General features: G+C 37.9%; 4 protein-coding genes across 12 annotated transcripts; 2 read left to right on the top strand and 2 right to left on the bottom strand.

Moving 5' to 3' along the window:
* Positions 1-20,828: 20,828 nt before the first annotated feature.
* Positions 20,829-32,136, top strand: LOC149827507 (sucrose synthase 2-like). 8 transcript variants are annotated; one of them, XM_090019419.1, is made up of 16 exons: positions 20,829-20,978; positions 24,005-24,153; positions 25,474-25,603; positions 25,706-25,857; positions 26,672-26,864; positions 27,306-27,424; positions 27,800-28,016; positions 28,200-28,295; positions 28,433-28,606; positions 28,762-28,878; positions 28,975-29,141; positions 29,697-29,921; positions 30,225-30,546; positions 31,256-31,500; positions 31,635-31,773; positions 31,905-32,136. In XM_090019419.1, the coding sequence occupies exons 2-16, from the start codon at positions 24,056-24,058 to the stop codon at positions 31,929-31,931; spliced, it is 2,421 nt and encodes an 806-aa protein (XP_089875545.1). In that variant the 5' UTR covers positions 20,829-20,978; positions 24,005-24,055; the 3' UTR covers positions 31,932-32,136. The 8 variants fall into 8 exon arrangements, with proteins under 8 accessions (XP_089875545.1, XP_089875547.1, XP_089875549.1 ...); XM_090019421.1 differs by lacking the exon at positions 20,829-20,978 and adding an exon at positions 22,718-22,809; XM_090019423.1 differs by lacking the exon at positions 20,829-20,978 and adding an exon at positions 22,912-22,972.
* Positions 32,137-43,928: 11,792 nt separating this feature from the next.
* On the top strand, positions 43,929-72,991 carry LOC149827508 (protein YSC84-like). Of its 2 annotated transcripts, none has more exons than XM_090019426.1 (5): positions 43,929-44,027; positions 66,937-67,864; positions 68,253-68,453; positions 68,546-68,741; positions 72,607-72,991. In XM_090019426.1, exons 2-5 carry the CDS (start codon positions 66,995-66,997, stop codon positions 72,804-72,806), a joined length of 1,467 nt encoding a protein of 488 aa, XP_089875552.1. In that variant the 5' UTR covers positions 43,929-44,027; positions 66,937-66,994; the 3' UTR covers positions 72,807-72,991. The 2 variants fall into 2 exon arrangements, with proteins under 2 accessions (XP_089875552.1, XP_089875553.1); XM_090019427.1 differs by lacking the exon at positions 43,929-44,027 and having other exon boundaries at positions 67,115-67,220; positions 67,585-67,864.
* Positions 72,992-73,925: 934 nt separating this feature from the next.
* Positions 73,926-85,035, bottom strand: AIP2 (RING/U-box superfamily protein). The gene is made up of 5 exons (XM_090019428.1): positions 84,868-85,035; positions 83,269-83,488; positions 81,984-82,249; positions 74,478-74,687; positions 73,926-74,236 (listed from the first exon to the last, which is right to left on the bottom strand). The coding sequence occupies exons 1-5, from the start codon at positions 85,012-85,014 to the stop codon at positions 74,087-74,089; spliced, it is 993 nt and encodes a 330-aa protein (XP_089875554.1). The 5' UTR covers positions 85,015-85,035; the 3' UTR covers positions 73,926-74,086.
* A 2,996-nt stretch (positions 85,036-88,031) lies between these two features.
* LOC149827510 (uncharacterized) lies at positions 88,032-99,231 on the bottom strand. The gene is made up of 10 exons (XM_090019429.1): positions 99,031-99,231; positions 98,817-98,859; positions 95,960-96,097; positions 93,725-94,608; positions 93,529-93,624; positions 93,274-93,441; positions 93,019-93,084; positions 89,455-89,520; positions 89,310-89,378; positions 88,032-88,604 (listed from the first exon to the last, which is right to left on the bottom strand). Exons 4-10 carry the CDS (start codon positions 94,361-94,363, stop codon positions 88,194-88,196), a joined length of 1,515 nt encoding a protein of 504 aa, XP_089875555.1. The 5' UTR covers positions 94,364-94,608; positions 95,960-96,097; positions 98,817-98,859; positions 99,031-99,231; the 3' UTR covers positions 88,032-88,193.
* Between the last annotated feature and the right edge of the window lie 44,948 nt (positions 99,232-144,179).

The raw sequence follows: 144,179 nt of genomic DNA on the forward strand, positions 1-144,179 counted from the left end.
GTTCAAGGTATTATCTCGGCAAGGATATTTCTGGGAGAGATTTTCAAAAGTTGAAAAATCTTGGAAAAATATCGGGAGTTTAAAAAATTGAAAAAAAAATATAAATAACAACAAAAAAGATAAGAAAATAATAAGTTTTGCATTATTTTTCTTTTGAAAGAATTAAAAAAAAAAACATGTTTTTTTAGGTTTTAAAATATAAAAGAAACAAAAAGTAGGAAATGCAAACTTAAAATAAATAAAAAGAGTTTTTCTCAAAAGTATCACAATATTTTATCTTCTAACTATATTTTGAAAATTTTGCAAGATATTCTTTTTAATATCGGCTACCTTAAAATATCAGTATTTCTTGCAATAATTTCAAAATATCGCCAATATTGGTGACAGTGGTTGAAAGACATGTCTATGGCGTTCCACACGTCCTGCTATCTTTTTTTTTTTCTATGGAGAACAACTACAGATCTACTGACCATGAACTGGCTTAGAGCCACCATCTCATGAGTAATAGAGATGATGGTTTCTAGGTGGGGTGTTACACCGACTCTCATCATATCCGATATGATCCGCCTTACCTTGTAGGACATTTCCATGTTCACATTGAATCAGATCTAGCATCTCATGTGACACTTTTTTCAAGCTTCGGTTTGCCTGCCATACAAAAACCTGCCTGCCCGTTCGGAAAAGTTGTTAGAGATAAGAGTGGGCAGCAAAAACGAGGAGACCCATCAGGCCCATGGCCTAGATTTGTTTTGTTTTGTTTTGTGTCGCTTATTTTATACACCTTAAACTTCTTAAAGTTCTTTGTTTGCAGCTATGGAAGATAAAGAAAAAGGAAAAAGGAATCTTGTACTGGTATCAAGCTATAAATGTGAAAAAAAAACTTGGAAGTTACCATGAGTTTGTCAGACTGTGATTTTGTGACAACCAGCCTCAAAATAACAAAATAAAATGATACCCAAGGCCGGAATTATTGAGGGTTGCTTCCCAGTGGGCCAGGCTTTATTTTGCTTTGGATGCCAAGGCTATGCTTTTCAAAGACCTCGCCTTGACAGGCGCTTGATCCAATCTCATATGGTGGCCCATGTGTCCCACTGGATTCACGTCTCTCTCACTCACTTTTTTTCCCCCAGTAAAAAAACAACAGCTATTCTGTCTCATAGCATGACCTTTGCCTGAATTAAAAACTCCAATTTTCTTTTGGATATTGCTTATCATGGCTATTTACAAACATAAGGCTATAATTATTTATCATCAGTTCAAGAAAATGGTATGTTGACAATTAGGTGAGTTTGATAAACAATTCTGCAGCTATCTGCTGCCATTAGTAAATTTTTGTTCACCTTGATTGGTAACTCCAAGCATATCTGACTTTGTAAAACTGGCAGTACTGCATAATGGGGACTTGGCTTTTGGGTTCTCTTGTCTAAGATATCACCATAGACACTGCTCCTAGTTTGTTTCACTGCCATTCGATGGACAAGATTCCCAAGTCCCTAACTCTATGCATGCTTTGCAAATCTGGCAGTATTGCATTATGGGGGCTTGGCTTTTGGGTTCTTTTGTTAAGATATCACTATAGACTGGAGTATAGATACATAGTTTTCACTGCCACTCGATGGACAAGATTCCCAAATGTAGATAGGCCAACTCCTAGGCAGATCTGCTTTATAGAGCTGGCAAATGTAATAAGCCGTACATTTGCAGTGAAAAAGACAAAGCTGCAAAGTCGTTTTCCTAGATGTGGTCCCTCCATCTTAAGATGAACGGCCCATGACAGTGCTGCCTATGTCCTTTTACTGTTTTTTTGTTTAGGCCACTGTGGTGTTGAAGACTTAAGGGCTATCGTTTCATTTGTAGTCATTTAAAGTGTTTCCTATCTGACAGCAGCACGTTGGGGAGGTCAGATGTAATCAAATACATTTTATTACTATATTGCTATGTGAAAGTTACATTTTTGTCATTACAAAATAAGAGAGGGACCTGTGGTCCTGTGGATTATTCGACGACTTATAGGACAATGTATAGAAAATTCTTTCCATTTTGCTGAATTGAAGCTATCCATATTTCTGTCTTTGGGGGCCTATACTACCCTACCCTCTACCTGGCCTTGCTTTTATGAGTAACTTTTCAACAATTAATGTGATATTCGATCAGTCAATATTTAATATTTAACTCTCTTTCTCTCTCTCTTTTATATATATATTGGCTATCTGGTAGGTTAACCACAAAGAAATTGGTAGGGATGACCAGTTGGTGGAGGAAATGAGGGTCGGCAGTACTCAAGATTCAGCTTACTGTAGGGTCCTTAGCTAGCATTCTACACTAGTTGGTTAAAGGAGCAGGCTCACCTTGGCACTTGGAGCCTTTTTCTTTCTTCCTTTTTTTTCATTTATTAATTTATTGGGATAGCCTCCCATCTTTTATGCTTATGAATTGTTACATTGGTTATCAACTCCAAGATGGGCAAGGACCAGGTGCCATCACATTGAACACTTTGGGTGTGCCTCTTTACCTGACTGCCCTCAGTCTGTTTTTGGGCTCCAACCGACAGACTGTCAGTCAAAGATGAAGGGCGTTAGGTGTAGCGGCACGCTTCAAAGTGTGCCATGTGATGGCACCTAATCCTGCTCAAGATGGACTGCCTTAGTTCTTTTTCCTTACTCCGGGTAATTCATACTTAGGGTAGCCCCTTGTGAATAAGCAAGCACCTTCACAGCCTTGGTCTCATACAAATCCGAGGGTACCTTTGTCTTTGCATTATTTGGGAATGTGGCATTTTTTTTCATGGACGGAGAAATCACTCTCGGAGTAAGAGACCTGGCTGTTCTGGACTATGCCTGCCATCCTAAGCATGCTTCTCCGACATTGTAAAACCGTGGCTTTCTTTTCCGGCGGTGTAAAACGGTAGTGCAACCCTTGTCTCCAAGGAGTCACCTGCTAAGACTATTATCTTAGGGCTGACACACAAGGGATTTGAACCTAAACTGCCTGTCTAGCGGCATAAGCCTCAATCCAATATGTCAAACCTCTTTGGGACTGGGGAATGTGGGACTTACCACATCATGTTATCAGGGTTGTCTTACCATCTCTATCCTTTTGGCTTGTTGCCAATGGTGAATTTAAGGTTCAATCACAGGTATCAGATGACTTAAACTTCAAAAGCAGAGTATGTGACTGTGAGCCAAGCTAGATCAAGTTCAAGCTTTGGCTTGACCCTATGAGAGCCAAGCTAGATCGAGTTCAAGCTTTGGCTTGACCCTATGAGAGCCAAGCTTGAGCATCTGTGCTGCATAACCAAACTTTACTGTGGCAACCTTTTAGACTTGTGGTTGTCTTAATAAGTTTTTACCAGTTACCACACTAAGAAGTGGACTCAATAAGCAAAAAGTGTGGAGCTAAAAATGACTGTCTAAGAAATGCCTTGATGCATTGCATAAAACAAGTGGATGTAACTCTCAGTTTACTTCTTTAGGAAGCGTAAGAAAAAGTGACACCGAAACTTTTGATCATGTGATTTTTCTAGCGGAAAATGAACATATAAAAATGATGTATTTTAAAAAATACCCCACAATTTATCAAATTCGCAAAATGGACAATTCTGTAGGTTCTCACTTTTTTTTGGACACTTTTATCTCGTACAACTATGAATTTTTTATTTTTGCGGGTGTCACGATGCTGAAAGTGAATGGATCCATGAAATTCATCAAGAAAATTGCATATGAGGTTGCGATATTAAAAAAAAGATTATAAAATTTCAAAACACTTGCGTAACGAGTATTGAAGTCATGTTGCAAAAATTCTTTGAGTGTTGTTCATACCTTGCGAAATTCTTTTTTCTTGTAAAATTTCATTCTATATAAATGATGCTTCATTTTTCAACGTCTTATTCAGATGCCCTATTTTTGCAATCCTAAAGTTCTTTTAATCTTCAATCCTTTCGATGACATTTCAGTGACCTTTCGACGATATTCAGGCTTTGCAAAAATCCTTCATCAGTGGCGGTTTATCGGCAGTGATTTACTTGTGGTGATAAACCCCGAAAGCATAGGTGGCACTTCATCGCTAGTGAGTTTTTTTGGTAAAAGCATAGGGCAACACTTTATCGAAGATGAGTTTTTTTGGTAAAAGCATGAGTGGCATTTCATCGATGATGAGTGTTTTTTGGTAAAAGCATCTGCGGTGAGAAGATCAGTGACACTTCATCGACGGTGAGTTTTTTTAGTAAAAGCATCAGTAATGAGATCTTATGGTATGAGTGATATAGAAAACCAAAAAAGTTCACGAGTTGTTCGTGAGTGCTGCATTCTCATCATAGAAAACATGAATGATGATGGTGCAAAAGGCATATGCTCTAACGAATTATGATAGTCGAAAATATGTGTTGAACGATGATGATGTAGAGTCGATGTATCTTACAATCAACGTTCGTTCGATCACATAATATGGGTGGGATGCAGTTTGGCATTCTTGATAACAATGATGCATCAAGAGAACACCATAGAATGGTATACTATGTTTTCTCCCTATCAAAGATGCGATGCAATTTGACATTCTTGAGGAGCCGAGTCATGGGTGAGTCATGCATATATAATATACATATATAATATATTTTATATAATTATACATGTATTAATAAAATTGTACATTAAATATATTATAAAAATATCAATAATGTATATTATAGATAATATATTGGTAAAATACTATAAAATATAGATAATATATACATATATTTATATATTTTATATAAAATATAAATTTAACATGACCCGGCTCAGTCACGAATCACTCAAGGATGAGCCAAGTGACGAGTCATTGGGTTTTAAAACCATAGTATGAGTAACTTCATTTTGTAAAAGAATGGAATGAATGCAATGTACAAGCAACTTTATTTTGTTAAAGAATGAAATGAATGCAATGTATGAGCGACTTCATTTTGTGAAAGAACGGGTCACACGTATACATGTAGATTTTCTATACAAATTCACATGCATATATACCAATTTATTTCAAAATATGTGAAATTTCCACTTATGCGATATTTTTGCTTTAAATTTTATTGTTACAAAACAAATCCACTTGTTTAACAATGCATACAAACAAAACTGAAATTTATAACTGGAATTTATCCACAAACATAACAAAACAATTATAATTTTTGCCAACTTTACATGCAAAATTATAACCAAAATTTTAAATACAACTATGAATGAACTTTACATCTAAATGACATCTAAGTTTTTATTCATTCTGTCAAAATTATATTCACATGGGACATTAGAAAGAAAATAAGGGGTTAATAACCGCAAGAACTCTAGGGTTCCAAAAACAGGGCATCCAGATGCAAATAAGGGGTTGAGAAACGAGCATTATTTATAGATAACAGAATTTTCAAGAAAAAAAATTGTGATACCCCTCATTTGAAATTTCGCAAGGTATGAACTTTCACAAGTTTTTGTAATTTTGCAATACCTCATGTGATACTCTTTTGGAATTTTGCAAGGTACATACTTTCAAGATACTTAAAGGATTTTCATAAGTGTTTTTGAATTTCACATTTTGTTTTTGGAATATCACAACCACAAATGAGATTTTGTAAACAATTTTCATGGGTCCATCTACTTTTAGTGTCATGACCTGTAAGAATTAAAAATTCGTAGCTGCAAGGGGTAAAAACATTTAAAAAAAGTGAGAACCTACAAAATTATCCATTTGGCGATTTAGTAAATTCTGGAGCATTTTTGGAAACATGCTGTCATTTTTTTATTTTTCAATGACTATTTAAATCGATGATCGGGTTGACTGTTTTTTCAAGATCAAACGTGGGGTCCAACATGATTGTCCTTTGTCCCCGTCCTTATTTAAGGGTATGTTTGATGGTTGGCTTGAGACTGATTGGATGAAACAAACAAACAAAATGGATATAACGCATGTTTTGTCTGTTCTGTAACAATTATACTTCGTTCAACGTTTATTTCGATTGTACACGAAAGTTATGTTTTTTATGTTCGTTGTTTGATTTATGTTGTGCGAACAATTTGGACACACATGGACAATGGGTAAGATAACTTAATTCAAACACTAATAAAAAATTATAAATAAACCATAATAAAAAATATAAAAACCTTAATTCAAACTCTAATAAAAGAAAATCAAAGAAAAACAACTCTAATCAAATACAAGGAAAGCCTTAATCAATTAACTATAAAAATCTATAAATAAATGAAAAAACACTAAATTACAAGAAAAATAAAGCATAAGTTCAAACCCGAAATTCAAAGAAAAACATCCTAATCAAATACAAGAAAAAACCATAATCAAATTAACCCTAAGAAATCTCTAATTAAAAAAAAAATTGATTCAAGCCCTAATCAAAGAGAGTGTAGCCTTTAGCCGCTGACCTAGCTACCGAACTCTAGTTGTACGGCCGTTGCACAAGAGAGAGAGAGAGAGACGAAAGTAATTCAACATTACCACTCATGAAGAGAGAGAGCCTAAAAGCGATCAACGTTACTTAAAAGTGAAACTCAACAAAGGGTTGAGACCCACAAGCACAAACACAACAGCATAGCATGAGAACACCAATAACAAAGAGAGAGAGAGAGAGAGAGAGAGGGTCGGGGAGGGGACTAAGAGATTCACACATAGGAGAGGGGACAAGAGGGGAGAAATGAGATGGCGTCAGGGTAACCCCAACACCTGCCCGTTTTGTTTTTTTTTTTCGGTGATTCACCGTTCCCTGCATCTTGTTCCCAACATAACAAGGGGTGGAATGGTGAATCACTGGACGTAGAGGACGCAGCTTCCCTGCATCAGTTATTTATTTGCGAGGGCGTGATTTGTCGCCGCACCATTCCAAATCATTTTCAGGACGCGCCATCAAACAACCCCTAATATTATCGGGAAAGTGTTGATCTTTCTGTTCAAGACATTGGCTGCAGTGGGGTTTACGGACGGGGGTGGCTCTACATGGCTAGGAAATCTCTCTATTGCAGTGTGCAGATGGTCTCTTGATCGTGGGCAAAGCATATGAGTCGCCTTGCATTTATACTGCGATGCTTTGCTCATGGTGAATGAAGCCAAGTATTCCGTCACTATCTTCAATGCAGATCGGCACACCTCTGTACCCAGCCTCCATAATTTTTTGGTTGTCACTGTTCTGGAGCCATAAGTCCTATCAACCTAGTAGGACCCACTGAATCCTTTAACAGGAACAAAGGTCGGACATGGGCCATGTATTCCAATAGGCTCTGGGTTCTAGACATGGTGGAATTCTTGGCCCTACCTGACTATCCAAAGCTTAGGCCAGGTTGCTGATTTCAAATTTATTTCATTGTTTATGTAGGCTTGAACTAGCATTACATAAATGGTCTTTAAAATGGCTTTAAGCCAATTGGACCAAGCCTAGGTCCCCAACTTTTTCACTCGGTTCAATGCCCAACAGCGCCATCGTGCATCCAATCCTGTTCCAGCCTGGCCTGGATCAATTTCCACCTTGTGATAATGTCTAAACTGCTTTGGTAATACGATCAATTTGAATCATTTATGACTTCGCCCCGAGTTTGGTATACTTGTGCAAGATCCAAACCGGATCCACCTATCGCAATCGGTTCATTAGGTGAATCGGATTCTTAAAAAAAAAAAATCAAATTGAATCCATCTTGAATGGGTCCCTCTTTACCATCAGATGACTTGTCATTACAAAATTAAAAAAATGTTATAACACTTTTTAAAAAATAAATTGAATCGACCTTGAATCAGCCCCTTTTGAATTGTCTTTGGGCCGATTCGATCTGACTCGGCCGATTCAGACCGATTTTGACAACATTGGTGCATGTAAATTGTAAAAGCAGCAAACCAATTTATATCTAATCGCACTCAGTTGACCCAGATCCATATCCAATGATCTCCATCCCAATAAGTTTTACTTGAACTTTGGATCAGGATGAGATCCATTCTGTGCATGCTGCAGCAACTACTTTTGCTCAAGAGAGAGAAAAAGTAAAAAGGATTGGGTAACCACTGACCCTGCTGAACACTGGGGAGCCATCAACTGACCAACCATTGTCTCTTTCTCTTGATTATGATTATTATGATGTGGCTGGCAATAAAGCCACAGCAATTGTTGCAGCATGTTATAAAAGCATTGGATGCGTGCAAAACACAGCTCATGCAATGCCCCCCCTCAACATTCTATTTTTGCATTCATGATGCTCACTCCCTTTCCCTTACCTTTCAAAAACAACTGATACATTGCTTGCATTCTCTGCTATTATCAGAAAAGAGAAAAGAAAAGTTGGAAGATATAAGGGCACCTTTGGAAGAGAGAAACTCTCATAGTAAAAGAAAGTTTGGCCAATGAGAAGTTTTTCAAAAGAAATTTTATGCTTGTTTGTGTAGCATGAGAAAAAGGAGCTGGAAACGAAAGATAAAAAATTTCCCTTGTTTGTTTGTGCATGAAAATTTTTTCTCATGCTATACAGAAAGTAGTCTAAAATGGCACTACTGTCAGCTTTCAGATTTACAAACTCAGCCACAGAACTGCAACACGTCTTAATCACCCACCTCCACCAAAAAAACGATAATAAGATGATGCCATGATGGTATTCACTCAGACCAAAGATCTCAACATAACAAGAAACCAGAAAACTTTTTTTTTTTTTAGCTAAAATGAATTGTCGCAAAGTTTTTTGTTTTTTTTTTCTAAGTGAAGTTGTGTACAATCATAAAGTGAACATTCAATTAAACAACAAACAAAATCAATGACATCAATAATAATGCCAAAACTTTCAAAAGGAACAAATTAAGCACCAAGAAAACCCACAACACATCAAGAATTGGCCAATCAAACTCGATCAACCACACAAAACCATAAAACCAATAGTCCCCAAACTGCAGAAACGATTCAAACAAAAGCGCAACCAAAGAGTTGAGAGAAACAGGTGGCCGATGGTGTCGTCCACATTACATTTCACCCTGATCTTCTTCCCCAGCCGATCGTTCAGCACCACCTCGATCATCTTCGCCCCCCCCCACAACCGAAACCCCCAAGCACTACTCAAGGAGAAAGCAGAGGAGGCCTGAATCAGAATCCTCAACCCACCTTGGAGGAATCTTTCATATAAGAAACTGTACATTTTTCAAAATGTTTCTAGAAATATTTTTGCTCGTTTGGAAAGGTCAGAAAAACCGTATGATTTTTATAACTTCGGTTCACTTTTCTTAGATGTTTCCCACACTTCCAAACGTGCCTTAAGGGTGACCCCGTCTTGAGGGCAAAGGATAAAGCTCACAGAGTTTTGCATTGTCAGGATAGTGATTGTGACTGTATTGAGAGCGATTTCTTCGTGTAAAAAAAAACTAAGTGACTCAACCATGGGTTTACCTGTCAAGGAGCGGGCCCATTAAGTGATCGGGTTCTCGGTGAAGGTTCCTTGTCATAGAAAAAAAAAATGAAGAGTGCATCAAAGGTCAAATGTAGGAAGCACGTTTTACAATTTTAAACACCAAGCAACCTTAACTCTCATCATTTATAAATTCTAGCGTGCTTTATTTGTAGGCATGATGTGTTTTGATTAATTACCATGGCTTAAACTCTTATGCAAGCACAAACGTTAAGTTTAGATTAACATATTTTTTCGTTGAAAAAACAAAGTGTGAGAGAATGACTTGAAATAAATTGACAATGCTGATCACATATACAATGTTAGATTAAGCTAATAGGGCTTGCACGCCTCTTACATCACCTTGTGTTGGAATGTTGCAAGTTCAAATCCCAATGGTATCATTGTATAAATGGTTGGGGTCTGCCTAAACCCCAGCTTGCCAACGGCTTGCATCATGAGATCTCGACTGCATTGTACATACAATGATTGTAGCAAATGTATTCTCATCATATATAGAGTCAATCTTTTAAAATCTTTGCATTTAACAGTGGGAATTGTTTGACTAATTAAAATTACAATAAATTCAAAAGTGGTCATCACTTATAAAAAAAATACATGGGATATATTAGGTCATTTATTCTATTGAAAAAAAATGAAAAAGTTAAATGCAAAATTTATAAGTAACAATGAGCATGTTTTGTAATCTCATTTTGAGAAGTGAACGTGCTTTTTATGATGTTAAAATAGGTAACTATGAATTTTCTAAAATGTCATTATCTTTCGGCCATCTTAGTCATTTCAATCAATTCAATGCTTTAACATTAATATAAATGTTACATTCTATACAATTTACTGAGTAAAACATGCTTTGGATAATGTAATCTTTATGTTCACATATTAAAAGCCATAAAAACTCAAGGGCTCGTATTACACTAAAACTTGATATTTAAAAAAAATCAATTTTTTAGGTTAAATTGATTCGATTCAAAGCACATTTTTTTATTGACAAAACAATGATAAACATATTTATAGGTTTAAGTTATATATATAACCATTTTTTAAAGTGTTTAGGATACTTGGGAGATAAAGCTGTTGAGAGAGAGAGATGGTGGTGTTGGTGGACCACCAATTTGCCTCTTCATCGAGCCTGAGGCCCACAATGGTTCAACAGGGGTGACAAATTTTTTTTATATTAAGAATGGATCTCACTTTTAGATATAGAGTTTATAAAAGATAATAAGGTCTATAAAAAAAAACTTGTACCTTTAGTCTAGTTTACTGCTTTAGCAGTATTTTATTGTTTTTGTCATCAAATGGTTGCTCTCAACTTGCAAGTGACGGGTCTAATTTATTCTTAATTCAAAATAATTAAAGTGAAGAAGAAAACCAGTGCATTTAATTGTCTTTACTTGTTTCCTATACAAATATTAATGTTATCTGTGTGTCAGCAAGAGTTTGGTAGGGCATTGAGTGGATAAGATTTTTCGCTCAAGCCCAATTACATCATTGCTTAACCTAATTTGCTCCACTCAACCCAACTGGTAAAATTAAAAATTGTAAAACAAAGGCATTACACATTGTCTAGAATTAATGAAGTTACTGTCCAAATCAGTCCAAGACTATTTAAAATTGTGGCCCATCCCAATTTCCTTTGTTTTTTTTTTATATTTTGACAAAAAACCACTCTAAGGATCATAGACCTAACCGTGCTGACTCTGCCTGCCGTACTTACGATCACTATCTTGGTAGCTGGGTTTGAGACTCATGGTAAAAAGATGGGCATCCTCCCTTAGGCTTTGAACTCCTGGCATCCCTTCAGCTTGGTGACATTCATGAGTCGCCCCTACCAAATGAGCGCATCCCGATGGTAGAGAAGCAATTAATTAAAATCCCATGATGCAGTGGGGCAATTGGAGCAGAAAAGCTATGCATACACCTGTTCATCCTTAATCAAGATTTGCCACCATGATATGAGATGTCCTTTTCATAACAACACCCCAACAATAACTTATTGGTCACAAACACTATGGATAAATGTCCAACCTTTGACAACAAAGTTGATTGATTCATCATTTATCATATTTTTCTTTTGATCAAAAGTCTGGATCGGATCAAGACCTGGGTGGGTCCTCATTTTCAAGGGGTCCATATCTTAATGACATCCTGATGCCTCTCTGCCTCATTGTTGATGTATTTTCATCTGGTTTTTGTTTTTTTGGCTAGGCCAAGCGAAAACCCCCAGTATCTGACCGCACATTGGCGGAAGCAGATCAGGTCATGCTGAACATGAGCGTTTTTGCTCATGCCGACATCGTAACCATCCGATTTGCATTTTAAAATGCTCAAAAGTCAACAAAACCACGTGGCATTCATCCAAAATGCAAACAGACGGCCACGATGTCGGCATGAGAAAAAAACGCTCATGTTCAGCATGACCTGATCTGCTTCCCACATTGGCTGGCCACTGATTGGTAAAACTCGTGGGGCACATTTGAAAGTGGGAAAGATGTAGGAAAAGTGATACAAAGTGGAATACACCGCCTAGTTGGTCCGGCCGGGAACTGCCCCCGCCAATGTGTGTCAAATACTTGATACATTGTTATAAATCTTGTTTTGTTTTTTTTTCTGAAACGAAGAAATTAAGGAGATCTTAAGTTTTTTTTTTTTTTTCTTAAAAAATATTGACAAAATCTTCATGAACGTGTGTTAATGCTTTAAAATATAAGAAAAGTAAACAAACATTATACAAAAGACACAAAAGATTAAAAACTAGAGAGAGAAAAAGTAATATCACAATATATTAGAAATAGATGAGATTTTCAAAATCTTGGCAGTCTGTGAATATGCTCTTATCAAAACGAAAATCGCAAATACCCTTTGTGCAAATCTCCATTTTAACCGGATCCCAATCCAATTAGATCTGTCCAGATCCAATCTCAAAAGTAAGTTCGGATCCAATCAGATTTTGAGCAAGGCGGTACTGTCGGTGCTTGAATCAGCATATAGAGAGATCTCAGATCTGTTCTTTGATGTGGTTAGACAAGAGGCCGTGTCGTCCAACTCATTCTGAAGTGGAGCTTCAAGTGTGGGGTCTCCAAATCTGCCAGACCACGATTTTCCCAATAAAAATATCTGTTTTATATGGGTATGGTTCAGGATCCGTACCACAATTGCAATGACCCAGCTCAGTCCACCCACCCCTATTTCCATAACCCCAATATGTTGTATCAGATAAGAAACCTCTAAACTAGGTCGAGCAGTGAGTCATATGAGTGTCCAAGCCAGAAACACCAAGGGTGCGTTTGAATGCCTCAGATCTCATGCATGAGGATTTGAAATCCGAACCCTCCTCCTTAGATTTCAAATCCATGACACTTTCTTCTGTATCACACAAAAGTGAGGATCTCAAATCCGAGGTAGCCTTAGATTTATGCATTTGGATCAAATACTCATTTATCCGACCCAATATGATTGCACAAATATTAGTGCATTAAGCACCAGATCACCCTCCATCTTGGGGACAGGCCTGACAGTTGTGGGTCCCGAGGCTGATGGAGGGCGATCATGTGCTTAATGCACAAATTTTGAGCCATGTGATTGCACCCAATCCCGACTCGGAAACCAGCCCACCACCAGCAGACCTACGTATGCCATCAGGTACGCAGTCTGACAGGCCCCTGTTTCTCTGGGCCCCAGCAGGGCCATCCAGGTTGGCAAGTGGGCCCCATGGCCCCCATCCACCAACTCTGCCCACAAATCCAAATCTGGGGATCCGGGACGAATCCCGTCCACTTATCAGTCAACGGTCAAATTTTGTTACGGTGTGGGAAGCAGGATCCGAAACCGCTTGCCTCCCATTGGATAAGGCTCAGAGTTTCAGACCTGTGTCTGCTGCCCTCACGTGCACATTCCTACCCAGAAATTACCAATAGAGACAGCTCCCCACTCACTTGGACGAAAATGACTATCCCTGGGTTACCAATACATGTAAACGGGTCGGATATAACTGGCGGCAGCTCAATTGGATTAGAAGTCGGATATAGTAACCAATCTGGATCTGATCATCTGTTTAGGTTGTAGTCATTGTCAAATTTAGATTAAGATGAAAATATTAAAACACAATCCTAATCAGGTTACTAATCGGATGTGACTTGCTTTTCAGAACATGGGTCTAGAATTTGGATCCAAACCCGAACACTTGGAATCTTAACCCCAAAACCGACATCCCCTCCCCCACTCAATAAGGATCATAACTAAGCCAATTAATTCCCCACCCAAAAAAAATTGACTGATCAATTTGATCCTGTTGGAAGGTTAGGTCTTGCTTCATTGCTTGTTGCCAACATATGGTGAGTGTTGCTATCAATGTGGTACTGCTGCTGCACTGGATCCCTCTTTGCTGCATTGCACTGGCACTAGGTGGAGGTCTCTCTGCACAGTGCTGCTCACAGGCCGAGCTGGGCCGACGACCGTTTCGAATCCAGGCCCCTTAATATCATGCCGAATTTGGATCGAAGGGTGTAGTTTGGATTACCGGTTAAGGGCGGATCAAGGATTCGATTGCCGATATGTTTTCGCGGGTCCACGTGTCGTTTGTCAAAGAATGGATGGTGTTAGGTGAGGGTGAAAACTCTAGCCACATCTTATGAATTAGTCTTCTTTTTGTTGGTCTTGAAAAATGCAAGCACCAACATGGTTGCATTTTAGACTTTGTGGAACGTTGGTTGAAGATTAATGCTTGGTAGTTTAACTGAAGCATCGGAGCATAGTGGGGAGAATATTCTTATAGGATAATCCCATACTAGTTGATAAATTTATATGAATAAATCATTCACTTGAAATTTGTAGTCTATAATCACCTAAAGATCTTATATCTCAATCAAAGAAGTTAGATGTGAAATTGAAAATTATGATCCAATAATGCAGCTGCACAAAGATCTCCAAGCCCAAAATTAACATTACTAAACTATCACTAACTCATGCCTAAAATGCTTAGATCTAGTATCCCGCTGACTTACTCATGTCTACCTTTAGGGATGGCAGTGGACCTTGGGGAAATGGGGCCCTGCCTGGCCCAGTTTGGACCCGGGATGGAAGACATGAAACGGGAATGGAGGTTAAAATCAAAATCTATGCAGGGATCGACGCACACTTTCCCCCGCCCCATCTCAATATCCGCCCTGCCCCGCACCGCACCACCCTTAATCCTTATTTAGGGATGGCAATGGACCGAGAAAAAATGGAGCCCCGCCCCGGTTTGGACCGAGGATGGAGGACATGAAATGGGGATGGAGGTTAAAATCAAAACCCGTGCGGGGATGGAGGGTATGATTTTGAGAAGGGGCAGCGGTGGAGACCTTGTCCTCCGCCTCCACCCCGGTCCACTGCCATCCCTATCTACCTTCCTATTTTTTTCAGTAATTAGCTCAAATCTATCATTTAAGGTCCTAAAATCACACTATTATATCTAACCTCATATTTGATGGTTTATGACATGATGCCAACTTCACCTAATCCACTAGAAAGTGTGAAAGTGAAGGATTCTTGGTCTGGCAGCAACCACTTGTTCTTTATCATCTACTCAACCAACTCATGTTCACTGTCCTTACTAAAGGGGCCCTGTGGTGGTAGGTGAGCGATACTTGATAGTGGGGTTACACTACCAACTAGAAATTATGGACCTTTAAATGGATCCTACCCAAATATGATAGGCCCACTTGAGGAGCCACATGTACAGATGGGATCAGTTATGGAATGTGTGTGATCCAAGAAAAGGGGAGGAAAAAAAAAAGAAGCTGGCTTAACCAGGTTAGTTGAAGTTTATCTAACTTGGATCCAGCTTGGATATGGCCTAATCCAGTTCCAATTCTGCAAATTGGATTGGATCTACGCCAGACCCGATGGCAGCCCTATATTCTTCGGGGCTTGTAAATTTATTAATCATGCTTTTTTCAAGATAATCATGATTAATTAAATGAGATCTAGGTTAATTGGTTTCGTTATGTGTACCCACTCAGCACACAGATTTTTACTGTGGGACACTGCAGAAACCAGGAATATGCACATCAATAAAAAATAAATTATTGAATAAATTAATTAACTAGTGAAGAGTACGTGCACGTAGTGAGGGCTTTGAATATTCGAAAACCAATGAAATTGTGGTAAATGTTCAAATGACAAAAATGACCCTGACTCAACAATTAATTGATTGATTTACTTGACTGTACCACCCCGGTGGTTACCCCCCATGTGGTCAGCGGTGTCCTGTGTCAACAAACCTGAAGGCTTAGCTTCGAATCTCATAAGTTCTGATTAAGCTTTGCCAACTTGATATATATATATATATATATATAAAAGAAATTATTTTACTAAGTATAGACGTGTCTAATTTATGATTCTTATTAGACTCTAGTATTATCGTGGTATAAAACTCATGAATCATAGTGATTGAGTATAGGTTGATGAAGGTTGTCATGATATCGGAGAATCAATTTGGTTTTATGCCTGGAAGATCAACTATGGAAGTTATACAACTTATTAAGAGATATAGAGAGAGGAACAAAGATTTGCATATGGTTTTTATTGATTTGGAGAAGGCATACGATAGAGTATCTAGGGATGTTCTCTAGTGAACAATGATGAAGAAATGTGTTTCTCTCAAGTATATTAGTATAATTAATGATATGTACGAAAGAGTAGTAACCAATGTCCGCACTTGTGGAGGGGTGACAACCAATTTTTCTATAACGGTTGGGTTACATCAAGGATCTGCATTAAGCCCTTTCCTATTTGCTATAGTGATGGATGAACTTATGAGATCAATTCAAAAAAATGTATCGTAGTGTATGTTGTGTGCTGATGATATTGTTTTGATTGATGAGTCTAGAGTTGGGGTTAATGCTAAGTTAGAATTATGGAGATAGACATTGGAAGCAAGAGGTTTTAAATTGAGTAAGAGTAAGACAGAATATATAAAATGTCGGTTTAGTAAGCAACGAAATAGTGATGAGAGTGTAGTGAAGCTTGGTGAGCAAGAAATACCGGTGGATAACTGTTTCAAATATTTGGGATCTATCATTCAAAAGTATGAAGAAATTGATAGAGATGTAAATTATAGGATAAGGGTTGGGTAGATGAAATGGAAAAATGCAACTGGAGTGTTGTGCGATCGTAGAATGTCATTGAGATTGAAGAAAAAGTTTTATAGGATGACAATTAGGCCCGCTTTACTATGTGGTACGGAATGTTGGGCTGCCAAGAGACATCATATTCAAAAAATGAGTGTAGCGAAGATGAGTATGCTTAGATGGATGTGTGAAAATACAATAAAAGACAAGATTCAAAACGAGGAGATACGTAAGAAGGTAAGTGTTGCATGTATTGAAAATAAGATGAGAGAGAATCGTTTACGGTGGTTTGGACATATTCGACGAAGGCCTAATGATGCTCCAGTTAGAAGGATGGAGAAATAAAAAAATATATTAGTTAAAAGAGATCGGGGTAGGCCTAAGAAGACTTGAATGAAGATGATAGGAAAGGATATGAATGCTTTGAACCTCACCGAGGATATGGCATTGGATAAAAATGATTGAAGGAGAAGGATTCATATGGAAAACCCATAATGATTTTCTTTTTTTGGTTCATATCACCGACCCCAATTGTTTTCAGATGAAGGCGTAGTATTAGACTCGAGTATTATTTTTCCTGTGAAAGATCCGATAAGACCTGTAGTTTGGACTTGGGAGCGCTAAATTATGGTGGAGATCCGACTTAGTTGACACATCTAGCAATGTCCCTTCCTAGTTAGTGTTGATTATCATTTGTGATTTGGATACGTGAAAGCTAAACTTCAAAATCAATAGAAAGCAATTCTTAGCAGCAAGGTTGAAGCTGTGTGCACTCTCTCTGATGGTAGGAGGAACCTTAAGAGGCCCACTAATATGCTGATGTTGGGGTTACCTTAGCCTAACAAAAAAATTGATAATTTTGTGCAAAAGCCAAATTAGGCTCAAGCAACCTAAGCAAGGCTAGCAGTAGCTTTGTGAGCCTTTCGACGTGGGTCATGATCAAGTGTCAAATATATCTTGTGATGGGTTCAATTAGACCCGGGTCGAGACGCGGTACCATCATCTCAAGTCAGGTTTTGAGTATGGTTTTATTTAGGTCCGAACCAAATTGGACCAGTTGATACCCTAGCAGTAGGGGCATTTAAGATACTCAAAAAAGAGCTGAGGGACTACTTTGTCAGTGACCTAATAGTAAATCTACATTTTGGTACCCTCGGCTGGCTTAGTATATTCTTTTCCAAGCGTCAAGTTGAACGTAAGGGGAAGGGGTCTGTCCTAAAAGCCAGGCAGATTTTGTTTTTGAGAAATTAAAGAAAAAAAAATGGAGGGATAAAAAGTAAGGGTGTCAGCCCGTCGGGTTTGGTTCGGACTAAGGTGAAATCAGATTTGGATCATATTTTTGGGTATGGTATCGGGTTCAGACTCGAGTTAAATCAGGTCCACTAAAAGAAAAACCATACCTGGTCTGGATGAGAACTTCATGAACCAAACCCAGATCATACTCTGTAAAATCATATTTTTATCATTTTACATTTAAAAATTGCGGGTCTTAATGGAAACTCAGGTCAGGTTCGAGTCTGGTATAAAATTTCACAAACTATACTCGGGTCCATGTATTAATCAGACCTTTGAGTCTGAATACAGATCTTAATGAGGTCTTATTTATCACCGTACCCAAACCTTATAAGGTTATAGGGTTTGGTTCGGTTCAGATCCGGGTAAACCAGGCCCGTTGACACCCTAATAAAAACTGAAAAGCATGGCCCACCATATTTAAAATTCACGTGGGGCACTCAGAAATGCCATTGAGAGCATCAGAAGTGACACCCCACTTTTTGGGAAGCCGATCAGGTCATGCTGAATATGAGCGTTTTTGCTCATGCTGACATCGTGGCCGTCAAAAGTTTTTAAAATGCAAATCGGATGGCCATGATGTCAGCATGAGCAAAAACGCTCATGTTCAGCATGACCTGATCCGCTTCCCACTTTTTAAAGCTAAAGGTTAGGACTGTTCATTCACACACATGGGGAAGAGTTTGAGAATAATGGCAATATTTTAAGAAAAATAAACAAATTTTTTTTTAATGGATAGGATACACCTGAGAAAGATGAAGCCCGCAATTTCCCAAAACACATGGGAATTTCTTATTTTATGAATCTGCACAAATACTTTAGGCACCAAACATCCACAATGACTAGAGTTTGAACTGGTGTTTCGGTTCATAGTCACAAATCTTGTTGTTGGGATTTTGTTTTCCCTAAAGAAAATTCTTATCTTAAATTGTATCTTTTTGTTTTCTTAAGAAAATGTAGGAAAACCTTTGCACATTCATTGTTTTAAAAGAATGATAATGGAGTCCTTTTTTTTTTATGGATAGTCCAATGGGGTAACCCCTCATCACGAACCAATGTTATCGGTATCAGTGCGTATCAGATATCGTATCAGCAGAAAATTGATACGCTTCACTTTGAATCGACTATTTTTTTAAATAAATGCAAATATATACTTAAAAATGTAATTTTTTTTATCGTTTTAATGGTTTTAACACGTGTCATGTTATGATTGACACAATATTTTTTATTATTTTCTGTCCGATACAAAACGATTCACTTGAGTATCGGTATCGGGATAATACAGTACAGCTGAATCGGTAAGCCCAATGATTCAAGGCTGATACCGATACTGACAACATTGTCACAGACCATGGATGGCCTCTGATTTGTAAAACCTTTGAGGTTCTCCTTGCCCACTGAAAAATACTGGTCTACCAGATGAGGGAGCACCCTTGTTCATTCTTGCACACCCATATTTAGAAATTAGTAGTTAGAGAGTAGGAATGGCAGTGGACCGGGGCGGGGGATAAGGTCTCCACCCCCGCTCCATTTCAAAATCCGAACCTTCATTCCCGCACAGGGATGGATTTCAACCTCCACCCCCACCTCCATCCCCGTTTCATGTCCTCCATCCCCGGTCCAAACGGGGGCGGGGCCCCATTTTTCCTTAGTCTATAGTCATCCCTTAAAGGATTGAGGATGGGGGCGGGGCTAGGTGGGGATTGAGACGGGGTCGGGGCGGGGAAAAGCTTAAGTCCATCCCTGCCTCCATCCCCGCACGGGGATAGATTTTAACCTCCATCCCCGTTTCATGCCCTTCATCCCCGGTCCAAACGGGGTGAGGCAGGGCGGAGCCACTTGGGGACCCCTGTTAGAGAGAGCTTATGTAATTGAAAAAATGGTAGTTGCTAATTCTTGGATTTGGCAAGCATGGCCTGTGGGTGTTGGTAACTACAAACCAAGCTTTTAGTGCAAATACAAAAAAGCTAGATGGTCATGCTTTCATAATAAAATGAATAAAACTACTTTCGCAACATCATTCTTCCAAACAACCGTCATCAAGGTAGTTTGACCAAGTTTTTACCCAGCTTTCAAACAGAGCCTTTTAAAATAGTTTCTAGTGAACCTTGTTAAAAATTCAAGCTCTATTCATTAGCAAAACAAGCTTTAATCTAAGTCCGAGCTTGGTTTATTTGGCAAATACATGATCTTGAAGAAATCTTGTGGAGCAGATAGTGAACCCAGTACCGGATCACGTCATGGCTCCATATCATCTAAAACATCAAACCTGAGCCAGACAGGTCCAGTCCAAGAGAGGAGAGTATCCAATTAGGGATGTCAATGAATCAGATCTTACGGCCGGATTCAATTTTGTTTAGCTGCATTTGGTAAGCCAAAAACCATATGGATTATAATTGGATGCGGACAATGGTTTTGATTTTTTGTGACATTATCCGACATATTCAAATCCATTTACACGTAAAAAATCGGATCTGGTATGAGCTTTTTGAATCCATTTAACCAACATCCGATTAATTGAATATAGTATTTTTCACATTCGATCCCAATCCGAACCGTTTACATCCCTAGCACCCCAATACTTTAGCTAAATAGGACCTCCAACCCATATGGACCATGCCCACAACAGAACCACTCAGAGATGTCAGACATTTAAGGGTATAATAGTCTTTTTACCCACTAATTAGCCCCCAAGCAGAGTCCAGAATCCAGATCCTTGAAATTTTTTAATTTGAAAAAAAGTAAAAAAAAAAAACGGTGCATCAAAAAGAAGGCTGGTCTTGTAGTGACAAAAGTGATAACTTAAAAATCAAGTACCATCACGTTATGCATGACGTATGTTAGTAAAAAGATGGAAGGAGAATTTTTTAACATTAATTTTTTTTTATGAAAACGTGGCCGTAGGAAAAAAGAGAACTTTTTTTGTAGACTCAACAAAGTGTCAGGGGACGATTTCCTTTTTGGGAAAGGAGAGACTAGCTGTGAGGTGGGCTAAAACGGTCATGGCGGAAAGGCGGTATTCGAAAAAACCGGTAGCGGGTAGAAGAAAACAGCCAGAGAGTCGGCTCGCCGCAGTAGGAAGGGAAACGCTTATTTAAGGAAAGCTCTCCTCATCTTCTCATCCATCGCCTTAGTTTCGTTGGCTCCCTCTGCATTTCCTTATTTGCGTTTGGTGCGTTCGTTGCGTTTCTTCTTCTTCTTCGTTTTATTCCCCTTTCGCTTCCTCTTTTTGTTTCTGCGTTCTTTCCTTCGGGGGAGTTTGTGTGAAGTTCCGGTGTCTGCTCGGGTTTTAGGAGGGTGATGAGACGATGAACTCTCGGGTGATTCTGGATCGGAGTTTTGGTGGGCGAGTCATATGAGTGTCTCAGTCAGGAGTGCTAGTTTTAGGTTTTATAGGGGAATTTATGGTGGTTTTTTTGGGGGGAAATGTTGGCCTTTTTTTTTCTGGGGGTTTTTAGCTAGAGTGTCGGTGGAGTTAGTGGCCCTGGGCTGAATCGTGGAAATTTCGAGGTTTTGTTGTGGTTTTTTGGGGCTCATGGTGTTGCGGTGTGAGGGAAAAAACGTTTTTTTTTTGTGCTAAAATGCCGTTAGAATGTTCGCGAATTTGTGGTTTTGTGGTAAGAACATAGTTGAAAATTTGAAAGATCTGGATTTCGGTGAAGTTTGTGGGAGAGTGAGGAAGAGGTGGCCGTGTGGTGGTGAAACTGTGAAAGAATGCGTTTGGAGTTGCTGGAGTTGTGTTTTTTGTTTTTGGAGGAGAAATGAAAATCTGCAGCGATACATCTCTGAAATTTGTGATCTTGTAGTTGGATAATCAGTTATTCTGTTGAATATCATAAAAAAAGAAGAATTTCTTCTGCTTGTTCAGAAAATGAAAAAAATGATTCCTTGTGGTAGATTAAGTTCCAGTGGAGTGTAATAAACGGTTCTCACTTTGACCAATTTGTTTAAAGCATGCTTAAGAAACTTTGTCCGATCACCATTTGTAGTGAGTCAGTTAAAGTGTTCAACTTTTTCTTTTTGGTGGCTTCGTTTGATGAAAAATCTGTTCTTCTGTTTAATCTTTTGTATTTTAAGCTCACTTAAAGAAAATCATTCAGCTTTTCCCTTTTAAAATGGTTTCTATTTTTAGGTAATGGTTTTACTTAAGAGTCTGATAAGAGTCAATAATGTGCTCAAAATTTGTGTTAAATTGCTCGTTTTTGATGTTTAAAGCTCTGTGGCCTTTTGTTGAAAGGCGATTTATGTGGTTTCTAGCTGTGCGATTCGGTTAGTTTTGATTTGAAAGAGACTGTTTCATGGTTATTCTTGGCCTAATGAAGAGATCTATTTATCATTTTGTGGATTTAAAGCAAATCTGTTTTCTTTTTGAAAAGTGAAAGCAACCACCTTTATTTTTACCGCAAAACTCTCTACTTCTGTTGTGTGGTTTGTCTTTAAAGTAGAAAAATGGTTGACAAGTTACTCTTTTTAGGTGATAACCGCCATAAATTTTGTCGTAAGAAATGTGTTCTGCATCTTTAGATTTTACAAATTTCTTGTTCAGATTTTCTTTGCTGGAAGCTGATGAATGTTGCTTAAGGAGTTCAAATAATTTGTCCCATCTTCGAAAAAGATCCTGTATTTGTCTTTAGATTTTTCAAATTTCTTGTTCAGATTTTCTTTGGGCGCTGATGAATGTTGCTTAAGGGGTTGTTCGAATAATTTGTCCCATCTTGGAAAAAGATCCCATATTTGTCAAAAGAAATCTCGTGCTTATCCACATCATGGGCTAATTGACTATTCTCAATAGTGATGGGTTAATGAGAGTTAGGAAAATGTCCTTTTCATGTTCCCCACCAATTTAAAACTGTGGAAAATGCTTTTCGTCAGTGGAAAATGCTTTTCATTACTTTGACATATGGCTGCTTTTATCTCGTGAAAGTTTTCCGTGGGAGAATTTTGTTTCTGTGAGTGGAGACCAAAAGTTCTAGGAGAAAAAGTTAACTCCCTAATTAAATAAGGTTTCTTTTTTTTTCTTTTTTGTTTTTAACAATAAGGTTTTCAATAGAAAACTGCTAGCACAGCTTCTTTTTTACGCCGTGTTATAAACCAACTTCCACCTTTGTGGTGTCATGGGAAGGGTGTTTTTTTTCTCTTTTAAGGGAATTCTTCACATCAATTTTGGTAAAACTGTGATATCTTTGTTGGGTTTGTTCTCTTAATCACAATCCGGTGGAAGTTTTACCTTTATAGATCATACAAAATGTTGTTTGTGACTCATATCACTTAGTTTCAAATTTTGCGATCTGAAGTTTTAATTAATAACATTCTTTGTATGGTTACTACGTTGCTTTGAGCCGATCTTCTAGCTGTCAACTGAAGTAAAATGTAAATCTAACATTTGTTTTAGTTACCACCTTTTCTATATAATAAGATATTTTTTCCTTCAAAATAAAAAGTAAAGCAAATATCCCTACTAGGCGTTATTACCATAAGTTGAAGTTTTCTTCTCCTCTTCTGTGCGGATTTCTAAGTGGTCAAGTTTTGAATTTTTTTTTTGGTAAACAAACAGGTGGAAGTTTTACCTTTGTGGATCATGCAAAATGTTGTTTGTGACACTTACCACTTAGTTTCAATTTTTTCCTTCTGAAGTTTTAATTAAATCACTATTTTATGGTTATTACGTTGCTTTTGAGCTGATGTTTCTGAAGTGAAATGTAAATCTACCATTTGTTTTATGTTTTTTCCTTCAAAATAAAAAGAAAATATCTCTGCTAGGCGTTACTATAAAATGAAGTTTTCTTCTCCTCTTCTCTGCGGATTTGTAAGTGAAGTGTTGAATTTTTTTTCTGGTAAACAAACGCCTGTGGTGGTGAGCTTGATCTGTTTTTGTAGAAGTTTGTAAGTTGAAAACTTGTTTTGCAGTTTTAACGTTATCTCTTTGTTGCATTCCAGTTAGGACTTCAATTTTTGTCTTTAGGTTGAACTTGGTTGAATTGCTTGCATGTTGCAAGATCTTAACCTTGAAGTTGGGTCTCTCCTTTTTCAAATCTGCTTGTTGCTTTGTACTGTCAAACTTTGTTGCCTATACGGCTCTTTCTTGCTTTGTATTATGTGGGACGCCTATATGTCAAAGAAAATTTATAGCAAACATCATTCTTTATATTCGTAGCTGTGTATTAGAGCTTGAGCATTTTTTTTGAACCTTTGTTGCAGGTTCTCTCTTTTTTGTTTTGAAGATCTTTGGTTTTGAAAAGGAGCTCAGCCATGGCGACCCGATCATTGACTCGTGTTCTCAGCATGCGGGAGCGTGTTGAGGACACTCTTTCTGCTCATCGCAATGAATTGGTGTGCCTTTTGTCCAGGTTAGTTTTCATTTTCTGCACATGCTTTCTCTGATTTCTGTTGTTTTTATTATAGACAGCTTCCTGAACTATTTTGCTTGACTTGGGGGCTGGTTCATAGTTTTGTGCATCACTTCTTAGGAAATCAATACAGGAGTATGATGTGAGCATTGTATTATCAGATCTCAGGCTTAAGTGGTAACTTGCCTAGGTTTGCATGCAATGTTTCAGATCTATACATGGATCTTTTTTCCTAGGATGACAGCATGATCACTTTATTTTTAAAATTTTATAATTGCCATACCATGGCTGTGCATTTTGGCCATGTTATTTTTTGGCTTTGGAACGGGTAAATTATTTTATCTGGTCCTTTCATGGGTGTTAAGTGCATGTTCATAGATGTCTTGATCGTTTAATTTTGGTAGGATTTGGTTGTAAGAAACTATCTTTCTGTTTCGTAGTAGAAGTGAAGCCTGAATGAGAAAGATCATGTTGCAGGAAATTGTGCTTGTGATACCAATAATGTTTTACCTTGTGATATTTGCTTGATCATGTCGGTGGATTACTTTCTGTACTTTGATACATCTCCAACTATCTATAATAAAGTGGGAGCAAAAATTGATCTTTTAGATTTTCTGAGTTGATTGCTTATTATCAATTCTTGTTTGTATGATTAAATTCTACATAGAAAATTTACTGAATAATTTTGCAAAAGATCTTGCTTTTATGCATCAATAGCTGATTGGTTCATTTTTTCACCGCTGGCTGCCTTAGTGAAACAGCTTTAGTTGTTTAGATCTGTAAATATTTTGTTACCGGAGGCTTCTTGAAAACAGCTTTAGGTTTAGATCTGTGGATATTTTGTTAAATTGATGGATACCTTTGTTTAGCCTGGTGATTGTCTTAATAAGAAAAAAATCTTTCAAGGATATTTCATGGTACAATCATTTCTGTTCCTTCCTTTTTGTGCTTTTGAATATGGCAGTTCCTTCCTAGTTTGGGCATTTGAATATCTTGGAGATCAACGGATGAGAGATCTGTCTGCTGATTTCTCATCCGACCCTCCCCCATCAGAGGAGAGATCAGCGGAACTATCTTCCAGCCCCTTTATATCAGGGATTTTCAAATCCCTGATATGAAGTCTGGTGTTTGAATGCTCTCAGGTCTTGGTGTGGGGCTTCACCACATCAGCATGCACCGTGCCAACTTAGGTACTCCAATCTGAGGTCTGAGGCATTCAAACACCCCATGTGTTTTTGCTGTTTAACTTCCACAGTTGCAGTTAGTTGAATTGGCTATTCCAAGCTAGATCAATTAATGATTTGCATTTGTTCCTTTCAGGTATGTTGATCAAGGAAAAGGTATCCTGCAACCACATCAATTGTTGGCAGAGTTTGAAAGGGTAATTGCAGAGGAAGATAGGAAAAAGCTTAGTGACGGTTTATTTGGCGAAGTCTTGAGGTCTACTCAGGTGATGATTGAAGCTTGTATAAAACCTTCTTTCAATTCTAAATATACCTTTGCCTTTCCTTTTTGTGTACCTTTTGCTCATTTTGTCATTAATTTTCACTAGGAAGCAATAGTTTTGCCACCGTGGGTTGCCTTAGCTGTTCGTCCAAGGCCTGGAGTCTGGGAATATGTCCGTGTAAATGTGCATGAACTGATTGTTGAGCAATTGAGTATCCCTGAATATTTGAGGTTCAAGGAAGAGCTCGTCGATGGAGGGTAATTGCTTCTACTTTGGATTGCCACTGTCTATAAGCATATCTTTGGGTCCAGAGTACATAGCCTCTTGTCTTCCAAATTTCATATTGGGTTATGTTACATAATGGTTTTAAATCGATTTGTTAAACCCCTATTTTTCTGATGTATCTATATTCAAATGACATAGAAATGCTAGTTCCATCGAAAACTACTATGAATTGATGAATATACACATGTAAGAAGATAACCAAATTCAAAAGGGTGATGTCTTCTTTTTTGTAACCACGAATTTAACTTGTTTTCTTCCAAATTTCATATTGGGTTATGTTACATAATGGTTTTAAATGGATTTGTTAAACCCCTGTTTTTATGATGCATCTATATTCAAATGACATAGAAATGCTAGTTCCATCGAAAACTACTGAATTGATGAATAAACACATGTAAGAAAACCAAATTCAAAAGGGTGATTTCTTCTTTTTGTAACCACTAATTTAACTTGTTTTCTTCCAAATTTCATATTGGGTTATTTTACATAATGGTTTTAAATGGATTTATTTAACCCCTGTTTTTCTGATGCATCTATATTCAAATGACATAGAAATGCTAGTTCCATCGAAAACTACTATGAATTGATGAATATACACATGTAAGAAGATAACCAAATTCAAAAGGGTGATTTCTTCTTTTTTGTAACCATCCAAAACTACTATGAATTGATGAATATACACATGCAAGAAGATAACCAAATTTAAAAGGGTGATTTCTTCTTTTTTGTAACCACGAATTTAACTTGTTTTCTTATGTAGGTTTGTGACCGCTTTTATTGGTGCAGTTCCCAGGATAGTTACCTGCTTGAGCTGGACTTTGAGCCCTTCAACGCTTCATTTCCTCGTCCAAATCGATCATCATCCATTGGAAATGGAGTGCAATTTCTTAATAGACACCTTTCTTCAAGAATGTTCCATGACAGAGATAGCATGCAGCCATTGGTTGATTTCCTCCGTTCCCACAACTACAAAGGAAATGTAAGTTTCCAGCAATGGAATTAATTGCGTCTTTTCTTTTCCCTCTAGTCAAGTAGTGTTTGTCAGGTTGTGTCTTCTTTTGGATTCTTTACAGGCTTCATTTCCTTTTTTTCACATAATTCTCTCCTATTACTACCATTCAGTGCACAAAAGTCTGCAAAGGGACTCTTCTGATCTGATCAACTCAGCAGGATGAGTCAACACTTATGTGGTACAACAGACATAGGGTGAATGACATGAGTCAGAATGCCAAATCCCAAATGCTGTTTCAGCTTGTCATCAACTTAGATGACTTGCATAAGACTTAATTTGTCACGATTCCTACTGTCTAAATATATTAATCTGGTGTTATTTCTCTTGAATTGCACTGAAATTGAACAAAATGATTTTTTTTTATATATAATTCCTAATGAGGTGTTTGTTCATGAATGTGATGTGCAGACAATGATGCTGAATGACAGAATCCACACTCTACGTGGTCTGCAAACTGCTCTTGCTAAGGCTGAGGAACACTTGTCAAAGCTTCCTGCAGACACGCGTTATTCAGAGTTTGAGCACAAGTAAGTTACTAGTCCAGATGATCTTTAGAGGTGTGTGTTTTCATGCTTTTAGGGTCCAGCAACTCAACCTGAGCATTGGGCTGTACCACTAAGTAGAAAGTGGGTTGATGGTTGATAATTGCTTGGAAGTAGGAACAGTATGCAAGTGGGTGTCATTCATGAACCTTGTACCCAGCTGGTGTTGATCCCGCTTGACCTACCTCAGTGCAGTTCTTGTCCATGCAACCAGTCTAGTTTTTATTTCCAAACTGTGATATGGAGTCTTTTGGCGTTGAACCAAAAGGAAATTTGTGTCCTAGATATTGTGTTTGCGTCTTTCTAATTGTTGAATGAGGATGAGAGACTAATGATTTCCATTTTTTTTCATATATGCAGATTCCAAGAACTCGGTTTGGAGAAAGGATGGGGAGACAATGCTGAGCATGTTAAGGAAATGATTCATCTGCTCCTCGACATTCTGCAGGCACCCGATCCTTCTACACTCGAAAAATTCCTTGGAAAAATTCCAATGGTGTTTAATGTTGTTATTCTTTCTCCGCATGGATACTTTGGTCAGGCCAATGTTCTTGGACTTCCAGACACTGGTGGTCAGGTACTTTCTGTTACAACTGATGATCCTCATCCTTGTAACATTTTTGCACCCAATACTGACCAGTAATGAGATAAACATAACATGAAAGTGGACTAAAGACATCATGGAAAATAATTCTTATCTCCTGATTTTCAGTTTAGAGTTCCACTTGTTGATATCTTCTCTATGTGATTTTTCTTGCAGATTGTGTACATTTTGGACCAAGTACGTGCATTAGAATCTGAGATGCTCCTCAGAATAAAGCAGCAAGGCCTGGACATTACCCCTCGAATTCTTGTGGTATCTCACTCTCTCTCTCATGCATTATGATCAAATTTTTTATTAGGTTGAACCTGTAGTATACTCATTATCTCGTCCTCTTTTTGACTGCCCTACAATTTGATGTGTTGTGATTTTTGTTGCTTTGTTGAACCAAGGTTTCTAGGTTGATCCCAGATGCCGTAGGAAACACCTGCAACCAACGTTTGGAAAGAATCAGCGGAACCCAACACACCAGCATTTTGCGCGTTCCCTTCAGAAGTGATAAGGGTATCCTTCGTCAATGGATATCACGTTTTGATGTCTGGCCTTACTTGGAGACATTTACAGAGGTAGAGATTTTGCAAAGACAGAATGATTCCCTTTTTCTTTTGTTCTGGTGTTATTTGTTTTAAGGTTTGTGTTGATTTCTAATTCACTTCTTAGTAGGTACATTTCTCCTATAATACGAGCCCATCTGTCAACTCTCTTTTGCTATTGTGTTCAGGATGCTGCCAGTGAAATTACTGCAGAGTTGCAGGGCACACCGGATTTGATCATTGGAAACTACAGTGATGGAAATCTTGTTGCCACTCTATTGGCACATAAGCTAGGGGTTACTCAGGTTGGTATCACTGCTTTGTGGATGGCCTTTGTTGTTTTACCTTTTGGGTTGCTCTAACTTTATATGTTTTCCTCTTCTTTTTTTGGTCATATGCAGTGCACCATTGCTCATGCTCTTGAGAAAACGAAATATCCAGATTCTGATATTTATTGGAAGAAGTTTGATGAGAAGTATCATTTCTCGTGTCAGTTCACAGCTGATCTTGTTGCCATGAACCATGCAGATTTTATTATTACCAGTACATACCAGGAGATTGCTGGAAGGTGACTCTTGTGCTATTGTATTTTGAAGCTGAGAGTGTGCAAGTTTATCTTACGTTACTTTATTTTATCATCATTTGGCATTTTGCAGGTTTTGCCATGCACACAGATATTATGAAAAAGATAATGCTTGATTTATGTTTCTTCTTTAGGGCACGTTTGTGTGCCAAAGAAAGGGGCTCGGTGCATGGTAATGCTTGGAGCCTCTCTCCATTGAAACTAAGATCAATACCACCCCCACCCCCCACCCCTCGCAGAAGGAGATTCCCATGTTTCAATGGGAGTTTGTGGGGCCCATGGAAATGCATGGGTTCGTGTGTATCCGCTGAATCCCCCAACTTTCTTCGGCTCACAAAGCTTATGGCAGAATTTTTAATATGAAAACAACTCTAGTCATTCATTATGTGCTGTTTTGCTTTTTCTTAATTGTACTTTTAATATGTCCATCTTAATATTGAGAAATCTTTATTTTGGTAGGATTCTTTAGTATTGTGGTGCTTGCTTTTAAGCAGAATCCTGGTTTGACAAGTATTTTTTCCTTCCTGCTTTTTTTTTCAGCAAGGACACCGTTGGCCAGTACGAAAGTCACACTGCCTTCACTCTCCCTGGACTCTACCGTGTCGTCCACGGTATTGATGTCTTCGATACAAAGTTCAACATCGTCTCTCCAGGTGCTGATATGGCTATCTATTTCCCGTTTTTTGAGAAAGAGAAAAGACTTACTGCACTGCACCCAGCAATTGAAGAGCTGTTGTACAGTCCTGAACAAAATGATGAGCACATGTAAATACTTTTGCTACTTCCCATTTTTCCTTTTTTTTTGTTAGTCCACAATTCTTTTGTTTTTCCTTGTTGCTCTGGTGTCCTATTTAAGAATCAATTGCCCAAACAGAACTAGGGTGGCTCTTCTTGGAGCATGTCGAGCTAAGGGTACTCAGAAAATTTATCTGGCCTCATGGGCACACTAATGTGGCAAATTGCCAAGCTTATGCTTAAACGATGAATTGTTTGCTAATTTGGTCAACAGAATAACGGGAAGTCATATGAAACAACCCTTTTAATTTGTGGTTGTTGTTTTTACTGCAGATGCATGTTGAATGATCGTTCAAAACCAATTATATTCTCCATGGCAAGGCTTGATCGTGTAAAGAACATGACTGGTCTGGTTGAGTGGTTTGGAAAGAGCAAGAGGCTGCGTGAATCGGTGAACCTTGTTGTAGTTGCAGGTTACCATGATGTCAAGAAATCTAGTGACAGGGAGGAAATTGATGAAATTGAGAAAATGCATGCTCTTATCGAAAAGTACAACCTAAATGGCCAGTTCCGATGGATTGTTGCGCAAAAGAACCGGGTTCGCAATGGTGAGCTTTACCGGTACATTGCAGACACACGTGGCGCTTTCATTCAGGTAAATGCCATGCCTCCTCTGCCAAATTGTTAACACGATAGGTTTTGTTAGTTTAAGAAAGTACTTATTAGCTTTGTTAAGTTCCCAGAAATTAAGATTTTCATAATTTTTCTTCTTTAGAAAACAAAGGTATTTTACAGGAAGACTTTGAAGGTGATAGGTTTTTGGTATCAATGGAGATTCTATGAAGCATAGAGACCTAACAACTTGCATTGGGGGTTAATTTGATCTTTAATGCGCACTTCTAGAATGACATTGTACTTGGGCTTTGTGACCTCCTATACATGAAGGCAATGTGGCACTGAATAGCTAGCAATGGAGGTTCCCGAGTCAGCATTTGTAGGGGTTGATGGGGGGTTTATACTCCGGATCTCATTACAAAGTCCCTTTCAGGTTACACAAGGCGTATGTTGTTTTGGCCTAATAGATGTCATCTTAGGCTAGCACAAGTACAAGATTTCTCAGTTAAGTGCAAGATTTCTCAGTTTTATTATTGGGGCATTCAGGTTTGAAATGCTCGATAAGATTTTACAATGTGGGAATCTAACCTCAAATCCTGACCATTCAAAGATCCATCTTGAATTATGGAGGATAGCTTTGTTATTAGACAATAAATATTGGTGCTTTAGAACTTGAACATATGATATGGCACTTCACTATAAACAGACTCTGGGAAAGAATCTCATGGATTTGTTTCCTGTGTTTTCAGCCTGCATTCTATGAAGCCTTTGGGCTCACGGTTGTGGAAGCCATGACGTGTGGTTTGCCAACATTTGCCACTTGCAACGGAGGGCCGGCTGAGATCATAGTGCACGGCACATCTGGGTTCCACATTGATCCTTACCAAGGAGACAAGTCTGCTGAACTCATGGCAGATTTCTTTGAAAGATGCAAGACTGATCCTGCACACTGGGATGCAATTTCCCAAGGAGGGTTGCAGCGTATCTATGAATGGCAAGCATTACTCATTCATCTTTACTACTATTTCACAACTTGCGGGCTTTTTCTTTTCCTTTTTGTTCGTTCGGTTGGAACCTTTGGATTGGTGGATGATTTTCTAACAAAATTTTCCCTGCTGCTTGTTCCAGCTACACCTGGAAGATCTACTCAGAGAGGTTGATGACCCTTGCTGGTGTCTATGGATTCTGGAAATATGCCTCCAAACTTGAGAGGCGTGAGACTCGCCGTTACATTGAGATGTTCTACATCCTCAAGTACCGTGACCTTGTAAGTTCTTTAGAACCTTTGGTTTAAATTTGAAGTTTTTGGCCTTGTGAAGTCAGTTCTATGTTTTGATATATTAGAATTCTGCTATTCTATATTACCTTGTTTGGTGATGAAAATTTTTCCATTTTCAGGCAAAGGCTGTGCCCCTTTCTGACTGAGAAACTCATTCAAAGGCGATTGCATGAACCTGTGTATGCGTTTGAGGCAGTGGTGTGAGGTTACGCATACGTTTAGAGCCTTGCGTTTAGAAGATTGTATTTTTGCCTTTCTTTTCCTTTTCCCTCTTTCGTGATTGAATAACTAGCCATTTTCTGTGAAAGTTTTCATAATTTTCTCTGGGAAATGGAAGCTTTTGTTGTTTCATTGCCATTGCTTTCTGTCAATTTCTCATGTTTTTTGGTTAAAGTCTACGGGGATGTTGCAAAATTCATACGGAACTCCAGCCTTGGTTGAGAAGTTTATTTAGAGAAATGATATAAACTCTTTCAAAAAAGAGATGATATAAACAAGACTCAAAGGCCATTCAATATTGAACTATATAATTCAGAGAACAAACTATGTACAAACTTTTAAAGAAAAGGGTGTTGATCCCATTAACCTCATCTGGTTTTAACTACTTTGGCCCAGATCCAGACCTGGTTCTGCCTAAGCCAAGTCTGATTGGGACTGGTACCCTCGCCTTATGATCAGATCGGGTTTGGGATTCAGCTGGATCCACCCAGACCCCAAACCCATTGATGGCACTGCTTGCACCTTGTACTCAGCCAAGGTTAACCCTCGACTCCGAGGTGGCTCCATCTAGTCAGACCCAGACCAGGGCACCAAGACAGGTTGGGGTGCAAATGGATCTATCTTGGATGGATTCATTCTAGTATATGGATCTTTAAACAAGATCTGAGTTAATAATCAGATAGATTTGGATTTGCATGATCACGCTTTGCAGTTTTGGATTTGAATGTTGTGATACTATCTATCAGATCTATATTCAAGTCCGTACTTTTTTACATGTAAGATCCTTGTTCTTAGGGCCTGCTTGGAATCTGTAGCTGGGATGGGCGTTTATGAAGTTTATAATTTTGAAGTGGCAGCTGACAGCTACCACCACCTCTTCCAAATCTATGATCTAGTGTAAATACAAAAGAAAAAAGGCCTCACTTCCCATCCCAGCGCCGAGATTCCAAACAGGACCTCCAAAGTAGTTTGACCAAGATTTGGCCCTTAAGCCTTTCCTATCACATCCAATACTATCACTTAAATTTGCATATGAAATGAAGTTATTCAAGGTCTACTTGGCATCTGAATTCAGGTACTTCTCAGTATTTGGGTTAGTTTGGATTTGCCAGTCCAGTATACTCAATGAGGTTAGAAGGTGATTTGAGGGGATACAAAGTTGGTGTCTTGATCAATGCACAACTTTATATAAAATGATGGGCTCACAAAACCGAGTGTACCACCACCTCTTCCAAATCTATGATCTAGTGTAAATACAAAAGAAAAAAGGCCTCACTTCCCATCCCAGCGCCGAGATTCCAAACAGGACCTCCAAAGTAGTTTGACCAAGATTTGGCCCTTAAGCCTTTCCTATCACATCCAATACTATCACTTAAATTTGCATATGAAATGAAGTTATTCAAGGTCTACTTGGCATCTGAATTCAGGTACTTCTCAGTATTTGGGTTAGTTTGGATTTGCCAGTCCAGTATACTCAATGAGGTTAGAAGGTGATTTGAGGGGATACAAAGTTGGTGTCTTGATCAATGCACAACTTTATATAAAATGATGGGCTCACAAAACCGAGTGTACCACCACCTCTTCCAAATCTATGATCTAGTGTAAATACAAAAGAAAAAAGGCCTCACTTCCCATCCCAGCGCCGAGATTCCAAACAGGACCTCCAAAGTAGTTTGACCAAGATTTGGCCCTTAAGCCTTTCCTATCACATCCAATACTATCACTTAAATTTGCATATGAAATGAAGTTATTCAAGGTCTACTTGGCATCTGAATTCAGGTACTTCTCAGTATTTGGGTTAGTTTGGATTTGCCAGTCCAGTATACTCAATGAGGTTAGAAGGTGATTTGAGGGGATACAAAGTTGGTGTCTTGATCAATGCACAACTTTATATAAAATGATGGGCTCACAAAACCGAGTGTAGCAATGAATGTAAATTGGGGTGGGCACAAATGCATAGTAGTAGTGTTTGTAGCAAGTCTGTGTGAATCCAAATTTGGCAAAGAGGAGCATCATATTAATAATACAATTCAGATTCAATTTGAGGTTTCACATCCTAATCCAAATATCTGTATCTGGTTAACTATCTTATGCTAACCGGATCCATATCCAGTTTATATGAATTTGAAATCTGAATGTGAACTTCAATTTGATTAAGGCCAGATTCAATAAAGGCTACATCAAAACTGAATCTTTCACTTCTACATGTGTGTCTGTATATTTGTAGCGTAGGCTTGTGAACGGGCTGGGACTGGGTTGATCTAACTCCAATTTTCAATAAGTGAATCTAATTTTGCATGTGGATCTTACTCTGAACACATGATAAAGTATGGATTCATATGTGATCCAACCCCTAATAACACTGGATTTGCAAAAAATGGATTAAGTATATTGTTTTTTTCATAGAATATGTAAAATGGGTTGGATCAGGTTGAGTTCTCAACATATTTATCTCCTCTTTTCTAACTCATATATGAGTAAATCCCACACTACTCAATCTTAATCTGACCCATTTGATAAACAAGCCTGATTTTTAATGGACGCCTGTCCAAATTTCTTCACCCTTTGGGTTCATGAGGCCCTAATGAGCTTTGGATGATTGGATCAGGCCTAGGGGCATACGTTTTGGATCAGGGTGGGCACGTGCCAGCTCTGCCCCTCGTGATGGCAATAGCTTGTGGTGCTTATAAGTGTGCCAAGGTGCACCCGATGGAGTGGCTCCATGAGGCGTAAGAGGCTCCAGATTCTTATGGAGACAAACCAAGTCTCGGATTAAAGATACTACATATTATCCCTCCCATATATGTTCAAATCCAGGTCAAGTCTGATCCTTCTCAAAATTTGTATTTAGATTTGGATCAACTATGACCTGGACTGTATCCAAACCATATGCACCCCTAGATCCTATCCTAATCCTAAATCTTATACAAGTAGAAGCATGGATAATGGACCCCAAAAAAGTCTTTCTTCATAATATTTTTTTTAACATTGCATCTTTATCATGTGTTTTTAGAATGAAATTAATAAATTTCATTGAGCATTTGCAAATTCTTTGGAAATAGGTGTGTTTTCTTTTTACAGAGAAAGCTGGGGTTAGGCAGACCCCTACCAGTTATACCGCCATACCAATGGGATTCTAAACTTGCAACATCCCAACACAAGGTGACATGTACTAACTGCTCCTGCCAGACAAGCCGAGTAGGGATGGCAGTGGACTGGGAGAAAATAGGGCCCCACTTTGCCTTGCCCTATTCAAACAGGGGATGGAGAACATGAAACAGGGTTGGAGGCAGAGATGGAGGTTAAAATCAAAACCTCTGCGAGGATGAACTTACGCTTTCCCCCGCCCCACCCCCGTCCATGTCCCGATCCCCACCTTGCCCCGCCCCGACCCGACCCGACCCCAATCCTTCTTAGGGAAATGGGGTCCGGCCCCGCCTCACCCCATTTGGACCGGGGATGGAGGACATGAAATGGGGATGGAGACGGTGATGGAGGGCAGGATTTTGAGAAGGGGCGGGGGTGGAGACCTTGTCCTCCGCCCCCACCCCGGTCCACTGCCATCCCTAAAGCGGAGCACCCCATTGGTTGGAAATAGATGTGTTGTTTACATGATACTTTTGTAATTTTTTTTTTTTGACAATCAGCGAAAAACTGCTTTGCTGGCCAAGTTTAATTGGCTTAAAACCCGAAATTCTCCTTCTCAAGGGAGTACAACCAACTTTGGCCTTGTGCAATATACACACATCTATGGGATTAGAACTCGTGACATACTATTAACTTGGTACATTCACAGGTTGCTACTATCAGATGATCAGAGCCCTCATGGGCATATTTTTTTAATTTTTATCTAAAACTATCAGTTACCTTTAAAATTATATATTCATAGATTTCCCTTAAATATCTTCTGTTATTGTTTTTTTATATGAGTTGAAATCCTTTCTCTGTTCTATTATAACATCTCGTATATTTTACATAATATATATTTAATTTTTATATTATTACAAATGCAAAAAAAAAAAATTCTTTCATTGCAACATTAACCCTTGTTTTTTAAATATTTTTGACAAAAATATAGTTTTGAAAATGACATGTTGGCAAAGTGAGTTAAATGAATAAAAAAAGTTGTGCAGATCATCGGCTCTCACTGATAAGGTTGGGCATCAGGCCGATCCAAGCCTGTTTAGAACTCGGCCTGTTGGGCTTTGATCTTGACCTGGTTTTTAAATGGTCTCGGTTTGTAACACAACCCGCAGCCGGGGCCTATTGGCCCAAAGTGCTAATGCTTAGCAGGTCAGTCTGGGCTGGGCCCCAAGGGGGGTTGATATGGTGGGGCTTAAGCTGCTCGGCAAGCAGTCTAGGTTCAAATCTCATGGGTGTCACTCCCTGCGCAAGCCAAAGCATGGCAATTTTGTGAGGGCAAAGGGTAAACTCAAGGTGTTTTACGCTGACAGGACAATGACTTAAGTACCACAGATATAGCCAGCATGACTAAGTCTGTGATCCTGGGCGCGGTTTCTCCGTGTAAATATATAAAAAAATGTTAGATTGGCCCAAACCCATCTGTACTCGTTATTTTCAAATGTAGTTAATTCATATGAGACCAAAAGCAACGAATTAAACGAAAAGTCATAAAATTCACAAATGCACATTACATAATGTTCAAATGATCTTAATTCTTAAGTAAATAGAGAAAAATGCCAATAAACCCCAATCTTAAGAAAATGATAAACCAACGGCTCCATGCACACAACTAATTATCTTTTTAATTTTTATAAAATAAATTCATCTAATCAGGTAAATAGTATTAGTTACCATGCACCTTTATTAAAAAAAAACAACTTACCATGCACCCAACTAATTATCTTTCTAGTTTTCATAAAGTTAGCAACTACTGAGTTTAAGTTCAAAACAAGTTTTTTTTTCTTTCTAACCTAAGTATTATCCAAATCCAAACTTGAACCAACTAACTGTAACGACCACAACTCATACCTTTTAAAAAGTGCAGTTTTTTTTTAAACAAGTGCGGAAACAATCCCAGAGACCCGGAGCCTTAAAGTTAAATACAACTACCACCATAAGGGATCTTATACTCATCTTTCATACCAAACCAAATCAAACCAAACTTTATTTATTCAAAATTTAAAGAGTGTGAGATATAAGTAATTAAAAGTAAAGAAAGCAAAAAGAAATAGCCACGCCATCCCAAGAATCTGTCGTGCAGTTCCCTCGTGACCCTTCTCAAAAGCAAGTCCTCCTTACTAGGTATCTAAGGCTGCGAAAAATATAAAAAGTAGGGTGTCATAATCTAAAGAATTCTGCGTACGAATCCTTCTAATGAATCAAACAAGTAAAAATAATATAAATAAGAATCATGCAATATTTTAGAGAGACATAAATATAACATATTTGTAATTCAACTAATCATTCATGTAATAGAAAATAATTATTAAGTATGAGAGAACATTTAATAACAACATGAATTATAATTTAAGCATTTAAAGTATTTAACATGTATTAAGGGACAACATCATGCATTCATCAATATATCATAGTTAAGAAAATAAGTAAATATGCATGATCTAATGTATAACAGAAATATGCATGATTTCAGTGCAAAGCATTAATAAATTATTATCTAAAGTAAAGTTCTCTTTCATATGCATGCCCCTATTAGGATGCACATACATTTAAGATCCACTTTTTATTGTTATTATTGCCCGCGGATACTCAAAACGGGTAAAATATCTGAGGTCAAGTTAGGTCCTCAAGGTAGCTTAACACAAAATTTATATTTTATTACTAGATTCCAAACTTAGCCCTCGACCAATATCAGGAATCAACACTATCCATCGAAATATTGAAAATCAACATATAATGTCGGGAACACCATGAAAATCAGCATCCATTGGCATCACTTTCTTGGTATATCAAAATAACAACTGTGTCTACACATCACATCTAAGCAAAGTGGCGGATTTTCTTTAAAATCGTGGTCAGAGAAGAACCTCAATATCGGGTTCAGGGGCAACAATAACGCACACAAAGTTTTAGTATCATCACAGTTGCCTCAAAATCGCAATATCCAAGATTCCTACACTGAAGAAGGGACATCAAGGAAATATAAATTACATTCTTCTTTACTTTCTTTAAAATTATTATTAATTCATCTCTTTTACATTGGCAAATCAACATGCAAAATTAATAACATAAGAATGCAAATCAACATGCCAAGCTCTTCACGAAACCACAGCCCGTGGCAACATGGAACAGTGCAATAAGAACAAATAATAACACATTTGATTTTTGCAATGCATTTAATAATAAAAACAAAAAACAACACATGCCCAAGGCCCACACAACCAAGATGATCCATTTGATCATCAATGCATTCATATGCAAAAATCCTCAATCGCATGCCACTATACATTACTTTCACATGCTTTTCAATGCACATACATGTAATGCAAATTTTTGAGTCGTGCATGAAACAATAAATTCATAAGCATATACATGAGTGCACACATATCGAAGTTAGATACATGCTTCAAAATCAGTACACATATTCATGTCCAAAACATGATTTCATTTAATGCATGTACTCATGTCATATGCAAGCTTTCACCCCTGAATATATTATCTTATAACATGTAAATGCTTATGCAGACATGTACATGCTACATAATTAAAAAAATTAAGAATTTCATATGCCCACAAGATGCACATGTAACTAGCATTGAATTTGCACATTAATCATGCATAGTAAATCAATCATAAGCGTGTGAAATCACTTCTAGCATGCACATAGCCAAAACATTCATATGAGCGAAAACTGTTATTTTAACACCCTCAACACGCAATTAAAACTTTTTTTTTTAGAATAGGTGACCCAACCAACCCATCTGCCCAGTCGAGCCCACTCGGTTGGGCCTACATTGCCTGACAGGCCTGGTAACCAGATCTGTCAGCACCTAGTTGGGTGCTGGCCATGTCTGGCCAGCTAGCACAGTCCAGTCGAGTGGCTGGACTGGCCTGGCAGTGGTGGTGTTTTGCCATCTCAAAGAGAAATATAGCTGATAGAAAAGAGCTTCATATGCCTGCTTCTGACCGATCTTGCATACATCCAGAGCTTGATATTGCAGAAATTGGGCCTACGTAAGTTGCATATTTCCTGCAGCCTCTATGTGTTTTTCTTTATTGAGTTCTCCATATTCAAGAGGAAACATCTAAACCTTATATTTTAAGGAGAGCAAAATTTGGAGTAGAGGTTGTGGTTTTACACCATCATCTCTGTGTTGGCTTTTCGTTCCTTTTAACAATGATCATGTTCAATCTCCAATTAAGTTCAGTGTCTTTATGTGACCATTTTATGGTAGTTAGCATGCTTGCAACTATGGTAGAGATTTTCAAACTGCATAGCCTGGTGTTGCTTTATCTGAGAGAACCTGAGTATTAGTTGATCATTTTTACACTTACAGAAGCTACAACCAAGTATGAAGATTAAAAAAAAAACTAGTCTACCTATATATGAATGTTCACTGTTTGGTTATAGCAAATTGATCAGGTGTGATGGGACATTAGTTTTCATGTCCTTTCTGGTAAGAAATCACTAGGACATGTGACATTGGTTTTTAAATAGAATGGCTGGCCTGGCAGGTCTGTACTAGGCCTGTCGACAGGCTGACTTGACAGGGCCAAGACTTGCCCCAACCGAGCCCAACTCGGTTGGGCTGCCAGGCACCCACCACAACCCACTGTCGTATTATTTTTTTTTGATATACCTATATATGCACAATCATGTTTAGGCAACTTGTATATATATGAAATTTCATGTTTCACGTATGCATTTATATGCATATACACAAACAATTATGCATGCATGGGCAGACTTAAAATTTAGATATGTATTCACACACATAATCACACTCAAAAGATAAGCATATTCAGATTTGCGTTGATTCAAGAAGCAACCATTTACATACACATGTACCACCCATTACAATAAAAAAAATCTATGCTTATACTCATTGTTACATCCAGATTTTCAAGGTTTCACATGCTCTAAATCCGGGCCAGATTTGCACATGTTGCAAACATGGAAAATCTGTCTCGAGTTAAGATTCCCCAATCATGAGAATCAAAATATATATATTCTCCAAAATAAACCTCGAAAAAAGGTGCAACTTCCAACTTAGAGTAATTATACAAATTTAGTCTTTTTTCCATGGATTTTCACTAAAACATTGCATGAAATACAAATCCATGCTCTTTTTCTCATTCGATTCAATAGAAAGACCCGTACCATGAATCCAAAACAAGAAAACAATGGTAGAAGGTGGTTGGATGGTTGGAGAAGCTTGAATCTCCTCCTCTCTTTTTTCCCCTTTCTCTCTTTTTCTCTCTCTCTTCTCTTTCTTCCCTTTTTTTCTCTCTTTTTTTTTATATATAATGAGGGTGAGAGGGGGGTGCTCTCCCCTCCCCCCTTCTCCAACCCATCTAAAAGGGTTGGAGAGAGAGAATTCTAAAAAATTTAAAACTCTTTTTTATGAGTTTTTCAAAAATTTTAAAACTTTTCAAGTTTGACTTTTCAAAAATTTATTTTAACAGAACTCTGAGTCTCTCAAATCTTCTCAGATGTTTTTAGTTAAGTCTAGGGACTTCATTAAAATAAATTTTTCGGAATTAAATTAAATTAAATTAATTAATTAATCAATTATTTAATATTCAGAAGCTTTCAAAAACTTAATCATACCCTATGAAAATGAACCAATATGAGAATTTAGTTGGGGTGTTCCCTACTGAGCGACGCACTGTACTCTCTAGGCCCGGAGGCAGTGATAAATGGGCAAGGGTTGCTAGGTCGTCGCCCAGAAGCGACACGTCACACCGACGCTTTTCTTGGAGACTTCTCCATTCCTTTTCATGATATAAATTGTGACTTCATGCGCAAGATTCAAAAGAAAGAAATTGCAGAGGCTTTGAAAAAAATGAAATCTAGAAGGGCAGTTGGCCCAGATGGTATACCTATCGAGGCTTGGAAATGCTTGGGAGAGAAAGGTTTAGAATGGTTGACAAATCTTTTTAACTTGATTTGGCGAACAAATAAGATGCCTAATGAGTGGAGGAAGAGTACTTTGGTGCCTTTATATAAGAATAAGGGTGATATACAAGATTGCACAAACTATCGTGGTATAAAACTCATGAGTCATACTATGAAACTTTGGGAGAGGGTGATTGAGTCTAGGTTGAGGAAGGTTGTCATGATATCGGAGAATCAATTTGGTTTTATGCCTGAAAGATCAACTATGGAAGCTATACATCTTCTTAGACAACTTATTGAAAGATATAGAGAGAGGAACAAACATTTGCATATGGTTTTTATTGATTTAGAAAAGGCATACGATAGAGTACCTAGGGATGTTCTCTGGTGGACAATGATGAAGAAAGGTGTTTCTCTCAAGTACATTAGTATAATTAAAGATATGTATGAAGGAGTAGTAACCAATGCCCGCACTTGTGGAGGGGTGACAACCAATTTTCCGATAACGGTTGGGTTACATCAAAGATCTGCTTTAAGCCCTTTTCTTTTTGCGATAGTGATGGATGAGCTTACGAGATCAATTCAAGAAAATGTTCCGTGGTGTTTGTTGTTTGCTGATGATATTGTTTTGATTGATGAGTCTAGAGCTGGGGTTAATGCTAAGTTAGAATTATGGAGACAGACATTGGAAGCTAGAGGTTTTAAGTTGAGTAAGAGTAAGACTGCATATATGGAATGTCGGTTTAGTAAGCAACGAAGTAGTGATGGGAGTGTAGTGAAGCTTGGTGAGCAAGAAATACCGGTGAATGATTATTTCAAATATTTGGGATCCATCATTCAAAAGTATGGAGAAATTGATGGAGATGTAAATCATAGGATAAAGGTTGGGTGGATGAAATGGAAAAGTGCAACTGGAGTGTTGTGCGATCGTAGAATGCCATTGCGGTTGAAGGGAAAGTTTTATAGGTCGACTATTAGGCCCGCTTTACTATATGGTACGGAATGTTGGGCTGCCAAGAGACATCATATCCAAAAAATGAGTGTAGCTGAGATGCAGATGCTTAGATGGATGTGTGGAAATACAATAAAAGATAAGATTCAGAACGAGGAGATACGTAAGAAGGTAGGTGTTGCACCCATTGAAAATAAGATGCGAGAGAATCACTTACGGTGGTTTGGACATATTCGGCGAAGGCCTAATGATGCTCCAGTTAGAAGGTTGGAGAAATGGGAAAATATATTAGTTAAAAGAGGTCAGGGTAGGCCTAGGAAGACTTGGATGAAGATGATAGGAAAGGATATGAATGCTTTGAACCTCACCGAGGACATGGCATTGGATAGAAATGATTGGAGGAAAAGAATTCATGTGGAAGACCCAAAATGAATTTCTTTTTTTGGTTCATATCGCTGACCCCAATTGTTTTGGGATGAAGGCGTAGTTGTTGTTGTTTCAAAAATTACCAAATTAATGTGGGAGGCTTCTTAACATAAATAAACTCCAATTTAAAGGTTTTGATGAATTTAAAGTTAGAAAAATCATTGGGCATGGATTTGTATTTGAATCTGGATCTAAGATCCAAATCTAACTCAAAAATCCAAATGGGTTTTGGGTTGGATCAAATCCAGATTAATATGGATCTTGAATATAGTTTAAATCTATATTAATTTGGATCAAATCCATCAGATCTGATCCGATCCGATCCAAGTCCGGATCTGAACCATCAAACTGCTCATTTTTTGAAAAAATATGATTTTCAGGCCAACCGTAGCCCGAATCGAGAAAAATAAAATATCATTGTGCTTAAAATTTTGAGACGCATCTAACAATATATAACTCGAATTTCATTTATGAAATTTGCCTGAAAATAACCCAAATTTTGCTTGAATTTAAATGTCAAAAATAAATCTTTTTTCTCACGTTTCGATTGGCTCGTTTAGACCTAGAAAGTGAGACCTGGGTCAAACCCAGACTAAAAAACATCGATCTAAAATCGAGGCTCAAACGATTTTTCTCCTAGACTTAACTAATTTTTTGAAAAAATCTCAAAATGACTAAGTATGAAAATACGCGATATTACACTAACTGTTTATACCGGTGGATTAAGGTCGACCCAATCTGACACTTATTTGAGCCATTGAAAGCCTTATGCCCTTCCTACATTTGTGCCATGAAAATGTAAAAACTTTACTTTCCTCAATAAGTGGTATAAAAAGATATTTGATGGCTTTAATATTTTTCTATATGTATTTTTTAACAAAAACAATTCATTTTAGATGTATGCCTATTTTTATATATTTGTTAATCTTTTTTTTTCATAATAAACCTTAATTATCCATGGATATATATATATATATATATTTGCTATTTTCTATTTTATGAATAACCTAGTTGGAAAATCATGTGCAATTTATATCCACTCAATCTGACCTCATAGATGCATTCAACATGGTTTGTTTACTAGAGATTACACTTTGAATAATTTAAATAAAATTTTTTTTTAGTCATGAAATTTTGGTATATTGTAAGTTATTGATTTTGGAAGCCTTTGGAAAACTACCCTGCATGTTGCAAAAACATGATCCAAAATCCGTTTACTACTAAAATAATTTATGTACGTCACTTCTATAAGCTTAGATCCTCAAAATAAGCCAAAAATGCTGTTTTTTGCTACATTGCATGTAAAAAAAAGTGAAAATATAGTTTTTTTTATTAGATTGCTTGTACGAACGATTGTAGCGTTATAACCTTTATCTATAGCCTGGCCATATGGATCATGAGCCACTTTCTTCTTCTTCTCAAATTTGGTATTCGGATTTGGATCAGTCACGATCCAGACATTATCCGATCCGTTTACATCCCTAGATTCTCCTATAAACTGCGGCGTTCTATTATTTTTGTTCCCGCAATCGCCTTCTTATCGCCCTTCTGAATTCCCGCGGAAGGCGAGACGCATCTTCTCCCGAAGGAGAATATCTCGAAAAGGTGAGATTTTTCCTTTCTTTTTATCTATACTTTAGAAAAAATTTCCTTTTTTTTCTCTTTTTCTGGATTTCTCTGTTTGATATTGTTCTTCGTCTTCATGTGCCTTTTTTTAAGGTTTTTTGGGTCCGAGAAATTTAGGGTTTTCTTGCTTCAGTTGATGGTCATTCATGGATTCCTAGAGCTACTTAAATGATGGTGATGAACCAAAGGTTCCTTTGTTAATCGAGACAAACTCGTTTTCGATTTAGTTCTTTTCGGATTTTGCAGAAACCCAGATTTCTCTCTCTCTCTCTCTCTGTCTTTGTTATGATTTTCGGTTTATTTGTGGATCCTAGTTCTGAGACGGAAGCTCACACGATTAGTTTGGTCTAGGAGATAATTTCTTCTTCTTCTTTTCCGGAAATTTGTGTAGATTTTGGTTTTGAGGATTAATCTGAAGAAAAATGAGATCTATTTTTGGGGTTTGTGTCTTTTTTAATGCACTTGTAGAGCGTAGGATGGACGTGGGCACCGATGCAATTGAAGAATTGGAGCTCAAGAGATGTTATTGTCTTCCTTCTTGGTCTTTTTTCTTTTCCTTTACTCTTGGGGTTCTTTGGGGAAAATGTAGCATTAAGGAGAAAAAAAGACTAGCCAGCAATTGAAAATTAGAAAGAATTCTGAGAGGTATCTATGTGTTGATTATAAATCCAAAATTGGTCAAGCATTCACCAATTTTGTTGTCGTGATGTGCCTGGGAGAATTTGAGACCACTTATTTGCTTAGTTTATCATACTTCACGTTCGTTGTTATTTGATTATGAATCTACAATTTTTCTGTTTGACACTTTTTGTTGCCGTGGTGCTTGCACAAAGAGTTAGAGAAACACATATAACAAGTTTGCTTCTATTTTTGTTGTTTATTTATTTATTATTTATTCACTTGTATCGTTTTTCCATTTGATTAAAATTCAAAATTTCCTTTTGGCCTATGTCACATGGGTGCGGGTGCGGCGCAATTTTAAAAATTTTGGACACGGGGACTCGACTATATATATATATATATATTTTAAAATATATATATATATAATATATCCTGTGTGCATATATATGGATATTGTCCTCTAAAGTTTGGCACCAGCATGAGTGTTTTTATAAACTTTGCAAATTGTACTTTTGCCCAGAAAGGGGGTCCGGGGGCTCCCCCCCGGCGGCGGTCAGCGGGCGGGGGTCCAGAGGGGGCAGCGCCCCCCGGATTTTTTTTTTCTGGGGCTTATGTTTAAGACTTGTGCTACAACAACAACAACAACAACAACTACGCCTTCATCCCAAAACAATTGGGGTCAGCGATATGAACCAAAAAAGAAATTCATTTTGGGTCTTCCACATGAATCCTTTTCCTCCAATCATTTCTATCCAACGCCATGTCCTCGGTGAGGTTCAAAGCATTCATATCCTTTCCTATCATCTCCATCCAAGTCTTCCTAGGCCTACCCCGACCTCTTTTAACTAATATATTTTCCCATTTCTCCAACCTTCTAACTGGAGCATCATTAGGCCTTCGCCGAATATGTCCAAACCACCGTAAACGATTCTCTCGCATCTTATTTTCAATGGGTGCAACACCTACCTTCTTATGTATCTCTTCGTTCCGAATCTTATCTTTTATTGTATTTCCACACATCCATCTAAGCATCCGCATCTCAGCTACACTCATTTTTTGAATATGATGTCTCTTGGCAGCCCAACATTCCGTACCATATAGTAAAGCGGGTCTAATAGTCGTCCTATAAAACTTTCCCTTCAACCGCAATGGCATTCTACGATCGCACAACACTCCAGTAGCACTTTTCCATTTCATCCACCCAACCTTTATCCTATGATTTACATCTCCATCAATTTCTCCATACTTTTGAATGATGGATCCCAAATATTTGAAATAATCATTCACCGGTATATCTTGCTCACCAAGCTTCACTACACTCCCATCACTACTTCGTTGCTTACTAAACCGACATTCCATATATTCAGTCTTACTCTTACTCAACTTAAAACCTCTAGCTTCCAATGTCTGTCTCCATAATTCTAACTTAGCATTAACCCCAGCTCTAGACTCATCAATCAAAACAATATCATCAGCAAACAACATACACCACGGTACATTTTCTTGAATTGATCTCGTAAGCTCATCCATCACTATCGCAAATAGGAAAGGGCTTAAAGCAGATCCTTGATGTAACCCAACCGTTATCGGAAAATTGGTTGTCACCCCTCCACAAGTGCGGACATTGGTTACTACTCCTTCATACATATCTTTAATTATACTAATGTACTTGAGAGAAACACCTTTCTTCATCATTGTCCACCAGAGAACGTCCCTAGGTACTCTATCGTATGCCTTCTCTAAATCAATAAAAACCATATGCAAATCTTTGTTCCTCTCTCTATATCTTTCAATAAGTTGTCTAAGAAGATGTATAGCTTCCATAGTTGATCTTCCAGGCATAAAACCAAATTGATTCTCCGATATCATGACAACCTTCCTCAACCTAGACTCAATCACCCTCTCCCAAAGTTTCATAGTATGACTCATGAGTTTTATACCACGATAGTTTGTGTAATCTTGTATATCACCCTTATTCTTATATAAAGGCACCAAAGTACTCTTCCTCCACTCATTAGGCATCTTATTTGTTCGCCAAATCAAGTTAAAAAGATTTGTCAACCATTCTAAACCTTTCTCTCCCAAGCATTTCCAAGCCTCGATAGGTATACCATCTGGGCCAACTGCCCTTCTTGATTTCATTTTCTTCAAAGCCTCTGCAATTTCTTTCTTTTGAATCTTGCGCATGAAGTCACGATTTATCTCATGAAAAGGAATGGAGAAGTCTCCAAGATCTTGAGCATGACTATCATTAAATAGCTTATCAAAATAATCTTTCCATCTCTCCTTAATCTCCTCATCTTTGACTAAAACCCTTTGCGTTTCATCTTTGATACATCTAACCATACCCAAATCCTTCGATTTCCTATCTCTCATCTTTGCAAGCCTATAAATATCCTTCTCGCCTTCTTTGGTATCCAACTTGTCATAAACCTCCTTATATACCTTAGCCCTCGCGTTTCGAACAACTTTTTTAGCTTCCTTCTTTGCTATCATATACTTCTCCAAATTCTCATTATCACGACTCTTACTTAGATTTCTATAACACTCTCTTTTAACCTTAATAGCTAATTTGACATCCTCGTTCCACCATGATGTATCCTTACCTAGTGGTGCACCGCCTTTAGACTCACCCAATACCTCCTTAGCTACTTTTCTCATACCACCCGCTATCTTATTCCACATTGATTCTGAATCCTCCTCGAGACACCAATCAACTTCCTTAACTACCTGCTCTACAAACATTCCTTGTTTAGCTCCTTTCAGTGCCCGCCACTTAATTCTAGGATCTATCCTATGTCTATCCCTTTTGCGGCATTGTCTAATTCTAAGATCTAAAATTAAGACTCTATGTTGTGTAGCTACACTTTCTCCTGGTATAACCTTACAATCGATGCAACAACCCCTATCTCTCTTTCTAAGTAGGAAAAAATCTATCTGACTCGTATTAACCCCACTTTTAAATGTTACTAGGTGAGACTCCCTCTTCCTAAACCAAGTGTTTGCTAAGATCATATCATAGGACAAACAAAAATCTAAAATCCTTTCTCCACTTTCATTTCTTTCTCCTATACCATAGCCTCTATGGATATTCTCAAATCCATCCCTACTAATGCCTACATGTCCATTAAGGTCACCGCCGATGAAAAGCTTTTCTCCATAAGATGTCTCTTGTACTACTCCATCTAAATCTTCCCAAAATTGATGCTTAATGGAATCATCTAAACCTACTTGAGGTGCATAAACACTAATAATATTAATAATATCCGTACCTAATACTAATTTAATAAGTAAAATTCTATCACCCTTCCTACGGACCTCAACTACATTATCTATAAACTGACGACTCATAGCAATCCCTACTCCATTCCTATTCCTATTTATTCCTGTATACCAAATCTTATATCCCCAAGGTTCTATCACTTTAGCTTTCTCACCTACCCATTTGGTCTCTTGAATACATAAAATATCAATCTTTCTCCTACACATAACATCTACTAACTCTACCAACTTACCAGTTAAAGACCCTATGTTCCAAGTGGCTAACCTAATTTTATGGTCTTGGACTAACTTCTTTACCCCCACCCGTCCAACAAAGTGAGGGAACCCTTGCCTATTTGACACCACACCCGAGCGCCGGTGTGACGCGTCGCTTCTGGGCGACGACCTAGCAACCCTTGCACATTTATCACTGCCTCCGGGCCTAGAGAGTACAGCGCGTCGCTCAGTAGGGAACGCCCCAACGAAATTCTCATATTGGTTCATTTTCATAGGATATGACAAAGTTTTTATGCTGGCTGTCACAGGCCTACCGCAACCCTCCTCCTTTATCCGGGCTTGGGACCGGCAGTGTATAACTACACAGGCGGAGTTAAGACTTGTGCTATATATATTTAATATATATATATATATATATATATATATATAAAGATCATTTTTTTTTGTTTTTACCCTAAAATGGACATTTTTGGACTCGGTCAACATTGACCGAGTCCAAAACAAGGACGGACTCGGCCTCGACTCGTTGACCGAGTCCGACTCGGTGTTGACCGAGTTCGGGCCGTGTCCGAAGCCGCACCCGTGTCGGGGCGTGTCGACTCGGGTGCGGCGCCTCCCTAGCCGAGTCCGTGTGACATAGCTTTTGGCTTGACCGTAGCCCTGATTCACCCTCTATGGAAAAACCTTGTGGAGGAATCCTTAGGATTTTGGGGCACTCCAACTGGCATATCTCTATGTAACATTATTCATGTTCAGTATAAATAGGACCTTTTAGTGTTCCCCACAGAAAATGCTCAAGCGGATAGAAAATTCAAATTGTATGAATATGGCTTTGGTTTTGTGGCTATTAATACACTATGATTCTAGTTGTAGAGGCTTAGGCCCTGTTTAGATGTATTTATGCTTATTGTTTATGGCTAATAAATAAAAAAACAGCATACTTAAACACTAACAAAAAATGATTTGGATAATAAAATGTCTAAAATAGAATTTAAATATAAATATATTTGGATGACAAATTTTTTATCTACTCGTTTTTTTGTTTCTCACTCACCTGACCCATCAATTTCCCTATCCTCATCTCTACAACACAAGCAACCCACCCGTTTGCTTTAACAGGGGTTCAAGGACCCACACTAAGCAGTCCACTAATCCAACGAGGTGGTCTATGCAGAAATTCAAGATGATGTTTTTTCTTGCTACCTCATCAGAGATACATGGGACCCTAATATTTAGAACTAGGGATGTCAATGGATCAGATTTTATCCGATATCTGACTGAATTTGATTCTGTTTAGTTGCATTTGATAAGCTAAAAACCTTATCCGATTATAATTGAATAGGTTATGGTTTGATTTTTGCTACTGAATCTGACAAATATCTGAATTTGACTGATATCCGAATCTGTTTACATGTAAAAAAAGCAGATCTGGTATGAGCTTTTCTCCATCCGAATCTGAGTTTGAATCTGTTTAGCCAACATCTGATTAGTCGAATATGGTATTGGCCACATCCTACCCAAATCCTAACTGTTTGCATCCCTATTTAGAATTAACTGCATCTAGGATTCATTTCTTTCTAGTTCACTTAATCAGTTCTCTTGAACTTTTAAGAAACACATTCCCTGCTAACAATGACCTTTCGTCATTATTGGAACTTGAATTTGGCCCTACAACTTACAAGGAGCCTTGAAGCGTGATTTTCATACCTATGGCTTCCCACTCATGCTGGTATGAAGCTTATTGGCTCTGAACCCTCACCATGGGTGGGTGTCATCCTTTCCAGCACACATGGTCATTTATTTGTTGCAAGCAATTAAAGTAGCAAAAGATGGACATGTAATGGTGGATCCAAACCTTTCTCAAGATCGATATCATGGTCCCCTTCCATGGATCTAAATGCCTTGCCATTAGTCATGGTGCTGTGGAGGAGGTGATGGGCATTGAGGAGTCAAAAGGGGGAGGGAAGGAAAGGGGAAACATGTTAAATTGTGTGTATATATACTTGTGTATATGATATTATACATACATATATATACATGTATACATACATATATACTTGTATATACATAATATATATTACATATATATATATATTTATCAGATATAAATATATATATAATATTGGGAGTCAAACTGATTTGTTTGCTCCCACTCTTTTAATGATCTCTCTCTCTCTCTCTCTCCCTCTTTTACATCTCTGTCCTCTTTTGTGTATAAATAGGGGTGTTCACCCCTTTGTAAATTTATGTTTTTTGACACTCATTCCATTGAATAAAATATACTTTTTATATTGTGCCTTATTGTGTATCCCCTTTATGGGATTTGTGAGTGTTCTTTTAGAACACTTTTGTGATTCCCTTTGTGGGTTGTGTAAGCGTGTTCCTTAGAGAACACCTTTGTCATCTACTCAAGTCAAAGACTGTTGGCTATGTCACACGGACTCGGCTAGGGAGGCGCCGCACCCGAGTCGACACGCCCCGACATGGGTGCGGCTTCAGACACGGCCCGGACTCGGTCAACACCGAGTCAGACTCGGTCAACGAGTCGAGGCCGAGTCCGTCCTTGTTTTGGACTCGGTCAATGTTGACCGAGTCCAAAAATGTCCATTTTAGGGTTAAAAAAAATGATCTTTATATATATATATTTTTAAAATATATATAGCACAAGTCTTAAACATAAGCCCCAGAAAAAAAAATTCCGAGGGGCGCTGCCCCCTCTGGACCCCCGCCCGCTGACCGCCGTCGGGGGGAGCCCCCGGACCCCCTTTCTGCAAGGGAAAAAGTACAATTTGCAAAGTTTATAAAAACACTCATGCTGGTGCCAAACTTTAGAGGACAATATCCATATATATGCACACAGGATATATTATATATATATATTTTTAAAAAATATATATATATATATATATATTTAAAAAATATATATAGTCAAGTCCCCGTGTCCAAAATTTTTAAAATTGCGCCGCACCCGCACCCGCACCCATGTGACATAGACTGTTGGACTTTGTGGTTCGTGATTGAAGCTTTTTTGAATCTTTATATGGTATCAGAGCTTGGAAGTATTGAAGCCCATTTGAAGACTCTTCTTCAAAGTGTTGGTGATCTTGCAAGTGATCGTGTGAACCATGGGTGGAGGAGTGCTCGTGTTCCTCATATTGCTTCTTCTTTCTCCTCCCCTTCTCTCTTCTTTCTTTTTCTCTCCTCTTCTCTCTTCTCTCTTTTTCTCTCCTCTTCTCTTAGCTCTTGTAAAAAATGGATGACAATGATAATGTCACCATTAAACCCATAAAACTCAATGATTTCAATTATGTAACATGGGTTTATATTATAAAGTATTTTATTTGAGGAAAAGGGTTGTGGGGACTAGTAGATGAATCCGATTTGGAACCTAAGCTAGTTCTCACTAAGGTAGAGGGTGAGAAAGAGGTGCCTCTAACCGAAAATTACAAAGCTAAGGCTATAACCATTGACAAGAGCTCTCCAATGGTTAATTTGAGTTCAATAGCCACAAGGGATTTTTGCTCATCTTGATTAAACCCTTGTATCATGAGTTTGGGTTTCATTAGCTGCTCCACAGAAAATCCAAGATTTGATTAGGCTTTTAAAGAGAGGAGGTTTACTCCGGATTCAGAATCAATCATGATTCAGAAAATCCTTTGTGATCCAACTGTTACTGTGACAAACAAAGGTCAATTGTGTGGCTTCTTAACATTTTGTAAATCTTTTTCAGAAAATGATAGGCAGGCAAAACAACTTAATGTCTCTCCAAAACCATTTTTCTTAATTCCTGTCATATAGTACTCTGGTTGACTAAGTGCTTGTATTAACGATTGACGTAGCTTAGGAGATAACATGAGGGCATTATATACACTTAATAATGTCGGTATCTTTTTGAGATAAGTAGTTACATTATACTTGACAGATGCTTTATCTTCATGAACTATTGGTGGATGCCCCCCTTCGGTTTTGCCTTTCTTCTTGAACTGGTTGATAATGAGGTGTCTCTCTTTCTGGCAATTGCCTGCCTGACCTCAATTCCATAGCCCCTACTTCAACCACATCAATATGATTGCATAGTGCAACAAATTTTGATCCTTTATCTTCTACCCGAATTTCCTTAATCCTTATATTATGAGGTACCATTTTAATTTTAAATTCTTCTCTCCACCCTGTAGGTACGATGAGTTCAAAATTTTGTTTTTGACTTTCTTCAATCCAGGCACGGACACACTCCTAGTCTTGCAACTTTTGGGCACATGTTATATACCTTGGATTATCGCCATACCCATCAACCAACTCATCCTTTGTATATGAAGTAGTACCCAAACTCTTATAGCATGAGTTTAAATCCCAACAACTTGTGGCAAATCTTTGAACTTGTGTTAGTAAAAGATCTGGTTCGATTATTATCTGAGGTTTAGAGCAGAGTTACCGGAAGCGCCTGGGCAAAAGGGGAAGCGCGCTTCCCCGAAGCGCGCTTCGGAAGCGCGAAATGTCGCGCTTCCGAAGCGTCAGGGGAAGCATCCCCCTTTTTTGGGAAGCGCGCTTTCCTTTTATGGGAAACGCGCTTCCCATAAATGGGAAGCGCGCTTCCCCCACGTTTCCCCCTCGCTTCCCCATTTTTTTCATTTTTTTCGCTTCCCCCTCGCTTTCGGTTCGCTTCCTAGGTCGCTTCCGGTTCGCTTCCTAGGTCGCTTTCGAGACGGTTCAGAATTTTCTTCTAAGTGGTCCCACTCTTCCTAAATTTTTGAAAGTGCTTCGCTTCCCGCTTCCCGTATCGCTTCCCGCTCCCGCTTCCTCGACTGGTAACTCTGGTTTAGAGAGGGGAGCCGCTTGGGCATCAAGAGGCGAAATTGGTTGAGCTAGTATAACTTGTGGAAAATCTATTGGAAAAAGTAAACCAAATTGTATGGTGATTATGTTTGTTGATACTTTCTCTTTGGATGGTGCCCATCTTTCCAAGCTTAACTCTTTTTTATTAATCTTGTCTTGAATAAAGTCCTTTAGTACAAAGCACTCTTCCGTTTTGTAACTGGTAAGACAATGATATTTGCAGTACTTAGGACTATTTATCTGTTTTGCTTCCTTTGGTCTCTTGCACTCTGGAAATTCAACCATTTCCATTTCCAACATGTACTCCAAAATTTCTTCTACATCATCATCACTAAAAGAGTACGTCTTTAACTTTTCTTCCAGGGTAGTCTTGGCCTTACCCTTTTTACTACCTTTCTTGTTACCATCATCTTTGGTGTCTTTACTCTTTTCATTCTTAGGTTCATTAACTTTTGATTTGGGACTCGACACCATTTCAACCTGTAATGAAATGGTGGTCTTCAACAAATGCACAAATAACTCACAAACAAGTGTCTATTGGAGACACTACAAGCATGACCCTTGAAAGGGTATAAAAGGAAGAACACTTGAAAAATAAATAATACTTTATTCATGAACAAAATGCTTAAGAAGCATGGTTATTTACATTGAAGGGGTTCACCCCTATATATACAAAAAAGTGGGAGAGAGGAGAGCTCATTTTGAGCTCTCCAAAAGAGACGTTGGATTCCAACGTCTCTTAATATAGCTGTTGGACTACAGTCCAACAACATTTATTATTATAGCTGTTGGACTGTAGTCCAACAACATTTATTATAGCTGTTGGACTACAGTCCAACAACTATTTGCACAGTCAAGTTCCAACATCAAATATCTAGTTTCTATTGAACTAGATGCTAAAAAAGAAAATAAAGAAAAATAAAAAAAGAAAATAAAAAAAGGAAATATAATAATATTAAATAATATATATATATATATATATATATATATATATATATATATATATATATATATATATATTACAGATTACATTTTAACACTCCCCCTCAAATTTACGGTACAATGAGCGAAAGTTTGTCTAAGAGGAAGTGAAATCTGGGAGCAGCGAGAGGCTTGGTGAAGAAGTCTGCTAATTGATATTCTGATGTAACATATGGCAGATCAATGGTTCCATGTTAGTATTCCTCTCTGACATAGTGACAGTCCATCTCAATGTGTTTAGTGCGCTCATGGAATGTCCGGTTGCTTGCAATGTAGATCGCACTTTTGTTGTCACAGCACATCTTTGAAGCTTGCGTTGCTTTAGCTCCCATATCCGCTAGCAATCGTCTGAGCCAAACAATCTCCATAGTGGTAGTTGCCATGGCTCTGTATTCAGCTTCGGTGGAGGAAATAGAGACTTTTTGCTGCTTCTTGCACCTCCACGAAATTAAGGTTTCACCTAGGAGCACACAAAAACCAGTAGTTGAGTGTCTATTATTGGGATCACCTCCCAGTCAGCATCAGTATATGCAATTAAATTTAATGAAGATGAAGCAGACAAGAAGAGTCCTCGTGAAAGAGATGATTTTAAGTATCTAATAATACGCAAAATCGCTCCCATGTGCACGGAGGTGGGAGCATGCTGAAACTGACTGACTGTATGAACCGCATGAGTTATATCTGGCCTAGTAATGGAAAGATAAGAAAGAGCTTCAACAAGCTGTCTATAAGGAGTAGGATCATCAAGAAGTTCTCCATCATCAATTTTCATTTTAACATTGACAACTTCTGGAGTGTCTACTTTCTTATAATCTGTAATTCCAGACCTGAAAACGATATCAAGAGCAAATTTAGATTGAGATATCAAATACCCCCGAGGGGAATAAGCAACTTCAATGCCTAAAAAATATCTTAATAAACCTAAGTCAGTCATTTCAAAGTGAGTTTTAAGAAGAGATTTGATATTTGCAACTCCCTGTTTGTCGCCTCCGGTGATGATCATATCGTCCACATAGAGAAGATGAATAATGATGCCTGCATCAGATTTCTTAACAAACAAAGCAGTGTCAGTTAAACAAGGTTGAAAACCAATATCAAGCATAACATGACTAAATCGGTCATACCAGGCTTTTGGAGCCTGTTTAAGACCATAAAGAGCTTTTTCTAGACGAAGAGCTTTACCTATAGGGATACTAATACCAGGTGGGGCTTCCATGTATACTTCTTCAACGAGATTCCCATTAAGGAAAACATTTTTGACATCTAATTAAAAGATAGGCCATGTTCTAATGGAGGCAAAGGCTATTAAAGTTCTAACAGTGGTCATACGGGCCACAGGAGCAAATGTTTCTTCATAATCGATGCCATACTCTTGGGCATATCCTTTTGCTACTAAACGGGCCTTATATCTTTCCAGGGTCCCATCACTTTTGGTTTTGACTTTGTATACCCACCTACAACCTATAGGTTTCTTACGTCGAGGAATATCTTGTATCGTCCAAGTATTGGCCTTTTCTAGTGCATCCAATTCTATTTTCATGGCTTCTATCCATTCTATATGATTTTTTGCTTGAGAATAGGATGATGGTTCAACATATGATTGTATTAATGTAATGGCGGCCCTATACGTGGGTGAAAAAGATTCACAAGACACAAATTTTTCTGGAGGTTTAGAGATTCTAGACGTTCTTCTAGGTGAGACTTCAGAGTATTTTTGTAATGCACATGGAAGATTTTGCTCTCTACGTCTTGAATATTGTAGACTAACATCCCTATGGATTTGCTCTTCATTATCATCATTTTCAACAGCAATAGGACTTTGATCATTGTCAAGGTCACATCCAACATCACATTCATTGGATTTTGAAATTGGATCAATTAAAAACGAGTATTCAGTGACATCCTTGGATTTTTCAAATTCAAAGAAGCTTTCTTTTTCCAAAAAAGATACATTTCTTGACACATAATTTGTCATTTTGAAAATCAAAACACCTGTAGCCTTTTTGATTATCAGCATATCCTAAAAAGGCACATGGGATTGCACGAGAGAGTTTGTCATTTTTGTTAGTGAAAACAAAACATTTGCATCCAAAGACTCTTAATCTAGAATAATCTGGAGTTAAGTTAACAAGCTTTTCTATTGGAGTTGTATTCTTTAATGAGGAAGATGGCATCCTATTAATGAGGTAGGTGGCAGTTAGGACCGCTTCAGCCCAAAAACTTTTTGGAACTTGATTTGCAATTAGCAATGTCCTAGTAGTTTCCATAATGTGCCGATGTTTGCGTTCGGCTAGGCCATTCTGTTGTGGAGTGTGTGGACATGATCTTTGATGTGTAATACCATGTAAATTGAGATAGTCTTTGAATTCGTTGGACATAAATTCTCCCCCTAAATCAGTGCGAAAAATAGAAATATCATTTTGAAACTTATTTTTAACCATTTTATGAAATATTTGGAAGTTAGCAAAGACATCAGATTTATGTTTAAGAAAATAAATCCAAGTATGTCTAGAAAAGTCATCAACAAAAATGACATAATATGTATAACCACCTTTGAAAATTACTGGTGCGGGGCCCCAAACATCCGAATGTATTAACTCAAGTGGTCCTGAGGAAACAAAAGTTCTACTAAGAAATGATAACCTTTTTATTTTGCCAAGAATGCAGTCTTTACAAGAAAAATTTTCAGAATTACAAAATTTTTCCAAACTTGTAAAATATTGAATTTTAGACATATGAGGATGGCCAAGCCTTTTGTGCCATAAATCCAATTCTAATTTCTGAATATTATAACAAAATGCATTCTTGGGTAATTCCAAAAAGTCCATGTAATAAAGTCCTCCTTCTCTATGGCCTTCCCCAATCAGCTTCCCTGACCGGCGATCCTGTACCCAACAACCATGAGAAGAGAAGGAGATATTACATCCATAATCAGATATTTGCGAGACAGATAAGAGATTCAAATTAAGTTTAAGGATATATCTAACTTCTGGGATAAAAAATCTTTTGGATTTTTGAAGATTTTCAAAACATCCTATTCCTTTTACTTCGAGAGATGTGCCATCGCCTGTAAAAACCTTTGACACACTTGAGTTATTTTTAAGACATTCGGATAGACTATTAACATTTGGGGTTATATGAAAAGAAGCACCAGAATCTAAAAGCCAAGGAAAGTTACCTGGACCGGAGAAAGATGCAACTGCCGCTCCAGTCGAGGCTTCGGTTGAGGAGGATACCCCTTTGAGAAGAGGTTGAAGGATTTCCATCAGTTGAGCCATAGACACAGGTGCATCTTGATCTTTTGACTCAGATTCAACAGATGCAACTCTTTTTTCTTCTCTTCTTTTTAACTTTGGACATTGAGGCCTATAGTGCCCCGGTTCATGACAATGATGACAAATAACTTTTCTTTTATCAAAGTCGCCGTTTTGCCTTCCAAAATGAGGCGGCTTGTAAGTACGAGTATGATTCCCCGGTCTAGATACAGCTAAAACGGAGTCATCATCAACTTTTGGAGTACTTTTTCTAAGTCTATTTTCCTCCATAGTGAGCTCTTCTATAGTATCAACAATAGAAGGAATTTTTCCACGATGTAAAAGGGCCGATTTGGTGGATTCAAACTCCGGCCTTAGACCATTCACAAATTGATAGAAATGTTCCATATCGAGTTGCTTTTGGTGAAGCTCGATGTCTTCGGCACAATGCCATTTGGGCTCAAGAGCCAACTTTTCCCAAAATTCGGACAACTCATTATAATATTCTCGAATAGTTTTATCTTTTTGAGTCATTGTCCGAACTTTATCTTGTAAATTGCATACATGTGCAATATCTTTAAGGGAATACATGTTTTTGAGGTATTCCCAAGCCTTATCGGCATGCTCAAACTTAGCTAGACTAGAGCATTTTTTAATGTCTATGCTATTGATGAGCCATGACATAATTTTTGCATGCCCTATCCTCCATTCTTTCCATTTCTTTTCATAAGTGGCTAACGCCTTACTCTTCTCTTCTTTCGTTAGAGGAACCTCTTTATCACCCTCTTTCTTGGTAAGAGATAGTTTAGGTTCCAAATCGGAACCATCCACTATACCCCATAAACCTTTTCCCCAAATGTGGTGCTTCATAATCGAAGCCCACATTACATAGTTAGTATCATTTAGCTTCATAGGAATGATGGTGATCTTATCATTGTCATCCATCTTTTACAAGGGTAAAAGAGGAATAAATAGGAGGAGAGAGAGAGAGAAAAATAAAAAGAAAAGAAAAAGAGTAGACAAAAGAATAAGAGAGGATACAAAACCATTTTTTTTTGTAGCACAAGTTCGCCTTTCTCCAAACAAATCTTCTTGAGCCAAGAACAAGGTGATGAAACACCTTTTGTAAATGTGGCACGGAAATCGAGGCGGAAGCACTTCAAGATCTAAGGATTTCGTAGCTTTGATACCATGTAATGAAATGGTGGTCTTCAACAAATGCACAAATAACTCACAAACAAGTGTCTATTGGAGACACTACAAGCATGACCCTTGAAAGGGTATAAAAGGAAGAACACTTGAAAAATAAATAATACTTTATTCATGAACAAAATGCTTAAGAAGCATGGTTATTTACATTGAAGGGGTTCACCCCTATATATACAAAAAAGTGGGAGAGAGGAGAGCTCATTTTGAGCTCTCTAATATAGTTGTTGGACTACAGTCCAACAACATTTATTATTATAGCTGTTGGACTGTAGTCCAACAACATTTATTATAGCTGTTGGACTACAGTCCAACAGCTATTTGCACAGTCAAGTTCCAACAGGAACTTGACTGGATCAAATATCTAGTTTCTATTGAACTAGATGCTAAAAAAGAAAATAAAGAAAAATAAAAAAAGAAAATAATAAAAGGAAATATAATAATATTATATATATATATATATATATATATATATATATATATATATATATATATATATTACAGATTACATTTTAACACAACCACATTGCAATATGCATTACCCTTATTGCGGGTATTTTTTCTCTTTTCATCAGAATTTATCTTAGACCTATCACAGGTCCTTTCGATGTTTTGAGCAATGTATGAGAGTTGATTGATTATTTTTGGTTCTATCGACATCATGTAACGTGAGATAGATGGTTGCAAGTTTTTCTTACACATCTTTAATGCTCGTGCTTCCATCAATCACATAAGACAACCATATCCCTCCATCTAGAGATAAAATTCATGACTGGTTCATCTAGTCTTTGCTTAGTTTCTACTAAGTCTGAGGTAGTGATGATTTTTTGTTGACTATAAAACCTATCCAAGAACTTATCCTGCATTTTTTCCCAACTCATTACCGAGCGTGGATTTAAATGGTTGTACCAAGTAAATGCAAGTTCTTCCAATGACAAGGCAAATTGCCTTATACAATGAAAGCTCTTCTAAGAACCTTTCCTCTATAAGGAAGGACCCTCCTCTGGATTATGATGTTGATGATGATGCATGATGAGGATTTGATGTTCCTTTTTTTTCCACCATTTTACTAAGCAAGACATTTATTTCAAGTTCTTTCTCTTCTAATTTTTTTTGAGTAATGCCAATTGCTCTTCTGGGGTCAATACTTGTTCTGCTCCAACCATCATAACAAACACTGCCACTGAACTATTTGGAAGTAATATTGGATCTTCTTCAAACAGTAGGTTTGAATATTTGGATCTAGGACTATTTTTCTAAAATCCTCTTTTACATGGCTGGTCAGGAGTAAAATAAGGGATGGGGTTTGCTTTGTGGTAACTTTTGCCAGTCAATACAGCCCTGTATGGTAACTCTAGTTGTGCATGTATTGGAGGACTTTGGCAGGTAGGTGATGTCATTACTTTGTATGTAAGTGTTAGTACACTTTGGTTGGTTGATGTCGTCACCATTCTCTAAACAAGAGTTGCTAGGCTTTGGTTGGTTGGTGATGTCACTTTTTCTGCTCATGACAACACCTTTATTGTCACAGTTTAGTTCTGGTTGGTTGATGTTGTCATCTTTTCAATTGATAATGTCATATGTGCTCACACAGGTACCGATGAAGTTTGACTAGTTCGTGATGTCACTTTTTTTCTCGTGATATCACCTTTGTTGGCACAGGTAAGTTCTGGCTAGTTGATGATGCCATCTTTCCAATCAATGACATCATCTGTGTTGGCACAAGTATTGATGAATTTTGGTTGGTATCTGATGTCACATTTGCTTTAGGTGATGTTACTTTTCCTAGCACAAGTGTTGGAGAGCCTTGGCTGGTTGGTGATGTTACATTTGCTTTAGGTGATGTTACTTTTCCTAGTACAAGTGCTAGAGAGCCTTGGCTGGTTAGTGATGTCACCTTTGCTTTGGGTGATGTCACTTTTCCTAACATAAGTGCTGAAAAGCTTTGGTTGATAGATGATGTCACCTTTGCCACTGATGGTGTCCCCCTCTAAGCTTTGGCTGGTAGGTGATGTCACTTTTGTTGGAGAAGAGTTTTGGTTGGTTTGTGATGCCACCTTTTCAGCCTATGACATTACCTTTTTTTGTACAGGCTATGTCACACGGACTCGGCTAAAGGGTTGCCGCACCCGCGTCGACACGCACGGACTCGGGTGCGGCTTTGGACTCGGCCCGGACTCGGTCAACTCCTAGTCGGACTCGGTCAACTCCTAGTCGGACTCGGTCAACGCGTCCGGGCCGAGTCCGACCACATTTTGGACTCGGTCAACTTTGATCGAGTCCAAAATTGTCCAGTTCGAGTTTTAAATGTTGTTTTGGATCCGGGTCGGGTCGGGTCCAAACCCGACCCAGATCCAAAATTTTTTTGGCAGCCGAACCCTAAAAGGGGTTTATCGATAGGGAGAGGGGCTTACCCTCTCGATTTTGCCTCTCCCCCTCAGCCCTTGCAGCTTTCTTCTGCAACCACGCCGGCGATCCGAACTCCGGCGACAGGCAGCCACCGTCTCCCCCTCCGTCAGGTATGTCGACCCTGCTCGTAGCCTCCCTCCCTGCACCCTCTGCTCGCAGAGGAGGGGCTCGGCCCCTCCCTGCACCCTCTGCTCGCAGGGGAGGGGCTCGGACCCTCCCTGCACCCTCTGCTCGCAGAGGAGGGGCTCGACCCCCCTCCCTGCACCCTTTGCACGCAGAAGAGGGGCTCGGCCCCCCTCCCTGCACCCTTTGCACGCAGGGGAGGGGCTCGGCCCCCCTCCCTGCACCCTCGGCTCGCAGGGGAGGGGCTCGGCCCCTCCTTGCACCCTCTGCTCGCAGGGGAGGGGCTCGGCCCCCCTCCCTGCACCCTTTGCACGCAGAAGAGGGGCTCGGCCTCCCTCCCTGCACCCTCTGCTCGCAGGGGAGGGGCTCGGCCCCTTCCTGCACCCTCTGCTCGCAGAGGAGGCGCTCGACCCCCCTCCCTGCACCCTCTGCTCGCAGAGGAGGGGCTCGGCCCCCCTCCCTGCACCCTCTGCTCGCAGGGGAGGGGCTCGGCCCCCCTCCCTGCACCCTCTGCTCGCAGGGGAGGGGCTCGGCCCCTCCCTGCACCCTCTGCTCGCAGAAGAGGGGCTCGGCCCCTCCAATATTCTCTGTTTTATTAACTTTATTTTATTTACTTATTTAATTGTTTTCTTTTCAGTTTTCACTTTTCAGATATAATGGCGAGTTCTAGCGGTAGTGTCAATACATTTGGTTCAAGTTCTAACCCTGAATTAGATGTTTCTCAACCACTTTGGAGGCTTGTAACAAAAGGGATAAAAGCTAGTAGTGGTGGTGGTGGGAATGTGCAGTTTCATTGTAATCTATGTAAGACTGTTTTCACAGGTTCTTATACGCGTGTGAAAGCACATCTTTTGCATATTCGTGGTCAAGGAATTAGGGCATGTTCTGTGGTTGACAAAGACATGTTAAAGCAATTAAAAAAAGAACAAGAGGAAGCTGAAAAGAAGAAAATTGCAGAGATGAAAAGCGATTCGATTAATTTGTCTTTTCCTAATGCTAGTGATACACAAGAAGAGCTTTTAAAGAAAACAAAGATGGAAAGCAATAAAACAATACAAGCGTCATTCAAAAACATGGCAAGAGCAGAAATTGATAAAAAGATTGGTCGATTCTTTTACTCAAGCTCAATTCCTTTTAATGTAGCTAGAAGTCCATACTGGAAAGATATGATTACATCTTTGGCTAATTGCAATTTGAGTGGTTATGTGCCTCATAGTTCAGAAAAACTAAGAACAGTCATTCTTGCAGAGGAAAAAAATAGAATTGAAGACTTGCTAGAGACCCAAAAATTTGCATGGAAACGACATGGAGTGTCGATTGTTTCTGATGGGTGGACTGATATACAAAGGCGACCACTGATAAACTTCATTGCTTACTCACTAAATGGGCCAATCTTTTTGAAGACTGTTGATGCATCTGGAGAGTATAAAGATGCTGAATATTTAAAGAGATTATTTGTTGAAGTGATAAAAGAAGTGGGTGAAGAAAGTGTGGTGCAAATCATTACTGACAATGCTTCAGTTTGCAGTCGTGCAGGAATGAATTTGGCAAGTGAAGATACATATTCACATATTTTTTGGACTCCTTGTGCAGCACACAGTTTAAATTTGGCACTTAAGAGTATATGCAATCCATCAAAAGATGATGCACATGCACATGAAATGTGCTTATGGATTGAGGAAATAGAGCATGATGTTCGAAATATTAGAAATTTTGTTGTAAACCATCATCATGCCCTTTCTATATTTAATAGGCATTCTGATCTCAAGTTACTGAAAGTTGCTGAAACTCGTTTTGCTTATCTAATTGTTATGATAAAAAGAATTAAGCAACTCAAGAATGCATTGATGATGATAATGGCTGATCAAGATTGGGATTTTTATCGTACTGAAGATGATGTCAAGGCTCAAGCTATCAAAAAATGCATCTGTGATGATTTTTGGTGGGATAAAATTACATATTTTGTTGAATTTACAGAGCCTATTTGGGAAATGCTGAGAGAAGTTGACAGAGATGTACCCATGCTTCATAGAATTTATGAAATGTGGGACAATATGATTGAAAAAATTCAAAGTATCATTTTTAAACATGAGAAGAAAGATATTGCACTTGATGATTCAAAATTTTACAATCATGTACATTCAGTTTTAGTGAGAAGATGGGATAAAAGCAATACACCTTTGCATTGCATGACACACTCTCTCAATCCAAAATACTATGCAAAAAAATGGTTGACAGCAGGTGTTGGTCGTGTTTCTCCAAATGAAGGTCCTGAGATATCAAGAAATAGAATGATATATTTGGGAAGAGTTTTTAATGATCCTCACATGTTTAAGGTTGTAAATAGTGAGTTTGACAAGTTTTCTACTAGAAGATTTGATTCTTTAGCAGCACTTGTGGCAAGGGACGAGGAAGATCCACTTAATTGGTGGGCAACATATGGATCAGAGACACCAAATCTGCAACGTCTTGCAATGAAGTTGTTATCCCAACCTGCTACATCATCTTGTTGTGAAAGAAATTGGAGTACATATGCTCAAATTCACAACATTAAAAGAAACAAACTCACTAGTAAAAGAGCAGAGGATTTGGTATATGTTCACTCAAATCTACGATTAATTTCTCGCCGCACCAAAGAAGAGTATAGGTACTTTTTTTTCTTTGTATTCAAAGTTTGTATTTAAATATTTCATATTTGTATTCAAAGTTTTAAGTTAGATACTAATATAGTGATTTTTTGATGCAGTTGTGGACCATCCAAGAATTGGGATGTAAATCCAGAAGATTTTGACTTGGAGGGAGAACATAATTTACATACTCTCAACATGGACTACCTCGATCCTGTTCTTCCTTCTAATTCAGACGATGAGGCAGATTTATGATAAGTTTTGTTGTTTATCACACTCACAAGCTTCTTTATGTGTTATATTTTGGTAAGTTTGTGTTGTTAAGAATTGCTTTTTTTTGCTTTAAAATTTACAATCTTTATGTGTTAATTTATTGTTATATATATAATTATAATATTTAAAATATATATATTTATAATATATATTTTTTAATATATATATATATATATATATAGCCGAGTCCCCGTGTCCAAATTTTTTGGAATTGCGCCGCACCCGCACCCGCACCCGCACCCATGTGACATAATGTACAGGTAAGTTCTGGTTGGTTGGTGATATCATTTTTCCAACCAGTGAGGCCATTTGTGCTTGCACACAGTTAAAGGGGTTTGGCTGGTTGATGATGTCACCTTTACTTGCGCGAATGTTGGTTTACCTTCTTGCATCACCACAAGAGACATAACACTAGATGCATTTTTTAGAAAGCTCTTTATCAAGGAACGTAATTTTTTGGGAACCATCAAAGTCCAACCATCTTTTTTCATGTTAAGGAAATGACTTTTATGTATCTTTTTTTGAACGTAAGGAAAACCTTTCGATATTCCTTTCTTTGAAAATATATAGGAGCCCTTTGGCATTCACTTTGTAGGAGAGTTTTTCGACATCTCATTTTTTGATAAAAGTGAGGAGCTTTTCAGCATCTTTTGCATAGGAGAGCCTTTCAACATCTCATTTTTTGGTAAAAAACAGGAGCCTTTCGGCATCCTTTGCACAGAATAGCCTTTCAGCATCTCGTTTTCTGATGAAAAAAAGGAGCCTTCCGACTTCTTAATTTTCACTGCAGTAGAAACACTTTTAAGCATTTTTCTCTTTAGAGATGCATCAAATTTCAAGGCTAAGCCTTTCAAGCTATCGAGGGACGTTGATGTGGCTCTGGCTTTGCTTCTAGTAAAAGGGCCTCTTATATGTATAAGTCGGCGAAGTGTTGGTGCCATTTAATTGGCTTGCGAGTATCAACTTGATTTTTGGACTCTTGTTTCTTCTCACCATTGTTGCAGTTCTTAGAGGGAGATGAGATGCAAGTGATGGTCCTATCGGGTGTGCCAAACTGAACCGTTGATTTTTTAACACTCAAATGAGATATGAAAACTTGAAACTTTATTTCGGGATCTCTTTACCTTTGCAATAGCCTTTGATTCTCAGAGCTCAGATTACAAGTGAGAAGAAGAAGAAAAGAGAGAAAGATAAAAGGAGAAGAAGATGAGAGGGTTTGAGAGTTGATTGGATCCTCGTGTTTTCTTGTGCTCCCTTGAATGCACTGTCACTTTGACAACTTGTTTTTTTTCTTTTCTGCATCCATTCTTGAACTTACGTAACTTCTCTCTTTTATAGAGTTGCTCCTTGAAGTTTAGCATCCCGTGATGAAAGTTATTCCATCATGGATATTGTTTTTGCTGGATGATTGCTATCTCTACTTGTAACCACCCCCATGCTCCTTGCCTTCCTACTTTATGGATACCAACCACAACATGGGTGGATACTTGGGAGTTAGGGTGATATGTGACTGATTTACTGGAACCAGCACCAGTTACCTTCTTTTACCATAACCTACAAGGGTGGTAAGAGTGGTTTACCGTAACCAGCACAAGTTACCGTCCTTTACTGTAACTAGCACATGTTACCTTCTTTTACCGTAACCTGCAAGGGTGGTTAGTGTAACCAACACAGTTTACCTTCCTTTACCATAACCATCAGATGTTACCCTCCTTTACCATAACTAGCAAGCAGAGTAAGGGAGGTTTACCATAACCTTCGTATTTATCTTATGATGTGTAAATGAGTGTATAATTGATAATTTTGACACACTTGCATATGTATTTAAATTATTATTTATTATTATATATTATATTTTATTTATATATATTTTTTTGTGCAAACATTTTTTTTGTGTATAAATAGGGGTGTTCACCCCTTTGTAAGTTTATTATTGTGTATCCCCTTTGTGGGATATGTGAGTGTGTTCTTTTTAAAACACTTTTGTGATTCCCTTTGTGGGTTGTGTAAGTGTGTTCCTTAGAGAACACCTTTCATCTACTCAAAGTTGAAGATTGGTGGACTTTGTGGTTCATTATTGAAGCTTTCTTGAATCTTTACAAAACATGCAGACCTGATGAAAATTAATCATAAACATAAACAGAAAAAAAACAGCCACCTTGTTTTTAACATAGTTTAAAATTCGCCGGGTTGAACCGGTGACTCGGTTGACTTGGCCCAGAATGCCCAATCACCGGGTCAAAAAACAGGTGTAACTCGGCTTTTGCGAAATTCGGCCGAGTCATGGGCAAGTCAGCCCAGTCATGCATATATATACATATATAATATATTTTATATATAATTACATATATTATATGAAATATAATATAAATATTATGTATATTATATATAAAAAGTAATTATACATGTATTAATAAAATTATACATTAAATATATTATATATAATATATTAATAAAATGCTATAAAATATAAATAATATATACACATTTATATATTTTATATAAAATATAAAGTTAACATGACCCGGCCGAGTCACGAGGTTGACCCGGCCGAGTCACGAGTCACTCAAGGACGAGCCGAGTGACAAGTCACTGGGTTTTAAAACCTTGGTTTTTAAAAGTTATGGTTGATTCTATTTATTTTAAATAAGACCTATAAAAAACCCTAGCAAACGGACTATATATTGTTTAAAGTAAACATTAAAAAGATTATCTTATTAATGAACGCATCCAAGCACTACCTTATAATGAGATATTCATGCTTGATATCTGGTTATTGTACATCCTTCTATCCTATATTAACCAAACTTTTCATAACATCCAAACCGGCTCAATAAAATGTGCATTTCTATTTTTTATTAACCAAACTTTTTATAACGTCTACTCAATAAAATGAGCATTAACTTTGATTAAAAAATGCCAAGGTGAACTTTCAAACATGCTTTCATTAACAAAATGAGTCTTGCTGTTCAATTTTATTGTTTGGATTGTGAACATAAATTTTTTGTATGTGAATTTTCTGCTTATTTTGGGTTTCTCTAAGATAGGAACTATTGTACCCAGGAATCTGTTGAGTTGCTGATTGATTTTACTGGTTGAGATATCAAACTGAGAAGAATCCATGGTACAATCAGATGGACGAGTTTCATATTCCCAGCTAAGTTCTATGGATAGAGAAGACAGCAGAGGATTTCATTACGTCAACAGTGGCCATGGGCCTGATTTTAGTCCTGTCACGGAAGATGGCAAATCCTGTAGCCCAGCATTGGATTCATTCAAAGATGAATATCCTTACCAATTCCCCACGGATTCTGATTTTCTTGATGGATCATCCTATTTAAGTGAAGGTCCTGAGAGTTCTGTACAATGTAATCTACAGCCAGAAGTAAATTTGAAAAATGTCTTGAGTAGGATATTTTCTACTCTTGTGGGTAAAAATGAGAATTCAAATTATGTGACTGATAATCGCCAGAGTAGTTCAAATGTATCCTTTCTAGGCTCTGGAAAGAATGGTGATAGCTTTTTACATTCTTCAGTTTACATGCCAAGTGCACCTCCGCTATTGCTCGTGCCGAATGGAAATGGGTATCTTGCTTATCGGGAGATTCTACAAGCAGAACCTCCCGAGTGGCTTCCAGATAGTTCAGCAACTGCTTGCATGCAGTGCAATGCTCCCTTCACTCCGCTAACTCGTGGCAGGCATCATTGTAGGTTTTGTGGAGCCATATTCTGTAGAGCATGCACAAAAGGAAGATGTTTGTTACCTGCTAAATTCAGAGATAGGAAACCTCAGAGGGTGTGTGACATCTGCTACGAAAGGTTGGATCCAATTCAAGGAGTCCTGATTAACACTATTAGCAATGCTGTGCAGACAGCAAAGCATGATGTTACGGACTGGACTTGTATGAGAGGTTGGTTAAATATGCCTGTGGGCTTGTCCATGGAACAGGAAATATATAAGGCTGCTAATGCTTTGAGAAGTTACTGTCAGGTAAGTCCTTCCTTGCCAACCATATTTTTACTCCTCATTTTGGTATTCTTAGAAGAATCTACCAACATAGCTGAACCGGTAATAGTTACAAACGAACCAACTGTCAGTTAGAATCTATAGTTGAAGAGACAAAATCACATTTGGACCAAGTTGGTGTCTCACAAATTATGACTTTGTATGACCTAGAGCAGGTCAGTTCCTGAAGTGGCTTTGATTCAAGGGACCTCCATCTCCTAGATTTGTTTCTCCCATTTGATTTTTGACCCTTTTATAAGTTCCCATTTGACTTTTCTCTTATAATCTCTTGTTAGTCATTGATGAATTAGACATTTTCGGAATCTCTAAATCTTTTACATTTCTGATCTGTTTGGCGAATTTGAATGTCCAGGCTGCAAGGTTAAATCCAGAAAAATCAATACCTTCAACAGTCCTTAAGGGTGCTAATGGGCTTGCTGTTGTTACAGTTGCAAAGGCTGGCGTGCTTCTTACTTACAAACTTGGTACTGGTCTGGTTGTTGCTCGAAGGTCTGATGGATCTTGGTCAGCACCATCTGCAATTCTCTCTATTGGATTGGGTTGGGGTGCACAGGTGAAAGCTTGAAATGTGCTTGTGTTGCTTTTCACATTTCCAGATAAATTTTACCGAAGTGATTGCTGCCTGTGACATCTAACATGGAACAGGTCGGGGGTGAGCTAACAGACTTTATTATCGTTCTCCATGGTTCAAAAGCTGTAAGGACGTTCAGTAGCCACATGCATTTTTCTCTGGGTGCTGGTGTGAGTGCTGCAGCTGGACCTATTGGAAGAGTGTTGGAAGCAGATCTTCGAGCTGGAGATGGAGGATATGGAATGTGTTATACTTACAGTTGCAGCAAAGGTATGTGGATAGATTTTTTATTGTATCCAGTTTCTGTGAAATGCTTAAATGTTAGGATTATACTATTTCTCTCTGTTGTTTCTAGTCATTCTAATGTAAAGGTGTTACTCTTGGTCCTGCTGAGTTTGAAACAAAGTTGCAAACAATTAAAAGATGCACCCTTGATGTATTATACTCTACAACCGTATCAGTTCACTGGGGCCATCAGCTCCTTAAGATTAGATTCCTCTATCAGTAGCTGTATCATACACAGAGACATCCTTACTGATCATTGCTTATGAGTAAATTTTGAGATGGTTGCCCGTGCATCTGCCTATAAAAAGGTTGTGATCCTTATTTAATAGCTAATATAAGTGTCTTCTGAGCAGTCAAATATTGGTAATGGTAATGCAGAAGTCAAGTTCACAAGAGTGGTTGACTGTTTACTTGTTTTTGTTTAGTATGCACCAGTTTGATATGATTCTTTTTTTTCGCAACTTGCATCTATACACCTAGAACTAAGTTTCCATTGATATTGAGTTGACATTATGGTCCACTCATGATACATATAATATTAGGAAGTATTGGATGTTTCTTCTGTTGTTTCTCACACCCAAAGACAGTTGCATTCAACAAAAAATATGGCATCTTACAAACTGATGTTTTCTCAGGATACAGCGAAAATCTCATCTGTCAGTGTTAGGAATCAACTGTGTATTTCAGTCTTTTTTTTTAAAGTCAGAGCTTTCTAGAATATACATTTATCAACATGAGAAACTTTGTCCACAACATATTCCAAGTCTGTTTTAGCGAATTTTCCTGGCAGAATGTAGCCTGACCTAGACTCCATTTCTGGTCCATGATCACCTGATAGCGAGTGATCATCAGAACTCTGTTGAACACTCTTCTCTATAAGCATGTACCTGCATACTTGTATCCAATTATCTATTGACACTTTCATTGCTGGTGTATTAATATCCGGTGACAAAATTATCTAGAAGTCCAAGATATCCAAGAATGACAATATATTTTTTTAATAGGAATAGGCAGCTGGGGATAACCTAAGGTTGTCAGACTAGCGGAAGCGGGAGACGATATGCGAAATGAGAAGCGAAGTATCAATTTGAAAGCGAAACAGGAATAAAAAATGAAGTAATATGAGAACTTAATAGGAATCAAACAAGAGTAAATAAAAATTAAAATAAATTTGATTATTTTTATATTTCATGATTTTTCTGTAAAAGAATTAAATATTTGTTAAAATCTAATAATGATGGTTACCAATTTAGAGAAAGTACATGAGAAGTGAGTGGAAGCATGAGAGAAAGCACATGAAAAACATGAAAAGAAACATGAGAAAAACATATAGAAAGCATAGGCAATGCGTATGGGAAGCATAGAAGAAGCGTGGGGGAATCAAGATTCTCATAAAGTTTCAGAAGCGAGGATTATCGTGCTTCGGAAGCGAGTTTCTAGGAAGCGCGCCTACCTAAGAAGCTTCCGGTAACTTTGGGATAACCCCTGTGGAATTTAAACCCGAGACCCCTCAGTTATGATAGCATCCAGCTATCTCATTTTGTTTGAGAAGAGTTAGAGACATGCTTTCTCTTCAGTGAGCTTCTGCTGTTGGCGATTGAATAAATTGTCGTATTCACGAAAAGCTGAGTGAAAAAGGATAACTAAAACTGTTGGTGATACTAAGAAAGCAAAATTTGTTACCTGCAGTAGGGATGGAATGATAAAGGGAAACTGCAGTGTAGAATCAATATCCTCTCTTCAGTTTCAAAATTACTAAAGAGGGCATTTTTTATGCAGCAACGCTGTCGCCACTGACAGCCACCCATCTCAACATTTCTCGAGATGGAGACCATGCCCGTCTCGAGAAATGCCAAGATGGATGGCTGCCAATGGTGCTGCATGATGCAGCACCACTGCATATAATGTGAACACATTTCTAATATACTTCTATGTTTCCCAGATCTCTAAATCAATTCTTGCTTTGTGCATTTAGCGCTTCCGGTCTCACCATGTCCTCAATTTTCTTCTTTAGTGCTCCATCCTAAATTTTTGGAGATTTTAAAATTTCTCCCATTTTTTCATAAGGATATAAATATACCCGTGGAAAACCTATAATTAGAGTATTTGAAGTTGTATCCCCAAAATGTTGGAAAATCAAAATATTATAGGAAGTTAGAAATCCCAGAATATTATGTTAAAAAGAGATGAGTTGAGGGCATGCAGATGTGTTTTGTACTCTTACATTTATTTGTCTCTCTTTTAGCTTCATTGTCCTTCACTGGTACCACATTTGCTCTCTTGCTTAACTTTTTCTAATGCACTCTTCTCTTGGTATTAATTTATCCACTTGCTCACTCCTACTTTAAATTATCTGCTTAGCTTTTCCTTCTCTTCGACTATGAATTGTCATTGATGCCAAAGCCCATTCATCACATTCAGTCTTTTTCCTCTCTCATGAAAGGAGAAATGCCATTGTAGTACGGAGTCTTGCATAGCAGCCTCTCTGAGATGCCTTTTGTGAACTCAAATTCTGGTTTGAAACTTAAGTTTCTGAATTTGAATCTTGATGCTGGTAGGTTTTTGCTTGACATTTATACATCTTGGTTAGTTTGCTTTTGGATGGCAGAAAATAGGGTACATAAATATTTAATAAAAGAAGAAAAATGCAGGTATAATTCAATTTAGAACATAGTACATGTTTCAGGTACCTCACTTCACTATGCTGTAGATATGCAGCTAGGTCACGTGGATATGGCTATTTTGTGTTTCTCCATCAAGAAATAATCATATAGGGGATACAGTAGGGGATATCCGTGTGAGAAATGTTTGGTTGCCTTAGTGGCATGTGGAATTTTGTGAAGTGTATTAGGGTTTCAGAGATCTGTATTTACTTGACCAATTTGTGAGGCTGATCCAAGTTCTTGCCACATTGCATGGAATAGGCATCAACCAAATCATCGCCTGCCTGTCCGATATCATCATTCACCCATCTTGAACTTTGTTGTACGTGGCCTGCATCAGCCTGGTTTTTGCAAATTCTTCCACTGGCATTTTAATGTGAAATATGCTATATCTATTGAAAGTGGGAATTTTCAGAGCCATTGTAGTGCTTGTGTTGGAAATTGTCTTTTCTGCTCAGAGGCTTATTGACACATTTTTTAATTTCCTTTGAGAAGTTTAGTAGAGCAGTGCGCTCTATTTCTTTTGACTGCGTGCTTGTGTCTGGTGCCCCCGGTGCAAGGTCCACTTTGGAGGAATAAGTGTCACTAAAATAATCTGGTGATTAATTAGAAAAGGGCAAATATCAGGAAAATCTTTGAACATTTAAGATGACAATAGAAGTATATTTCATGCAAGGTGCAAATTTAATTATTTAATCAACATCAACAAAATGTTTATACGTTTGTTAAAAGAAATAAGGAACACCAATCTCTTGCAAATTTTTCACCATTCAATTTTCCCATCATTTTCATTTAATATTTTGGAATAACACAATGTGGCCAAAGAATTAATTGAAGATGAAGTTCGCCTAATTCCAATTCTGACTTCATCGGTCTCTTAGGTACTGTACTGAAAATTCCTAATTTTTTCTCATTGTATCAGGGCAGGCTTGCTTTGAAAAGTACACATTTCCCTTCCATATAATGAGATCTTGCTAAATAAATATTTATAAATGGATATGAAAAATAAAGGAAAATATTAAAAATGATATATTTAAATAGATGATATTTTTAATTTATTTCAATATATTTAGGACTCTTGCTTTTAGGAATTTATCATATTGGCAGTATTCGAGACATGGTGCTTTATAGATCTTATACTGGATGATTAACAAAGATTCGTGCGTTCTGGTTTATGAGTGAAACAGGTGCATTTGTAGGAGTTTCTCTTGAAGGCAACATTGTGGTGACAAGAACGGACACAAACTTAGAATTCTATGGCGACCCATATCTTACCACAGCTGACATTCTTCTTGGCACAGTTGATCTACCGAAATCAGCTGAACCATTATATTCTGCCCTCGGTGATCTGTACTCCAAAGTTGAAACTAAAATGATGGCATTTTGATGACTTGGATTATTTGCCGCTTGCAACCTGACCAAAATGGCCAGGACATCATTGGTTACCATGCAATTCAATAAGTGCTGTGTTCAATGATTCAAAAACGCTGGCTTGCTGCCACTCTATATTGGATAGGCCAAGCAAAAATGTACATATTCTTGTGAATAATGAATCAGCAGTGTTATTATTTTTCAGATGCATCTCATTGTTTTGCTGAAGTGTGATCCTTCTGATGCATTGAGCCTGAGATTTGTGCTAGGCAAGTTTTGACCCCTCTTGTCATCACAGGGTTTTTCTTTTTCGGTGGTGCAGAGTCGTAGACTTCATTGGATCCTGAGGTCTTCTTCGGGATCGTTTGTGTGACATTATTTTTCACGTTATTGTTTTTTTTATATTTACATGGAGAAACCGCCCTCAGGATGAGAGACCTAGTTGTGCTGCCGTACGTACGGTTTCTGTCTTGGCAGCATAAAACTCCGTGGGCTTACCCCTTGCCCCATGGAGTAGCCATGCTTCGGCTGCAGCAAGGGGTGATGCCTATGGGATTTGAACCTAGACTGCCTGCCTGGCGGCCTAGGCCCCATCTCACTACACCAAACCCGTTTGGGGCACATTGTTGGTTTTTAAATTCAAATCCTCATGGACTAGACAAAGGTACTGACCGAATTCAAATCTGAACCCCAAAAAAGCCCATCTTGTAAGTCCAACCGATGTAAATGTACTTACAAATCTCTTATCTGAGAATAATGCGTTGGATTTGAATCAGATATCCAACTGAATCTGATCCATTTGCAACCCTACTTAGTACTTACAAGACTTTTTTTTTCGACAGAGAAAGCTGGGGTTAAGCAGACCTCTACCAGTTATACAACCATATACCATTGAGATTCAAACTTGCAATGTCCCAACACGGTGACGTGCACTAACTGCTCCTGCCAGACAAGCGGAGCCACCGTTGGTGGTACTTACAAGACTTGCTATAGGCCACTCATGAGAAGTTACTAGACCCAACTGAATTTTATCCATTTGCACCCCCGACTTACAAGACTTGCTATACGCCACTCATGAGAAAGTACTTGAGGTGGATGATGCTTGGGAGATCAATTAGTGTAAAGAGGCTTAAAATACTCAATTGGAGCTCTGTAGACATTTTCTCGGGATATGAAAATTGGTTTTCGGAATCATGCAAGAATGCAGAGAATAAGGTTAAATGGCATGGCAGTCAAATAAAAGATCAAAACCATCTCTCATCCATAGTATTACATTTTTTTTGTAGAGCTTGATATTCATACATACATATATTCTCCACCACGGATTGCATTGGCAGCACCCTTTCGTTCTTCCTCCTCTTCTTTCTCTCTCTCTTTGCGGCTCTCATATGTGTGGTCGTCTGTTGGCAGTTCATGTCTGCAGATTGGGCAGGAATTATGCTCATCCTGTCATACAAAAGGTGGTAAGAAAAACTGTAAGATACAAAAACAAAGTGCTAAATTTTTATAAGATAGCAACTTTCTTAAGATTTTCCATTAATGTGAAATAGTTCAACGGGCATGAGGTTATCTATAATATGACAAGAAGCAAGAGATTGAATAAATCAACTGTAAGATTTTTGTTGGATAGGTGAATCAATTGAATATTGAATTAGCTTTTAGTATAACTGCTCAACAAGACACATACCAGCCATGGTTTCAAGCAGACTGGGTGAAACAAATGCTTGCAAGGCATCTCCTGCATCTTGTCATTTACAACCAAGTTCTCTCTACAAACGGCACATTCAGTTTCGCTTCCAAGCCTTGCTATAACATCATCAGTTACTTCAATGATCGGAAGCTTAGCAACCACCTCTTTGGATGCTGGTGGGACTTTCTCTGGTCCAGCACCAATTTCCTGACCACAACAAAAAAGGGAACTGTATAAATGAGACCGAAACTTAGATACCCCCAATTCAGAAGACATGGACAACATGCATGCTAACGCAAGTTTCAACTCAACATCTCATTTAGCCCCAAGGGGTTGGTGCAGTGGAAGGGGCCTTGGCCACTAGACAGGAGGTCAGGGTTCCATTCCCATAAGCGTTAAACCCGTTGCATTAATGAGAGCAAGGGATAAGTATCCCTTGCTCAACCAAAGCCGGGCAACTCCCTGGGGGCAAAGGGTGCACCATGGGTTTACACCGTTAGGAAAGCGACCATAAGTACAGCAGGCTTAGCCAGCACAACTAGGTCTCTGATCCCAAGGGTGGTTTCCCCGTCCATGAAAAAAAAAACTCTATCTCATTTTGCTAAAATCACGTTGATCATCTCCTGAATCAGTTGGTCAAGTTCCAGTTAACTATCAATTTGCTCAGTTAAATGGGTTGGCCAACCTCATATGATTCACTAACTGGACTAGAATCAAGTTCGCATGGGAACACCCAAAATCATACAATAACAAAGTCACATAAATGAGAGTGGAAGACAACAGTTATTAAAGGAAACAACATATACACCCATCAAGATGAAAGACTGGTTGAACAGAACAGATTTGGTTGCCCAATACCCTAGCATGAGCATGGCTATTGGTAATTTATGTAACAAGGACTCGTGCATTTGTCCTTGCATCACATGTCTGTCGTGTCAGCACGATTGCACAGGCATGGCCACAAGACAGTTTATGAGATGAGGTGGACATGGTCAAATCCATGTTACTAGTAACCAATTACTATCTCTGACCATCCATTGTAACTCGTAATGGATATTTCTTTTAATTAATATTCGCTCTGTATTACACATTCCTAGTTGGGCGTTTAATTGAATCATCATCCCTTTAAGATCACAGTTTCCAACTTTGGTTTTTAAATTTTCAACAGACATGCAGGTCCTGGGTGTCTTCCTGTGGTCTTCTAGCATTAGACTTAGAAGAAGTGTCCATCCTGGACATTGCAATGTTTTCTGATAATTTTTTGCCTCTTTAAATGAAAGAAAGACAATTTTTTGTGAACATTTCTTTTATGTTTGAGAAAAAGTAAAAGGCATCATTAAATTAAGTCCTCTGTGACAAGGAGTCACCTAGAGCAACTGATTCCCAAATCCAGATTGGCCTATCCAAGAAATGTCACTGTTTGGCCATTTTTCACACATGCACGAATGTCCCTTTGAATTGCATAGTCTAAAGCCACCAACCGAGAGTTTTTTTCCATAGAAGAGTCCGGACTCCGTAGTTTCGTCCAACCAGAGATGGACCTACATTAGGACTGCCCCTCACCCCTTGGCTGCTCCCAACATACGTAAAAAAATTTCTGGGCCCACCCCAAGAAAAATGAAATATCTTGTTTATGTTTGAACCCCACCCCTTGTCAAAATACTGTGTATATATTTGTATACCTAACTGATATACATATATTTGTACAATATACATATATCAGGGGTATTTTGGTCATTTAAATAGCATGTAATATAGTACAGTTCAATAGGTACTGTTGAGTCTTTTTGCTTTTTATTTTTGTTTTTTATTTTCTGTTTTTATTGTCAGTCAAATATAAATGTTGGGATGGCAGTCCAACTAGTCATTAAGCTGCCTCCCTCTCACTATATGTGAGGCTCTACACTACTCTATGTATATTAAGCTTTTCTAAGCTTATTTGCCAATATATAAAATTTAGTTTTTTACATTGTGATTGTGTGGAAGTTGTGGCATTGTACTCTTGTGGAATTCATCTTTTTGTATATCTCTTTTATGAGATTGTTGTCGGTCCATTAGAGACCATATTGTATTTGTGCACTTGTGCAGCCCCTTGCTGGCATTGTTATTGTGCGCATCTTGTTTCATTACATGATATCAGATCCAAGGCTCTTGAAGTGTTGAAAATTATCTTGGGATTGCTCTCTTTGTGGTGGTGCTCTTCAATATTTAATCTTCAAACACAAGCCTTCTTTATTATGGGAGAAAGAGATTTTGCCTCCGTTATCTCCTACAAGCTCCACGAAAGCAACTATTTGATGTGGGCTACCACAATGAAAAATCACATCAAAGGTAAAAAGCTTTGAGGGCCTGTTAGTAGAACTACTAATGAGCCTCAACTTAAATTAACAAGAAGAGAATGAGATCAAGTTAAAGCTCTATCCGAAGAAGAATAAGAGAAAACTTAGAAAGAATACCAAAACAAGTTGAAGGATTAGGAAGCTAGCAATGCTCAAATACTCTTATGGTTCATGAATACCATAGAGTTTAAAATCGCCACCAACATCACCAAATTTGAAAAGGCACGTGATACATGAATCTTCTTAAAGAGCACATTCATTCAAAAAAATATGATTAGGCTATATTATCTTTAAGACAAGATACATAATACCAAACAAGGAGATAAAAGTGTAAGGGAATTTTATAGTATCTTGTCTCCTATTTGGGATGAACTAGCTATGTTAGAACCAAAATGGGAAGGTTTGGTTATTGAGATGAGAAGATTACAAGTTGAAAGAGAAAACCTTTTCTCTTTTCTATATGGTCTCCGAGCAGAATTTGAGCAAGTTAGGTCCTCCTAGATTCATAAGACTTCGGCTCATTCTATAAGTGAAGCTCTTGCTCAAATTTGCCAAGAAGAAACAAGACTTCGAATGCACAAGTCTAATGACGAGGTTCTTGCCGTATCAAGACCCAAATTTTTTATAAAAACTTATAAACCACTTCATTTTAAAAGAAAATTCAATGGATAAGAACATAATCGAAGATGATACAAATGTAAAATTACTTGTCATCATTGTAAAGAACCGGGGCATATAAGACCGAATTGTCCCAAGCTCAAGAAAGTGGCTGCCGTAAGTGAAGAACCTCAAGAATTACAAAAAGGGGGGCAACTTCAATGATTTAACAATTACCCAAATAGCAGAAGCCGTCTCACAAATTCTAAAAGTCAATCCTTCTACATCCGGTGCCGCCATCTCCTCTTCTTATCCTTAAGGTAAGTCTTCTTGAATTTTGGATTCGAGAGCCTCTTTTCACATGACTCGTAATGAGTATCTTTTATACGATTGCACTAATTCATATTTTTCATGTGTCAACCGTCGATGGTACTTCTTTAAAAGTTAAAAGTATAGGAAACCTCAACAATACAACAACAACAACAACAACAACAACAACAACAACAACACCTTCATCCCAAAACAATTGGGGTCGGCGATATAAACCAACAAAGAAAATCATTCTGGGTCTTCCACATGAATCCTTCTCCTCCAATCATTTCTATCCAATGCCATGTCCTTGGTGAGGTTCAAAGCATTCATAGCCTTTCCTATCATCTCCATCCAAGTCTTCCTAGGCCTACCCCGACCTCTTTTAACTAATATATTTTCCTATTTCTCCATCCTTCTAACTGGAGCATCATTAGGCCTTCGCCGAATATGCCAAAACCATCATAAACAATTCTCTCTCATCTTATTTTCAATGGGTAAAACGCCTACCTACTTACGTATCTCCTCGTTCCGAATATTATCTTTTATTGTATTTCCACACATCCATCTAAGCATACGCATCTCAGCTACACTCATTTTTTGAATATGCTGTCTCTTGGCAGCCCAACATTCCGTACCATATAGTAAAGCGGGCCTAATAGTCATCCTATAAAACTTTTCCTTCAACCGCAATGGCATTCTACGATCGCACAACACTCCAGTTGCACTTTTCCATTTCATCCACCCAACCTCAACAATATTTAAAAAAAAATTGTTACAAATGTGAGGGTTATTCCAAAATTATATTTAAACTTTTTTTTTGGTATCTCAAATTTCCGATTATGGGTGTAAGATATTCTTCTCATCTAAGGCTTGTTGGGTGCAGGATCTCCAGTCAAGAAAGCTGATTGGGCAAGGCCGTAAAAGAGAAGATCTTTACTATATGGATTCCTTATGTTTACCTAAAAACTCTTTTTGTAATCATATCAAAGAAATTATTTTAGATCTTTGGCATAAAAGATTAGGACACTCAAATATATCCAAATTATCTCATTTTTCATTTTTGGAAAAATTTTGTAAGGATAAAAAATTTGTATGTGAAGATTGTATACTTAGAAAAATGCAAATGATGCCTATTAGATCTAGATCTTTCTTGACTAATGAAATCTTTGAATTAGTGTATTCAGATGTATGAGGTCCCATTCCCGTTACGTCAAAAGGTGGTTATTCATATTATGTTACATTTATAGATGATTTTAGTAGACATACTTGAATCTGCTTTCTTAAACTCAAATCCAAAGTTTTTTCATGCTTTAAAATTTTTCATAATCTTGTTAAAAATTAATTTAAAATAAATATTAAAATTTTCCGCTCTGACTCAGGGGGAGAGTTTCTTTCAAATGAATTTCAATCTTATCTAAAAACTCATGGTATTTTAAATCAAATATCTTGTCTTGAGACCCCCCAACAAAATAGTATTTATGAAAGAAAGCATCGTCATATTATTGAAACTACTAGGACCCTACTCATATAAAAAGAAATTCCAATTTTTTTTTGAGTCGAAGCCGCTCTCACCATGGTATATCTAATTAATAGAATGTCTTCTCAAATTTTGGAAAACAAATCGCCAATTGAAAAACTCCTTAAAATTTCTCCCAATGAAAAGACTAAGGGTCTTCGGATGTAAATGCTTTGTGCTTTTTGAAAAGTATAACAAACCTCCTAAAGCTATAAAATGTGTTTTTCTTGTATATGCCAAAAATAAAAAAGGTTATTGATGCTGTAATCTAAAAAATGATAAACTTTATGTCTCTAGAAATATAACATTCCTTGAAAATAAAAATGGATTTGATCTTGAAAAACCTAAGAATCTGAAATTATTGATAATAATGATATTGATGATTTTGAGTCAAATAATGTACCAAGTGAAGAAAGAAAATCAACTTATAATCTCTTGCAATACTCTAGATGAGATAATGGGGAGCATCCATGTGCTTTTGAAAAATATAGTCAACCAACAAATATTGAAGAGTCTAGTATTAGGAGTAAACTATAGGGCATGCCTTCTAGCAATTCATTCATATCATGAACCATCTAACTATAAAGAAGCTAAAAATATAAAAGAATGGATAGAAGCTATGAAAATAGAATTAGATGCATTACACAAAACTTATACTTGGGAAGTCTAACATCTTCCTAAGGTGAAGAAGACAATAGAATGTACATGGGTATTTAAAGTCAAAACAAAGAGTGACGGATCCCTAAAAAGATATAAAGCAAGATTATTTACAAAAAAATATTCACAAGAATATGAAATAGATTATGAGGAAACATTTGCTCCAGTAGCTCGCATGATCACAGTTAGGGATTTAGTTGTAGTAGCATCCATTAGAAAATGACTTATATATCAGTTAGATGTTAAGAATGCTTTTTTAAATGAAAATTTAAATGAAGAAGTTTACATGGATCCCCCTGGTCAGATTATTGAAAATGGAATGATTTTTCGTCTTCAAAAAGCTTTATATGGGCTTAAACAAACTCCTAAAGCATGGTATGATCGGTTTAGTGAAACTGTGTTGAATCTTAGATTTAAATCTTGTTATACAGACACTGTTCTTTTTGTAATATCTACAAGTACCTCCCTTATTATTCTGCTTTTGTATGTTGATAATATGATCATCATTGAAAATGTTCAGAAGGAAATTGAAGCAATTAAGATTATGCTTAATCCTTATAGGCAACTCATCAGATCATTAATGTACTTATCTATTACCAGGTTAGACATTGCGCATGAAATACATACTACAAGTCAATTTCAACATGCGCCTACATCAATTCACATGAGTGTTGTGTTAAGAATAGTTCGATACATCAAGAAAACTATATCTAAAGGGCTATTCTTATCCTCTTCATTATCTCTAAATCTTATTGCTTATACTGATTCTGATTGGGGAGATCCCAATAACTGTCACTCAATTACAGTTTTTTTTGTGTTTTTAGGTGATTATCTCATTTCTTGGAAATGCAAAAAATAACAGATGGTGTCTTTATCTTCCACGAAAGCTGAATATAGGGCGATGACTACAACAACAACCGAGGTCGTGTGGATGACATCATTACTTTCAGATATTAGTGTTGATGTTTCAGAACCTTCAAAATTATGCAGTGATAACAAAAGTTTCATATATATAGCCAGCAAACCCACATTTCATGAACGCACGAAACATATTGAGATGGATTGCCATTTGCCACTATGTTCGAGAAGAATACTTGAAGAGGACGATTACCTTACCATATGTTTAGTCCGAGGTTCAGATTGCGGACTTCTTCACGAAAGCTCTTCCTTTACCAAGATTTTTGTATCTTCTTAGCAAACTTTCAGTTATCTCACCGTAAGTTTGAGGGAGAGTATTAAAATACTGTGTATATATCTGTATACATAGCTGATATACATATATTTATACAATATATGTATATCAGGGGTATTTTGGTCATTTAAATTACATGTAATATAGTACAGTTCAATAGGGACTGTTGAGTCTTTTTGCTTTTTATTTTTGTTTTTTTTATTTTCTGTTTTTATTGTCAGTCAAATATCACTGTTGGGATGGCAGTCCAACTAGTCATTGGACTGCTTCCCTCTCACTATATGTAGAGCCTCACTACTCTATGTATATTAAGCTTTTCTAAGCTTATTTGCCAATATATAAATTTCAGTTTTTTACATTGTGATTGTGTGGAAGTTGTGACATTGTGCTCTTGTGGAATTCGTGTTTTTGTATATCTCTTTTATGAGATTGTTATTGGTCCATTAGAGACCATATTGTATTTGTGCACTTGTGTAGCCCCTTGTTGGCCATTGTGATTGTGCACATCTTGTTTCATTACACCCTCCTAATAAAAGTTTCTTGGTCCGTCCCTGCATCCAACCATATGAAGAGCATGCACTAATCATGAAGCACATGATATCCTTTAATTTTACAACCGTATTTTCATAGAATTTCATTTAGGTAATTTTTCTTTCTTATGTTCCCTTTTTCAAAATGTTAGAGATTTCTTGGAAAAATAAATTATTTATAAATCTTACAAGAAGATATTATCCCAATACAATAACAATTACCACACACAGTAAGTTGCGATTGTCAGGCTTGGCATTTCACATATCACCTACGAAATTTATAAAAATAAAAAAGAGGAAAACATCATAAAATAAGAGATGCATGGATTATCCAAGACTAAGCAATAGATGAGAATATACCTGTAACGAGGCCTCAATTGCACTATCAAGATCATTCACACCATTGAGTTCTTGCAAATTGTTTACCAGCTCCTGTAGGAATTCAGGAACCCTTCCTCTGTCAGACGAGTTACTGTGCTGACCAACGGTCTGAGAAGATTCTGCTCTATTATCACCCAGACCTTGTGTTGCTGCCAAGGTTGTAAGAAAATTTTGTGCAACAAGCCATGCAGGTGGTGGAGGCTCTGCTCCCACGGTCAGATGTCCCTCAAAGAGATACCTTGAACCTGTTGAGAACAAAAAAGTGCCAGATATCCCACATCTCTTATTGAACATTTCAGGCTTATGAAGCGAAACTTTTCCAGAGTTAAATCACTAAGATCTCATGCCTACAAAATGCATAAGACACTTGGATCCAACTGGATATTGCTTTAACATATCATACATATGTCAGTGCATTAAAAAAGGTGCCAGTTATGCCTAGTATTTTGATCTCATATTATACAACTCCTTGAATCTTGTCATATTATACAATATATCTAGCCATAATTAAAACAAGAGATGAAGCGCTAAGATTTCATGTTTAGAATATGCACAAAATACTTAAATCTGACTGGACATTGCTTTAATCTTTCATATATAGTAGTGCTTTAAAAAGGGACTAACCACTCATCATGAAACACTATGAATGCCAAGTTTGAATATGACCCAAAGACTCAAGAGCTTAGGCACTAAACATTAATCCACATCTACATAAAGGTGTTTATACTCGCTCTCTCTCTTTCTTTTGCCAGTTAACATTGAACCTGGCCCAAGGGATAGAGAACCGAGTCTCTATGGTTTGGCTTCTAACTTGGGGATTAGATATTGGATATCATGTTGAACCACATCAGCACGCCTAAAGAGACATCTGTTAAATCTCACTACTTATTCTGTTTGTTAGGTTTACCACATGGATAACGTCTGCATATAGCCTTGCTATTCCTCCCTTTTCCAAAAATTCTAAACAGCAACATATGAAACATTTTTTTAAGTGCCTTACGCAGTCAACCCTTTGCACTATAATAGACATAACCACATTAAAGGCTGAATTTAATAACAAGTGCAACATTTTCAAATGCATGAATGTAAAACACACCGCTTTCCTTATGAAGTCAACCACTCGCACCATAATAAACACAACTACATCAAGGCTGAATTTTAATAACGTAACAACATTTTCAAATTCATGTATGTAAAGCAAACCAATGCCCAGGTAAATTCAATGTAGAGCTGCAGCTATAGTAAATAATCAGAGGATTCGTACTTATGTTATTTTGAGCAGATTCTGGAGCATCAGATTGATTTTCGGATTCAAGCAAATGTTGGCGAGCCCTAGTAGCACATGCTGTCAAATTCTCCTTTTCCGAAGACTTAGTAACAAGACGCCCAGCTTCTTCAAACAACCTCAACCCAGAAACCCAAAATCCAGGAGCAGTATACCTTGTCTGTAGCACAGTAGCCACTCTGCAGATTACAGAATATATCTGCAGTGATGGTGATGCTTGATTAGTAAAAAGTTTCAAAGGGTAGTGAGATAATTATTAATCATCATAGATATGATGTCATATCAAAATAGATTCCTCATATGACTTACATAGAATTGCGAGAGAGAGTAAACTGGAAACTAGATAGATGGAAAGATGCCCTTTATAGAAGATTGTTTTGCAACAAAAAACTTGAGGTGCACTTCAAGCTTGGGCAACCGCGGTCAAAAACTAGAAAGGCTGAACGGATTTTCTAATTTAATTGACATTCTTAGTGCTTTTTGTAGGAATTTCTTCATGAATTCCTGTGAATCCGAGATATACACCAAGAATGTGCGGGTTTTATCAACCTTCTTCCTATGATTTTCCTAAAAAAATGCAGATAAGTAGGCAATCCTGTTACTTTGAAGCATCCCTTGAAGTAGGTTCTACATTATCAATAAAAGAAATTCCCATCTTTATCAAACAACACAGACGATTAGAGTAATCTAGAAGCCATAGAATTTTTCCAGTCATTGAAATGCCCCATGATAGATGCCGGAAGCACCTAAGAAACTTTAAAAGAGCTTCAGGGGAAACACCATGCTTTGCCAAAAGAAGCGGAACCCTGGACATGCTTCTCGCTAGTGGGAAGCACGCTTCTCATTTTCTTCCCAATCGTTTCACCTTTCTTCCCATGCTCTTCCCAATTGCTTCTACCTCGCTTCCTCTCTTTTATATTATTATATGTTATTCTTAATCATATAACAAAGCTCATATTCGCTTCCACATAACTTCCTGCTAGTTTACACATCATTTCTTATTCGATCTTAACTTTTTATTCTGCATCACTTCCTGCACATTTCCTTTGTTGCTTATCACACAATCACTTCATAAATGCTGACGCTTTTATTTAAGACTTGCTTCTCCACTTCCATTCACACGTCACTTCTCATATCCACTTTCAATTCAGGTAACTATTGTCACAGTTCCATCGAATAAAACCCTAATTCCTATAATTAAATCTCACCACGTAAAATGAAACCATTAGTGATTAAATCCGAAGAAAAAAACAGAAGAAAACTCATATTTTCTTTTTAGTAACGCAAAATCAACTTGCACGACACATCATCAGAACGTCCAATTCAGAACCCAAAATGCAAACGAAACTAGAATCGAATATGGAATTTTCACCAAGTGAAACCAAAAAACAATCAAGATCAACGCATGAAATCGAAGAAACCCAAATCAGATCAACGTTCCCGAATTCGTAAAAGTCAAGATCGAGCTCCCAATTCAAAATCAAACGACTAGAAGTACGCAAGTAAACTCGAAACGAGAAAGAAAAGAAGGAAAGAGAACAACACGGATAGAGGAAAAGAGGGGAGGAGGATTCTTACCTTGGATTGAAGGGAAGGAGAGGAGGACGCGTAGGAATCGCGGAGCAACTCGCGGAGAGAATCGACGGCCTCCTCGAAACTCTGCTTCCTGTTGAGCTTCCTCTGTAGAACCTCCAGAGCCTGCATCAATTCGCCCTCCGACGCCATTGGACTAATCTTCTCTCTCTCTCTCTCTCTCTTATATATAGATTTCGGTGTATACGGATCGTTTCTTGGAGGAAGGGCTAGGGTGCTACCGACCAGAACGAAGCAAATCCTCGCCGAGTATTTACCGACTCCGTCGACTGCCTCAAAATGGGACGGATATAGGCATGTGCTTGATTCGATCCACACCCAGATTCGTTTATGATGTGGCAGATGCATTAGGGTCAGAGTAGTGGTCTGAATAGTGCTGGTGAATAAGTCCAACCAACCAAATAGGGCATGTTCGGGCTTAGCTCATTTACTAGTGGATTGAGCTCGTGACTTGGCTCGTGTTTATGTTTAGATGAACCGAGATCGAGCTGGGCTCATCCTTGAATGAGATGAGCCGAATGCGAGCTCGTGTAAAATCATTTCATGTTTTACATAAAATATACCTGCTCTTGAGTCATCTGATTTGATGCATAAACGTGATTTTTTAAGGTTTTTAAATCAATGGCTCATAATCTTCATACATATTCAAGCATTCAAAAATCACATTTTTTTTTATCAAAAATACATCATCCAATGGTTGATTCTTATCAAATTCACCATGCCAAGCACATCCACATGGTTGGATTTGCAAAAAAAAGTATTGAAAATGCCTACATTTCTAGTTCTCATATATATATATATATATATATATATATATATATATATATATATATATATATATATATATATATATATGAGCTCTCCCAAGCCAAGGCAATCACTCAGGCTTGACTCTTTTAAGCTAAATCAGCTGCTTATGGTTCGGTTTGCCAGCTATATGATAGAGATCGTAATGAGCCAAACCAGGCCGAGTCACGAGCTGTTTGGTTCATTTACCAGTACTGATTAAGAATGTGAACAGTTTGGATTTGGTTCTATTCATGTTTGACCTGACTGCATCCGGAGCCAACTTGGGTTTATGTCCAATGTTTTCAAGATCGGTTATGGACCTGAATCGATTTTCAAATCAACTTAGAGAATCGGCCCATTTAGACTCGAACTGAATAGAGTCATCTCGGTCACTTTTATTTTTTTAATTACAAAAATAAAAATTAAAAGGATATTAAAATATGAAAATAAGGGTCGATCCAACCCTGATTCACCATGAATTGAATCGGGCCAATTCTATCCAATTCGAGGGTTGAATCGAATGATTCACATCCAACGGTATGGTCTGATAGAGCTTAGAGCTTGTGACCAGTTTGCAGGCCCGAGAGGTAGTTCCCCATGGATACAATTCGGATTGCAGTTTATGAGTTGGATATCCAATCCCATTTGGTGCACGCTGATCTCATACACATGTATGGGCAATTTAGGGATGCAGACGGTTACCGGCCCGATCAGGTTTTACCTTACCTGGATCTGTTTCTTAAATAGCGGGTCTGTTTTTGTATTCAAATAAGACTCAACATGCCATGCCTTTTAACGTTTCTTTCATCTTACAGTCTGAATTGAAGTAGATGCGTTTAGTAGTTCGGAACAATGTTGTGAGAATCGTTTGCGAATCCGACGACACTTTTAGATTTTTACTGGCGCTAATTTAGTGCCAGTAAAAAACGTTTCGCACAAAAAAGACGCTGAGCGTGAGTGACCTTCGTTTGAGCACCTAACGAGTGAGCAGCTACTAATTTTCGTGTATATATATATATATATATATATATATATATATATATATATATATATATATATATATATATATATATATATATATATAATGAATTCTTAAAATTGAAAAAAGGAAAATTGACCGGCTCAGCTCAATTTGGTTCAAGTCCCAATCAGCCGATCCTCTTAATCGTTTTGAAAATAGATTTAGGCCCCAAATCAAATTTGACAACATTGGCCTTTGAATAGTCAACTAGAAGGTCGTGGCAAACCAGGGGTTGCGGAACCCATGGCACCGCGAAGGGATCCAACATCCATGATGAAGGTATAAAAGTGACCCTATTTTCATTTTCTTTCTATTTCCATGGCATCATGTTGTTGACCTAGGGGTGTCAATGGGCCCGATTCCACCCAAACCAAACCCTATAGGGTCAGGGCTTGGCAAGGGCGGAGCTACATATGGGCGAGGGTAGGCAAGTGTCCACCCTGACCCGGAAATCCCAAATGGTGCTCTCTCTCTCTCTCTCTCTCTCTATATATATATATATATATATATATATATATATATATATATATATATATATATATATATATATATATATATATGCCAGCCGATTCATTGCCCCACCCACCCACCAGTGCTCCCCTAGTTTGGATTTCTGGCTCCTCCACTAGGGCTTGGTGATAAAGGAGGTCCGACTAAAGCCTGGTTGGATCCAAAGGGTCCAATTAATATATGGAGCTGGGTATGGTTTATGAAATTTCATATCAGCTGTGAATCCTAACGGAGTTATGAATAAGATCCATGTTTTTTCAATATAAAAAAGATAATTTTTTTTATTTTATCGGGTATGGACTGGGTCCAGTTCATGTAATCTTTATGAGACTCTAATCTTTATAAGACTCTGGTACATTTTTTCTTATGGTGGACCCAATCAGACTTGGGTCTGAATCTAGTGACTACTCCTCAAAGTCAGATCCAGGTTCGAACTCACCTGGGTCCTAACTAGGATCCTACCCATTGACACCTCTATGTTGACCCAGTATAACTAGATATCTAAGTCTACGCAGCAACTTTATGTTAAAAATGCTCTCTAGTTACGAAGGTAACATGGTTGTGATGTTTGAAGCTTGAACGGGAAGTCTACTAAGGGCTAACAGGAACTGCAACCTATCACATTAACCATTTAATTATGAAGCCAATTTTGCAACTTCAATTACCATATACAGTTAAAGATAATTACTATTGGTGTCGTTGGTGTTGGTGTTGAGTTTTTTTCATTGTTTTCCAGCAGCAACTGTGAGTTCACTGAATATGGTTTTTGGGAACCAGCCGGATGGTGGCAGAATTTTGCAAAAGTTCAGAAGGTCCAAACGAACCCAAATTCCATCAAACCAAAGTAAATAGATATCTATATATCAACTGATGTGGAAGTACAAAACTAAATAGCCTATTCTAAGATATTTGATTGCATTTCTATTCTATTTGACAAGAAATTTTAGCCTTTCAAAATTTAAAGGCCAGGTAAAACAAACATGAAGCTCAATTAGACCTTGGGTTTTGAATCATCTTCCTGGCTAACTGTAGCAGCACCACTGGAACTGTTGGTGGTGCTCTCCTCTCTCTCACACTTGGGCAATACATCTTTCACCATGCTCTCGTTGTTAGAAGATGCTGCCCATATTCCGATCCCTGAAGATGCATAGGTGGGGGCAGAAATGTTTCCGTTGCAGGCCTCAGTTTTAGGCATCTGGCTTGGAGGAGTTTTTCCACCAGAAATGGCAGTGGCTAAAGCAATAGGCATGAGGCAGAGGCCTTTGGTTTGTAGATACTGCATGGCTGAGGTTACACTGGACTCCATGAGCTTGACCACTTCCTGTTCAAATGCTATACTATCTTGTGACTCAGGCAATTCAGCACCATGGACCATAGCAGACAGTTGGAGACTGTTAGAACCCTGAAGGAAGGGGGGAAAAAAGGTTCAAGAATTTCATTATCAATTGAAAAATCTGAGATGAACTCGTTAATATGAATGAGAAGTTCATAAGTCAGAATGCAGATGACATTGGTTTTAGCTCCACCAGACACAAATCTCTGCTCAAAGAAATATCTGAGATGAAATATTAATGCAAATGAGAACAAGATCACAATTCAGAATGCAGATGACTTTGGTTTTAGCTCCATCAGACACTGTTCTCAAAAGGAAATTGTCATACCACATCTTTTTGTAACCATGTATCTAGAAATATTGCACTGATTTACAACGGTAAATGGTTTCTTGTAATTTGTAAAGGAAGAAATCTAGAGAGAAGTTGTAAAGAAATGACTATATACACAATAAGAAACAGAAGGTTACATAAAAGGACAGACACAATTTCATCAGTTCCCGAAAGAACTAAAAGATTTAACGTTCTCCAGATAACTTCTAACGTACTGAAGACGAAAATAAAAACAAGGAATTATAAACTAGAACGCTTGTGGCTAGTTGGAAAACTGCCACATTCTTTTGTAAGGATCACTAATATCCTTCCACATACAATTATATGAAAAAAACAATTATCAAAAGAAAAAGACAATTCTTACTTCAGTCAAATAATGTCCCACCTCAGACCATTTTCAAATAAAAAGTTTAAACATTAAAGAAATTTAAAAGCCCTTGCACCTGAGATTGAGCGTCTGTGATAAGGGGAACAACTGCTCCTGCTGCACCCAGTCTGCTCATGCTTAACACCTGCTTTGCAAAAGCACCCAGTCATCTATGAAACAAATGAAAAACTGCAGAAAAGGGTTATGTACAAAGTATTAACCTTGACTTGCAACTGAAGAAATTTGACATATTCGATTATCTCATCAAGCATTGATGCCTTGTCTGTCTGCACAAAGAAGCATGCAGTGTTTAAGGACCAAATCTAACACAAAACATCTGACATCTGGACAAAGGGAAAAACAACTCCACTTTAAGGATGGATAAAAATTTGGGACTTCAGCATAAAAAACATTAAACAGTCATATGTTATAAAAGTATAAAACCATAGTTATCAATATGTTTGACATGAATATATCATGTTCTTAAAGGAATTCTCGAAACTGCCGATAAGCACATGAAAATATCGTTAAAAATATAATGATAATAACAAGACAAAATGAGCACTTCGAGTTTCTTATTTTTTCAGAGGTTCAAAAAACTCATTTTTTAAGGCTTTAAAAATATGAAATAATAACCATAAATTTGTATAAATAAAAATGACTCAAACCATGAAAAATAGTTTTATTCTCCATGCGAAGCAAACTCCTTGGTGAGAAGGATAAACAGCTTGCAAGAGAACTAGGATGCACAGGAAGAGTTCAAGATAAGCAAGCGGTATGAGGAACAAGGGGATCAGTTCCAGTCGAAAGAAAAAAAGAGGTGTGATTTCACAGGAAGTGGAGATTTTGAAGTTCATATGCAAAGAAACAAACAAACAAAGACAAGAGAGAGAGAGAGGGAAATAGTGGATTTACTATAGATAGAGGAGAAAGACAACTATAGAGTACTAACACAGGGGGTTGTGAATGAAAGCTTCGCTAAAATGCAAACCTGTCCTTTCCCATACTGGTTCAAAAACCAAACCAAATGAATAGTTCTCCCAAAAGTTGAAAGGTTTTTAAATTTTATATTTCAAAATCTTTTCAAAAATAGTAAACTTACAAAACCAGTAAAACATCTACTAAATATTTAGCGAACCAAAACAACATAATTATCAAAAAAATCTTGGACATTCACCGTGTATTTTGAAAGATTAAACAAAACCAAAGAAATTATCATCTACATTGAGATGGGTTTTTGTCAAGCGCAATATTGAAGCATGTATCATGTCAAGGGTTCAACAATATAAGGTCTTAACAAAAGACCTATTTTCAAGTCTTGTCCACCCTCTTAGGGTTTTAAAAAGACCTATTCCAAAGTGAGAAAGGAAAAATAAGAAGGGAACGGATAGTCAGAAGGTAGAAGCGAAGAAAGAAGAAGGAAGAAAGGCAAGAAGGATGGATAGATTGATAGAAGAGAAAGGAAGAAGGAAGAATGAGAAAAGAAAAGCAGGAGAGAAGAACAAACCATGGTTGCCAGTCGAGGAAGCGGGAGCGGGAAGCGATACGAGAAGCGAGGCACTTTCAAAATTTTAGGAAGCGGGAAGCGTGGGACAACTTAGGAGTAAATCAGGAATCGTCTCGAAAGCGACCTAGGAAGTGAAAAAAGAGAAAAAAAAAACAAAAACAAAAATAAAAATACAAAAAAAAAATGAAAAAAATAGGGAAAGCGAGGGGGAAGCGCGCTTCCCCACTTACCTAAGCGTTTTCGGTAACTATGGAACAAACACTTTTAGGTCTATTTGTTAGATTTTCTATTTTTTTGCATTTTTTTTCACCTTTTTTTCTTTTCATTAAAGCTCCCAAGACTTTCCTGAGATTTTTTCCCAAGAAAACACACCCACTTCTTTATAAAAATCTTCTAAGAAAAAACCTCACTGAGAGACTGAGAGACTGATACTTGCGACTAAAAATTAAACAAAACTATACCACATAATGACATGGATCTGCCTATCTGTGCCAACTCGGCCTATGCAGTACACCTGGGCCAATCAATGTAGCACGTTACCCAAGCTGTTCTATATTTTTGTCAAATTCAAATATAGGCCATTAATGATATCAATTAAATGACAACAATCCAAGACCCAAACAAGCAATACATATATATCAGTAATGATATAGTGCACCGGATGCACTTACTTCCTATTATAGATTGTTGGATCTTTTATTTGATCCAAGGGTTGTCCTATTGCAGAAAAAAGAGCATGCATTGCATTTATTAACTTGAAGCTTTGAAAATTGAAGCCCTTTACGTCATACTTGATTTGTAGCCATAATAAATGAAAAATCATGGCAAACCTCATAAATACAATGCATATTTTTATTCAAAATTAGCACAACCATTGGATTGAAAATGATTCAATGGTCTATCTCAGAGAGTAGGTACACCCAGTGCACCATTATATATATATATATATAGGGCCACTAGAATATGTCAACTGGAAATATATGAACTGGAGTATGAACCAAGATTTTCATGTTTTTTTTTTCTTAAATTTCACTGTACGGATGTGATCTAGATGCTTGGTTTTATACAAACAGACTCTTGAATAATCTGATTACAATGCATAAGAAGGATCTTTTAAGGCTTGAGTATCCAAAAATCACATTTTTTTATCAAAAATACATGATCCAACAGTTGATTCCTAGCAAATGGACTATGCCGAATGCATCTTCAGGGTTGGATTTGTGAAAAAGTATCGAAAATGCCTAGTTCACACTCCGGTTTCTAGTGACCCTATATATATATATATTTATATATATATGGGGTAGCTACCTACTCCGATCCGTGCCTACCGCCAACTTACCGGGTTTTTGAAGTTTTTTTTTTTCATGTTTCTCTCAAATTTGACCATAAAGATGTGTCCTACATACTTGATTTTATAGGAATAAACTCTTGGATCGTCCGATTCCGACACATGGGTAGGTTTTTACAAGGTCTGAAAATCAATAGTTTACAATTTTCATAAATCTTCAAGCTGAAAAATTAATGTTTTCCATCAAAAAAATACAATTCAAGTGTCGTTTTATAGCAAATCGACCATGCCAAATGCATCCGCGGGGTCAGATTTGCGAAAAACACCCCGAAAACCCCGTTCGCTAGAGGTAGACTCCAAACTTTGGTAGGCACCTACTCCTCTCTCTTTATATATATAAATATATATCACTGTCACCAATATCGGTGATATTTTGAAAATATCACGAGAAATACCGATGTTTTAAGGTAGCTAATAATATCGGGAAAATCTTGCGATAGTTTCAAAATATCGCGATATTTTTGCAATTTTTTTTCCATTTTTTTGTTTCTTTTGTAATTTAAAAACTTTTAAAACTTACTTCTTTATATTTTTGTGAGAAAAACAATAGAAAACATATTCTTTCTTACAAATATTTATTTTTTTTTCAGTTTTTTAAGCTTCCGAGATTTTCCCAAGATTTTTCACCTTTTGAAAAATATATTCGAGAAAAACCTTCGCAGAGAAATTACCTTGAGCGACATATATATATATATATATATATATATATATATATATATATGTGTGTGTGTGTGTGTGTGTGTGTGTGTGTGTGTGTGTGTGTATGTGGGGGGGGGGGGGGGGGGGGAGCATGCATTTAGCCAATTGACCACATTTAATTAGTTCTTCAAACTATGCATGAATTCCCAGATCCTGGCTACATCATTAAAGCAAATGAATAAATTAATATCGTGCAAAGCAGTTCCATTGGAAAGTTATATCCAAAGATACCTTATTAGAACTTGGGACAAGTTCTTGTAAATTCTTCATCCTTTCAGCTATTTTCTCCCTCCGAAGCTGCACATCCAGGTTAAAAAAACACAAGCACAAACTCCAAATGGTTAAAATAATATAGGTATGCCAAAGAATAGACAAAGGTAGCCACTGACTGCCTATTAAGACCAGCCAAGATTGAGAACCAAGGACATGAATTTTGTCACAGTACCATATTTAAGGCTTTGAAATTACAAGTGGATACACACTCACTCGTTCAGCAATACTGTGTGGATCAGTGGCCTGCCCCCGACGTGCTCTGACACGTGGCCTTACAGCTCCATTGCAACCACCATTAGTAGCAGATGCAGGTTGCAATTGAGATACAAAAGCAGGGTTTCCATAGTGCTTCCCAGAATTTACTTCACCAGATTGTGCTAACTAAATAAGAATAAGGTGCACCAAAATCTCACAATATGAAATGAAAATCATGTAAGAGATTATGTGACCAAAGGGAAAAACTACTACTTTATGTTGAGGTTGCAATGCAACATTTTGTGGCAGTGCTATTTGCGGTCCAGAAGCAAAAGAAGACAACTGAGCACTTTGAAGTTCTTTTGGCTCCTGCATTATTAGTGAAATAGATATATTCAGATAAAATAAGTTACACATGAAAACCAAGAGAGCATGTATTGCACATCCCTCTAAAAAGGTCATCACTTACAGAAATAACAGGTATATTGTCTCCAACGTATCTCTTCCCAAGAAGATCTCCAGTTTCTACAAAGTTTCCTTGCAAATCAAAAGCATCCAGCTTCCCTAACCCCAACATTGCAGGTAATGTGGAAACATCTGAATATGATATGCCCCATGAAGATGGAAGCGAAGACATAGAATGGGCATCTCCAAGTGGTTTTGGATATCCTGACAATTCGCATGTGTTGCTTCCAACAATTTGACTTGATTTGTTCAACTGAAAACCGAAGGATCCAGTTGATGTTCTATCCTCAATTCCTCTCTGCATAAGGAGGCCATTGTCATGAGATATGTTCTTATGCTGACATTGCTGACTTGACACCAACCCTTTGTCATGGCTAAGGTTTGCATTTTCAGAAACAAGTTGAACAACACTACCATCACTTGCAATCTTATTGATTCCTTGAGTGCAAGAGCTCCCAATAATATGACCAGGTGAAACTAAGCTGGTTGGAGGGCTCTTCTCATCTCTTTGATATACACCAACTGGATCAACAAGCAAGCCATTAGCTTGATCTGAAGGATTGGCAATCCAGGTTGATCTCCCAGTTGGATTCATGTCTACCCATTGGGAGGAGGACAATAAATGGTCAAGATAGTCGTCCATAATACTGCAGTTATCTGCTTCAGAGTTCAGATACTTTTGGTGGATGAGCTTGCAAAATTTTGCTCTTCTGATAAGATTTCAAACTTCAAACAGCAGAGAAGATGGTTCTCGGCGCAATAGCACATCCCATGCCAGTAACATTAGGCAACAAAAGTGAAAAACGTTTTAGCAATGGAAACTCATGCCACTATGAAGTGACTCCTCTGCAGAAACTTCCAGCTCCTAAAAGACAAGCAATTGTCACCCTGTCATAATGAAAAAGGCTGTTCAGATTCCAGCATCTATCACTCGCATGAATAAACATTTCCAAGAAAATAGGAAAACTATATCAAATACAAGTTGCATTCAAAACCTAAAAAATAATTCGTTGAACAATAATGAACCTTTTTTTTTTGAAAGGCAAGCTGGGGTTAGGCATACCCCTACCAGTTATTCAACGTACCACTGGGTTTTGAACCCACAACGTCCCACCACAAGAAGACATGCACCCGGTTGGTAAACAATAATGGACCTGCCTAAGCATCGATCACCTTTTCCAAGTCACTGGTTAACTCTACAAACAATATTGAACTGATACAGGAACAAGTTACAGGTGCATACTGTAACAGATGAACATCAAGTGCTTAACTGCTCAACATCTACTCTCTTATTATGCTATGATCTTTTTTAATACTTCTCGCATGGTACCTTGAAAACCCATTGTCAAGAAATTTGCATATCAATTTCTGCAAAAGATAACCTATGGCTTGGCAGTTGCTCACAGCTCTCCTTTTTTTTTCATAAGAATCTTGGGAAGAAACAGTGTGGCTGCTTCAACCAAAGAATTGGCCTGACCCATGATTATCATCAGATGTGACCCCAATATAGCCTCCACAGCCTCACTTTGATAAAAAAATTGTTGTGTTAAATGATTAGAATGGTGATAATTATATTCCCCCAGACTCTTAACCATGGACTTTTGCAGTCAAATCAAATCCAGCCTTTACAATTCATAAATGAAAAAAAATTTGAAGAACTGGCAATGACCATAACTAACATCAGACAACTGGGGACCACTGAATTGACCCAGAATGTAGTCATAACCATATCCACCTGTCTTTTTTACCCTTCTTCTTTTGTAACTTCATACATCATACCTCACAAAAAATCACAGGCAGGCATGTGTAAGCTGATATTCATCTACTGCATTTTTGGCCAATTACTTTGCCTCCTAAAAGCCTAAGATACTAGAGATAACCAAAGAAAATGCACCAAGAACATCAACCAATCCTCATAATCAAAACCAAGTGCTTCAGACTTTTCATGTCATTTCATATGAAGACATTTTCTTTCTTCACCTAGAGAAATTTAGTGTGACATGAATGGCAACAAACATGTCAAACAAAAGAAGGAGAATAGGATCCTCAAGCCATACAAGTTTTGAAAATCTCATTTTTCCAATCCTATTGCCGCCACTTCTCCCAAAAAGGAAAAAAAAACTTCATTTCTCTGAAGATTCTCTGCTACATGACCACAGCATGCTCCAAACTAAATTTACTTCAAAAGGAAAAAGTGCAACAGAAAATTCAGCAAAGAAAAGGTATAAAACACACTTACAAAATATATAAGATTAAAACACTGTTGTCCTTAGTTCCTTTGCAGCTTGCAGAGATACAACACAACATAGATAGGTTTTTCCATGGATTCTGCTATGACCAAGCAACAACTCTCTGTTTGAATCTTCCAATATATGTCCTGAGCAGCAAAACACTCGGTCAAAAAGATGTAACTGAGAAACACCACTGGAATTGGGAAACATCACAGGAAAAAGAAATCCTAGGAAACCTAAAATTGAAAACCATGAATGAAGTTGGAGTCTACATTATCAACCTGTAACACCATCAGAATGGTTTTAGAGAAAGATCTGGAAGCAAGGTTTTGCCTCAGGAAACAATGATCTAAATTCTGTTTGATGTGATAAAAATAATTTAAAGCAATAAGCTGGAGGTGATGAAATCCTAAACCCGACTACCACCACCCTCAACAAAACCAAACCAACCACTTTCCGCCCACCCACCCAGTAGTTGCACAGTTCCAGCAACAAAAACTAGAGGAAGCAATATGTTCTGATTCTCTCATAGTAGACTTATGTATCCTAGAATCCTAGACAAAGTCCCTTCAAATGCCTTTAATATTTTGAGCAATTTAAAATATGAAGGATTTGAACTTATCCCAGTTTTCATGAGAAATTAAAACTTTTAATTGCCCCTTTCCCCTCTTCTTCTGTTTTGCTTTCCTCTTCATTTTTCCACTTTTAGCAGTGGCATTCCTGTTAATTTTTTTCAGAAGGGAAAAGGTAGTTCCTATGTTACTCCAAATTACCTCATATTAGGGATGCAAACAGTTCGGATTTCGGATCAGAAAATACATTGGGGAGTCGGATCAGTTCAGATCTGGGACAGCCAAAATTTGCAAATACCCCTTCCTGAATCCACCCCGTTTGCAACCCTACCTCATATGATCAACAAGGCTGCAAACCAGCATAACTAGTGTTATTCAGCATAGACAACACAATCCATGAAGGTTTATTTTCTCAAACAAAGCTGAAATGAGGTTCATGGAAGAAAAAGAGCATTATATTAGAGCAGCCGGCAAGAGTCACATCACTGAGGATGGATATCAGAAAAGGGTCCTATGTCCAAACCAACGACCGACAACAACACTTTAATAGGATATGGGATAATCAGTCTTTATTGCTAATATAAAATTTTTTCCTTGTACAAATATTTCTGAAATAGACATTTAGATTTGCTAAGGTTCTAGTAGGACTTCCAGCAGAAAGTAAAAGAAGAACTATTCTCACATGAGAACCTTTATAGAGATCATATGTAGTCAAACGAGTATAGAGGACTAAGCATAACTAACCATGTAAGGGCTTTTTGAGCCAAAAGAACATGTGTAGGACTTCCACCAGTAAGTAAAAGACGGGAAGCCGTCCCTCACCAAAAAAGAAGAAGAAAAAAGAACCTCATTTTAGGACTTATAATTAGTCAAAATACTTATGGAAGATAAATGATGAACTTGCCATGAACAAGACAGATGGAAGAAGAAAGTTCTTTTGTCCCCTCAAGTAGAATAACACAAATGCTTTTTCTCTATCCTTTCCCCAATCACACTAAATCTTTTGGCACTAGTCCTGCTAGAAGCCTCCTAATTCTAATTATATCTGAAGTTCTGAACTGTGGAACAAGATTATTGCTTTGACTAACAATCAGAGGCAAGCATTACACTAAATTGAAGAACTTTACAATTACAAGTAGGAAAATATTTGCATAAGAAATTATCTTGACTAAGTAACGAACATGGAATGCAAATCCGTTCCACCACCACAAATGAGAATAGCTCCCCAGTCGTCTTTAGGCTATGTGGCCAAAATTTTAGTATGCAAAAGTCATCACAGTAAATGATCAAATTCCAGTTCTCAAAGGCATTTTCTTGTATCAAAACAAAGGTTGGTGTCAGCTATTCTGTTCTTCCCCAACAATCCATACACCTAAAAATCTAATGAAACCTCAAAGATTCAGCAGTAACTTATGGGAATCTGTCCCAATTATTTGTATTTCTACTGTTAAGCTTTATTTAGAAACATAATACGGACAAATGAACATTTCCAGTAGAAGATGATAATAAGAACAAATTACATAAAGACAGCCTGTAATATAGGCTAAACCGATTATGACAGAAATCAGGGAATGGCAAAATGAATGCACTTTTATGAACGAGCAAATCTGTTCCACCAATCAGTGTGACAAAATTCGACAATCCCCATATCATGTCAAGCTCCAACCCAGCACACTCATGCAGATAGAAACGTTTCCTACTTTCCCAAGCGCCCTCTACCTTTCCCAATGATAAAAGCCACTGTAGGAAGGATAATTTTCCATACAAGTTCAGATCCCATATTTCATAAAATAACCGAAAATGAAATATGAATTCGCATAAATGACCTATTACTTCAGTATTTATATCGACCCAGATTTCGAGAGAGAATGATGTCAACATGCTGCATTTTTCTTATGAGGCGAAGTTAAACAAATGACATATATATACAACATTATACACACCGTTTCCCTTAGCATCCTGTAATGGGTAACAGCCAACTTCTTGTGTCCCACAGGCATCCAATACTTCACATTCTTCAGTTATCAGAACAAAAAAAAAACCTTATTTACTTGATGGTAAATACAACCCAACAATGAAAAAACAACCAAAGTTTGCTTTTTTTGGCTGAAAACGATGGTAATGAACAAAACGATGATCATGGCAATAAAGAAACAAAATTACCAAAACTTGAAGACAAAATTAACTCAATTATTTGAACTAACCATGAAGCTAACTGCAGAAAGCAAAGATCAAAACCAAAAGAAATCAAAACAACTCCAAGAGAAACACGGACTCAATACCAAAACCCCACCTTCAGTTCTACACCAACCTTATTTCTTCCTCCACAGTGAACCCTAGAGAACAAAGAACAAAAAAAAAATCATGAAAACCCACTTTGACAACAAGAGAACCACACGTAATGAACGCAAAACCAAGCACGAAAACAAGAAGACAGTTCAAAAAGCCAAAATCAAACCCATCTCTCTCCTCCAAAATCAGGGTTTCTAGGGAGAAGAAAAACGTACAATCGGTTCTCCCACGAGGCCACCGATATCTTTCATAGTCATTTCACGAACCTCCCAGAACAAAAAAAATCGAGAAATCGAAAGAAACAATAGGAATTCAGAACGAGAGAGAGAGAGAGACTCTCTCAAACCCACAAACACACTCTCGAAGTCAGCAGCTGCAGAGGATCAGGAGAAAAAAAATGAAAAAAGAAATAAAAATAACTTATTAGTCATTGTTTGCTTTTTTATTTTTTAGTTTAAAATATTCAAAAATTTCTAAAAGTAGGAAGTTGGATTCTTGGTCAAGGACACAAAAGACGTTTGACTTTATAATGACTTTTTTACCCTTTAACCAAGAAGGTAAGGGTTGGTTGTGGGATTAGGATGTTTGGGTCCCACTGTATTAAATCCGTTTTAGCAGTGTTGGCCACCCCCTTCTACATTTGTTTAAACATGGTATGTTATAGTATGGGGCTCCCTGCACCAACCCCACAAAAAACATTCAAAACTTAACCAAGTTTGGTAATAATGCCAAACCTGGTTGCATTATTTTATGTGTAGATTAGTTCCAGAAAAAGTAGGAAACTAAGTGGGTCCGGATCTTGTTGCACCATTTTACATGTGAATTTTAATACAATAAGAATGAGTAGCCAAGTGGGTCTTGATCTTCTCATCCTAGTCCAAGCCCAAGCCCAAGTGTGCAAATGGATCGGATTTTTTTGGATATCCAATTTAAATACAAGATATATACCATTTTGGTTATGGATCTCAAAATCAAAATCCAAATGAGTAGCCTGCTCAGATTCGGACTTACCATATGACCCAGCTTTTCAGATTTGAATCATTATTTTCTGCCATAGTAACCGGATCCACCGCATAAAATTTGGATCCCTGTTCAACTCTACTACATCTGATAGACTGATATATAGCATGTAGCTGGACTAAGATTTGGATGTGCTCCATAAACTCTTTCTCGAATTGTGATCAACCATGATCCGCCTCATACCTGACCAATTCACACGCGAACAAGCGCCATAATGAATTTTATTGGATCGGGTAATGCCTATATCCAAGTCTATGTTCCATTGCCTTTTAAGTTAGTTTAAGTAAATGCAAGATGAACCAATGACTGGCCACCCTTATACGGGTCGGATTGGATCGGATTGAAGCTAATTCCACCATAGTTCTCCTGATGACTTGGGTTTGCCAAGTTGCTGTGGCCTGTGTGAGTTTGGACCTTGGACCATTGAGCTTGTCTCCCCCAGTGTTGTCAGTATGGGCCTGGATCGGCCTTTACATATCGTATCACAGGAGAATCAATATGATACTGACATGAATAGGCTATTTTTTAATAAATATAAAAATAGCTTAAAAGTAAAATTAAAATTATTTTAGTATTATTTTAATAGCTTTAACACATGTCATGTTCGGATTGACACGTAATATTTTTTAATTATTTTTTGGCCGATTCTGAACGATTCACTTGAGAATCGGTATCGGCCGATTTACCTGAATCGTTGGCCAAACGATACAGGTCCGATACTGACAATATTGGTCTCCCCTATAAAGCACAGGGACAATTTTGTCAATGTGGATAATGGGGGTCATTTTCGTCATTGACCATAGGCAAGGAAATTTCTGAATTTTAAAATTAAACGTCGGCCCCGAGCTAACGAACCTGACGGGTTAAATATTTAATGTGCATACGTGGCGGTCTTTCATTGGTCCACGTCTCTGACTTTCAGTTCTTCAGTTTAGCTAAACTGCCTCAAAGTTAATCCCATTTTTAATTGTTTCTTAATCTCTTCATGGACGGATTAATCTTGAATTTCTTTTTTTATAAATTGTCCTCCAAAAAAGTGTGTAACCGTCCCTGGTCCTTTACTATATTTTCTGGAATTATATGGATCTAAAATGGTTCAGATTGGACAACCCGGATCCGAAATTCGACCAGCCCATTTCATGAGTTCCTTCTAGATCCCATAAGCTTATAACTAAGCTAAATAAATGGAGCCCCAAAGGGGTTTGGCGTAGTAGGATAGGGCCTAGGCAGCTAGGCAGGCGGTCTAGGTTCAAATCTCATGGGAGTCATTCCTTACTCAAGCTTCCCGGGCCAAGGGGTAAGCTCATGGAGTTAGGCTGCCAAGACAGTGATCATAAGTATGGCAGGCAGAGCCAGCATGGATAGCTAAATAAATGGGTCCAGGTTAGGGTTGTCATACTTGGGCGGTCAGGTTTCCAGTTGAACATAATTGGATGTAGTCCAAACGGATTTGGATTTGGATTTGGATTAGTAGTCAGATAAGAAAGCCTTTAATTATTTGCTGGATTTGGATCATGTTATCTATTTATCCCAATTGGATTTTGAGTCAGATCTAGAGCTGGATTTGGATCCAGACTTGGTTAGGAAGAACACTGGTCCCAAATTCACTTCATCTTTTCTGAAAGAAAGTAAAAAAAAAAAAAGGACAGAAATAAATATGGCCCGAAACAGACTCCATCTATATTATGAGGGTTCTCACATGGATCCAGACCGGTTGATCCATAATTCTGAATACCTGATCATATTTGGATCTGAACAACTGGTGTTCAGTAGGATGCAGCCAATTGACAGCTCAATAGCCCCTTGGTCAACAGAAGCAATAATTTGAATTTGGGTTTTGACTTGTGCCCAGAGTTTTGATCAGCAGATTGAACACTTGAACTAAATTGGAAGATTGGATTGTGGTTTGGTACAATTATATCTGGTATAATCTACAGCAATCCCACAACTCAAATGGATTCGTTGGTGGGGAGGGTTTTCTTACTCTGTCACACGGACACACCATTTTGGTGGCATGTCCCTGGTGACACACGCGAACATGCTCGGACACGGATATTCATATTTATGAAACAATATTTTAATATTTTTTTAATGTTTTGTTTTAATAAAAATGTATTTTATATTAAAATATAAAATTTAATTTTTATTGATTAAATTTTTTAAAAATATGTCCACATGTATTGTTTTTTTAAAAATTCAAACATCATCAGGCATCCCCATGTCCACGTGTCTTTGTGACATATATAGTTTTCTTTTAGTCTTAATAAACAAAAGGCAGCATGTATTGTGAGGGTGAAAATGCAGTCTGAACCCAGAAACTAGGGATACAAATGGATCCGATCCATGATAAAAGTTTTGCAATTTTTTCTGTTTCGGATTCGACTTTCTATGTATATTTAGCTATTTGAGATCCGATCCATTTGCATCCCTACCTGCCACATCAAATGACAGAGGGTCAGAACCATCCCAGGACCACCCTCCCAACACCTTACACTACAAGGATGGAGGTCAATAGCGGCGATATATCTCGGGTATGACTTTTAAAGGACTAAAAATAGCTATCCTACCAATAATTCTCTTATCTGAGCATTCGTTCATTCTTGTTGATCCTAGCCGTTGAACTGATGCATCTGGATGGCTAGAATTAGATCATATGTAGGTGAGAATGTAGACTAATCTTGGTTATTATTTGGATGGTTAGGATTGAATCTTAGATGGATCTCATCATATGTCAAGTGATGAGATATGTTCCCTTATTTGAAACATGAAGAGAAAACACCAATTCTCTCCCTATCTCTCATACAGACATACATTTAAAGATAAAATATTGGCTAAAAAAAAGCAAGAAACTATTGAGTAGAAATCATTCTTTTCTAAAAAATAAAAATTCATTTTTTTATAGAATAAATATTACCAATGTGATCTAGGAAACTTGTTTTGAATAATATGATTGTGACAAATAATTAGGTTTTTAAAGGGGTTCAAAAATCAAGAGCTCACAATGTGCCAAAATCTCAGAACTCAAAAATTCATGTTTTTACATCAGAAAAGCACAATCCAAGGCTTTGTCCATAGCAAACAAAATATGTTGAACACATCTATCTGCTTGGATTGAATTTATATAACTTGCACCTATAATTTGTGCTAAATGAAACATGAATGCTATTGAATTTGGGATATTGTTAGAGCACCCCCTCCAAAGACACATGCTTCATATGGGATTTCATAGTTGCAGGTTGTTTTCATCAAATCTGACCCCATAGATGTGATTGACATTTTAATTGCCAAAATCCAACTTGTGTGCAAGATTTTTCTAGTGATTAAAAAAATCAACAACCCTAAAAGCACCAAAATTTATGATTCAAAATCATCTTTTTTTTTTACCATGATGAATTTATCTATGGTGTTAGGTTTGATGAAAACAACTTGCAACAAGGTGATCTCATGAGAGGCATGACATTGGGGTACAAAGATAGGGATGAGTGGCTCCCGTTCTCACATAGCACACATATATGCAAATATGCAACATTTCCTTAGATATTCCTGTCACACTCCATGCCATAGAATTCTTCTAGAGATTAACTAACCAAAATTAAATAGCAAATGCACATCATTGGATGATATGCTAATTTTTTTACCTCCATTTGAACTTGAAAAATAGTCCACTTCAACCCTTTCAACCCCTGTAAATAATACATTAAGATCAGAAAACAACAATTAAACAGGGTTAGACGGACCTTACCCTCGCAATATCATGGTATATTGTATCAAAATGAGGATTAACGTTGTATGCACTAGCATGTGAAAGTAGCTAGATAAATAAATACAAAATAGTCAATCATAAAAAATGTATAAAAGGAAAACAAATTTATTGATTATTCAGATGAGAGTGTTATTGGAAGCTTCTTAGGCAGGTGGGAAGCACACTTCCCAAAAACTAGTTTCGAAAGCGCGATACTCTTCGCTTCTGAAACTTCATGAGAATCTTGATTTCCCCACGCTTCTTCAATGTATTGCACACACATTGTCCATGCTTCTTATATGTTTTTCTCACATTTCTTTTCATGTTTTCCATGTGCTTCATCTCAAGCTTCCACTCACTTCCCATGTTCTCTGTCTAAATTGGTAATCATCATTGTTAGATTTTAACAAAAAATCAATTCTTTTATTGAAAATTATTAAAATATAAAAACAATCATTTTTTTTTAGTTTTTATTTATTTCTTGTTCAATTCTTATTCACTTCTCATATTGCTTCTTTTTTTATTCATGTTTCTATTTCAAATTGATACTTCGCCTCTTGCTTCCTATGCATTTTAAAATGCTTCACTTCTCGCTTCCCGTATCATTTTTTGCTTTTGCTTCTTAATCTGGCAACCTTGATCTGCATTGAGTATGTGCTCATGCATGTTCAAATTGTCCCAATACGGTGAAGGGAACAATGCAATTCGCAGCATGATAACTATAATAAATAAAGTGTACTACTCTTCAGTTTTACCAACTGCAGTCCTGCCAACATATTGTTTGTTGAGTTTGGATGTGTGTGTGTGTGTGGGTATCCCTTGGTATAGCCATGATAAAAAAAAACTATGATAAGGTTTTAACAATAGTTAGAAAGGAATGTAGCTTTATTTTCATTGAATGTGAAGTTCAAAGACTGACAAATTAAACATGGAGCTAGCCACACATTATTAAAACCAGTAATCAAAGTCTTGAATAAATAAATCCAGTCAAAACGATTTTTTGATAAAATCCATATATATTTGAAAACTTTCTTTTTGTTCATGAAAAGAACCTTTTGTTATTGCATGCAATTGTAATTTGTGCAAGATTATGTTATATAAGTAATTTTAGCTGCAGATGAGTTCATTGAGTTCATCTAGTATTTGATATATATTATCAGTTTTGGATAAATGAAAACCTTTGTTTCAAAACTTCAAATATACTGTAATTTGATGTTTTATATATTATGTATTGTGCAAGCCGAAGCGTGGAGACTCCCTGAGGGCAAGGGGTATGCCCACAAAGTTTTACGCTGCCAGGACAATGACTATAAATACGGCAGGCAAAGCTAGCGCGACTAGGTCTCTGATCTTGGAAGTGGTTTCTCCATGTAAATATAAAAAAAAGTAATGGTTATAGTCTTAGATGTAACACCCCAATTCGGGACCTCTCAAGTTCGGGTTTGTAGGTATTACATCCCAGAGAGAAGATTACAAAGTAAATACAGTAAAAACCATGGTATAATTTTTTTTCTTAAAACATCATAGGACAATGACTGCAAATACGGCCGGCAAAGCCAGTCGCCGCTAGGCCTCTTTCTCCATGTAAATATAAAAAAAAAAGGCAATGGTTATAGTCCTGGATGAGTTAGGCTACCATGAATCATGCAACACACATGCATACAATACATCTATTGTCATATTTCTATGTCAGGTATTTCAATATGGGTGAAAGACAAGTATCCTTTTGAGAGTAAATGGTTTGTTATCATAATACTTGCAAGTTGACTTCAAATTAGATATGCTAAACAAATTTTGGTCTTAAACACAAGCGTGCTCATTATTGATGCTAGTTATGATAACGGGATGAAATATGACATTAGACAAACTATTGTTTACATCGTTCTATGTGATTAATATATATGCCTACAAGTCTTAAAATGCATAATAATTAGACAACCAGATTTTTTTGAAAAAATAAATAATTTAGTTAAATAAATTTAATAATATATTTGTGGTCCACGTATTGAATATGTCGTTGTGTCATTATTTAAACTAATAACTAACAGAATTCAGTTTTTATTAATTCGAATTACAATAATTCATTGTTGGACCCATTTGAGCATGTGTATGCATAATTTCGTATATTAGTCTATAGTATTGTTACAGACATAAATTTTACTAATATGCGTATTTCATGATTCATGTTTGAAAATATATACTCTTTATCAATTTTCAAAATAAGGTGAAAGTTACATCATCCATATTATTGTGTATGAAATGCAACTATAGTCATCAATTGAGTCTCAATTCTAGGGGTGTAAGTGGATCTGGTTTGGTCAAGTTTAATTGGGTCAAGCTTCAAATGACCCAATTTTGAATTGGCCCTGAAATTTGGATTCAAACCCAAAGTATATTATGATCTGGAATCAGGCATAAAGTTACCTCGCACCCAAATGGTTTATCGGTTCCGGTCAATAACTTGTTGGATATAAATGGGTCAGACCAGCACTGGGTCAGGAGACTTTAATGGCTTGAACTGAATCTGTTTAGATGTGTATCACGTATGGTGCATAGTGGCTTGGACTAATAAGCTTAGGGGTAACTAGTGTTGAATAAAGATATAGATAATGTTCTAATGGCAAGTACTTGACAAAAAAATTAGATAGGGTTTAACTTGGTTCATAATTGGTTTACAAATGAATTAGTTTGGTTTCTTGCTCATTTATATATGAATTGGTTTAGTTTTTATCAGTTTGGGTTGTCAAGTTATGATCATAGTAACAAATATCAACCATATTTTGAAAATACCATGATTTTATCAAGATATTCTTAAGACCCAATATAATCCCGAAAAAATTGTGATGTTTTCAAAATGTTGCCTACTTTGAAAACATTGAGATATTATTGTGCATTTAATGTGATATTAAAAATTTATATATTTAATGATTTTTGTTTTATTTTTATATAATTTCTCACATAGTTTTAGAATTTATGTATACCGATATATTTCAGAGATTTTAGGTGAAAAACAATTTTTTAAAATATCTCGTAGCAAGATTACCCTTTGATGAGAAAATCCCAAATTCGATATTTGTGACCATGGTTATGAGCATGAATTGGTTTTTGATACAATTGGGTTCAAGATATATACTTCAAACTGGTTAAGTTCATTTCGATTCATATTGTAAAGAACCAGTTGGTTGATGGTGTATTAATTAGTGTGTCAGTTTAAAAATTTTAGACTATTTTTCCATAGGCATAAAACTTCTAGAATTACATATCCAGGAATCTGCTCATTTTCTAAATGGGTTCAGTTGGGCCGGATGACCTGTTCCATGGTCCATAAAGTACAAGATATGTCAGGTCTAACCCAGGGGCGTAGCTAGGATTCATGTGAGGGTTGGGAGGGGGGGGCGGGGGGGGGGGGGGGGGGGGGGGGGGGTTGGGTGCAAACAGGGGTGTAGCAAAAAAAAAATTGGTGCCCCCGATTGTTTTTTTTGAGATAAAATAAAAAATGACTACAATTATTAATAAAAATCTATTTCATATGGACAAATCAAACTATTTGCTGCAGTCAGGGCTGGGCTAGGACTGGGCTTTTAAATTATTATTATTTTTTTAACTGGGCCGGGAGGCAGGACTGGGCTACACAGCCATTGCATAAAACAATAAACCCTAAATTCAATAATCAATACTCAATACATTCAGTATATCGACTGCACAAAACCCTTAATAATTTCTGAATCTTGTAGACCACCGTTGGGGGTTACCCGCGTGGCCAGCAGGGTGGTTATGAGGGTGCTGAGATGAAGGCACAAGATCAAACTCTGTTGGCCCACGGGTGTGTCCATTGCTTTTAGATGTGGACCACATAAGGCAGGGTGGTCATGGGGCCGCACCCAGGGTTTTCCTCGCTTCGATGAGGGTTCCTCGTCGTCAAAATAAAATTCTGAATCTTTTATGAGGACGAGGGTAGAGCTAGTGCACATCAAGCTCTTTCCTTCCTCCTTCCTCAAGTGTTCTTCTTTCCTATCTCTAGTAATGATTTTAGATAGAAGAGGAGGAAACGAATAGAGGGTCATTTCAGATTACTATGTTCTTATATTTTGATTATTAGCAGTCCTTATTTAACATATTACAATGACTGCCACAACCAAACAATGAAAACCAGGTTTCACACTGGTTTCAACTGTACAAGAGACAGATTCCTACGTAATTGGAGATCATGAGTTTCTTATACAATAGAAGCAAGTTTCTTTTGTTTTGTTTATGGGACGAGAAATTGAGGTCTCTAAAACCAGTTTCGAACGGGAAACGAAAGGCTGGAGGGAGTTTCTGTGCAACTATTGCAACCAATCCATTTGGCAAATGGACTTTAAAAGATAGTTTAGTTTTAGGATCCTTATAGTTTAGAGACGAAGATTGGCATGAGAGAGATTCTTGAAGCAGGTGGGTTGGTGATCAAATGACAAAAGTTTTGTGGAAGGGCCTATTATCCACACAACTGTTTCTATTAAAGGGCTGCAGCAAACTATTTTGTGCAATACAGTCATTGCTTTGGCTCACCTACTTATATTTTTTGCTTTGATAGTTATGGCACCTACAACCCTACCCTGCTATCTTGATTGTGTGGCTTCCGGTCATTGCAGCTAAGGATCATATTCAATAGGGCCTTCACATTTCCGACATGTTGATTGGATCTAATTTTTATTAATCTGTTTACTTGACTGAAAATCTGGACTTGAGTTTTGGGGAGCACTTGGTCTGTGCTTTCTCTCTCTTTCCTTTCTTTTTTTTCCTTTTCATTTAGATATAAAACCCTTTTTAATTCAGGTTAAGTAGACTCTCAAGGGACCATAGAATGAATGTCATGGATGAGGGACTCTACTATCTTTGATGGCTCACTCATGCATGCAAGGATGCTTTGCTTAGTCCTTCTGCATTCTTTTTTATTTCTCCATTTTTCTCTTTGTTTATGACTTCATGCTGTTCTGATTGAGTTTCTCACTGAAAATGATGGAGTTTCAGGTTAAGTTAGTTAGGTCCTACTATGGTGCAGGGTTCGATATGAAGTTTGGCTTCCTAATGGCTTTCACAACCACCATACTTTCTTGAAGTGTGCTAAAGTTTGGTGGGTCGATAGGTCAGGAATTAAGGAATGTAAGAGCTGCTATCATCCAAACAATTGAGTATGTCTAGGCTAATTACCAAAAGTTACAAAAATATGCTGGATTGTTTTGTGTGCAATCTCACAGACAAGAGCTTATGAAAGATTTGTACAAGACAATGCATGATCCTACCTGTGGCATAGTGGTGGCATGATTTGTTTTGCAAATTTTTTTATTGCAGATCAACTTGATTGCTCATGTAACATTAAAGTTGTGCACTTCTCCTTCACTGCACAAGATTTTCTGTGTAATGCTAATTAAGTGTATTTAAACACTTTATTTCACTAGTTTGTTCATGCAATGTTGATGTTTGCGAAGTTTTAGGGACCTCTTTATTTCATTCAGAAAAGCAACAGGCAAGAAGCCTCTGAGAATTATATTCTGTAGGTTTACCAATAGCAACAAGCAATGTTGATGTTGCGCACTAGTGAGTATTTTAGAACCTCAATACTACAATTTTCCGCATTGTCATTGTCATTGTCAATGTCAATGTCAATGTCAAGACAGCAAATCATCCTTATACAATAACAATTTTTTTTGCTATTAGAGGCCTTTACTGGCGCTAACGTCGCCAGCAAAATGTGCGCCAGTAAAGATGACAGCAGTGAATAAAAAATTGTCTTTTCTGGCGCCAAAATATTGCTAGTAAAAATCACATTTACCGGCGCTATGCGTTAGCGCCCGTAAAAAACTATACTGGCGCACAACAGGCTTCTTCTAAGCACTAAAATACCATCATTAAAAGTGTTATTTGTTGTAGTGTATAACCTATAGATTTAAATGTTGATTTTCACTCTGATGAATGATGTAGATTATGGAGTTCCATTAGGTATTATAAACAATTTGCATCAATGAAATCCCATAGAGGGGTATGAAGATAGGGATGAGTAGAACTGGACTCTTTCTGTTTGGAGTTGAATGAGATAGCTGGATGGTTAAGTGCACCATCATAACGGAGGGGCCTCGGAATCTCACGGGGTTATCCCCCACTTGTAAATAACATAAATGAATAAATGGCCAAAGAAAGAGAAGAATTTTTTTTGAAGTATCACATCATTTGGCTGGTTCTGTCTCCCATAAATATGTAAAAGAATGTGTTTTTTAAAGTCCATTTGCCAAATATTAAGAACATATTTTTAGCTGTGTTGCGTCCAATTGCTTCGCGATGATCTCTTTATCTTGGGTCATTCTCTTGGCAAGTGTGTCATCATCATCATCTTGAGAATCTGGAACAATGGTTGGAAGTCTTTCTTCTTTGCATTATTGCAATATTCTTATTTTTAATTGCTTCTAATTCAACAATAGCATCATCACAAAGAGTGACAGGAATGAATGCAAAATGACATGGACATATATATTGATGAGGACATGCAATATGTTCCTTAAATCTATGCAGTCCACTTTCAAGAATATGACCACTTAACACACATCTCAATCTTAACCTTATTAGTTGTATATTATCAACCCTTGTACAATATTGCCATGCAGGATCATGCATCTCGTGAAGGCAATATCAAAAATCTAAAATAAAACATAACAAAAAATAAAACATAAATGAGCTCTACATGTGCCATGTGAATGTTTGTTTAAATAAATCTAATAACTAGCCCACCATGAAATATGTGCGTAAAATATTTTATTAGGAACCTATTGTGCAAGAAATAAGATACACTGTGAGTAATGAGAGTGCCAATAAAATAATCAATGCAACACCTCACTATAATACACACATGATATCAATAATCATGGGCACACAGTAAACACATCAGAGTCATCTATCACAACACAAACATCATCCATATCATTGGTATGTTAAACACATCAAAACCCTAAATCTTAATTACATATTTATGTTATTTGAAAAAATCAAAATAAATAACCTAAATCTAAAAAATTTATAGATTTATGCATATACAAAAAAATAAACTAAATCCTAAATTCTAGATTTATGCATATGCAAATAAACCATGACAAATACATCTGCAGGGTTGGATTTTGAAAAAAAGGTAGTGTTCAAGCCAAAGGAGATCAAATAAGTTGTTTATCCTCTTTCCCAGTTTTTAACCACCAACTTCTATTATTTAGCTAGAGTTTCTTAATTTATTTGTCCTTCCTCAATCGTATATAGTAAATGAGTATATATATGAATACTTTAAAAAATAAAATCTTTACAATTTTAACCAACATCAAACATGAATTCATGGAATCATGTTTAATGTTAGATTAAAAAATACAAAAATGCCTAATTATATATTCATGACATTTAAGAAACCAAATAAAAACTTAAATTCTAACAAAAATCAAAGATTTAGGGGTTTGATAAGTAATAACCAAAATCATGCCTTCATTAATGGAATCTTGCTTAATGGTATAACAAACAAATAACAAAAAAAAAACTAAAAATTATAATTAAACATTTGCATCATTTGAAAAATGCAAACCAATACCTTAATCTCTAAAAAATCATGGATTTATATTCATTAAAAAATATTAATATTCTAACTAAAATCAAACACTCATTACATGCCTAATGATAATTAAAAAGCATACAAAAAAACCTTAAAACTCTTATTAAGCATTTATGCAATTTAAAAATAAACTAAATAAAAAAACCCTATCATACATTATGCTAGAAAAAGCAAATAAAATGAGATTTGGTATGGATTTTGAATAACCAAGGGCAAGGACATCCAGGTACCATCGATGAAACACTCCTCAAGTCTTTGTATCAGTCTAGATATTTCAAAATCTCTTATCTTCAACGAATACAACTCTTTGCATTCTGAGACTTTTATGTCGGATATTCTTAACCTCACCTTTACTATAAAAAAAATTCTCTTGAGGGAATGTCAGACGGTAGGCGAACTTCTCGACCCGCTCTTCAACCCGGTATGGTATATAGTACTTTGGCATGAGTTTATGATAGTCTTGGCCCAAGAGTCTTTTGACCTCTAGGCCTCTGTTTCAGCCACACCCAATCTCCTACTTCGAATGCTCGATTAGAACAACCCTTGTTGTAGATCTGCTTCATGCACTGCTGGGCCTTCATGACATTTTGCCTAAATGCGATAAGAATCTCATCTTGTGTTTTCAAATCACGGTCTACCTCAGGAGATGCAACACTCCCGTGCTCATATATAGACACTAACAAGAGAAAAAACTCGTATAACGCCTCAAACAGAGTTATTTCTACATAAGAATGATGGCTTGTGTTGTAGGTATACTCCGCCCACAGCAAAAAGTATGCCACTTGTTTGGGTGGTCCCCTACGAAACAACAGAGGTAAATCTCTACTGTCTTGTTTACGATCTTTGTTTGCCCATCCGTTTGTGGGTTGTGGGCGGTATTGTAGTTCAGTTTTGTCTCACTCAACTTAAAGCGGGTGGTCCAAAACTGGTTAAAGAAGATTGTGTCTCGATCGCTCACTATGCTTCTGGGCATCCTATGAAGTTTCATCACATGATTCATGAATTGCTTTGTTACCAATTTGGCAGAATACTCTTGTGGCCATCCGAAAAAATGAGAGTACTTGAAAAACCTATCCACCATTGTCATAATGACTATAAAGGTGGTTTAGTGGGTGGAGGGTTAGAGAGATTCGGGTGAGGGGGAGAGCAGACCAGAGGAAGGGGATGGTCGACGGCGGGTGGAGGGCTAGAGAGAGACAGAGGGATTCAGGTGAAGGAGAGAGTAGACCGAAGGGAGGGGATGGCCAGAATCCGGGGTTGGATGAAGGCGGTTGGGGATCCAGCAGATGGAGGGTTAGAAAGAGATCATAGATAAAGAGAGAGAAATATAAAAAGGGTCTGTTGGGCCCCTTTTATAAACTCTATAATGGCAATATAATTGTCACCATTATAGATTAAAAGCCTATAATGATGACCTAATTGTCACCGTTATTTATCTATAATAGCTAGATCTTTTGGTTGTTAAATATAAATGTAAAGAATTTTATGACAATATCTAACTGCCAGGTAATCGCACCGTTATTTATAAACTCTATGATGACTACATAACTATTACTAAAGCCCTATAACAATGACATAACTGTCATCGAAACCCTATAATAGTGACATAATTATCGTCAAAATCCAATAATGATGATATAACTGTCGTCATTATAGAGTAAAACCTATAATGATGATACGTGTGCAGGGGCAAGGCATTCCAAAGGATATCTAGCTCGTTGTTATTGATAAACTAATAACTGCAAGATTCATGACCACATTAGAGTAATAATGACGAGATATTTATATCCCTGCTATTACCTATCAATTAGCAGGGACAACAATCGTGTTGTTATTGCTTTATCAATAGTGACGAGATTTTGTTTCGCAAGAAAAGAGTCTACGCTATTGACCCTTATCCTTATAGTGGATAGTGGCCAGAAGTAGCTGGCGATCACTAGTCGCAGGATATATATATATATATATATATATAGAGAGAGAGAGAGAGAGAGAGAGAGAGAGAGAGAAAGAAAAGAGGGCAAATCATGTCGTTTTGCATTTTTACTTTAAACTATAATTTTTTATGTACTCCAGTAATGTGTCAGTAATACATAGTTTTTCACTAGCGCTAAGTAGATTAACGTAAGTGAAAGTAGCTTTTACTGGCGCACTTTTTATGTGCGCCAACGTTTTCTTACTGGCACACTTCTGTATTGCGCCAAAAAAATATTCTTCACTGGCTAAACTTTGCATTGCCCTAAAAAAACTAATTATACCGGTGCAATACATGTAGTGCTAGTATAAGTCACTTTTTCAGTGGCATTAAGAAAAAATGCACCAGTGAAAATGCTCTTTTACTGGTGCTAAAAGAGCTTTTTCTTGGAGTGACTGTAAAGATTTATAGATTCAATGAGAAGATGAGTGCCTAACCCCAAATTTATCATAAAAAAAAAGAATTTGTTTTCCATGAGGAATGGGGAAACACTCCTCCACATCAGAGAGCTAGGCCCGTCAGTGTAAAGCAGCAAAACAGGTATTGTCTAAATCTTTTAATAGAAAGTTGGTTTACTTCATACAGCGTAATGAGGTGCACATAACTAGTTCAAGATGTCACTGCTCAGCTATGAAAGGTACACCCCAATGGTTGATGCACTTGCAATGAACCAGGACATATTTTGACACTGTGGGAGCAGTGCACAATGAATTGAGATTTTTCTTTTCCACAAAAATCGACAGTTTTAATGGAACAATAAAACATGCATTTGGTTCAAGTTTAACAAAAGTGGTCCAGACTGTACTGATTAGTACAAGATTCTAGCATATTACGATATAGTGGACATCCAAAGCTATTCCAGACTTACCAACTGCCAACAGATTTGGACACCCACAGTTTTCTATGTGTATTTTACAATTAAAGTGCAATAAAAGGAATCTCAAGAGGTAAACCATCTCGATCTTCACGGTCCAATTCCTTCAAGTTGGTTTTCCTTTTTCATTTAGATATAAAGTTCTGATCGTACGCAAGAAGCTTAAATTTCTTGTTAGTCACTAATCATTGTGAATAACAAAGGACACAGGAGTATAGAAACAACTTGGCAAAATATTAAGGCCATAATAACAATACAAAATGCATGCATGTGGAACAGTTGAAAATTGAAAAACTTCAGGGAGGCCAGCCCGAATGGCAGCGGGGGAGAAAGTGCTGACCCCTTCGTCCCAGGTTCGACTCCCACCAGGTGTGCGGGTGCCCTTAACTGGTGGGCTACATAAGGGCTTGGGTGGGTGTCAGTGTCTCAGTGACCCCACCTGGGGTTTACCTTGCTGGGAGGCTTGCGTTCTCGGCAAGGGTTCCTCGTCATAAAAAAAAAAACTTCAGGGAGTTTGATAACATCATAATGTTCTAGTATCAAATGTAAAAGAGGAAGATGAAGACCAAACACAAGCTACACACAGTGGTTCGGATCGGGATGATCCTACGTCCACGATGAAACCAACTCACTCTCTCGTGAGTTTGGTAAATGCCATTCATCAATATATAGCAATGCTGTACAAGATCATGTTACCATAATAACAGCCCTTAAATACAGAAAATAAATCACAAATGCTTGAGCTGAATGATAAGTTTCCTCTATCTCCTCTCCTTGATATGAGACAATCTTCACTTCTATCTTCTGGAAAACCCCTGCCTTTGATACGATTGCCTTCATTTATTCCATGCTGACCTAGCAGACCTGGATCTGAATTGGTGGATCCAATACCAGTTGAGCCCATATCCTTAACATAGTAGCTCCTGATCTACCATGCTTTTACTTATGTCACTAGCTAAGGAGTGGTGTGAATAGTCTCTGAACATCAAGTAGAATCTATGGATTAATGAACATAATCACACACCACAAGAACGTTTGAGGTGAAAAATCACAATTCTTCGGACAGGTTTTGTGGTAAGAAAAGCCAGATACAAAAAGTGCTACAACCTATGTTACAAGTTCACGGGGGCTCCTCCAGTTAGTGCACGTCACCTTGTGTTGGGAACGCTGCAAATTTGAATCACAACGGTATAATTGTATAACTGGTGGGTCTGCCTAACACCAGCTTTCTCTGTCGAACAGAAAAAACAAGCAATACCAAGGAAGGAAACAAGCTTAGCTTGCAATGCCATGCTTCTCACCATCCTGGCATCGCTTGGTAGACGGGTGTGATATGACAGATGATGAATCATCTGTTGGGTTCCGGCGAGGCGGCAAAACTGACGGCGTCACTGTAGCAGTCGCCCTGCAAAACAAAAACAAAAAACACAGGAAAAAGACAGCGTACCTGATGCTGCCATTTACGGAGGTTGGAGGTCGCCGGAGAAAAGGATTCTTCAACAAAGCCTGTCCGCAGCCACCACAAGCGCAGGCCTTCTTATGCAGACGGTGAGTCGACCTCTTCCCCTCTCAAATTTCTGTATTTTGCTTATGTAAAGGGTTGCTTATGAGACCCTTTTATAAGCCACGAAATGGGAACGGTTGAGTAACCGTTCCCTCTGTTTTTCAGGTTTAACGGAAGGAACACCTCATGTGGGGAAGCGTTACCCACATCGTGGGTAACCACCACCAACGTGGTGGTTTAACCCAACATTCTCCCACTTGTTCCGACGATAAACCTTTTAACCTGAAAACCTTATGGGAATAACTTGATGAATAGAATGGCCTTTATATTCTATTCTTAAGGTCCTTAGTTGAATCTCTAATCCTTATGAGATTAACAACAACCAAAATGAGAATCAAAAAACTGAAAGTGATCACTTTATTTATATGCATATGTCAAAAAGAGTTTAACAATCTCATCCTCATTACATGTTCGGAATATAATCCCGGTGCTAGCCCTTTAGTAAGAGGATCAGCGATCATCTCTTTGGTACCAATATTGACAATATGCACTAAATGATTCTCCGTCCTTTCTTTAACAACAAAATACTTCAATTTCATATGCTTGCATGACGTAGTACTTTTGTTGTTGTTCGAAAAGGACACTGCAGCTTCATTATCACAGTAGACCTTCAATGGCTTCCCAATGGAATCGACCACCATTAACTGTGATATGAAGTTCTTTAACCATATAGCCTGCGAAGTAGTCTCGTACAATGCAATGAATTCTGCCTCCATGGTGTGGGCAGCAGTGGTTGTCTGCTTTCCACTCCTCCAAGAGATCGCTCCCCCAGCAAGTAAGAAGACATACCCAGTAGTAGACTTTCTACTATCAAGGCATCCTCCTAAATCCGCATCTGAGTAGCCAATGACCTCGAGGTGGTCAACCTTATGATACGTTAACATATAGTCTTTTGTCCCTTGCAAATACCGCAAGACTTTCTTGGCAGCCTTTCAATGGGGTAAACCTGGATTAGACTGAAATCTACCAAGTACCCCTACTGCAAAAGAAATATCTGGTCGAGAACATGTCTGCGCGTACTGCAAGCTGCCAACAACTAATACATATGGATAAGCACTCATCTGTGCTTTGTCAATATCGTTCTGTGGACAATCCTTTAGGCTCAGCTTGTCACCTTTTGATATGGGTGTAGAAGTAGGAGAACAATTCTCCATCCCATATCTCTTTAACACCTTTTCTATATAGGATCTTTGGGAGAGGCCTAGAAACCCTTTTGCTCGGTCTCGATGAATCTCAATGCCAAGAACATAAGCAGCCTCACCCATATCTTTCATATCAAAATGTGATGCAAGAAACTGTTTTGTCTCTGAAAGTAACTTAATATCGTTGGTTGCAAGTAAGATGTCATCCACATACAACATCAATATAATGAACTTACTCCCACTTTCCTTAAGGTATATACATTGATCAATAATGTTTTCTGTAAACCCGAAAGTCACAATGACTTGGAAAAATTTAATATACCATTGTCGGGAGGCCTGTTTAAGTCCATATATTGATTTGTTAAGCTTACAAACCAAACGATCATTTTCAGAGAAACCAAGAGGTTGTTCCATGTATACCTCTTCATTCAGATCCCCGTTGAGGAACGCTGTTTTCACATCCATCTGATGTAGCTCTAAGTCATAATGAGCTACGAGGGCCAGAATAATCCTCATTGACTCCTTAGTTGAGACAGGAGAAAATGTCTCATTATAGTCAATGCCCTCCATCTGGGTGAATCCTTTAGCAACCAATCTTGCTTTATGTCTCTCTATGTTACCTTTGGAGTCCTTCTTGGTCTTAAAGACCCATTTACACCCTACGGGCTTTACTCCTTTAGGTAACGTGACAAGATCCCACACTTGATTTTTAGCCATAGAGTCTAACTCTTCTTTTATGGCTTCAATCCAGTGCGAAGATTGTTTGCTCTCAACAGCTTCCATAAAATTCAACGGGTCATCATCCATATCTATGAAATCACCAGGCTCCTGAAGGTACACCACATAATCAGGATGTATTGCAGATCTCCTAATCCTTGTGGATCTCCAAACAGGTCGTTCCTCAGGCTAAGATTGAACCTGATCATCCTGTTCGTGCTCTTCCGCATTGTCCACAATAGGTTCACTTTGGATTTGTGCATTAACAATCGAATGATCAACCACACCATCATTAGGAATAACAATGTGGTATCTTTTGATGTTTTCCTTAACAGGTGATGAAACCGGATCCTGTATTTCCTCAAAACCAATGCTTTGAAGTGCACTTAATCCTACTGAACCATCTTCTAGGAATTTAGCCTTATCCGTTTCAACAATCTGTGGTGAGTGAGATGGGCAATAAAACATGTACCCTTTTGATCTTTCTGGATAACCAATGAAATATCCACTGGTTGTTCTTGGATCAAAGGCTTTAATGTGGGGGTTATACAGTTTAGCCTCTGCAGGACATCCCCATATGTGCATATAAGACAGTGATGGTTTTCTACCTGTCCACAACTCGTAAGGAGTTTTAGGCACAGATTTCGTAGGAACCTTATTCAAAATATGCACAGCTGTCCTTAAGGCTTCACCCCACAACTTTATGGGAAGTGTTGAATAATTCAACATAGCCCTGACTATTTCTTTAAGCGTACGATTTCTCCTTTCAGCTACACCATTCTGATAGGCACTACCAGGCATGGTATATTGAGGCACAATGCCTTCCTCTTTAAGAAATCGCGCTAATGGTCATTCCCTTTGCCCCGTCTCAGTAAACCTACCATAATATTCGCCACCTCTATCAGACCTGACTATTTTAATAACCTTATCGGTTTGTTTCTCTACTTCTTTCTTAAATTCCTTAAACATCTGAAAAACATCAGATTTTTCAAAAATCAAGTAGAGATACATATACCGAGAATAGTCATCAATAAAGGTGACGAAATATTTTTTGCCTGTGTAACATGGGGAAAACGGTCCACATACATCCGTATGGACTATTTCTAATATCTCACTACTGCGTTTGGCACCCTCTTTATATGTGTTTGTATGCTTAGCCTTTATGCAATCAACACATGGGTCATTGTCAGTAAAATCTAGAGATTGCAAGATCCCTTCATTTACCAGTCTCTTTATTCTCTTTTCAGAGATATGACCCAACCTTCGATGCCAAAGCATGTAAGATTTATCATTCATCATGCTACGTTTATTTCCAACTAATGCGTATTCAGAAGTCAAAGACTCCTGAGTTTGGATCTTCACATTCAATCTATATAAACCATCATAAACTGATGCAGAACCAATTTCAATTGAATTTCTGAATATGAACAATTTGGAATTTTCAAACTTAAAACAATATCCAAATTTATCCAACTTTGAAATTGAAATTAAGTTTCTACTATACGATGGAATATAAAAGACATCATGAAGATCTAAAACTACGCCTGTATCCAGAGTAATCCTGCAGGTTCCAACACCCTTCACATGTGAACGCATCTTGTTTCCCGAATAGATGTTTTTCTCATGCATTGTTGGTTCCCTTCTGCTCAGGAATAGCTGTAGACAGTTGGAAATAAGAACAGTAGCACCAGAATCAATCCACCAGCTATTTTCAGGAATTTGTAATAAATTACATTCATGAGAAACAAATGACAAATTACCTCTCTTTTCCAACCACTTCTTGTACTTTATGCAATCTGCCTTTATGTGTCCCTTCTTCTTGCAAAAGAAGCACTTTATGGGAGCAGAGTTGGATTGCTTATCTTGGGATGTCTTATCCCCAGTTGGCTTCTTCCTAGCATTTCTCTTAAATGCATTCTTCCTTGGTCCTACCTTGGACGTATGAGAAGTCATATGTGCACTTTGCACCTTCTCACCTTTCATCCTCTCTTCTTCTTCAACACACTTGGACATAAGTTCATTAAATGTCCATTCATCATTATGTGTGTTATACGAGATTTTGAAAGGTTCGTATTCCAAAGGTAAGGACGTTAGAACTAAATGCACTAGGAAAGAATCAGAGATAGTGAGCTTCATGTCATTCAGCTGAGACGCTATGTTTCTCATCTCCAAAATGTGTTGGCGAATGTTTCCCCCTCCAGTATATTTCATAGATATCAGTTTTGACATCAGGGTACTGGCTCTGGCCTTGTTTGAACTCACAAACTGTGCCTCAATGGCATTCATGAATTCCCTCACTGTTCTGCATTGTGGGATAACACTCCGAATGTTCTTAGCTACTTTAGATTGCAAAAGCAATAAGCTAAGTCTATTCGAGCGCTCCCACTTTTCAAAAGCAATCTTTTGATCAGCAGTACTCTGATCAGTGAGCGCAGCGGGTTCATCTATCCTTAGGGCCAGATCTAGATCCATATACCCTAATGCAAATAAAACAGTTTTTTTCCAATCACTAAAATTTGATCCATCTAGAAAAGGAATTGAGCTAGAGCCATCTAAAATCACAGAACTAGAAACTGCATGACAAAAGACACGTATCAGGAAGCATTCATACGAGACTAAAAAACTTTAGTGGAAAAAACAAAATGATAAAGGTTCTTGATATGCTTCTTTCTAGGCGAGTGAAGGGGGTCATCAGAGTCCTACTTTGGTAAGAGCTCCGACACGCGAAACCACTTCGCCTACCGACCATATTCGGTAAAACTAAGGTTCTTGTGAAGATAGACCATCAACACAAGGTACCTTTGGATACTCATGTGTGATGTATCTCGACACATTTACCTTATTCTACCCTACTTAAATTTCAAACACGATAAAATTACCTTTGGGTCATCTATCGTTTCATGAATATAAGTACAATGGGCATATCGGCTTAGGAACTGTATGATAGTATAAAATTTATTCATGACTCACGTGTATTCAGTCACTTTGGTGACATGAAAACACTGATTCATTTAACTATCCTTAATGCTAATATGCAAAATTATATCTTAAAATAGTCCGTAAACCGAATGGACTAGACATATGACCCTCGAAATGGTTCTTAAACTGAATGAATCAGTCATATGTATCAAGAACCGGTCTTAAAGCACTCTGAACCGGTCTGAAACAGCCCTGAACCGGTCATCCAAGGGTCCGAACCGGTTCTGAACCTTATGAACCGGGTCAAATATGAACAAAAGTTCATTAAAACCCTATAACCGTATGCCAAAACCCCTATATTTTCTTATATTTAAGAAAACAGGGTCTTAGCATCTCGGAACCGGTGAGAAACTGGAAGGAACCGGCCAAAAACGGCTCCGAACCGGTCCCGGAAGGGGACTGAGTCAGTCCCTGATCCGGTTCAGGCCAAATAGTGCCTGGACCCTTCTGGATCCGGGTCAGACCCAACTGCTAACTGGATCCGGATCAAACCCAGGGTTATCCGAATCCGGGTCGGACCCGGTACAGTCCTTATCCGGGTCGGACCCGGTTACAACTGGATCCGGGTCGGACCCGGTACTAACCGGATCCGGGTCAGACCCGGTACTAACCGGATCCGGGTCGGACCCGGTATTACTGGATCCGGGCCAGACCCGGTACATACCGGATCCGGGTCGGACCCGGTTACCGCTGGATCCGGGTCTGACCCGGGGTTTTCCTTATCCAGGTCGGACCCGAGTGGGTCCCCACCCGAATCCCTGATCCGATCCGGATCATCTTATGGATCGGATTCGGGTGGGCGGGTCCGGTTCAAAAAATGAACCCGAAAAACAAAAAATGATAAGATCAAATTAGGGTTCAGAAAAACCTAATTCGACTCTTTTTCATTTGTTGCAGGGTGTTGCCGCCGCCTGCCGGCAACCAACGCCGGCGCCTGCCGGCGATCATTGTTGCCGTCCGCCGGCGACCAACGCCGCCATCAGATGGCGCCCTTCTTCGACGAAAGCTTCCATCCGCCGGCCAAAACCCGATGATGCAGAAGTCTTTAGAAATCCGGCGACTCAATAGTCGCCGACGACAGCTCCTACAGCCTCCTAATGGCGGATGGAGAAGAAGACACCGTCGGGATCCTCGCCGACAGGAAAAACCCCCATGAACAGAGGTAAGAACTTTTTTTATTATTATTATTTTATTATACTGTCGCCCAACGGCGACAGTCGCCGGTGACCAGCAGCAGGGTCACCCCACGGTGACCTGCGTTTCTGGTCAAAACTGGAGCACACCCCGCGCAGCAGGAAACGGGGTGTGGGCCCATAACCCAATGTTGGGTTCCGGCGAGGCGGCAAAACTGACGGCGTCACTGTAGCAGTGGCCCTGCAAAACAAAAACAAAAAACACAGGAAAAAGACAGCGTACCTGATGCTGCCATTTACGGAGGTTGGAGGTCGCCGGAGAAAAGGATTCTTCAACTCAGCCTGTCCGCAGCCACCACAAGCGCAGGCCTCCTTATGCAGACGGTGAGTCGACCTCTTCCCCTCTCAAATTTCTGTATTTTGCTTATGTAAAGGGTTGCTTATGAGACCCTTTTATAAGCCACGAAATGGGAACGGTTGAGTAACCGTTCCCTCTGTTTTTCAGGTTTAACGGAAGGAACACCTCATGTGGGGAAGCGTTACCCACATCGTGGGTAACCACCACCAACGTGGTGGTTTAACCCAACATCATCTTCATTTTGTTTAGTAGCAACTATATAGAGTAACAGATAGATAACTTTGGCAAGCCATAGCTCCCTGCATTGATTTCATTCATTGCTCTTGGATGGGGAACGTCATGTTGGTCGCACTCCTGGTCCCATGCTTCACTGCATGAGTTGGGGGCTTTGTCGCAGTCGATTATTTTGATATTTACACAGAGAAACCATCCCCAGGATCAGAGACCTAGCAGTGATGAATCTGCCTGTCATACTTAGGATCACTGACTTGACAACATAAAATTCCGTGGTCTTACCCCTTGCCCCAGGGAGTCGCCACGCCTCGGCTTGCACATGAGGGTGATGCCCATGGGATTTGAACCTAGACCGCTGCCTAGCGACTTAGGCCCCATGCCACTACGCCAAACCCCTTTGGGGCTTTGTCACAGCCGATTGGATGTCATGGAATGATCATCCAAACATTTTTTTTCTTTTTTGATAATTGAGGAAAACCACCTTGTTCACTCACGATTTCATCAGTGGAATAACATCAGGTCCCTCTTGCCCACCGGTATGCCCAGCTTAAGACTGGCGGCAAGGGACATGCACACCCATGGGTTTCGAATTCGTGATGTCCTTTCAGCTTTGTGACATTTATGAGTAGTCCAAGCATTTCTTACACAATCTGATCAAGTCTGGCTAGTTCCTGGCGCTAGGGAGTTCAGTTCCACTCATCCCCAATGTTACCCCCCTATCTTCATATCCCTCTTAAATTTTATGATGCAAGTTATTTTGATCAAATCTGGCCGTATAGATGAATTCAGCACGATCAATCAATTTAATAAGAATTGACCCTTGGATCATATTCTTAACAAAAAATGATTTTTTAAATCACAACATTTTGTGTTTTGTCAATTGATTTTTTAATCACCAAAAGATCATGCAAAGTCGGATTTCAGGATTTAAATGACTATCTTTACTAAATCAATCATGTAGATCACATCTATGGAGTCCCATTTGATAAAAATAACTTGCATCAATGAAATCCCAATAAGGGTATGAAGATAGGGATGACTTTGAGGATGAGTGGAACCGATTTGCTAGCCATGGATTGAACTTATTTGGGGATTTGGACAAACTCCTCCCATGCAGATGCTGGCCTTCCAAGTTCCAATACCAGAGAGAGAGAGAGAGAGAGTAGTTGTGGACCAACCAAATCACAACCAAGACATGATCCTGCCAAAGAAAGGTCCCACCACCTGTCAAGGAGGGCCACCTGACTTGCTAGAAGACGAATAAGCTGGTTTATTGATATTTTGCACAGGAGGTGCCAAAAATTCAATGATTCTAAGGATGAGCAATTGCTGTCTTTTAAAAGCAAAGCAACCGGTCCCAGTCCAGGCACCACAATCAATATTGTATGCAAGTCAGGAGCTCAATCATCTCTTTCAAGACCAGTGACCTTCTGCCGTCCTGAAAGCCTAGACCGTATATCCTAATCATAATGGCAAGTTGGCTACTATTCTACCTGTTTACATCAACTGTTTGCGTTTGGTAAATTTTCCTTGAAAATGGCTGATGGGTGAATTCACATACTTGTTCTTCCTGGTTGGAATACAAAGATAATTAAACTCCAACATGCCGTTGTTTAATAACAAAATAATACAGAAAGGCAAGAGAAAAAGGTGAACGTTTTATCAGAAAAGATATTGGTCACAAAGAGCAAATATTTTAATAATAATCACAAAATAAATTAGACAAGTTGAGAAAAATGGTAGTGTCACTTCCCTTGTTTTTTTTTTATATTCATGGAGAAGCTGCCCCAGGATCAGAGACCTAGCCGTGCCCGCTCTGCATGCCGTGTCCTGACAGCGTAAAACTCTGAGGGCTTACCCCTTGACTCCACACTTTCCTAATTTTTTGATGAACAACTTTCTTCCCTCTGCATGAAACAAAAATTATACTAAAATGATTTCTCATCTTCTCTCATTTGGGCGGCACATCTTCACTCTTATTGCCGCTTTAAACACAGTGCAGGGATAGTTTAACTGCCCGCGCCTATGTGACACGAGCCGATCACATGACAGAATTACATGGGCCCAAGAGCAGCAGAATGCAGGTTCTACTGAGAAAGCTGTCCTGTGATTGGCCTGTGTCACATAATCGGGCAGTTAAACGAGCCCTGGAACCCATTCAATCTCTTTATGGTTTGAATGGTTCTACGAAAGAACCTATGTTGCAGTTATAGTGGGTTTGCAGGGCTCTCACACATTAATTAGAGAAATTGAAATCCAAAATTTTGAGGTGACTGACAGGTTCAAGTTGCATTGCAAAAGATGTTCAACTTGTGCAAAGGCAATTGAAGTCTGCTTTATTGATGTTATTGAAGCATTTTGATCAAACTTCACTGTGAATTGCAAGCACACTAGGGAAAGTCTTATATACTAGTGTAAACTTAGATACATTCTATGTCACAAAGATATATGGACATAAGGATGTCACAATGACTCGTACCTTCATTTTTTTTTAAAAACAGGACACGAGGATACAAAAGTTTTTTAATAAATAAAAAACAAAATTTTTGATATTTTAATGTTAAAATGCATTTTTGTTGAAATAAAACCTTAAAATAATAAAATAATCCCCTGACACTATAATATCTTTAGAGATGAGTAGAAATGTTTCATCGTTATACATATGCATTCAGAATATAACCCTTCATGAAAAAGAGTGAGAGAACAACAAAGAAGAATAACAGAATTCAAGAAATCCCTACTCTTTTATCCTAGCTTCTCCTTTGTTGATTTACTAGTTGGCTTCTTGACCAAGGTTCAGTTTTGTTCCTATATATAAATAATACTGGTGTGCGAGAACCCTAAATATCAGGAATTTTTTGCAGTAATAGTGTTAGCGTTGCTACTTAAAGTAGCCAACTTTAATGTCTATTTTATTTTATTCCCACTAAGGCAGTTGCAGCTAGACACTGATTTCTTTCTTATCTTTCTACCAAATTATCTTGTACAATTGTAATCCTATCTTATAGAGGATGTCTAGATATACCCACTTATTCAGAAAAATGGGGCAAGCACTAAAAACATTTCTAGTTCTTTATGAAAGTGGATGAGTACATAAAACCTCCCAACATTAATTATCAGGGTGATCAAAATGCTAACCAAATAATTTAAATGTAGTAGTAATTGCATCAAATGATCAGTATCTCACATGCTTCAAATATCTCAAATTGGTTAATTACATAATGTATCAAGTTCAATCATGCCACATGGGTGTGATCTAAATCCTAGCATTCATGGACCCAACTAAAATGCAAAGCTCTTGTTAATTGTGTTGAACGGGTCCAATACTGTAAGACTTTGAACTAGTCCTAAATTGGCCAGGCCTAGATTAATCAGTTTTCACCCACTTGTACTAATGGTCACAGCCTTGACATTTTAACAAACTGATCATGTGATAAGTGTTGGGCTAAGAAACTCTGGTGTTCATACACAAGGAGTTTTGGTGGCCCTAGCATATTAGTGCCCGTAGATGTGGTCAATGTCATAGCATTCACAAAGGTATATTCTTTATTCATACAAAGCAATAATTGAAAATCAATTCTTGTTTTACACCTGTCAGAGAGAGAAAGAGAGAGACTTTTGTAAATGGAATGTATCAAACTTTGCAGCAATTAATAGCAAACAATATAAGAGTTAGTTGTCAGAAAATAAAACTAGGAACCTGTTCCCACTTGATCATAATCATCATCAAGCTCTGTCTCCACATGAGTGTGGGCTAATTCTTTTGCATTTGTTTTTTTTTTTTTTTGGTAAGTGCTGAAGATTTGCAACTTGGTAATCCTGAATGCATGACTCTCTATCCTTCTTAAGGGCCCATTGGTTTTTATTTCGATTGAAGGAAAGGGTCTTCCATGGCAAATGGCAGGAATTTCTAAAAACTCGTGCCAACTAAGTCTTCCTGTGAAAGTTCTTTCATAAGAGAGGGCGTATGCAGGGATTTACAAATGAAAAAGAAAGGTAGAAAAAGTTACAGACCGCTTGTACCATCATGACACTTTCCTACCATGATGCTTTAGATGTTTGTTTTATTCATGGTAAAAATTGGGGGGAAGAGATGTCACTTCTATAAAAACTACTTATCTGATACAAATGATACCTAAGATTTTGTCCATCTAAAGGTGATTGCAAACTCAAAATCGCCTGTTTCCTAAGGCTGGTAACTGTGTCAAGTTGACACTTTTAGCTTTGCAAGTAATATTGGGAAAGAAAAACAAAATGATGGTTTTCAAGGCCACAATAATTATGTTAATTGTCTTAATGGGAGAGGTTAGATCTCTCTCTCTCTCTCTCTCTCTCTCTCTCTCTCTCTCTCTCTCTCTCTCTCTCTCTTTCTTCTTGGAAGTTTCAGCCTGATATTTTGGAGATGAAATATAGCTAAGCCCACCACTTGACAGAAAACAAGTTTGTGCATGTCACCTTGTGTTGGGACTTTAATGCAAGTTTGAATCCCAATGATATAGTTGTATATCTGGTAGGGGTCTGCCTGACCTCAGCTCTCTCTGTTGGAAAAAAAAAAACTGATTAACTGTATGTATTTGATTTAAATTAACAAGGTGCCTTAATTTTTATAGATTTTTTGTTTTGATGATGAAGAACCCTCACTGAGAACCTGGTCATTTAGTGGGCTCGCCCCCCTGCATGGTAAGAAGTCAATGACAGGCAAGCCCTTACGGAGCCCACCAGTTAAAGGCACCGGCATATAGATCAGTTCTTAATCATGTGATTGCTCCCGTGCCATATCCTCCTATTTAATAAATATTGTTTAATTCTTAGGAGAATATCAGCAATGGAGAATCTCGTGACATTTTTCAAAAATAAGTTTTTCTTTGACACACACACACACACACACACACACACACATATAAGCAAAAACCTATCACACTAATATCAGGTTAAAAATGTAATATTTTCGAAACAAACAATATATTGAAAATATTAAAATTTTGGTAGGTAATATTGCTCTTCGAAACTATCATGCATTAAGAAAATTATGATATTTTCAAGATATCGGTGATATTTGTGATTATTCTCTTAGTACCAACTTCCACAAAAATGATGTGTCCCATGTCCTTTTTGCCATGTCTATGTGCATGTCACTCCTAATTGTGATGGAAAAGACAAAAGTAAAATGTTGAATATGAGCAACCAGCAAATTATGTAAACTAGTAAAGTTTTTGGAAAATCTAACCCTGCATATGCATTTGGCGTGGTTCATTTGCCTGAAATCGACTAAATGGATCACCATAATCGGATCAAGAAATATGATTTTGTATGCCTCAATATTTACAAAAAAAAATTGAGTCATTGATTTTCAAACCCTAAAAGATCCTTCTCATAAATCATAATCCGCTGACTACAAAGCAAATAATCCTAACCAATAGTCTAGATGATAAAAGTGTCCAACCATCATCCTAGTCATAATAGTCATACTCCCAGTCAATTACTTGAGGATTATCTTTTTCAGTAAAGCGTGATTAACCAGGACAAGAATTAGTCAATCTCTTCATGCAAACTCCACCAAATCATGATTAATAGGCAAACTCACAAATCATGAATATCACATTAAAAACTATAAACAACTAAAATTGTAAAATATAAATAAATAAAAGATTATCTAACTATGCCCTAAAAAACGGTGGCATGTTAATGTCTTAATTATACAATAAAATTATGTCAAAATTATGCTACCTTTGAATATACCATTTTAAGGCAGTAAAATCCAATTGTAGAAGTTGAAACTGAATTTAAAGCAAATGTATAGTCTACTTAATCCAAAACATAGCATTTATTTTATTATTGAACTGATTAAATTAATGTCATTGAATACACACACACACATATATTATTTCTTTGTATCATATTTATTTTTAATTTTAGATTTATATTAAGTCTTTTTTTATTGATTAAATATGAAGAATAATAATTTTTTAATTATAAATAAACTCCATGTCACCTTTTTATAATCTCTCTCTCTCAACCCCGGCAATTGATTCTCTTAACATAACAACGATACATCGTCTTTAAATATTCACCAGTTTTATAAGCAAGTTGGTGACTCAACAATTTTCACAGAAAATCAGATTTTCCATATCATTGGAAAAGAAAATCAAGGTTCATTGGCAATTTAGCAGAAGAATTGCCAATCTCAGCTACACTGAGCCGAACATGCCTTTTTTTTTCAATGAAAAAAAATCCATTGAAAGGAAAAATTCCAACGGGGCTCCGGTTGTTTGGTAGGAGCAGTGAGTGCACGTCACCTTGTGTTGGGACTTAGTCAGCTTAACCTCAGCTTGCCTATCAAAAAAAAAAGGCAGATCATGAGGCGAGCAAATCATCCCAAGAGCTCATAACACAGGTGAGTGTTCACCAAGGATCTTGAAAGTTGATTCACAATATATCACCAGCCAATCCTATAAACTTCTTAATTCCCTTGCTCATATATTACATGTTGTTGGGTTTTTTTTACTTGGAGAAACCGCCCCAGCTACAGAGACCTAGTAGCACTGACTCAGCCTGTTGTCTATATATGTTAACATAAAACTCCGAGAGCTTACCCCTCTCCCCCTAGAGTCGCCATGCGGTTGGTTGTTATCCCCGCCATTTTCTTGTAGGGCTACAGGCCACCAAGCTAGTGGAGTACTGTGGGGTGATGGGTGTTTCCCACATTACTCATATTTTATTTGTTGAAGGGTCACTCCCATCTTTTTTAGAGTGTTTTGTATTATTATTATTATTATTATTATTATTATTATTATTATTATGATGATGATGATGATGATGATGATGATTCAATGAGCTTGTGCCCCTACACTCACAAAGACCTTGCGGCCCTCGGTCCAAAGATCAGTTGATGAATGAACACCATAGGGAAGAGCACCACCCAGACTCATTCGTCGGAGCCTAGGCATTCACTCGCCTAGCCCCGAGTCACCATACTCGGTTGGAACCACCTAATGTAATTTCTGGGGGAATTAGCCCTAACCCATTCAACCGATACACTTAGAAAACACTTGCAAGCTGAGTGGTTCTTAACCAAATCTTTAAAGGCAACATCCTCTGATCTGTTGGCAATGCTTAATCAAGTAAGGCTCTACGTTTGAGCTGCCACACAACAATGCACTAACTCCGATATCATTGCTTATCGTGTGTGGCGCTATCTTCGTGCATTGCCGATCAAGCCAATGCATATTGCACGCTCCTACACTCGATGCATTTTCCACTCAATAGAGCTCTGCACTGCACATGCCCCATTCTAAATGCTCGATCTAGGACATTCTATCTCACCTAAACCATTATCGTCTTCGACAATGTCGGTGCAAGTAATTAGAATACAGTCTTAACTGATATGCCAATTTTTCTTTAGATTCATCTTTAGTTTACTTCTTTTCTTTACACTACTCAACTTGTTCTGGTTTCCATCCACCATTGTCACAACCTTCAACAAACCAAGTCTCGTTCGTTAATGCATCTCCGATCACATAGACCACGGTCTTCCATTCCATCAACATCGAGCATCATTTGCTCGTGACATCCCAGTGTAGTCTCAAACTCAAGCAAGTCATCCTCACCCACACGATAAACTTGTCGTCATCATGCTCATGGCCGGAGTGCCTTCCAACTCTAGCAAGAGCAATTACAAGACCTTCATAGTTTTCACAGAGAAAGACAACCACCAACGTGTTTCATAGGGATATCAACTCCCTTATGCACTAACTTGCGATTTTCCAACGGTTCAAACTAGTCCTCAAATGGGGATGCCTACTTGCATATCCCCAAAGCGGTCCTTCAAAGCGTCTTCCTAGGCACTCATTCACACAAGGAGCAACACGACCCAATGTTGCAACTCTCATCCGGAGCCAACAAAATATTCTCGTAGGAACCAAACCGATGAGCCATGAACAACAATTTTTTTCGCACACGTAATCCACAGAGGCATTGTCAACTCAAGGGACTAAAACAATGAGCATTCTGCTCAAAATGGACACTCCGCTAACCCACAATCTTGAGAGAGAACTTAAAAGTTTAGTTAAGTCTCTCATACCCAAAGGTACAAATTCATTCAGCAAAATCCAACATGCATTCTCTGCAGGCATAAGGCAAACGTCATGCTCCACCTACGAGCCTAAGGCATAACTGGTAGGAATCTTTGGCTTATCTATGTTTTCTTAGCTAACTGAAAAGCAACCTTATACTTCTGCTTATTATCAACAAGATGACTCATACCAACCTGCCAATATCTTGCTTCTGTGGTCGGTTAACCACACTTCAACTGTGCAAAATTGTGTAACCAAGATAAATTACCATTGTCCTCTTCAGTGTCACACATAATGAACAACAAGGTCTCCGTGAATCTTTCTACTTTGATACCAATTTGTTACAGGTATAAAAAAATTTGCAAACCCGCAACGCGCCAAACTGCCCAGTCTGGTCAACCCAACGGTCGCGCACCAACACTTTTCTATATGTCGAATCATTTTTATTGGCCATGCACACCACTTCGTGCGTAGCTGCCTAGCGAAAGTTGATCAAGCGCATCTTCAAATGCAAATTTTATTTAGTCCATGCCGCTTAGTGCATAGTCGTCTCATACCAACTATCACTTTTGAAAGGGGCACAAACTTGCCTTAGCCTTGCATGCGATGGAGCATATTACGACTCTATGTGCACGATACAGCAAAACCTCACCACTGAAGGAATAAGACCTTGTGGCCCCCATTCCGAATACTAGTTGATGATTAAACACCATAGCGAAGAGCACCATTTATGCTCATTCATCGGTGCCTAGGTATTCACTTGCCTAGCTCTGAGTCACCATACTCGATTGGAACCACCTAAGGTGATCCTTGGGGCAATTAGTCCTAACTCACATGCATTCCCGTATATCCAACCACTACGTGTAGGAAACTCTTGCAAGCTGAAAGGTCATTAACCAAATCTTCAAAGGCAACATCATCTGATCTGTTGACATTGCTTAATCAAACAAGGATCTACATTTGAGCTGATACACAGTGATGCAACCACGCTCTCCTACACTCGATGCATTTTCAACTCAGTAGAGCTCTGCACTGCACATGCCCCATTCTGAAGGCTCGGTCCGGGACAATAAGAGTTAGTTGTCAGAAAATAGAACTACTAACTTGTTCCCACTTGATCATAATCATCATCAAGCTTTGTCCCCTCCACATGTGGGCTAATTCTTTTGCATTTGTTTTCGTATTTTTCTTTGGTAAGTGTTGAAGATTTGCAACTTGATAATCCTGGATGCATGGCTCTCTATCTTTCTTAAGGGCCCATTCATTTTTATTTCGATTGAAGGAAAGAGTCTTTCATGGCAAATAGTAGGAATTTGTAAAAATTCATGTCAATTAAGTCTTCCTGTGAAAGTTCTTATGTAGGGATTTGTTAAAATATAGATCGGATCCAACCTAATGTGACTTAATTTGACATGGGTACATCATGGGATGGTATAACTCGTTATTGCAACTGCTCATGCAAGGTAACCACTGATAGTGGTAACCTCCCACTACAGGCTTCTCTCATAAGTCTATATAAAAGAGGCATGGTTGCTTGATGAGAACAACCAAGATGTATTTTTTTTTCTCATTTGGGTTCAGGGTCCTGCTCACCATCGACTTGATGGCTTGAGCTTATGGTGGGCATCGATAGGCTGAGGAGAATGCTGAGCACTCGTGTACGCTTGTTTCATTCATGGCGTCGTATGTATTCTTGCTTTTAAATTTTGGTTTTCTTTTGCAAAACGCCAACAAGATTTTACAAATGAAAAAGAAAAGTGTTGGAAAAAGTTACCGACCACTTCTACAACATGACGCTTTCCTACCATGATGCTTAGATGTTTATTTTATTCATGGTAAAAATTGGAGGGAAGAGATGTCACTTCTATAAAAACTACATACCTGATACAAATGGGCCCTGAGATTTTGTCCCTCTAAAGGTGATTGCAAAATCAAAATCACCTATTTTTTAAGGCGGGTAATTGTGTCAAGTTGGCACTTTTAGCTTTAGAAGTAATATTGCGAAATAAAAATAAAATTGATGGTTTTCAAGGTCACAATAATTATGTTAATTTTGTCTTATTGGGAGAGCTTAGATCTCTCTCTTCCTGGAAGTTTCAGCCTGATATTTTTTCCTGGAAGTTTCAGCCTGATATTTTGGAGATGAAATATAGCTAGGCCCACCACTTGACAGAAAACAAGTTTGTGCATGTCACCTTGTGTTGGGACTTTAATGCAAGTTTGAATCCCAATGATATAGTTGTATATCTGGTAGGGGTCTGCCTGACCTCAGCTTTCTCTGTTGAAAAAAAAAACTGATTAACTGTATGTACTTGATTTAAATTAACAAGGTATCTTAATTTCTATAGATTTTTTGTTTTGATGATGAAGAACCCTCTCTGAGAACCGGGTCATTTAGTGGGCTCGCCTCCTGCATTGTAAATCCCGGTTGAAGTCAAAGACACGCAAGCCCTTACGGAGCCCACCAGTTAAAGGCGCCTGCATATAGATCAGTTCTTAATCATGTGACCAGGATTCTCCAATTTGCTCCCGTGCCATATCCTCCTGTTTATTAAATCTTGTTTAATTCTTAGGAGAATATCAGCAATGGAGAATCTCGTGACATTTTTCCAAAATAAGTTTTTCTTTGACACACACACACACATATATATATTAATATATATATATACACGCATAAAAACTTATTTATCACATTAATATCAGGTTAAAAATGTAATATTTTCGAAACAAACAATATATTGAAAATATTGAATATTTGGTAGATAATATTGCTCTTCAAAAATATCATGCATTAAGAAAATTATGATATTTTCAAGATGTCGGTGATATTTGTGATTATTCTCTTAGTACTAACTTCCACAAAAATGTTGTCCCATGTCTTTTTTGCCATGTCTATGTGCATGACATGGGCTCTTAATTGTGATGGACCAGACAAAAGTAAAATGTTGAACATGCGCTTGAGGGGAAACTGGAATATGTAAACCAGCAAATTTTGTAAACTAGTATAAATCAAGATTTTCATTCAGTTTTTTGCAAATCTAACCCTGCATATGCATTCAGCGTGGTCTATTTGCTTGAAATCGACTAATGGATCAACATAATCGGATCAAGAAATGTGATTTTGTATGCTTGAATATTTCAAGCCTTAAAATATCCCTCTTATACATCGTAATAGATGATCCAACAAAGCAAATAATGCAAACCAATAGTCTAGAGGATAAAAGTATCCAACCATCCGAGTCATAGTAATCATTCTCGTCCTAGTGAAGAGTGATTAACCAGGACAAGAATCAGTCAACCTCTTCATGCAAACTCATCGCCAAATCATGATTAATAGGCAAACTCATAATTCATAAATCATGAATATCACATTAAAAACTATAAACAACTAAAATTGTAAAATATAAATAAATAAAAGCTTATCTAACTATGCCCTAAAAATCGGTGGCATGTTAATGTCTTAATTATACGATAAAATTATGTCAAAATTATGCTACCTTTGAATATACCATTTAAAGGCAGTATCTCTTTTTATCGATTAAATATGAAGAATAATATTTTTTTAATTATGAATAAACTTCATATCACCTTTTTTTAATCTCTCTCTCTCTCTCTCTCTCTCTCTCTCTCTCTCTCTCTCTCAACCCCGGCAATCGATTCTCTTAACATAACAACGATACATCGTCTTTAAATATTCACCAGTTTTATAAGCAAGTTGGGGACTCAACAATTTTCACAGAAAATCAGAGTTTCCACATCAGTGGAAAAGAAAATCAAGGTTCATTGGCAATTTAGCAGAAGAATTGCCAATCTCAGCTACACCGAGCCGAACATGCCTTTTTTCTAATGAAAAAAAAATCCATTGAAAGGAAAAATTCCAACGGGGCTCCGGTTCTCTGGTAGGAGCAGTGAGTGCACGTCACCTTGTGTTGGGCAAGTTAAAATCCCAATGGTATAGTTGTATAACTGGATCAGCTTAACCCCAGCTTGCCTATCAAAAAAAAAGGCAGATCATGAGGCGAACAAATCATCCCAAAAGCCCATAACACAGGTGAGTGTTCACCAAGGATCTTGAAAGTTGATTCACAAGATATCACCAGCCAATCCTATCAAACTTCTTAATTTCCTTGCTCATATATTACATGCTGTTGGGTTTTTTTTACTTGGAGAAACCGCCCCAGCTGCAGAGACCTAGCAGCACGGGCTCAGCCTGCGGTCGTTGTCTATGTTAACATAAAACTCTGAGAGCTTACCCCTCTTCCCCAAGAGTCGCCTTGCGGTTGGTTGTTATGCCAGCCATTTTCATGTAGGGCTACAGGCCACCAAGCTAGTGGAGCACTGTGGGGGTGATGGGTGTTTCCCACATTACTCATATTCTATTTGTTGAAGGGTCACTCCCCTCCTTTTGAGAGCGTTTTGTATTATTATTATTATTATTATTGTTATGATTCAATGAGTCTGTGCCCCCCACACTCCCAACAAGAGAGAGAGAGAGAGAGAGAGAGAGAGAGAGAGAAAAGCAGAAGAAGAAAACGACAGTCGAGATGATGAAGCTCATTAAAAGCTAGCTAACAAGGCACCAATATTGTATGCAACCGAGCGTATACGAAAGGTAGCTCAGCATCATTTATCACATACAAAGAAAGTGAAAAGTGTGGACAGAAAAGTGGAAAAAGTTTCGAAGCTTTTTTGCTCACAACCAACTTCACGAATCCATTCCCAATAATTTCGGTGACTTTTTGGAAAGGTATCAGAGACGGTGCCTCAATTGTTTTAGAATTTATTTATCACCTTATAAAGCCATGGGAAATTGCCAGGGCAATTGAAAATCACCTTACAATCCAACAGAGAATTGATGAAAATTGCATGATGTTACTTTATTATATAATGATTTGAGTGACTACCATAACAGTAACCCCTGCTTTAAAATAACAGTATCTTCTTAGAAGATCCGGCTTTTAATGTTCAGGATATGATGTTTCATCACCTCTGCACTATGAAAAAAGTTATGATCCTTATGTTTTGGGGACGAGATGGGATCAGGTTAGAGTGAGCTCTGACGGTTGATCTCAAGATGAACTGCATCCAAACCTGTACAAATAATATGCCAATCACTTGGATGGGCCTCACTCTTTTCCCCGATGTAGTTCGTGTTTTGGATGGACGGCATCTGAATGGTCTAAAATGAACGGGTCACAATGAGTCGAGCTGGAAAATCTTTCATTTTTTTTTTTAGATAACCAGCAGAGGTGCCTCTGGCCTGATCCTCTCTCTTTGGGGACAAGGAGGTAAGTGTGTTTCCCCATGTAGCAACCGGTAACTATGAACAAGAAAACTGAAACTAGGAGTAGGTATCTTAATCTCAAACAAAGAGCAAACACATAGGTGGACGGATTAATTGGCCAACACTGTAAGCCTTGGGAGTTTGTAGGATTTTATTTTATTTTATTTTATAAAAATTTGACCATTCTTGGCAAAAAATCCAGTGTTATTTTATTGATATAATAAAACAGAGGACGTTTAAAACAATTTTTTACTTGACTAATTTACAGTCAGCTAAAGGATCAAATAGCCAAAAGCAGATGGGGAGAAGAAACTCAAGCAGTTCAATGTAATAACAAAAAGGTTTAGGCAAATTTAGATTAAAATAGCCAAAAGCAACTTGTTCTTCCCCTTGGTATTTATTTGTATTTCCTAATATTTTCTCAATAAAAATAAAAAAAACTAGGGTTTCCTAACATCAAAGGAAATGCTTATTGTTTTGCACTTATCACTGTCTCAAAGTTCAAAACCTTAAGTTTGTACCCTTGAAGAAAACTTGATTAAGCTAATTGAGCTCCATATTGGTATATAGTTTGATACACAGGTGTATTGCAGCACAATTGGTTCAAACACGGGACATCAACCTTTTGTAGGTAACGTACATGGACCACCTAGGTTCGGCCAGGTGCCCTACATGGCTGGGTGCATCTTGTCACTGTCACCCTCATAAGCATGACAAAGGCCACGTAAGACAGTAAGTAGGGATGTCAACGGGTCAGATTTGGATGGAAACAGATAAAACCAAATTGGATCCAACCTTTGGATCCAACCTAATCTGATTCAGAGTAGGATGGAAAAGGATAAAACCAAATCTGGATCCGACTAATCTAAAACCCGATATTTACACTTCATTAGATTCAGATACAGATTTCAACAAAAAAATCAATGCTGAATCTGACTAATCGGATTTGGATTCAGGTCGGATATCGGGTTACATTCGACCTGTTGACATCCCTAACAGTAAGGTTACACAATTTGGTTCTGGATACAGATTTCAATACATTAGGGCTTGTTCCAGATGGATAATGGGGTAGCCCGTAACCCAGCCCATCTTGGCCAGGCTTCGGTTTAGTCTTTGAACTTGAACCCGACCATAACCAGACCTTGGCCTGGCTCGGATTTTGGCAGGCTGGACACTGGTAGGCCCGACCCATTCAAGTCCGTCCAGAAACCGGGCTGGGGCCGTTGTCCGGCCCTGAAGGAGTGAAAAAATTGGAAACTTGAAAATATTCAAGGAGGGCAGGTGTAGAAAATTTTCACTAGTGATTCTTCAAATCTTACTGCCATGGACTCCCTTTTTTTTTTTTCAACCAAGTTTGAATACATACATCCTTCTGGCTGATGTCCTGCTCCCCCAACCATCATTTCATTCAAAGTGAAAAGTTTGAATCTCCTTTTCCTTGAGCCAAAGTCAAGGTAAATTGTGTCAATTACCAAACACTAAATTTTGTCAATTTTCTATCTCTTGGATTCTTGGTGAAGCGTGTGATGCTTTTCAAAGCTACCAACTTTGTCTTTTTTTTACTAGGAGAAACTGCTCCAGGCGCAAAGACCTAGTCGTGCTGGCTCAACCTGCCTATCTTTGTCTGTTCATGTCAGCGTAAGACTCCGAGGGTTTACCCCTCAACCCTAAGGAGTCGCCAAGCTTCAGCTTACGCATGGGGGTGACGCCCATGGGATTTGAACCTAGACTGCTCGTCAAACGATCTAGGCTCCATCCCACTACACCAAACTCCTTGAGTCTACCAACTTTGTCTTTGTGGTAAAGAAAATAAGCAACCTAACCTTATCCTCAAATGGTTACTTTTAGAGACACCTCAGGTTGTCACCTGGTAAAAGCTAATTACTTTTTGGTTATCTAATGGGCTACTTCTTCTCACCTTCTCCATGATTTTGACATATACATTGGAAAAAAAATTATTTAAAATACCAAATCATACTTAGCATACTCCTCAAAACAATGGAAAGCAGATCAGGTGAAATCACATTGCTCACTTTGAGTGTACTGCTGCATCTGACTGCCTTCCATCTCTAGGGTACAACCTGTCAGCTTTGTTGCTCAAGAGAAGTTGGAGTGCCCTTCAGGTTCAGTGGCGCACCAAAGTGTGCAATGTGATCGCACCTGATCTACAGTGGAATTTGAACCTGAGGCCCTTGGGTCATAATACTGCAGCTTAACCATCCAACTATCTTATTTGACCTGCTATTAAGCATGTGATTACCCTTATCAAAAGTTTTAGAGAACCAGAAGCACTGATCCCACCGTTTTGATTAAGTTTGTGAACTGAAAAGTCTCTATTAGTAGGATAAAAATGTTCTTTGGAGGGAAAAAAAATGTTAAAGTTCATCAACTTGGTTAATGACTGTAGCAATTGTGAACTCATACATTTTCATATTGTGTGTAGGGATGAAAGTGGATCGGTGCGGAGTGGGGGACAAGGTCTCTGTTAGGTGTAAGAAAGAAAGAAAGAGAGAATTCAAAGGAGAAATTGGGCTGTTTTGGAGAAGGTGGTCTTGATGAGGTGGAATAGTCCCACATTGCTTGTGTTTGAGTTTTTTGTGTGCTTTATAAGCCACTTGTGAATTCGTACAGTTGTTCTTGAGAACAAGAGAGTGGGATGACCACCACACACGTGCGTGTCGTGCCGAGCCGAGCTCGGGTTCCGGGTAATTGGCCCTTTATATATCCCCATTTCATGTCCTCCATCCCCAGTCCAAACGGGCCAGGCCCCATTTTCCACGGTCCACAACTGTGCATACTATATAGTTTGATTCCTATTAAACAGACCATGCTCAACACATCTATTGAGTAATTAGGTTGAATTTATCCAGCTTGCAACTATGGTTTTAATTTCTAACACGATATGATGTGTATACAGATAGGGATGTAAATGGTTTTAAGCTAATCGAATCCGGGTTTGGTTTTATATTTTTCCATCCGAATAAGCCGAATCTGATTAAGCCAAAACCGGTCTTCGTAATGCCTAGATCCGGCCCGAATCCGAATCCTGAACCTTTTGCATCCCTATATACAGCTCGGTAGGTACAACAGACAGTTTACCAACCTTTATTTAAACTTCTATATTCATTTAAATTAGATGTGTTAACTTTTGTTCAAAATATAGTATTCAAGGACACGTTGGTTGCTTAGCAAGTTTGCAAATATTTATCAAGCCTATATAGCACAGGCAAAGAAACATAGGGGGAGAAACTTGGAGATATCATGCCTAATTTATTTGAATATTGATTATTGTATGCGTGCATAAGGTATGCCACATTGACCTAAAAATGCGCAGGTCAGATCAGATCAGATCTGCACCCAACTGTTCATCTGGATCTTGATCCAACACAATCAAATGGATCCACACATTTGTTCAATTGTGCCTAAGGTTTTGCTTTAAGTTATTATGAAGTAGTTAATTTTTTATTTTTTGTATTATTAAAAAATTAATAAATAACTAAAGCACACCAGGTCGGCCCAAACTTGGCCCACATATATAACGGGTCGAGTTTTGGCTCAGTACCTAATGGGCTCAGGCCTAAAACCTTTGTCCAAACCCGACCCATGGCGGGCCAGGTTGGCTTGGCTCATCCCGGCCTCACCCCTAACCCCAGCTTTCTTTGTCAAAAAAAAAAATCTGGCTATGCCCGTTTTTTTAGTCACTTTTTAAACTCTCCTAGCTACATATTTCCATTCCGTTTGATGAATTTGGGTGGCTCAAGGCAATTGGGTTTTGGCTATTCTCTGCATGGTCCCTTTTTATTTGAAAATAAAAATTGGCTTTCTCTTTTAACGCCAAAGGAACGTTTGTTTAAGTCCTATGAGTAATTCTTTCAAACAAATAGAAGATTGATTTTCATTGGATCCATTCTCTCACATCAAAACAAAGGTGAGAGGATGGGACTTAAGAAAGCCAACCAGAACCTGCAGATTGGAAGGGGCCCCTTGTGATTCTGATTTATACGATTCCAAATCACATTTGATTTGGCCAGCAATGCACATTTACCCTAGATATAAATCAAACATAGGATTTATTTTCTGAAGTCAATGAGAAAATAGATTTCAGTCAAAGTGATTTTATGGGTTAGAAGCTAGTCACACCTACCCCCAAGTGACCTTGATTGCCATGAAGTTTTTATCACCCACAATTATATTCAAGCTACTTGGGTTATGATTTAATGTTAAATTTAGTTAATATAATATATTATTTAGTTTTTGAGATTAGTTGAACGAATATCTCATATTATAAAACAAACATAACAAGTTTAAATGCAACTTCTCTCATAAATGTCAAACGAATAGAGGATACTAATTCAAATGGTTCTAAATATTACGGTTCATTTCATATGAGATTCATTTGCACATGTGAAAAAATGAATCCTTCACGTTTGAAAGCAAGAAAAACTTTCATAAAAAAAAAAGAAAATTTTGCCTATGAGAAGTTCTGATATGATAATATTTTTAAAATGAAAGATTTTCACTTGTTCGTAGGTATGAGAAAAATAAAATGGAAAAGAGGCATGGCTGAGAAGAGAAGAGAGAGGAGGAGGGAGGAAGAGACACTGAGGAGGAAAGGGAGAGAGGGCACCCATGAACCTAGGGCACACCAACGACAACCGAGATGCCATTGAAGACGGTGGAATTCATGACGGTGATGACCTGATCAACCAAGGATCAAACGGCGACATCGAGGAGAACACGGGAGGATGATAGGGACGGGAAGACGACGGCGAGCGATTCTTGGATCATCTGAAGGAGCTGCTGGGGAGTGGGGGGGGCAACGGGGAGAAGGGATCGGAGGGGTCACAGGTAGGGGTGTCAATGGGTCGGGTTTACCCCGACCAAACCCTATAGGGTCCAGGTATGGTGATAAATAAGAAGACCCGATTAAGGCTCAGGTGCGGACCGAAGGTCCGATTAATATATGGATCCAGGTATAGTTTGTGAAATTCTATATCATATGCAGAATTGACCTGAGTTCTAGGGGTGGCAATCGGGTCGGGTCGGCGGGTTAGGTTAACGGGTTGGCGGGTCAGAATACCTCAACACGAACATGACCCGTTTATTAAACAGGTCAGATGTGGCAAACATGAACACGACCCATTTATTAAACGGGTAACCCGACACGATTAACCCGTTTAATAAACAGGTCGGGTCAACACAACAGGATTACACAATATGATGACCCATTTATTAAACGGGGCAACCCGATAACATAGACACAATCACCGACCCAAATAACATGTCTAACCCGAATAACACAATTAGAAACACACAAAAAAAAATACATATTATGCTTTTTTTTTGCAAATGTCAATATGGAATTGTACTACCAACATTAACATGAAACATCAACATAAACTCATAAACATAAAGACAACATCAACATAATTGTCTTACAAGTTACAACCATACTACAAACATATCCACCAAGTTGTCTTACAATCATCAAGATAAACATAAATAATTGGATACCAAAAAACATTACACTTCATTTAATCAACCAAAAAATTAACTATTCTTAGGTGGGTGGTATTTACCCCCCCCCCCCACCCCACCCCACACATACACACACACCACCCCCCAAAAAAAAAACGGTTCACGAGTCCGATATCGACTCGCCCGAGTCGTACTGGTAGCGCACGTGAGTCCGTCTGCCATGTCAGCCACGCCCTCCTCCGTTCTCTCCGAGGAAGATGACAATCGACAACGTGCGCTACGCGACAAGTTGCCAGTCGGCCAATATAAAGGGAAAGCGTGGGCCGGGAAATTGGTGCCTGATTGAGGGCATTTTCGTCATAAAAGCAACATCGTAAAGTAAAAAAGATCGTGAAGGAATCAAGACGATCTCCCCTCATTAAAGAAAGGCATAGTCTAATATCTATTATACCCTTGGAAAAATTATGTATGACATAGATTGCCTGAATAAATTTTAAATGATTAATCTGCCTTTATATGAAGAGTTGATTATGGACTAGTTAAATAAAGGATTAAGTGTATAGCCCCAAAGTAGTTTGAGGCAGTGGGAGGGAGCCTAGGCTGCGAGACAGGCAGTCTAAGGTTCCATTCTCATGGGCATCACTCCCTTGCATTAGCTGAAGCAAGGTGACTTCTTGGGCGAGGAGTATACCCACAAAGTTTTGCACTACCGAGGTAGTGACCCTACTAAAGGTAGGCTAAGCCAGTGAGATTAGGTCTCTATCTTAGAGGCAGTTTATTCATGTCATAAAAAAATAGTTTGGGTACCAAAAGGCCAATTTGCCCAAAGGGTCAAACTTGTGGGATATAGAGTCCAAAACATGGTAGATCCAGATATGATATAGAGTCCAAAACAGGTTTCCTACTTTTAACTAGGGTGAAAACTAGGGCTGGTAAACAAGTGGAGGTTGTAAAGTTAAAGCTTGGCTCATTCTTGTGTCAAACCAAGCAGAGCTCGAGCTTATGTTGACCGCAACCTAAAGGAATGAGCTAGAGCTAGCTCGTTTATAAAAGTACATTATTCCAAGGCTGAAAGTAATATGTTTTGAATTGTAGAGATACTGACTTGAAGTCGAGCTGGGATTAAGCAGATCCCTACCAATTATACAACCATACCATTGAGATTTGAACCTGCAACGTCCCCAACACAAGGTGACGTGCACTCACTGCTCCTACCAAAGAGTATGGCATATATGATCATTGTGCATCTAAAATAAGAGACCAATAGCAAACAAAGAAGGAACATCAATATTGAAAAAACCAATGGTAAACCCTAGGGACTTTGCCCCCAAGAGAGTTGCCTTAGTAGGGTGGGCCCTTAGCTGCAAGCCAACACCTAGCATGGGTCCCTAGGGCAGGGGTCCTACCCTTGAAGTTTTACGCTGCCGGCACGACAACCGTAGGTATGGCAGGCTAGGCCAGCGCAACCAGGTCTTCATGTAGGGTACTATTTCTTCACGTTATAAATCCAAAAAAAAAAACTGTAGGGACCTTGTTGTCCATGTCAAGCAATTGTCTTTGGCTTTTGGTAATTGTACCACAACATCGTTACGCCCCTATCCCCAGTCGCCTAATTTGTCGTCTTGATGATTGCCTGCAACTTATCTTGAAAATAACTAAAACACCCCCGAAAATAAAAAAAAAGGTCTAATGGTATCTTAGATTCGATAGGATGAAAGTAGGAATGGTAAATCAGCAGAATGAGCTGAATAGAGAAGGTGTTTAAGCTTGGCTCATTCTTGTGATGAGTCGAGCAGTTAAAGGAGCCAAGCTCGTGCTGCCTTGTTTTATATATATATATATATATATATATATATATATATATATATATATATATATATATATATATATATATATATATATATACAATTGAAAATAATTATATTTTTACAACTTATTGGGCAGAGCCCAACTGACTTGATTATAAAATAAATATATTATTTCAAAGTTTTAAGCAATAGAATTTGGATTGTAAACTAGCTTGCAAGCCAAACATTCCAACAATTTACACTCTATCATAAAATATAGAATATTAATAGTTAATGAACTTATACGAGCCAAGCCAAACACTTGTTTGTCATGTTCAGCTAGTTGAACTTTTTTTTGAAAGGCAAGTTGGGGTTAGTCAGAACCCCACCAGTTACACAACATACCATTGGGTTTTGAACTTGCAACGTCCCAACACATGGTGAAGAGCACTAAGAGATTTTACCAAACAAACAGAGCCCCTATTGGTTAGTTGAACTTACTTCTTGACCTTTCAATGCGTTTATATATATATATATATATATATATATATATATATATATATATATATATATATATATATATATATATATATATATATATATATTTACATGGAGAAGCCACCCCCAAGACCAAAGGCCTTGCTGCACAGGCTCTATCGGACACAATTACTGTGTCTGTCTTGGCAGCATAAAATTCTGAGAGCTTACCCCTTGCCCTCAGCGAGTAGCCATGCTTTGGCTTGCACAAGGGGTGACGATCATAAAAGTAACCCCATGAGATTTGAACCTAAACCACCTACTTAGCGGCCTAGGTCACGTCAAGAACCCTAATCGAAGAGTGAAATAGAACATGAAACCATGAACTCGCAAGCAATGAAAGGATCATTTGATCTCTAACCGTGTGCTTGTTGAAGAATGAACTGACAATGCATAGGCCGTGGCTTGGTTAAGGGAACCCATCCGAGCCATAGCGAGAGCGAGTCTTCATAGGGCAATTGTCATTGCTTATGGACCTAACCTGAGTGATCTATCCATGACCAAGATGAAGCTTGGGTAAAACTAAGTGGAGGTCCGAACCGTTTGATGTTAACCCCTTTAATTTGATCTTCAATGAGCCTTTTACATGCTGAATATCAGCCGAGCCATTAGAGGCTTATCTTATTGTCCAATTTTATGTGTAAGTTTAAATTTTAAAACTTTTAAGGGTTTTTTTTTTGTATTTATGGCCAAGTGTTGGAAGAATCTAGAAATAGGAAAAGGTTAAAGAATGAAATAAGAACAAGAGGGGAATTTGGGAGTTGAGGTATACGTCAGCTTTAGCATTTTGTGTGGGGCTCTCCTCTTTCTGAAGTCCAATGATTATTTGGTAGAGCTCCAAATTGTCCATGTT

This window comes from Nuphar pumila, chromosome 10 (genome assembly GCF_984573655.1).
Source record: "Nuphar pumila chromosome 10, dmNupPumi1.hap1.1, whole genome shotgun sequence".
Lineage (NCBI taxonomy): Eukaryota > Viridiplantae > Streptophyta > Magnoliopsida > Nymphaeales > Nymphaeaceae > Nuphar > Nuphar pumila.

Bases quoted from the DNA above. Each gene is read 5' to 3' on its own strand.
- LOC149827507 (XM_090019419.1), top strand. From the start codon at position 24,056: ATGGCGACCCGATCATTGACTCGTGTTCTCAGCATGCGGGAGCGTGTT. The intron at 25,858-26,671 runs GTAATTGCTTCT...TTATTGGTGCAG, and splicing joins GAAGAGCTCGTCGATGGAGG to TTCCCAGGATAGTTACCTGC. The intron at 28,879-28,974 runs GTTGGTATCACT...GGTCATATGCAG, and splicing joins ATAAGCTAGGGGTTACTCAG to TGCACCATTGCTCATGCTCT.
- LOC149827508 (XM_090019426.1), top strand. From the start codon at position 66,995: ATGGTACAATCAGATGGACGAGTTTCATATTCCCAGCTAAGTTCTATG. The intron at 67,865-68,252 runs GTAAGTCCTTCC...TTGAATGTCCAG, and splicing joins CTTTGAGAAGTTACTGTCAG to GCTGCAAGGTTAAATCCAGA. The intron at 68,454-68,545 runs GTGAAAGCTTGA...AACATGGAACAG, and splicing joins GATTGGGTTGGGGTGCACAG to GTCGGGGGTGAGCTAACAGA.
- AIP2 (XM_090019428.1), bottom strand. From the start codon at position 85,014: ATGGCGTCGGAGGGCGAATTGATGCAGGCTCTGGAGGTTCTACAGAGG. The intron at 83,489-84,867 runs GTAAGAATCCTC...CCATCACTGCAG, and splicing joins CTCCTTCCCTTCAATCCAAG to ATATATTCTGTAATCTGCAG. The intron at 74,688-81,983 runs GTATATTCTCAT...TGTTGTGGTCAG, and splicing joins CAATTGAGGCCTCGTTACAG to GAAATTGGTGCTGGACCAGA.
- LOC149827510 (XM_090019429.1), bottom strand. From the start codon at position 94,363: ATGGACGACTATCTTGACCATTTATTGTCCTCCTCCCAATGGGTAGAC. The intron at 93,085-93,273 runs GTGAGTGTGTAT...CTGGATGTGCAG, and splicing joins CACACAGTATTGCTGAACGA to CTTCGGAGGGAGAAAATAGC. The intron at 89,521-93,018 runs GTATCTTTGGAT...TTCTTTGTGCAG, and splicing joins TTGTCCCAAGTTCTAATAAG to ACAGACAAGGCATCAATGCT.